We start from the raw sequence: 144,179 nt of genomic DNA, 5'->3' as shown, positions 1-144,179 counted from the left end.
GGGAAGCTAATTTTATAAGGATTGGATTTTTTTAAGCACTCATATCTCAGAGAGTCCTTGGAACTAAATATAGTCATATCAGAACTGAAGGTGTGGAATTATTCAGAATACTTTATTACTATATATAATTTCCCATGCACTTTGGCTTATTAAGGCAGAGGTTCCTCTAATGTTACCACTTTGAATGAGAGAATAATACTGGTGACATTGTCATCTAACTTCTCATTACAAATCACCGACTTTTAAGCATTCAAAGGCTGCTGGGTCTAGAGTCCTAAAGGCCAACCTGTGATTTTCCTATATGTTCCTTAGTATAAACTCAGTGAAACAGAAGCCTTGTTTGTGATTTTGGTCACAAGCGTGGCTTTGTATTGCCACCTCAAAGGTGGAGGAGGCATTGGAGTTGAGCAGAAACAGTCAAATCAGGGTGGAACCTTGATGGACAGCACATAGAGTATAACTTTCTTCTGGAAGTGAAAGAAGGAGTTGAAGTTTAGCTGTAATACAGAAGGCACTGGAATCCAAGAGTTTGTTGACAAGGATCCAGAAATGACCCACTATTTTTATCATGAAGAGGGCTCAGTATATGGATCAAAAATCCTGGTAAGATTATTTTGGGTGCAGAAATGGCTCCCAGTCCCATGAAGTGAAAATCATCAGAAGAATATAGAAGATACCTGTTTTTTTGCAATATAAAGCCCTTCCTTGGATAGGAGAGTATACTTCCTATTCCTGGAGGTTCTACAAAAAAGAATAAATAAATAAGCCTCTGGAAATTTAAACTTTTATCTTGAACACAGTGCTGATTTATCTTTATATTTGTTATCTTAATATTGGCTGAATGTTTTTGTTAAAGTATATGTACTACTAGGGAGAATTTGGTATATAGAATTCCTTGAGTTATCTTATGTGTGTTTAGAATTTAAAATGTATGATCAAGCAATTGAGTCTTTATGTGAAATATTGAAATGTGTAAAATAATTTGACTCTTTTCAAGTATTGGTTATAATTTGCATGAAGGCTTATGGAAAATTGTATTGCATTTGTAATTTTATTTTTATTTATTTATATTTTTACTGGTGCATTATAATTACACATAATAGTGGAATTTGTTGTTACATATCACTACATGAAGCACAACATAATTTTGTCATTTTCACATCCTGGTGCCTTCTCCCTCCCTACCCCAAAACTTTTCTTTCTCTCTCATCCCTTTACTCTAGTGGTCTCCCTTCTGTTTTTATGAGATTTGTTCCTCCCTCCTTTTCTCTTTTTCTTTCCAGCATTTGTAATTTTAATAATTTGAAAATTAATTTTAAAAATCTGGTGACTATAAGACATGGTCTTATATGACTTATAAGTCATGGTCTCTGTGTACCAAAAGGACAATTTTAAGAAAAAACAAAACAAAACTAGTGATGCTCTTCACAGATGCAGAAATGGAAGTCCTGTCCAACATCTAGAAAATGCTTTCTTCCTTCTCTTGGCCCTTGCTTGCCACCTTCTCTGGAAGCCATCCCTCACACACCTGCATCAGGTACAGTATGTTTTCTCTTAGGTCATATTTACCTGCAGCACAATTCTCTAGAGTTTTTTTTTTTTTTTTAGTAGATTATTATTCTTTGTTTTTATTTTTTATCATTCATGTTACCCAGAATCTTCTTAAGGATATATTCATGTTTCTATCCATCTCCAACCTACCAAAATTCACGTTTTGTTCTCAGCATTGCACTAGTCTTGCTTCATTGTTATGGGAGACCTTCTAAAGTGACATTGTTCTATAACTCAAGAAGCTTTACATGTCAATTTGAGAGCTAAGCTTTCCCATGTGAAGCAGCAATGATTACCCTTGTCCTACATTGCTCTTAGGCATTCTGTTCCAGTTTGGATTGGACCTCAGAAATCATCATCTTTAAGAAATCTCCAGAAGATTCCAGTGTTGCATCCACGGTTGTCAACTGTTAGATTAAAGGGAGATGAATAGAATTGGGACAACTAATTAGAAGGCACTGAATGTTTTAAATTAATATGCTAAAGCCATGCTTAGAAGACAGATAGTGGATACAATAAAGGAAGGATTGTGGCTTGACTACAAACCCTGACCTTCCTTGCCCAGCCCTCATTTACGAGCCTCCTTTGGTGACTGCAGGACCCTATAGGTAGGCCCTTGGTTTCTGGGAGTCTTGCTACAGAGAATGATGGCAGGCTTTCCCCTATGGTCTGGTCAAGTGTTTGGAGAAGAGCAACAGGGAGCCTGGGGTGAGGTCCAGAAGTAGCAGATCCTGTGTAGAACTTGGCTCATAGAAATATGGTGATCTTTGTGCCAACTACAGCTCCATGGGATAGTACTGGGTTTTTCTGGCCTTCAGGAAACCAAGAAAGAGGTGAATAAGTGCAGATTCTCATTATCTCCAAGAAGACCAGGGAACTCAGAAAGGCCTGGAAGGCTTTTTGCTTCTGTGCATGTGATTTTTAAGAGCGAGAGACCACTTTGCCCTTCATGTCATGCAAGTATACTGTAGTCTTCCTTTTCTCTACTGAACCACATTTTTAACCAAATACAAGTTTCTTACAATATCCCAAAATGGGGGAGATCAGTCACATAAAACAAAAATAAGCCCAGAAAAAAATGCTAAAGCTGACAACCTGATTTTTTCAATGAAATAATTGACTCCTAAGCTAAAGATGTGACGGTCACAGTTCAAACTCAACTTTGAAAACTAGAAATTTAAGAGGATGAAATATCTCAAAATAGAGCACAATTATAAAGAGATGTAGATAATTAGGGGGGAAAAAGCATTTTGGTGGGAATAAATTCACCATTAAGCATGAAACATTACATCATGATAGGGGAAATATCTGGTAGCTTATTTTTAAAAATGGTAGGAAATATATGTCTAATTATGATTGCTAATTATTCATGAAATGGAAAGTATATAGTAGAATATGAAAATTAATAAGAGTAAGAAATTGAACAATTAGAGAGAGTTAAATTAACAAAAGTAAAGAAAATTGAAAGAACTCAACTATTTGAACTATTTTAGCAATTATAAAGTAGGGCAAAAAATATATAATTAACTATATTAGCCATTGTGGTATATGCAAATGGCTGAATGCTCATTAAAGATGACATTTTTCTGTATTATAACACACAGTCTGTTATATGCTATATAATAATTACACTTAAAACAAGTAAATGCAGAAAGCTTGAATATAAATTTGAGAAAAGAACAATTTTATAAAGGACAATAGTAAACAAAATGAAGATAACAACAAATCTATTAAAAAACCTAAAAAAATAAAGTAGGAAAGGTAAATATTACTATCACAATATCAGCTAATATCATAATAAATTGCAATAATAGTTTTGTACTTAAAGTTAAGCTCTAGTGAAAACAAAGAGGGATATTGAGTAATGATAAGAACTCTCACATTCCCAAGCCATTATTGATCAAAAAATAAAGCCACTCAATAAGCAAGCCAATAACTATGCAAAGTCTGTATGTGATAAGAACATGTTCATAACAGGTAACTTTAATATCTTTTTGAAAAATGGACAGATCTAGTAGACACGATAAATTGGCCTTAGGGAAACTGAACAATAATAAATGAATGTGCCAATCAGCTTTCTGTTGCTTTGAAAAAACATCTGAGAAAATCAATGAAAAAGGAGAAATGTTGTGTTTTGGCTCATGGCTTCAGAGATTTCAGTCCATGATTGGTTGTCTCCATTGATTTGGGGCTTATGACTAGGCATTAAATCATGATGGAGGTGGGAGAGTAAAGCTGCTTACCTCATCAGAGCTGGAAAGAAAAAAAGAAGGGACTGGGGTCCCAATATCAACTTCAAGAGAACACATCCTCAGTGACCTAACTTCTTCCAGTGGGCCCATCTTCCAAAATTCCACCACTTCCCAATAGTTCAACAGGCTGTTGACCAAGCCTTTAGTATATGGTCTTTTGGGGAGCATTTAAAATCTAACCCATAACAATCAACAGACAAAAATCACAGCTGCACACAGAAGTTTACACTTCCCAAATTGAGGTAATACATTTTTGGTATGACTTTCACACAAAAACATGTTCATTATTTAGCCATAAAAAATAACTTCATAAAATGAGGTTTTAAGATTACTTTCTTTCGGATAGGAGGACCCTAATAACATTTTACTACATGAATATTAAGAAACACACTCTCATAAAATCTTTGAATCAAAGGCTGAATAAAAAGGAAAATCACAAGCTCTCTAGAAAGCAATAAGGAGAAAGCACCACACCAAAATGGGATGGGGTGCATCTAAACTCAGGGAGAGACATTGCTTAGCTTCATATATTTTGATATTAAGGAATGACTGCTAACAATTTTAAAACTAAGGAATTAGAATACAAAAAACAAAGTAAGCCCAAAGCAACTAGGAAGAGAAAGTCAATAAGGATCAAAACCAAATTTAATGAAATAAAAAATGCAACAACAAAAATTCAGAAGGGATAATTAACCCCAAATTTGATTGTTTCAAAAGATCAGTAAAGTAGAATTTTGTATCATCTTGATTCATGAAAAAGGAGAAATTGAAAAAAGCAAAAAGGAACACGCTTTGACATTGCAGTGATTGTATCTAGTCAGTTTTAAAAAAGAAATTATAAAAATGAAATAAAGTAGAGTATATTTCCTGGCTTAAGAGGCAGTAAACACTAACTAGGGGAAGTTAATTAAAATAGAGAAGACAGGAATTCTGCTATCAATGAATGAATCTTTCAGACTTTTCTAGCTTACAATATCTTATGATGATTCACTGACTTTTGCTGTACTTTAGTTTAAAGCATCTTAAAACTTGAAAAATGGAGAGTTGATTTATTTGTATACAATAGTGACATTCAGTATAATTGTTCTTGGTAAGCTACATATTCAAGGCCTTGATAGCTTCAGAAACCAGTAACGAAAAGTTATTTTAATGTCACCTACAATCCACACTCCAGAAATTTCCTTTCAGTGTGTGTTTATGTTTGAAAATATTGCTAACGTGGGAGATAAGACTAATATCAGTCCATATAAATATATAAAGCAGAAAATAAGATGTTTTGCAATATAAAGGGTCTAATACATGGGATTTCTTTGATTTTGAAAATAGCAATAGCAAAATAACTTGGAACTGGATAAACACACATTTTGTCACAGTTCAATAAAGCAATGGTTGTTATAAATATTTATGATTTTTGTTCTAAAAATGGCATTTATTTACCTAAATGTTCATATGAAAAATAAGATGTTCCCTTGAAAAAATAAGACTGCCTTTGTATAACTTAAAGATGGACTTTTCTTAATTGGCAGGTTTTTGATTATTGATTACTAATTTAGTCTTTGTGCTTATGGGAGGTCCTTTGAGATTTTGTTCACTTTTTATTTTCTTGCGTTGGCTTTGATAATTTTTGTGTGCTTAATTGCTGGTGTTGTAGTTTTTTAAATTTCTGTAAAGTTGACACTACTTATTTTAGTTACTTGTTCTCATTCATTTTCTCATTTGTTCTAGCTAGACATATGTCAATTTTTTAATGCTTTCAAAGAACAAACTTAAGAATTTATTAGTTCTATTGTTTTTCTATTTTTTTCTCTAATATTTATTATTTCCTTTACCCTACAGACTGGGTTTAGCTTGCTCTTCTTTTTCTATCTCCTTAAGTAGTATAGTGAAATTGTTGATTGAAGGTATTTTTTATTTTCTAAATTAGGCATTTATAGCTATAAATTCTCTCCTGCATACTGCTTTCTACATATTACATAAGTTTTGTTATACTGAGTTTTCATTTTAATTGTTCAAACTGTATTCCAGATTCTAGTGATTGATTTTTTTCTTTGACCCATTGGTTACTTAAGTATGTGTTGTTTAATTTCTACAAGTTTGTAAATTTTCTAGTTTCCCTTCAGTTATTATTAGTTATTGATTCCTAGTTTCATTCCGCTGTGCTTAGAAAAGATAGTAGTCCTTATTTTTATCTTTTAAAATTTCTTGAGAATTGTTTGATGGCCTAACAGGTTTTATATCTTGGAAATATTTTATTTGTATTTGTTGCCAAGAATGTATACATATTAAGTTTGGTGAAGTGTTCTGTACTTGTTTGATCCAGTTGGTTTATAGTATTTTTCATGTTGTTTACTTTCTTATTAATCTTCTTTCTAGATAGTCTGTACACTGTAGGAAGTTTTGTGTTATAGTCTTTAACTATCATTATAAAATTGCTTATTTCTCCCTTCATTTCTTCAATATTTGCTTCATGTTCTTGGTTCTCTGTTGTTTGCTGCATGCATGTATAAATAACTTCTTAATAAATTGATCCTTTCATTAATATTAAATGTCTGTCTTTGTCTCTTGTAACAATTTTTACTGAATATTAATTTTTCTGATAATAGTATGGTTATACAATCCATTTGGTACTATTTTGCATGACTATCTTTTCCATCTTTCCCTTTTCAACTTGTTTCTGTTTGGTGTTTAAAGGTAATCTTCTATAAGCAGCATATAGTCAAGTTGTGTGTTATCTATTTTGCCAATTTCTGTTTTTTAATTTGTAGTTTTAAACCATTTCCATTAACACTGATCACTGGTAATGACAAACTTTCTTGTGCTATAGTGTTTTTAATATGTCTAAACATCTTTTATTGTTATTTTTCTTAAATTCCTCCTACATTATCTTGTCTTGTATTTGATTTTTTTCTAGTATGCTATTTTGATTCTTTTTTCATTTCATTTTTGCCTAGGTTTTAGTTATTTTCTTAGTGACTACAAGGGGACATTAGTTAACATTTTAAAATTATATTAGTTAGAATTGATACAAAATTAGTTTCAATAGCATTTATTGACTCTAATGTCATCCCTTTTTATGTTGCTATTGTTATTAACTTTATATGTTATTTGCATTTGTCTCAATTCATATAGGAAACCAAAAGAATAATTAGGAACCAAATATATAATACAGGCTTTTGTACTTATATAGTTATCTTGATCAGTGATCATTATTTCTTCATATGGTTTTGAGTTACCATCTAATGTCCCTTAGGTTCAGCCTGAAGGATACCCTTTAGCATTTCTTGTAGGGCGGGTTTGCTAGTGACAAGTACCCTTAGTTTTGGCTTATCTTGAAATGTTTTAATTTAGCCTTCATTTTTGAAGGATAGTTTTTTTAGCTATAAAACTCTTGGCCGTCAGCTTCAATTTCAGTTCATTAAATATATCTGCCTTTTGGCTTTCATAGTTTCTGTTGGAAATTGTTATCTTATTAAGAGTCCTTTGTATATGGCAAGTTGCTTCACGTACCGTTTTCACAGTTTTGTCTTTGCTATGGCTTGCAAAAGTTTGTTTGAACATCATGCTAAGTAAAATAAGCCAGACATGGAAAGTTAAGGGGAGAATGTCTTATCTCATATGCTATACCAAAATAATGAAGAAACTGGGTAGTGGGTATCTCATGAAAATAGAAGAGAAATCAGTGGAGCAGAGGGAGGAGATTGAGTGGGAAGGAAGAAGGATGGGACAAGGAAGGACAGGGGATTGAAATTGACCAAACTTTCCTATGTACATATATGAATGCACCACAGTGAATTTCACTTTTATGTATAATGCAGTAAATGCATTAATTAAAGAAAAAATTATAAATAAAGAGAAGAAAGTCTGGTAGAATAGAGGAAAGGGAACAGGGAGCTAGAGGAAGAAAGAGAAAGGGGAAGTACTGGGGACTGAAGTGAAACAAATTAATTTTAATGCTTGTATAATAACATCAAAATAAATCTAAATATTATGTGCAACTATAATGCACTAATAAAAAATTTTAAAAATGTTTAATTATAATGTATTTTGGGGACCTCTTTGAGTTTTTCCCTGTTTGAAGATGAATTTCTTCCATGTGTTGACTAACATCTTTGATCTAATTTGAGAAGTTTTTGGCCATGATTTCTTCAAATAAATTTGTGGCCCCTTTCTCTCTCTCTCTTTTTCTTTTAGGACTTCCATAATAGGTATGTCGGTATACTTAACAGTGTGCCATATGACCCTCAGGCTGTTTCTTCATTCTTCTTTCTGCTCTGCAGACTGGGTAATTTTAATGGAGCTGTCTTTAAATTCACTGAATAATCCTCTGTCTGCTTGAATTTACTTTGTGTAACACTCTTCGATTTTTGTTCTCACTATTTTATTCTCAAATCCAATTTTTTTTATTTCTGTATCACTCTTTTAGAATAATTTCTGTCTCTTTATTGATATTCTATACTTGTTCACATATTGCTTTCTCGATTTTCCCTTTTTAAATTTTTTTTTGTCTGTGGTTTCTTTAAATTTTTTTGAGAATATTTAAGACAGGTGATTTAAAGTCTTGGAGTATAACTCATTCTAACTAGGATCCCAGCGTGTGGTTGTATATGATGTGGAGTTTCCCTGGTCATGTATTAATATATGAACATAGAAAAAATTATGTCTGATTCATTCTTGGATCTTGGATCCACGTATTTAAGGAAATCACTGTCAAATCGTTGACAGGCTGCAGAGATAACAGGTACTCCAGAGACCACACATGAGAAGGAATGTAAGCTTTCCAAAAATAATTTGGAAATAAAAAATAATTTGCCCCCTTGTTCTGTGTCAGCATCTGCATATCAGACACATTGGACCTTTGGATTTGGGGGATTGGTTTATTTCACTTTGCATGACAGTCTCCAGTACCATCTATTTACCAATAAATGCCATAATTACATTCTTCTTTATGGCTGAGTAATATATTAATTGTGTGTGGGTGTGCGTGTGTGCACACACACAATGTTTTCTTTATCCATTCATCTGCCGAAGGACACGTAGGGTGGCTCCATAGCTTAGCTATTGTGAATTGAGCTTCTATAACATTGATGTGGCTGTGTCACTATAGTGTGCTGATTTTAAGTCCTTTGGGTATAAACTGAGGAGTGGGAAAACTGAATCAAATGGTGATTCCATTCTAAGTTTTCTGAGGAATCTCCATACTGCTTTCCATAGTGGTTGCACCAATATGCAGTCTCACCAGCAACATATAAGTGTATTTTTCCCTCCACATCCTCACCAACGTGTATTATTACTTGTATTTCTGACTGAGGGGAGATGGAATCTCAGTGTCGTTTTAATTTGCATTTCTCTAATTGCTAGAGATGTTGAATATTTTTTCATAAATTTGTTGACTGATCATTTTTCTTTGAAGTGTCTATTCAGTTCTTTAGCCTATTTATGATTGGTTTATTTTTGGGGGGGGCGTGTTTTTTGAGTTTTTTATATGTCCTGGAGATTAATATTCTATCTGAGGTGCAGGTGGCAAAGATTTTCTCCCATTCTCTAGGTTCTGTCTTCACATTCTTGATTATTTCTTTTGCTGTAAAGAAGCTTTTTAGTTTGATATCATCCCATTTATTGATTATTGGTTTTACTTCTTGTGCTTTAGGAGTCTTGTTGAGGAAGTCATTTCCTAAGCCAACATGATGGAGAATTGTGCTACAATTTCTTCTAGTAGGCACAAGGACTCTGGCATAATGCCTAGGTCCTTGGTTCACTTTGAGTTGAGTTTTGTGCAGGGTTAGAGAGAGGGGTTGAATTTCAGTTTGCTACAAATGGATTTCCAGTTTTCCCAGCACCATTTGTTGAAGAGGATATCTTTTCTCCAATGTATATTTATGGCACCTTTGTCTAGTATGAGGTGACTGTATTTATGTGGGTTTCTTTTTGTGTCTTCTATTCTGTACCATTGATCTGTGTATCTATTTTGATGCCAATACCATGCCGTTTTTGGTATTATAGATTTGTAGTATAATTTAAGTTCTGGTGCTGTGATGCCTCCTGCTTCAATTTTTTTCCTAAAGGTTGTTTTGGCTATTCTGGTCCTCTTATTTTTCCAAATGAATTTCATGACTGCTGTTCTATGAAGAATGTCATTGGAATTTTAATAGAATTGCATTAAATCTGTATAATGCTTCTGATGGTATGGGCATTTTTGTCTGGTCCTTTTATGATCAGAGCAAGTGATCAAAATGCATAATTCCTATTTTGAGAGCAACAAGGTCCCTATTGCCCAATCTGTCTGCAGTTAGCCCCACCATGGGTACCATCCTCATCCTAACTCCACAGGGTTTGGGGATACACAGTGCTAGTCAAAAAAAGAAGTTACCAGAATTTAGTGAAATTTATCAGCCTTTTTCTTCATTAAGTACTTCCCTAGGGGTTGAAAATATTTGTCTAGTTTCCAGAGTTTGGAAATTACTGCTTCGGATATGTCTTGCCAGTTCAGTAGTGCTTTTTTTTTTTTAATTTTGTATTTTGTTTTTATTGCTTGGTTTTTGGTAGAAGGACAGAGTCTTGGAGCTTCCTATTTCACTGTGTTTTGTGATAATTTTTTCTAGTATATTACTTTTATTCTTTTCTTTAGAGAAGAGTCCACAGCAATGTTTAGACTCTTAGCCTAGGTATAAATGACTCATATACTAGTTTTCCTATTTTGTTGCTATGGATTAGGGAGTAACAAGTGGAAATCTGGAAAATATATCAGGATTTTACTCAGCCAATGTGGATAAACTAGTCCATTGTACTCCAGAACCTCCAGCAGACTGTAGGGAAATAGGGCGATTCTTAAGACTATTGTGAGAATGCAAGCAGTATATTCTATTTTATTTATCCCTATAAAATCACTTAGTGAGTAAAGAAACACTGTACTATTTAAGAGCATTACATGTTATGGGAAAGAGGAAAAATTAAACAGTGATTATTGAGAGGAACAACTTCATAATCATGAGTAATATGTTCAAGATAAATTTCAAATATGAACAAAATGCTATTATAAAATATTTCTTAGAACAGTCCAAGCAAGTTATCTTAGAAGCTTGGGAAATGACAGTTGATGACTTATTCAGTACGAAGTTTTTCTATCCTGCAGAATTGCTGCTCTCTCCTGAAGTCCACATTAGTAAGCTTCTTGACAGGAGGAGTAATAACACAAAAATGAAATTGTGAGTGTCTCCACTGAAGTATACCCACTTTCTGAACTTCCACTGTCTGTAAATAACAACAATAGCAACAACAATAGGTTAATTTTGTACTTATCAAAAATTGCCAGATTTTTAGTAGAAGAAATATTGACATATACATTTTTACTTTGTGATACTTATAAGTTTTCATGACATAAACTGCTATTTTTTTTCGGTTATTAACAGGGCTTACCCAGATCAATTCTTGATCTAGGCCTACTAGAAATGAGTTTAGGGAGATCAATTCAATTTAATAGAAAATATATTTTTTCCTAAAAGAGGAAAACATTGAGAGATAATTTAATCAAATTCTCATATTTTATAATGAAACTCCAGAATACCAAACAAATAAGGATCCAATTTTAACTTTTGTTGAGTAAGAACATGTTAATTTTTTCATCATTCTAAATTTAATCACAAAGTAAGCCATATATTTTCATATATAAAACACTAACTTTTATAAAATTTCTAATAATTTTGAAATCATGTCTCAATTGAGTTCTTTCTTCCCAATTAATATATATAAGTTTGAATATTAAAATTTCATTGGTACATCCACAATAATGTAGTAGATTATGATTTGAAAGCCATGCCAGTAATAAGAATAATAGAAAATAAAAATTGTTGGCACATGAGAGGTCAGTTTTGGAGCTCTAGAAATAACAGAGTCTTGTTGTATATAAACAACCTGATAATTTTGTCAGGTTTCCATAATGTTGTCAGCATTTCAGAGGAAATAAATTTTGATGAAAGCCATATTGCATAAAAAAATAGCTTCTTTATTCATTATCTCTTTGGAAGTGCAAATATTTTTCTTAAGGAAATATTTTTTTTCCAGGTAATTATCCATCTGACAAAAGCATCTTGATTAATTCTATGACTTGAAATATTTTATGCATCTTGATAAAAATTATACTGAATACAGATAGTCTTATATATTATAATAAAAACTTTATTTCTGATACTTGCAAACTGTTTTCTACTGAGTTTTGTGCCACTTGGAATGCTTCAAAATTTAAAGAAAATTTGTAGATGTGTATAGTGTATCTATAATATATGTGCACACATGTATGTGTATGATTTACATTCACTTTATATAAAATGAAGGGGAATGTTATATTTGATTAATGAAAAATGCAATTATTCTATGATGCTTGACAACTTTCTAAAGATCTCACTGGGCAACGTGGTGGATCTTGTTCAACCACTATGAGGCATGAACATCTGCTTACATGCCAAATTGATTTTGATAATGGTAACCGAAAAGGGAAAAATCATTTAAACAGGATACTATGAATCTCAGCTTGGATGCTGATTTTCTAGCTATTGCAAAATGTATTTTATTTTCTTTTTTAGGCATTCCAGGCAATAAGCAGATCCAGCATTAACAGATTTGTAGAGCTTGTCAAAGTTCATTGCATTTCTCAGAAATTCTACTTTTGCTTTTTTGTTCTTGACTGATTATTATGATTCCCAGGGCTACTTTCGGTGCTTTCAAATTTTGTTTTGGTTCCATCATCCTTGAAACCTTTTCTTCTCCTTTTCTCTCATTGATTTACAGTTTCTTTCTTTGTTTTAATTTTTTTTTTAGTTGGAGATGAACACAATACTATTTTTTTTTTTAAATTTTTATGTGTTGCTGAGGATTGAACTTAGTGCCTCACACATGCAAGGCGAGCACTTAACCACTGAGCTACAACTCCAGCCCTGATTTGCAGTTTCTTAAGGAATTCCTATGGCTTTCCCTTTTCAGCATGTCCATATCCAAGATGGTAGCCATGGGCCAGCCACAGCAACCTCAGCAGTAACCCTGCTCTGGAATGTGCACAGCTGCAGGAATCTGGCTGCTGAAAGGAGGGGATTTTGCAGTTGCTCCATTATGTGATCCAGTGAACACACAAAATATTTCAGTCAGAAATTAATACTGCTTTAAAGAAAACTTAGAAAACAGGTGAGACAAGATGATCCAATCTAATTAAAAACCATTGGAGTTTTCTTCCTTTTTTTTAAAAAAAATAATTTACTTCCTAACATATCATGATATGACTTTCTCCAGCTCAAATGTGACATAAGGGTGTATTTTCAATTTATATGCACTGTGAGGTGCCAAAAGCTCACTAAGGGAGTCTGTGCAATATTTTTTCCTCAGAGATTCCTGGGCTCAATATGGAGAAATTTTGCTGGAGGAGAACTGGAGATCCTAATTGAACTATAGGGTCTCTTCTATGACTTTTATCAAAAGTCAAGTGGGTTTCACTGAAAGTCAAATCACAATCGGAACTCAGGACTAGTTTTCATGAATGGATATAAAGTAAAATCTGCTCTGTCTTTGCTCCTCTTTCTCTTTTTGTTTCGGCTGTCTTTTCTTTGTTTACTGTTTTTGTTCCTTCCTCTATTTCCTTTTGCTTCCATTTCTCATCTTAACAATTTAGAGAATATAGCCTGTTTGTTTTTTATCTTTTCCCCATTTTTGGACCCTCTGACCCTTTTCTCCAAAAATTTGTATTACATTTATGTACTCACTGCTTTTGGAAACTGACTACAGTTTTTGACATAATGTGTTGAATGTTACTGAAGGAATATGCCAAAGATGTGGTTAAAAAGGAAAACAATTCTCTATAAAAGAATCTGGTAGTGCTCATGAACCATAAAATGATAATATTTGTGAAGTCCTTTCGCAAAGGCACCTCAAGGTCAGAGTTAGGATCTGGAACTAAGAAAGAGTAGGTGAAGGAGGAACTGACACCATCTCATCTCATCTGTCCTCCAGGCAGGAGGCATGCTACTGTGACAGCCTAGAAGGGCTTCACAAGAGTAAGGGAGAGTCTGGGGTGTGTGACTTCACAGCAGGGCAGGCAAGGTAGAGAGCTCCTGGGATTGCCCAGAGTTGAGGACATGATAGTTTTGGATTGATGCCACTGTGAAATAAGGGTCTTGAGCAAGGGCTAGTCTTAATAAATAAGCTATTTGATTTGGTCTGTGTCTTATCTGCATGGAGCAAGCAGCTTATTTTGCTTCTTCTCAGTGTTGTTTGTCAGAGGCCTGAAAGTGTTTTGATTCATTGTTCAGCCTGCTGGACTTGCCATGCATGCCTCTCACTTTGCTCTCTCACTGTTGTTTACTAACATGCATTTCTTTTCCACTAGACTGAAAAATGTATGACTCATTAGTTTTTAGCATGATAGATAAATTTCCTGATAGCAGTTTTAAGTCAAAATTTGAAGTGAAATGGATAATATAATAACAAAACAAAAAGCAACTTGACCTCCCCCAGCCCATAACTCAATCTCCTCCAGCCCACCCCAATTCCTCTGCTTTTTCACCCCCCCATCTCCCCCTCCATCCTGCCTGCACCCCACAGTGAAGTCCTGTGATCACAGTGTCACACAGATGACCTGCAGCACTTGGGCTTTCTCCTGGCAGCTGGATGGACTGGCAGGATTTAATAGTAAAAATAAAATTTTTGCAATGGATGTGAATGAACCACAAGTGATCGTTTTTTGCAAGGATGCATTTTATCTGAGGCTGCTGTTTTTATTGTTGCAGGCCAGCTGTGGAAGAGTCAGCTGACTTCTGCTGATCCTAAAGGCTAATGCAGGTGTATTTTTGTTAGCCTTTCTGAAATCTGCATGCCTTTGCACAAACTCAGATTTTTGTAAATTGTGCTAAATCTTATCATTTATTCAGAAACAACTATGGAAAGATTCATTCAGTTCATTAATGACATTGATCAAATATTTATTTTTCAGGGCACTGTATCTAGTCCTTGAAAATTAACTACAAAGACAATTTACGGTTCTTAAATTCCAGGCATTCCAGATTTCATATTCTAAGGCAAAGAAAATATATACAGTTATGGAACACATAAAGGCATTTTGGTTAGTGAGAGATCTAATATATGATGGCGGCCTCAGACAATTATAATGGAATGAAAAAATTTCTATCACCTAGTATTTTTGTACCTTTTCTATGTTTAGATATGTTTAAGTACATAAATATTTGTCATTGTGTTACAATATATACAGTATTCAGTACAGTAATATGCTGTACAGGTTTGTAATCTAGAAGCAATAGGCTCTAACATATAGCCTACTGTATAAAATTTGTATAGATAGACTATACCTTTTAGGTTTGTGTAAATATACTCCATGATATTTGCATAAAGATGTAACTGCCCAATATTTCATTTCTCATAACATATCCTGGTCCTTTAGCAATGTATAACTATAAGCAAAATAGGTTAGTAGCTTAGAGTATGTACTGAGATTTATTTTTCAAAAGTAAATGTGACTTATTTTTTTCTTGGCAAACTGGGACCTGTCCTGAGTAGCATAACCACAGTGCTGAGTGGGTCTAGAAACTTATAATATGAAGAGCAGGTGAGAGAATTAGGGATGTTAGCCTGGGGAAGAGAAGACATAATGGGGACAAGATAGCTGTCTTTAAACATTTGAAAAGCTGTCAGATGGGAAAAGGATTAGACTGATTCTGAGAAACTCCAGAGGGCATGAATAGGGGTGGAAGTTTTAAGGAAGCAGGTTTAAGTTGAAAGAAATTTCTAACAATTTGAGCTATAGCTAAAACAAATGATGTGTTCTAAAACACCGTAGGGTGTGTTTAAGGAATTTCTGCACCAATTAATCCATAGGCGTTTGGATTAGTTGTCCTCCAAGGGAACTTTTAACTCCAACGTTCTATGGTTCTTGGATATAAAAACTCCACTTTACATGAAGAGTTAGTTTGGTTTGGCTCCATCCATCACAAAAGCATACAGATAATGCCAACTTGCAAACTTGAACATAGTTTACAAGGACCTTAGAGGCTGACCTCTGCCAGCATTTTTGTCTTCATCCAACACAGGTTGTGCATCCTTAATCCCCCAATACAAAATCTGAAATGCTATAAAAATCCCAAATTTTTTGAGCACTAATATGACAAAGACAAGTGGAAAGTTCCATATTGTGAAATACTTCATGCACAAAATTACTAAAAATATCATAAAATACCTTCAGGATATGTGTAAAATCTATACATACAGTATCAATAACTTTCATGTTTTGATGTGGGTTCTGCTGTAGTTTGTATGTAGTTTGTTCCCCAAAGGTTTGACTGCAGAAAGCCTGGTCTCAGTGTGGCTGTATTGAGATGGTGGAGTCTTTAAGAAGTGGGGCCTGGTGGAGGGTGGTTAAGTCCTTGGGTGTACTGTGCTCAGAAGAGATTAATGTGGCTCTTGAGGGACCCCAGTTAGTTCCCTTGAGAGAGAGAGTTGTTCTAAAAGAACAAGTCTGACCCATGAATCTCTGTCTCCTTGTCTTGCCTTGTGATCTCTCCCTCTCTCACCAGTTCTCCTGCCATTGTGCTAGCTAACGTGCAATGCAGCCAACACAGTCCTCACTAGAGCTGCATAGATGGGCCATCCAGTCTTGGACTTTTAGCTTCAAAAACCATGAGCTACATAAATCTCTTTATTTTAAAAAGAATTCAACCTCAAATATTTTGTTATAGCAACAGAAAATGTACTAATATACTCATTATCCTCAAGATGCAAATATCCCAGAATCATAAAAACTCTGAAAAGCAAAATACTTCTAGGCTCAATCATTTGGGGATAAGGGATAATAATCAGCTTGTAATATTCTTCCTCACTCTCCACTTGCATACTTCCTGGTGGGTCTAGTCTTCTTCTTCTTCTTTTTATTTATTTTTATTTTTTTGGTCTCAGGGCTAACACACTGGCTAATCCCTCTGCCTAAAAGTTCTTCCTTCCACTTTTCCCTCAGATAACTCTATCTCTTAATGTAGCTGACTCTCTTTCTGCAGGAAGTCATTCCTGACCTTAGCTTCCCCTGTGAAGAGGCTGTGTGGCATTGAATGCTTCCCGTTGCATACTTTTCTCTCGTTTGTTCTTTATCTGTCTTTCGTACAGGACTTGAAGTTCTATGAGGGTGGGAAGATGTCCATGGTTCTTGACTGTACAATCAGTGACTTAGCACACTTTTGAGCACAAGGTTTCTCGATTAGAAATATTTGCTAGATAAACGTTACTCTGGTACATTTTTTAAAGGTATGTGTGTGTAGATACTGGATTTACATTAACATTTTTCAGAACTTATGTGGCGTGTGTGATGTCCAGAATGTTTCTCCAAGGGTAAAATGAGCTAGAAAGATTCAGGAATTGGAAAGCTTTTGAAAAATATTTTAAAGATTTTTGCATCTTTACCATGTTGAGAGATTTCTTCTCCATGGCAATGTCTTTAGAGCTCTTGGAACAGTTCTCCACACATACCACCACAATTCTCTGTCTAACAGAAATAAAATCATTAGATTTTTGCACAGAGTGAGCCTTGGAGGAAAGGAAATGCTAATAGCAAGGCCAGATGAAGAGATGGTAAAGAGGAAAGGCAACAGTGGCTTTGCACACAGTAATGCTTGGTTTACTTCTTCTCAGCTGAAGTGAGAATTTAAGATTAATGCCCCTTAATCCCCACCCCAAATTCTGCTGACCCCATCAGCTAAACACACAGGAAAAAACGTTTGGCTGGAGCCTCCAGGAGGGAAATTTATAGTATTTTATTGCAATCCAGTGATACTTACCCTTTTTGTTGTCTGAAAAGCTCTTCTTTACTATCCTGCTGGTTTTGCCTAAGAAAAGTTAGCTTTCTGTTTCAAAGAGATTTTATCAATCTCTTGGCAGGTGTTCACACCAGTTGGCATGAAAGATCACTGGTCAGTTTTCATGGTGGTACTTGGATCCATGTTTATCATTCATGATTCATTAGAAGCCGTTTTCCCTGAGCTTCTTTCGTAGTTGTCACAGTGCAGGGGATTGAAATCAGGGTCAAGAGAGCTAGGCAAGCTCTCCCTACCACTGAGCTACATGCTCAGTCCCTGGTAGTTTTAAGACCATATTGAAATGAAGAGCCTTTTTTTTTTTTTTTTTTTTTTGTGTGTGTGTGTGTGTGTGTGTTTGTGGGACCATAAGAAATAATTTGCTTCCTGCTGTCCACCCATCCTCTTTTTGTTTTTACTCTAAGACAATAACCCTGATTTTGGCTAACCAACTATCCTTATAAAATTATGAGCCCTTTATTAGGCAATTAAATGGACTAAAGACATGGCCCAGATTCATATTCAATATTATTAAGGTTAACAGATGCTGCTAGAAGTTATTCTTGTCCAGGGAAGATAGTTATTGTTGGGAGTCGCCCCGGCTCCAAAGACTAACTTCCCCATCCAGCGAGAAGAGCCTTCCAATGGTGAGCCCTGCTGACTCACATGATCCTTACCCTCCAATCAGAAAGCACCCTGTGTCAACTGTCAAACTGTTAAACCGTTAAACTGTCATAGCTGTCAAACCGCCCCCAGCTCTATAAATGTGCAAAGCTGTTCCTCAATAAACGGGCATTTTCTCTGACGATGAGCCTTGTTCTTTCTTTCAGTTATGAACCTATTCACATCAAATGTTGCCATCCTTGGAATCAGCATGGAATTATTGCTCTAGTAGTGAAAAGAAGAGTAAAGCATATGAGCAACTGTGGTGTGTATAGTCCAGGGCGTATGGGTGATCCAGTAGTCATAGGGAATGAAATGTAAGTTGTTCTTTTCCAGAACTGAAGGTGTGTTTCTGATGAGTCATCTTTATTCTCCTCTGGCCGTGTTCAAGTTGACAAATATTCCAGAAAAAAATGTACAGGAATCCTAACTTGAGTAAGGATCTGACATCAAGACTATAAGGGGGGTTAAAGGTACAAACTGGTGGGGTCTGTGGAGCTCATTGCACTCTCTGGGGACAAAAGAGTTGGATTTGTGCTGTTACTCCCATTAATAAGATACTCAGGTCAACAGAACCAACAGGTGTGTATGTGTATGTTTGTATGAGCACTTGCATGTGTGAGGGTCTAAGTCATGAAATAGAACAATAATTTGTGTTTTATTTTAAAGCAGCAGGTAGAACATTGAAGGGGAGCTTCCAGAGGAAGTATTGTTGAGAAAGTGCCCATTGGTTGGTAGTTGATAACAATTCTATTCTACAGAGCAACTCAGATTGACTATTGGAATCTAAGGACTTAGATCAGCAACCCCTTGGATCTGATAACGTAAAAAATGCAACAACATTCTATAAGAGGGGTAGATAAAATTGACCAGTAAGAAGATTGTCAAAATAATTGTCCTTGCAAGAAAAAGATAAACCTGGCTTCCACCCATGGAATCAATACCTTTGCTGGTAAACCACCCTTCCCTGATGGGGCCTCAGCTACTAGGAGATTCTGTGGATGCCCTGATCTCAGGGTGGCCCTTTCCACATGTGTGTCTTCTTGCATTTCTCCTAAAGGCCACAGTGGCAGGGATTCCTGTCCCTTGCTGCCTATGACTATGAAATTCTAATCTCTGGAACTATTAGAGTCACATGTGATAAGTCTTAAATTTGAAAAGGAAAAAAACAAACCATTCACAATCAATCAACCTGCAGCAAACAGAGCTGAGATAGAACATGTGCTGTACCACTGGCCTCTGTCTTTCTTTCTTTCATTAAAAAAAGACTTCATCCTCCACAACCCCAACTTCCTTGGAAGCCTTGCATGTCTGTGGCTCTGCTGCATTGCTGATCCTGGCAAAGGGACAGGAAGGTCAATTGAGACTGATCATAGTCATGCAGGGAAACTTGGCACCAAATTTAGCAAAAAATCTTTCAATCCTGTGACCAGCTGAGTCTATTACCATGTAGGATCTGTCCACATGGAGCCTTTCTATGACCCTCAAGGACAGCTGCATAGCCCTGGAAGAATGCCTTGTGCTGGTGGAAGAGCCTTTTAAATCTCATTCTACAGCTTAAGATCTGTTTCATTTTTTTAAAAAAGAAAATCTTTGCTATTGGTCTTCCATTACTGAATTAAAATAAGAACATATGTGAGGAAACTATAATGCAGAATAAGAAGTCTGTCTGTTTTGGGGCAAGTTACATTTTCAAACCCCTTTAAGATTTCTCCCAGAGGGTGACTCCCACCTCAAGATCTCCCTCCTGGTTTTGATGACTTCAAGCACATCAGAAGGAAGAACATTTGGGACCATCCAAGAAGGGATGCGTGAGAATGGGAGAATTTTTCACGAAAGCACAGCTTTCTATACCTCACCCGTGAGGCCTGAACATTTGGGAATCAGCAACATTCATGTTTGAAACAGTGAGAACAAGACCAAGAAAGCTGTTGAGAAGAAGGCTGACAAGTCAATGTATTTTACAGAATGCAGCAAAAGTCCCCTGTGGTAATCCTACCTGAGGCAAAAAATAGAAAAGCAGATTTAGGCTTCTTTATTGATTTAAGCCAAATGTACCCTCTGTCTTCCAAGAAAGAAATTTAAAAAAAAATTCATCAGGAAACTGGAGTACTGATGCTAGTTATGATCCAGAATATGTGGGTCCTTTTTGTTTTATTTTCTCAATATTTAAATGTAAATAACTTCATGTATGGTCTGTCTACCTCAATAGTCACCATAATGATTAAGAAGATAAAATCAAAATTCTTTCTCCCTTCTTAGAGGATGTTGATGACTCCCTGTCACAGGGAGCAGCCAGGGTCTCTCCTCCTGGGGTGGTCCTGCCCCCTACTGCCCCCAGAGGGCCTCTGGGATCAGGGAGGCAACCTGGCCAATCAGTCAAGGACAAGAACAGAGTAGGAATGAGCCTGTTTCCTTCTCATCCTTCCTGTTGGTAGTTCCCTACTGTTAACAATAGAGACATTATTAGAGTTATCTCCTGTGCCTCCCACTTCACATTTGTCTCTGTTTCAGGCTCTATCTCTGTTAAATTTCCTGAATGTCCTTTTTTCTCCAAGTTTAGACCCTGGCTCTTGTCGCTTTCCCCTCAATCCTGTGCTTGGTTGTGATGTTTCTAGTGCTGAGTCACAAGTCTCCTCTGACTTAGATTGTCTGATAGAGATCCAAAGCCTCAGGTACACCATGCCAACTTGGAAGACCTACAGTGCCTCAAAGTCAGTGTATCCAGAATCAAACTCATTCACATATTTGCCTATCCATAACCTGCCCTGCAGCAGATCCAACCATGAACATCCTCATGGGTAAAGCAGTTCGAGCACTGCTTTAGAAGCATGGGCTTTAGCAAGGGAAATTTCAAACTTTTTAAGCTATTATAAACTTTGGCAAGTTACAGAAGTTTTCAAAACTTTAATTTATTCATCACCAAGAGGGAAAATAACATTGTTATCTTGAAGTGCCATTGCAAGAATTAGAGGTGATAATATTTGAAAAGTATATAAAACTACATGGTATATAATTGAGATCAATAAATAGTGGTTATGAAAGTGATGTGTTAAATTATATGGAAATGACTATTCCTTAGTGAATCAGGGCTGACTTCCTAGAAGATGAAAAGCAGTTACCAAGGTGGGATGAGGGAAGTGTACTCCATTCCCCGCTTTGTGGAGGCATGAGGAGTTAGCGTGAACAGCATGGAGCATAATGCCAAGAGTGAGGAGTTTGTGGGGATGGATGGTGGGGATGTGGGGATGGAGAGGTAAAATGTGTACAGGCATCACATCATGATGTACCCTGTGTTAAGCTAGAGTTTTAATTTTATCCTGGAAGCTATGGGGAGCCACTAAAGGAATTTAGGCAGGGGAATGACATGATCAGATTTGTGTTTTAGAAATAACACATTGGCAACTGTGTGGAGTAGGGATTGGAGTCATGCCAGGCTGGAGTAGTTAGGAGGCAGTTGCAGTAATCCAGGCAAGAAGTGATGAGGGCCTGGATTAAGGTAATGGCTTTGGGGATAGAGAGAATGGCGTGGGTATGAGTGGATATTAAGAAGGTAGAATCTGTAGGACTTGGTAACTTGATTTGAAGGCTAAATGAGAAAAAAAAAAAAGAATCTGGGATGCTTGCCAAATTTCTGCTGTGGGCAAGTGCACCGATAGATGTAGCATCATTCAGTGAGATATAAAAGACTGAAAGAAAAACATCTTGATGATATATACCCAGTTTGGGACTGAATGAATTTTATTTTGAATGTATTTAAAGAGACATGTCTAATGAGGTCTGGGCTTTTCTTCCAGATGTGAGGAACCAAATGATATAGTGTTGTGTCAGGAGAGTCAAAGGCAAAGATCTGGAGGACATGGAAATTTAAGGGAAGGAAAAGGATGAAACAATGATATCACCCCAGATTGACAAATCATGGTACTCTGAATCAGGAACGCTCAATTGATGTCACAGAAGGAGAAGGACAGGGGCTTCCCATAGTCAAAAGACACAGAGAACAAGTTAGAGGAGAAGAGAAAACCAACCACTGGGTAGGGAAGCATGGAGGACGTTAGTGTCATTGGTGAGAGCAATGTTGCTGTAATTGTGGGAAGAATGGTGGAATGTGGCACATTGGAAAGAACATCGAAAATAAGAAAGGGTGAATATTCAATACACTATGCTGCTTTAAGATGCTTCACTATGAAAAATGGAGAAGAGAATGGAGTTTAGAAAAGGATTTCAATTTGAAGCAAGTGAATCACAAATTTTTATTAATTTGTTTTTGGAATATAAATGTGGGGGGACACTGTGTGTGTGCTTGATTGTGTGCGCACGTGCGTGTCTACTGAGAGTGGAATTCAGGAGAAGCAGAAGGATGGAATGCGGCAGTCTGGCTGGGCACAAATCATGAGCCACTCAAGCAGGAACAAACTTTATTTCTGAACTCCCGGGAACGCCACCCACGCTGCCCTTCCAGGCACACCACACACCAACCGGAACTCCCTCCACTGGAACTTCACCAACCAATGTGAACTCCCCAGGAATCCCCGGGAGAACTCCAAAGTAGTGGGCGCCCGAAGGGGACAACAGGGGTCTGTATACAATTGAATACACAACCTGTTTCAATCCAATATCATCTTAATGGCTCGCCTCTCAACCATTACTTCTGGCAAAATGCCAGGCGTCATTCCGACTTGGCTGTGGCCCTCAACAATGGAAGACAGATTAAGGGAGAATAAGTGAAAGAACACCAACTTTGAGATAGAAGAAGAAGGGTTTCAGAGCACAAGTGGTGGCAGGTGCCCCTGGGAGAAGGGTCACCTCTTTCATTTAGTCAATAAATGAGAAAAGATCAGTGAAAGCATCAGTATATTTTAATGGAAAGAGGAAAGAGTTTTGCTTGATATAGTATATTTGTTTCTGTTGAACAGGAGACAAATTTACTTGTTGAAAATTCTGAAGTATGTGGGCTTGAGGATAGACAGTATTTTATATAGCTCTTTAGAGGAATGGAAGAGGAAATTGTTAATGTTTACTAAGTGCTTAATGTGTGTCAACCAGTGTTTTACTTTAAATATATTCACTATTTTAATCCTCATAATAACTCTGTAATCCACATACAACAACCTCCCCTAGTTTACAGATGAGGAAACTAAGGCACAGGATGAAGTATTTTGATAGAGGCACGTTTGAACCCAACATTTGATATCTAAAACCCGTTCTTTTATGAAATAGTGTATCTATGAAGAACCAAAATTTCAACAACTTCTTCAACAAATATCAGTCAAATATTTTGCATGTGTCAAGCACTGATTTGAGTTTGCAAAACTAGTGGTGATTCTTGTGTTCATATTTTTTTTTTAACAAAAACATACTGGTAAGAAATGGAATAATTAAACCATAAAGTTTGTAGTAGATGATAAGCAATATAGAGAAAAGAGAAAACACAGAGCAGGTTAGGGGGCTGAGGAAGGCACAGATATAAGTAGTGCTAGGATTCACCTGAATGGTAAGATATGAGCAAAGACTTGAAGGAGGGATGAGATATCACAAGAAATAGAGCCTTGTGGATATCTGACAGAAGAGCTGTGGGGTCTAAGGCAGGACCGTGCTCTACATATTGAAGGAACAAGGAGGGTCATATGGCAAGTGGTGAGAGAGAGACATAGGAGAGGGTCACAGAAGATCCTGGGGAAAGTGCAAGGCACTTTGACTTTAAGAGAAATTGGGAGCACTGCAGAATTTTGAGCAAAGAAGTGACAGAAACATTCTTTTCATTTTTTTCTTTTTTTAAAAAAAAATATTTAGTTTTTTTATCATACATAGATGGGATATAATTTCTCATTTTTCTGAGTATACATATTGTAGAATCACATTGGTCATACAGTCACATACATACATACAGTAATAATGTCTGTTTCATTCTACTCTCTTTCTTATCCCTACATCCCCTGCCTTCCCCTCCTTTCACTTGAAGAATCCATTTTGATATAAATATGCAAGCATGGACTATATCTTATTCTAGTAAGAGTCCCATGCTTATGAACGTACATGGTGGTGGGATTCACTGTGTTGTTTTCATGTCTGTACACGGGAAAGTTATGTCGGACTCATTCCACTGTCTTTCCTTTGCATATCCTCCCTTCCCTCCCTTCCCCATTGTCTAATCTATTGCACGTCTGTTCTTCCCCTCACCCCCACCCCTACTGTGGATTAACTTTCACATATCAGATAAAACATTTTATCTTTGTTTTGGGGGGACTGGCTTACTTTATTCAGCATGGTAGTCTTCAGATCCGTCCATTTACCAACAAATGTCATAAAGTCATTCTTCTTTATGGCTGAACAATTCCCCATTGTGTATATATATACCACATTTAGGTTGGTTCCATAGCTACTGTGAATTGAGCAGCTATAAACATTGATGTGGCTTCTGTACATATTGAAAAGACAACTCTGTTGATGTATTGTGAACAAATAGACCAAAGAGAGAGCAACAGAAAAAGCAAAGAGACCAGGTAGGAGACCATGGGCAAGATCAAAGTGAAGAGGCAAGAGCTGGGACCAAAATGGTGAGATTAGTAGCATTTAGAAATGGTTGGATTCTGAACAAGCTTCTAAGGTATAGCCAAGAGAATTTCCTGATGCATTGTAGGCAAAGTGCAGAAAAAGAGAAGACAAGGGTAACTTTTTTTGTGTGACCTCTCTCTACCTTGTAAGGATACAAAAAGGAAACTGCCATTTATGAACTGGGAAGTGGGCCCTCATCAAACACCAACAAATCTTCAGGCCCTTGATCTTGGACATCCCAGCCTCCAGAATTGGGAGAAATAAATTTCTGTTAAGTCACCTTGTCTATGGTATTTTCTTATAACAACAGGAGAGGACTAGAACAATCAGTTTTTATTGGGAATGGGGTGAGTATAGTGGAGTAGGAAGAAATGAAGGATTACAAAGAGGTGTGAGAAAACTTTTTAGGATTAGGGATATGTTCATTATCTTGATCGTGGTAATGGTTTCATGAAGGTAGGCTCTATTAATCAGTTTTGTACTACTATAACAAAACATTTGAGGTAACCAATTGTTTATTTAGAAAAAACATATTTAGCTCATAGTCTTTGAGGTTCAAGGACATGGCACTGGCTTTGGCTCAGTTCTGGTGAGGGTGGCAGATGGTGGAACATCATGTCAGGAGCATCAGTTGGAGTGAGCATCCACATCTCAAACAAGAGCCGGAGGTGGGGAGGGGTGGAGAGAACAGGACAGCACCATCCCTTTCAAGGGAATGTTGCCAGTTATCTAAGGACTTCCTACTAGACACCTTAAAGTTATCAATAAAGCTGAAAAGTCAGGGGTCACTGCTTCCACTTCCCTTCAGTAAACTCTCTTTCAGTTTCCTTCTAGACTTGGCCATTGCCTGGAGAGCTCTTCCTGTTCTGAAATCTCAAATGTAATACCTTAATTTTCTCACATAACTTGTCATTTCAATTTACTCACCTTCCTTTGGTCAAGACTCCTAAGCTTCGCCACTTTCAGACCCAAGAACTAGGCTTTTTGTAATTTTCTAGTCGTTTTTATTTCTTCCTGATCCCACTCATGGATCTTCACTGTCTCTACAGCCACATGGGAGGACACAGATACTCCATGGAGATGCCAATCTTATACTCCTATATATCTCGAAGTAATGTCTGTAGACATTATTGCCCTCTTTAAGTTTTAATTTTCTTTCCTTTGAATATTAGACTCCTTAGTCTGTTACTTTTAGCAGTTGTATGACTCCCCAGTGTCTTGTGCGTTATTTTACTTCAAACTATCTTACCCCTAGTCCTTTTGGATTGACTTTGTAAGTGTCCTATTTTTGATCTATCAATCTCTCCAATATTCTTAACAATGTTTTTGGAAGATACAAGGATTTAATTTGGTTGAAAACCAAATTATAGATTTTTTTAATAGTTTGTGACTTTTTTGGTCCTATTGACGATATATTTGCCTAACCCAATAACACTAAGATTTTTCTTCTCTATTTTCCTCTGGAAGTTTTAACTTTCCTTTCAGGCCTTGGATTAATTTGTACATCTTGTGTGGTAAGTGTTAAGGTGTTTTTAAATTTTTTTACTTTTATTTTTTGCACTTTTAAGCACAGTTTGTTGAAAAGATAATTATCTCCTAAGTGAACTGCCTTGAAAACCCTTGTTGAAAATTAATTGATTATATTTTTTTGGAGACAAATTGATAATTTGTCTTCCTTGGGACCTATCTGTCATGATTATTATGTCTTATAATAAGCTTCAAAGTACTTAGGAAAGTGTCCAACTTTGTTGCTCTTTCTTAAAAGTAGTTTTGACTATCTTAGGTCACTCACATTTTCATATAAATTTAGAGTCAGCTTTCCTATTTCTGCAAAATCCCTCTGGGATTTTGGTTGAAGTATTTGAACCAGGGATTAACTTAGGGGAAATTAGCTCTTTAGAATTGTTTCTTAGGAATCTTGAGAAATGTATTTCTCTATTTAGTTGATGCTTTGTTTTGTTTTGCAAAACATGTTATATTATGTTGCATGTTGGCTTCAGACTCCTGAGGTTTGCCCCTGCCTCAGTCTCCTAAGAGCTGGGATACAGGCATGGGCTTTTCTCATCAATGCCTCATAGATTTTAATAAGCAGGTCTTCAACATATTTTGTTCAATTTATCACTGAGAAATTAATATTTTTTCTTTCGAATTATGTCTTTATTAATGAACTTTATTTTTAGATCAGTTTTGGATTTTGAGCAGAGAGTTCAGAGAATTCCCAAATATCCTCCATATACAGTTTATCCTATCACTAACATCTTACATTAGTATATGTCATTATTAACGGAAGGCCATCATTTATTTAGATTTCTTTATATTTTACCTGGTTTGTCTTTTCTGTTCCAGGATCCCATCCAGAATACCACATTACCTTTGGCTATCATAGCTCTGTAAATTCTGCTTGGTTGACATTCTTCAGACTTTCCTTGTTTTGTGGATCTTAATAGTTTTGAGAATTAATCATAAGATATATTGTGGGATGCCCCTCTGTTGGAATTTGCATGATATCTTTCTCATATTTAGTTTAGGGAATGAAGACCACAGAGACAGACACAATTTTCACCACATCATATCAAGAGCACATACTATTAACATGACTTGTGGATGTTGACATTGACATTGATATTGGTTAAAGCAGTATTGTCAAGTTTCCCACTGGAAATTGGTTTTTATATCCCCTTTTCATACTCTACTCTCCGGAAAGAAGTCACTATACATAGCCCATCCTTAAAAGTGGCAAGTTGTGCTGGTTCCATTCCAAGTTTTCCATACTGCTTTCCGAATTGGTTGCACCCATTTGCAGTCCCACCAGCAATGTATGAATGTACCTTTCCCCCCACATCCTCCCCAACACTTATTATTGCTTGTATTCCTAATAGCTGCCATTCTGACTGGAGTGAGATGAAATTTTGGAGTAGTTTTGATTTGCATTTCTCTAATTGTTAGAGATTTTGTACGTTTTTTCATAAATTTGTTGATTGTAAATCATCTGAAAAGTATCTGTTCAGTTCCTTGGCCTATTTATTGATTAGGTTATTTGTTATTTTGGTGTTAAGTTTTTTGAGTTCTTTATATATCCTAGAGATTAGTGCTCTATTTGATGTGCATGTGGTAAAAATTTGCTCCCATTCTGTAGGCTCTTTCTTCGCTTCACTGATTGTTTCTTTTGCTGAGAAGAAGCTTTTTAGTTTGAATCCATCACATTTATTCTTGATGTATTTCTTGTGTTATAGGGGTCTTGTTAAGGAAGTTGGGACCTAATATGACATGATGAAGATTTAGGCCTTTTTCTTCTATTAGGTTCAGGGTAAATGGGATAGTTTTCCTTGTTTCCCTTTCAGAGGATTTGTCACTGATATACAGACATGTCTTTGATTTATGGGTGTTGATTTTATATCCTGCTACTTTGCTGAATTCATTTACTAATTCTAGAAGTTTTCTGGTGGAATTTTTTGGATCCTGTAGGTATAAAATCATGTTGACAGCAAATAGTGATAGTTTGAGTTCTTCTTTTCCTATCCATATCCATTTAATTTCTTTCATCTAATTGCTTTGGCTAGATTCTCAAGAACTATGTTAAATAGAAGTGGTGAAAGAGGGCATCTCCGTCTTGTTCCAATTTTTAGAAGGAATGCTTTCAATTTTTCTCCATTTAGAATGATGTTGGCCTTGGGCTTAGCATAGATAGGTTTTACAATGTTAAGATATGGTCCTCTTATCCCTGGTTTTTCTACTGTTTTGAACATGAAGGGGTGCTGTATTTTATCAACCACCATTTGACCCAGCTATCCCACTCTTCAGTCTATACCCAACGGACTTAAAAACAGCGTACATCAGTGACATCAATGTTTGTAGCAGCACGATTCACAATAGCTAAATTGTGGATCCAACCTAGATGCCCTTCAATGCATGAATAAGTAAAGAAACTGTGGTATATGTACACAATGGAATATTAGTCAGCATTAAAAGATAATAAAATCATGGCATTTGCAGGTAAATGGAGTTGGAGAATATCATGCTAAATGAAGTAAGCCAATCCCCCAAAACCAATGAATGTTTTCTCTGATATGTGGATGCTGACCCATAATGTGGGTTGTTGGAAGAGCATGGGAGGAATGGAGGAACTTGAGATAGGGCAAAGGGAGGAGTGGGGAGGGAGAATGGGGGTAAGAAAGATGGTGGAATGATATAGATATCATTACCCTAAGTACATGCATGAAGACATGAATGGTGTGACTCTACTTTGTGTGCAACCAGACACATGAAAAAAAAGATGTTCTATATGTGTATGGTAAACTAAAATGTATTATGTTGTTATGTATAACAAATTATAATAAATAAATAAATTTTGAAAAACAGCAAAAAAATAAAAGTGGCAAGTTAGGTTTCCCTTGTTTTAGGGTAAAGTATATGTATAATTTATTTGGAATTGTTCTGCAAGGGAGATTTGTTTATTTTTCATTTAAGAATTTATTCATTAATCATATCAATATGCATTTAAGGATTTATTTTAGTTTTTAGAATATGTGAAAATACTAATTAATTAATTTTGCTGGTGAAAATGTTACAACTTTCAGATCTTCTTTGATTTATTTTATTAATATAACTGTTATTGTGTCTTTAATTTCAAATTCAAATGTTGATATCTGGTATAAGTGAAAGTCATTTAATTTTGAATATTAACATTACATCCCAAGAACTTGCTATAATCTAGAAGTTATGTGTGAGGTTTTGCTTTTGTTCTTACTTTGTCAAATCTTCAGTATTTTCTACATAGAAAAAAGGAAAGATTTATTTCTTCCTTCCGAATCTATATACCTTCTATTTACTTTTTTGTCTTATTGCTCTAGCTGGGGCTTCCAATATAATGCTGAGTAGGAGTGGTGGGAGGGGGAATCCTTAACTTGTTTCTGATCTTAGAGACAAAGCACCTAGTTTCTCAGATTAAGTAAGATATCATCCTGTAGGATTTTGCAGGTACTCTTCACCAAATTGAGGAAGTTCCCCTCCATTTTCAGTTTGCTTGGAGATTTTATTCTAATGACCAATAGATTTTATCAATTTTTTTCCTGCATCTACTTTTTAAAAGAACTATTATGTGATATTGAGAATGTTTGAACATTCTATTATTTTATTTATTATTATTATTTTTGTTTGTTCTACTTAGTTGTAAATGACAGCAGAATGCATTTCAATTCATGGTACACAAATGGAGTGAAACATTTCAATTCTCTGGCTGTACATGATGTAGAGACACACATTTGTGCAATCATACATATACCTAGGGTAATGTTGCCCATATCATGCCACCATCTTTCCTACTCCATAACCCCTCCCTACACTCCTCTTTGCCCTATCCAAAGATCTTCCATTTTTCCCATGCCTCTCCTCCCCATTGCAGATCAGCATCCACTAATCAGAGAAAAAACACTTGGCCTTTAGACTTTGGGGATTGGCTTACTTTGCTGCTCTGTCCATTTACCTACAAATGCCGTAATTTTATTCTTATTTAATGTTGAGTGATATTCCATTGTGTGTATGTATGTATGTATGTATGTATATGTATATGTATGTATGTATATATATATATATATATATATATATATATATATATATATATATATATCACAGTTTCTTTATCTATTCATGCATTGAAGGGCATCTAGATTGGTTCCCCAGTTTAGCTATTGTGAATTCTGCTGCTATAAACATTGGTGTGTCTATGCCACTATAGCATGCTGATTTTAAGACCTTTGGGCATAGACCAAAGAGTGGGATAGCTGGGTCAAATGGTGGATCCATTCCAAGTTTTCTGAGGAATCGCCATACTGCTTTCCAGAATGGTCGCACCAATTTACAATTCCACCAGCAATGTATGAGTGTCCCTTTTCCCCCACATCCTTGCCAACATTAATTATTGCTTGTATTCTTGATAAATGCCATTCTGACTGGGCTAAGATAAAATCTTAGAGTAATTTTGATTTGCATTTCTCTAATTACTAAAGATATTGAACACTTTTTCATATATTTATTGCTTGCTTATATATCTTCTTCTGAGAAGTGTCTGTTCAGTTCCTTAGCCCATTTATTAATTCAGTTGTTTGGTTTTTGGTATTAAGTTTTTTGAGTTCTTTATATATCCTAGAGATTAGTCCTCTGTCTGATATGTGTGTGGTAAAAATTTGCTCCCATACTGAAGCTCTCTCTTCACCTTAATGATTCTTTCTTTTGCTGAAACAAAGCTTTTCAGCTTGAATCCATCACATTTATTGATTCCTGATTTTATTTATTCTGCTTTAGGAGTCTTGTTGGGGAGGGGCCTAATCTGACATGATGAAGATTCGGGCCTACTTTTTCAAAGACATATCAAGGAAAGAAAACTTCAGACCAATATCCCTGATGAAAACAGACACAAAAATTCTCAATAAAATCCTGGCCAACATACAAAAACATATTTAAAAGATGGTGCACCATGATCAAGTAGGGTTTATCTTAGGGATGCAAGGTTGGTTCAACATACAGAAATCAATAAATGTAATATATCACATCAATAGACTTAAAGACAAGAATCATATGATTATCTCAATAGATGCTGAAAAAGCATTCAATAAAATACAGCCTCTCTTCATGTTCAAAACACTAGGAAAACTAGTAATAGTAGGATCATACATCAACATTGTAAAAGCTATCTATGCTAATTCCAAGGCCAACATCATTCTAACTGGAGGAAAATCGGAAGCATGCCCTCTAAAAACTGGAACAAGACAGGGATGTCCTTTTTTTACCACTTCTATTCACCATAGTCCTTGAAATTCTAGCCAGAGCAATCAGACGGACAAAAGAAATTAAAGGGATATGTAAAAAGGAAAAAAAGAACTCAAACTATCACTATTTGCCAACGACATGATTCTATATTTAGAAGACCCAAAAAATTCTACCAGAAAACTTCTAGAACTAATAAGTGAATTTAGTAAAGTAGCACTATATAAAATCAATACCCACAAATCAAATGCATTTCTATATATAAGTGATGAATCTACTGAAAGGGAAATTAGGAAAAATACCTCATTCAAAAAAAAAAAAAAAACTTGGGAATCAATCTAACAAAAGAGGTAAAAGACCTCTACAATGAAAACTACAGAACACTAAAGAAAGAAATTGAAGAAGACCTTAGAAGATGGAAAGATCTCCCATGCTCTTTGATAGGCAGAGTTAATATTGTCAAAATGGTCACACTACCAAAACTGCTATACAGATTTAATGCAATTCCTATTAATGACATTTTTCATAGAACTAGGAAAAGTAATCATGAAATTCATTTGGATAAGCAAGAGACCCAGAATAGCCAAAGCAATCCTTAGCAAGAAAAGTGAAGCAGGATGCATCACAATACCAGACTTTAAACTATATTACAGAACAATAGTAACCAAAACAGCATGGTATGGGCACCAAAATAGACATGTAGACCAATGATACAGAATAGAAGATTCAGAGACCACCCACACAAATACAGTTACCTCATACTAGACAAAGGTGCCTAAAACATACATTAGAGAAAGGATAGCTTCTTCAACAAACCATGTTGGGAATACTGGAAATCCACATGTAGCAAGATGAAATTAAACCTCTATCTCTCACCATGCACAAAACTCAACTCAAAGTGGATCAAGGACCTAGGAATTAGACTAGAGTTTCTGCATCTATTGATACAGACATAATTTTTCTTTTTTAGTTTCTTAACATGAGGTATTATGTTAATTTATTTTTGAATGCTGGCACAGCCTTGCATACCTAGAACAAGTTGCATTTGGTTTAATTCATTTTTATGTTACTGAAAATGAATGTCATCACATATTTCCTCTTATGTCCTACCTAAATCCCTAGCAAGTTCATTATTTCCTACTTTAGAGGCTCACACAAAACATTTCTTCTTTATTACAATACTTATCCTTATATATTGTTTTGATGTGCTTTAAATTCTATAACTACCACTGTGAGTATCTGAGAAATGAGTAGTTTGTTTTTAAAAATTCTTTCTTTGTAAATGTAGCCCCCCCAAATGTTACTATTTCATGATATTTATCCTCTTATTTTTTCCATCTCTAGTGCTTAGTATTCTGCTTGACTCATGTGCAAACTTATAATAAAAGATTGTTGAAAACAAAACAAACAAACAAAAAACAATCAAGTCCTAGATATGCAGCATATTCCAAAGTCCAACAGCAGAATGCTGAAATATTTTATAACATAAATCTCATGCTGATGATGACACATAGAAAGGAATCCTCATTTATTTTCAGTGACATTTTAAATTAATAAGCTGGTTGTCTTTATCAGTAATGCAGCTACAGATTCCTGACCTTTGGATCTCTCCAGACTAGGAAGGGCAGAGAAGGCAGTATTGGGATTTTATCACTTGTTTAGCCCAATAGAGATAGAGATTAGATGTGTGTACTCCTCTATAAACATGCTAATTTGCACAAGATTTTCAGGTTGCTTCCACCACCTTGAGGTCAGCTTTGAGGTCGTCTTTGAGGTCAGCTTCTCTTATCCAATTTCTGACCTGTTCTCTCTTTTCTTAGGATGGAAGGTCTAAATAAGGGGATATATGGTTGTATAATTTTGGGAGGTTGGAGAATCCTAAAATAAGCAGCACCATTTCAAGCCTACAAAAATGAGTCAGGGAGGGAGATAATGAACAAAACTAATCTCTTTAAAAAGTTTCTATAAAATTATGACAAAAAGAATTGACAATGTAGGCCTCCTTTAGTTTCCTTTTTTTTGTGAGTCAGAAGTATAGGAGACCTTCTGATCCTTTCTACTCTCAAATGAAGATGCCTATAGTAAAACATTTATCCCAACCAAGGGTGATGGCCATGTTTCCAAAACATCCTTTACTGTCTGAGTGTGCAACCCATTCAGATCTTGCTGTTATCATTGGGAAAGTTTATAGCCATGAAAAAGTCATGTAAAAAGATTTATCTAACTGTTCTGTATAGGGTAACTAGAGCCACAATGATTTCTGATGTTTCCAAATAACTAGAAGAGTCCTAAAGTTCTCAACACATAGAAATAATAAATGCTTGAAGATATGAAACTGGTAATTACTCAATTGGATCATTTACACATTGTATACAAGTATCAAATTATCATACTCTGCTCCATAAATATGCACAGATATCATGTCAAGCAACTTTAAAACTAAATTTAAAGGTTCATATTTGTGCAGTTTATATGTTTAAATTTACCTCAATAAAATGAATGGTTCATTAAAAAAAATGAGCTTCATAAAATCAAGCATAGGCACTCCCGGGCTGTTGACAATATTTATCAGTTTCTTGGTGAGAACTTTCTCTCCAGTGTAGCCGAACAAACTTGAAAACTGGTTTGCTAATTGCAGTGAATTGCTGAACAGGGCTATTTTTGTCTTAAGAAACCACTACCCTTGCTGGATGAGCCAGGCTGTTTCTTCCTGAAAAACTACTGTTATCTTTTTACCCTGGTTCTCTTCTGCCCTCTTTGGGTAAACTACATTCTAACCATATTTATTGGTATTCTCACTTGAACATTTAAGATTTACCGAAGTTTTAAATTATGGATGAACTGAATACATAATTACTGATAATGCAGTAATTATGGGAATATTGTTGCAGGTATTTTTACTTTTCATTATCTCAACCCCCATGAGATGAAGGATAAGAAATTGAAGATTAATGAGATGATTTTTAAGGCCACATATTTATTTGTAAATAAACCTAGACTTCCGATCTCCTAAACTAGGATCATTCCAATAGACTACAGGGTATTGGACACTTAATATGTGCCAGCCATTATGCAAAGGACTTTGTATATACTAATTCATAATTGTGAAATAATATTATGGCAGTTTTACATATGAAAGGAGTGAGGCTTGGAGAGAGAAAGCCAGTTACTCTAGGTGATGTGGTAATTAATGAACTGTAGAACTGGTTTATATCTAGGCATAAATGAGCCCAGCCTTTGAGCCACGTTATAATGCCTATGTAGCTTGGTCAGAGCTGGTTTTCCATTATCAAGGTCAGTGCAGTTGGTTACAAAGGCAATGCCTGCACAAAGGCACCTGGTTTTTGATATTAGCAAAGCTATGATCAGCCCAAGCTTTGCTGGATGGATTCTTGGACTGTGGCAAGAGGCAGTCATCAGGGAGAAAAAACTGAAATTAAATTATAACTTGAATTGAGGACTCTTTCTTACCTGGCTTGTTGCAGGGTTCCTTTTCTGCTTCACTCAAAGATACCATATGTGTCAAATATGAGCCTATCTGGATCACTCACACAGAGGACCATAACCCTTAATGTCTTATCCAACACACCTGTGAAATGGGCCTGGGTTACAACCAGGTCTCAAGAGTCCAGGAATTCCAAGGTTAGTTTATAACTTTTTCATGGGGCAAAAATGCTATTTTCACTGGAAATAGTGTTGCCTCTTTATTTTAGGCAGGTAGAACTCAATACCTTGTCTTGAGATTATGTGCTTTTATGAAGAAACTTTAGAGCTCATTGAAAATGTTATCAGCTACCAACTTGCTACTGATAAAAAAAAGAAATACAACTATCATATTAACTAAGCAGTTAAAGTATCAGGCTACAAACTGAACTTTTCTATTCCTGATATTTGATGTTTCTGTTGAAACTCAATTCAGTGCTTAAGATGATACTTGGAAAGTCCATAAAACTTCAAAGATCTATAAAAAAGTCAGCTTAACTACCTCAAATATGCCGGCACCCCAGCATTTGTACTTCAGCTTTTCCATGTGTTTACTGAGAAAGAAAACTCAAACCATCCACGGCAGAGAGATCTGAAGCAGAGTGGATATGTGAACTGGGGAGTTCTGAGCTTCTAATCCCCTATGTGGAGTCAGCGAGTGACTGGATTATCCTGAAGTTAGCCTTGGGTTTGTTTTCAGTCAAGGCCATGAGCACTGAGGACTTCTTTTGGATAGAGACTAACTTAATAAGTGTTATTTGCATGGAGAGGATAATGATGAGCCCAACTGGTTTGAAGTCAAGAAAAGCCAGACAATGAAGGGATGGGAATGGGTCCAAATGATAGCATGGAGAAAGGGGAAGGGAGAAGGGGGAGAAGGGGAGATTGGTACAATCAACACACAACATAACGTGTGTATGAATCCCATCAATTTATTCAATCAGTTTGTGTTAATAATTATAATAATAATTTTTAAAAAGTAAGAATCAGGGAACTCAGTAGCTGACTTGGCTATCCTGCATGCATCATGCCATTAAATTTCACACCTACGGCAGGAATGGAAAATGCTACCCACCCATGAATGTCAGCTGCTGTGAAAACCGTTACTGGGAATTTATTGACGTGGGTGCATTGAAGGTTTTACCTGTGGCGTCGGCATGTTTGATGAAGGTATGCAGGGTAGAACTCCTGTCTCGCTTCCAGATGAAGATCAGTCCCAACTTTAAACATTTTTTTTTCTTTTCCCCTTTACAGGTTCTCTGGAGCTGTAGAACACTTTCAGAGACTTTCATTCTGGCTCAATAGTTCCAGGTCCCTTGGCCTGACTTAGAAAAATACATCAGTTTGTGTCCGACTCACAAAATGGAGACGCAAAAGGAAAAATAAATTCCTTGTGAGGTCATCCCTCCAGTCTGAACACTATCTGGTAGACTCCTTGAGCCACTAAAATGGCAAAGATCTTGGCCGTCTGCCCCGCCGTGTTGGAGAGTATGCAACAGACAAGGAAAGTAGCCAGGAATAGTGGTGCCTGAGAACACCAAGCCTGAGCAGGAAAACAGAAGACCCAGTGACGCAGCCTATTGGTTACACTTGCTAATATATGGGCAGAGAAGAGCAAATGCCCTGTGTGTGCTTGGGGGTGGGGGTGGGGGTGGCGGGGTGAGTAGGAGAGATGAAAACCTTCCAGAGAAAAATAAAACATGGACTCATTTCTTTACAGATGTTGAATTACAGACGAGTTTCAGGGAAAAAAAAATGCAAGAAATGTGGCTGTTTGCTTTTTCGTGTTTGGAAAAGTCAATAAAAAGTTAAAGGAGTTGAAAAAGTAAAGGCAGAGCTGCGAAGTTTGTAAGCTATATTTGGGAGAGAGATTTGGGTGTGAGTGTGGCTCTGTGACATCGAGCCTGGTTCCCTAGTGCTCACACTTCCTCAGTCTGCATTTGCAGCCAGCCATCTGATGACTGACCTTTATAGAAATAAGTCCAAGCTGGGGGAATTTCAGTAGTTCCCTCCCAAGCTTGGCTGGGGGGATCCTTCTTTTGACAGCGCTGTTTTTTCAAACAAAATGTCTATCTGAAAGAAATTAAGAGGTCTAGCAACTCCTGAGTTCCAGTCTGTGCTTCTGAGATTTGTTTTCCAATAAGCTTCTTTTCAGGCATTTGAGAATATTAAAAACATATCATAATGATTATTTGATTTGTTTTTTCATTTTTTCCCCCTAAAAGCAATGTGGTACATTTGTACTTCTCTCTGGATAAAATCACGGGAAATGATTTTATATTGCTTGACAGATTGCATTGCTAACCCTTATCATATGTAGTATGTGTGTTAGAAATGCATTGAATACATGCACCCTTATTGGTCTCACTGTAACCTCTTCAAATATGCTCAAAGCTGATGTAAGCATCAAAATTTCTCTCTTCTCCCAAGAGCAATAGATATTGAGTTACTGGTTGTTAGTTCAATGTATACAGTTTAAACACTTACTTTAAATAAAAGTACACATAAAACAGAACCCATTTTGGGTCACCTTTGATCTATAAGAGGTATCAAAAGGAAAAAAAAGGAATGCATTTTACTGGAAACAAACCTATTCTCTATCAAGTTGGTTGGCAATTCACTTATTTTTATGAAAGATAAACATTTTACACATCCCTTGGGATGAACAGCATTTCCATAAAGGTATTTCAATTCAAGTGTTTTTTCTTAAAACTCTGGCTTGCTACAACCCTTCATGCCTGCACAATTTTCCTCTATCCTATTTAGGTGAAGGCCTAATAGAGTCTAAGATTTGTGGGAGAACATTGATAATTCATGAACTAAGATTCTGTGGAGCCAGGAACAGTGGCGCGTACCTGTAATCTCAGCGGCTTGGGAGGCTGAGGCAGGAGGACAGTGAGTTCAAAGCCAGCCTTAGCAGCTTAGCAAGACCCTAAGCGACTTAGGGAGACACTGTCTCAAAATAAAATAAAAAAATAATAATTAAAAAAAAAAAGATTCTGTGGACACTGCCTTTTAGGATGAAATCTTTGTTGGTCTGAGTTAATTTTAAATAACACAGGAATATAATATGGAAGGGTTGGCTGGGCCTAGATTTCTAATTTTTCTTTGCTGAGAATATCCATAGAAATTGATATCTTTAAGATGGAGAAAAGAATAATTCCCAATATTACATAGTCTTCTGCATACTTTCCTGGGAGTACAAACATTTCTCTTCCCATACTTCATGGCGAGAGTTAAACTGATTCAGTCATCATTCAAAAAATTATGTGTTCTATAAATATTTTAATATTATACAAATCTAAAATTTTACATATCTATAGCTAAAATTATATGTATAATGCTAAAACCACCTATTCATATTCATACATACATAAATCTGAAAGAAATGGTCTATTATTAACAAAAATATTTTGATTGTCATTTTGGGAGAAAAGTCAGGCTCCCTGACAGTTTATAAAAAGAGAGTCATGCAGAGACGGAATTGAAGGTGAGTTGAAATAAGCAAGCACATTTTTAAGAACACATAATTTTATTATACAAATATCTAAGTAGTTTGTTTTGTCCTGATGTAAAGTTTGTGGTCCATTAAAGCTTCAGTAACTATGGCTTTTTACTCAATGGAAATCAAATAAAAAGGGGCTCAGCTCATGGAGACTTAGAGTCCAAAGTGCGGAGAAAATACATTTCTTGTCCAAACTGCTAGATAAGCATCAGTTTGTGGATCATGATTATGTTTAGTCACTTTAATGTATATAGACAGGTTTCCATATGCAGGAGAAAAAGAAACCACCTTCCATGAAAATGAATTTTTCTGAGAGAGTTCTTAAATTCATGAATGTAGTCACATTGACCTTTCTCTGGGGTACTTAGAATGCGGTTATGCATCTGTGTTAAATTAGATTTGAGAATTTTTTGCTACTATAACAGGTTTTAAAATATAGGATGCTAGCATTTTTTTATTTCAAGCTGATTTTAGACATTAGTTCAGGGTTTTTATTGCCACCAATATTTCACTCAATTGTTTTTTTAATCCCTTCTGTGCAGTTAGATGTAATTGTTTTCATTAAATGTGATAGAAATAATGTTTTAAATAGCTTTATGAAATTGGTCATAAAGCGAGTCCTTGTTTGTGGAAAATATGTCATATAAATATATATGGAGAAAAAAATTTTAATTTGCAACACACTGAGTCCATGGAGAAGTCTGTGTAAATGCAATGCTGCAACATTTAGTTACAGCTTCTTTCCAATAAATTATGTTAGATTTATAGATTTCTGTGGTAGGATGGGAAGGTTGCTGTGTAGATATTAAATCATAGTTCTGTTCAGAAGGCTTCTTAATTAATTAGATTTTAGAAATATGCCAGATTGATGGAGTTTCTAATCTATGTTACTGGAGAAGTATTTAAAAAATAGATTCAAAATCAATTACATAAATTGAAGTACTGAATTGAATTGATCAATTGGATGACAGTACAAGTAAATACAAACAAAGCACAATACTTGAATTATTAAATTATTGAATTTATAAAGAGCTCATGGTGACTGTTCAGACATTTTGTTCTAGTGTGCAACCATATTTTGAGCGGCACTCAGTGGGCACTGGATACTATTTATTGAACTGATGATCCATTGTTCACATTGCCTGTGTTCCTTTGCAGTGGTTCTCTGTGTTGTCTGTGTATTAGAACTTCTGAGGGGAAGCCTCATTACTAGGGATACTGACTTCCTTGGTCTGAGGCAAGATTTTCTTAGTGCATTTTTTCTAAAACTTCCCAGGAGAATCTAACAGGCAGGCCACCATGGCCCTAACCCGAGTGGTCTCAGTGGGAGTGAAGGACGGGGCTCTAAACTAAGCACTTAAAGACATGAAATTCAGAAGATCCTGTAAGGGTATTATCATCCTAAGAACAAAGGAGAAAAACGTCACTGGAGAAGACCAGACATAGTGTTTTATAATGAAATATCACTCAGAGGAGGAAATGGAGACCTGGACCCATATTGAGCTTATAAGAAACAGCAGGTATTTTCTCCCCCACCCAACAGTTGTAACTGCCAAAGAATGCCTTGGACAAGAACTTTGATGATGCTTATTTAATGTCTAAAGTTTAGATGAGAACATTACCGAGGTGTACACTAAATTTGGCAAACCAAAATTTATCTAAGATTATAAACTTTGTAATAGGTAGTATTTTTTTCTGTTATGCTTTCATGCACTGAAGTCATAAAATATTTGATTCGAGATAGTCTAATATTATCACTACTAAACTAGGGAGGTGGTAGAGGTTTGTTTGCTCTCCATTTGGGCTAACATTAGGAATAATCACAAAGTGGCTGTCACTTAGTGAGGATTTGGTTAGATCTGGGCACTGTGCTAAGTGCCACCATACTGGCTTAAACAAAAACAGGACATTTATTAGCTTCCATAACACTCATGTCCCCTGAGCTTATCACTTTGACCAGGGAAACAGTGAGCTGATAGGCTTACACTTAGGGAGTTGAAGCTGCAGGCAGAGCTAAGCATGGAGAAGTAGATCTTCAGGTGGATATCAAGGGCAATTGTCAGAAGAAGGAGTCTCATGGAGGATCAGAGAGTAACTTGACCAAGTGAGAACATCTTCAGTGTGGCCAGCTGGCCTTTGGAGAAAGCATGGATGATGGAAATGCAAAGTTAAGGCAACTCTGTGGGTCCAGGTGATGCCTCTCATCATAATGGTGAGATAACAGAGCCTGGGAGGAGGGGAAAGCAAGCAGCCTCCTTGCTGGAGTTTGGTTCTTTGAAGGTCCCTCAGAAGCCCAGGTGTTAAAGGCTTAATTTTGTGCTTTGTACTTTTTGGAGGTGGTGGAACTTTTTTTGCAACTTTTCACATTTGAGCAGCTGAGCTCTATGGATGCTCTCATGATGTGACTGCTTCACCACATGCCCCAGAGCAACAGGGCCAATCCATCATGGACTGGAACCTACAAATTGTGAGCCCAAATAAACCATTTTCTTGGCATAAGTTGATGATCTCAGGTATTCATTATGATAATGGAAAGCTGACTAACACAGACTCTCTTCGGATCCCATTCCTCATCTCTCCAATCACAAACCCATATTTTCAAAGGGAATTCTATAAGGCACACAGATGTAAAGACTAGATTATCAATAAACAAATTTATTATTAAGAGTTACTTCTCTTACTCACAAAGGAATTAAATTATTGGTTCAATTATGGTCCCCTTTGCTACCACCTCTAAAGAGGCATAACAGGCAGTAGGTTACTATTTGAAATATCTTCAACCTTTCAACAAATACTCTAGTATTATTCAGTCAAGAAGAAGGAAGAAGGGTATTTGTGTGTGTGTGTGTGTGTGTGTGTGTGTGTGACAATCTTATAATATATTCTGGACATGCTTGCTTTGTGCAGACAAAGCCTGTAAATATAGGCTTAAGGATTTGTTTTGTGCTCCCTGGTATGTTTCTTACTTTGAAACAATTGGGTGTCTTCTGTTCCTCCTTCCAGTGGTTTTCAGATGTTAAACTTTCCCTTATCCTAGTCTGTGTATCATATGTTTCATCTTTCCACTGCCTCTGGAATAGTTGCATGTTTTAAACTGCTCACCAGAGTTTTATCTACTTTTTGGACTTTTTTTAAAAATAAACTCATGTTAGCTATAAATTCAAATTTCCATCATAGACCGACCTACTTGACTTATAATCCACAGTTCCTCACCTTGTGTGTTACTGCTGTATTTCCTTATCAATTAAAAGACTGATAATTCTGCTCATTCTTGTTCTGAGACTTACTTCCTTGTTTCCACCTTTTCTGCAAATTTATGCACTTGTTTGTGATTATAGTTACTTTCTATGCCATTGTTTTTGTTTATCTAATTATTTAGCATTAATTATTTGTTTAATGACAATCAGATGTTTATACAGATTAAAACCATGAGTGTGGTTGGGAGAAGACTAAGGATGCCAGGGTATAGCTTCCCAGTTCCATGGAACTTAGTCATACCAGAGAAGAGAATTTTGAAATAGGAGAAAGAAATGGCTGGGCCTCTTCAAGGAAGAGATCCATGCAGCCTAAAGGATCCAGGCTCCTTGTTGTACTTGATGTACTTGATGAAAAGAATCAAGTACAAGAGAAAACAAGAACTAGCCAGGCTTTGAACTTCAGTGAAACACAGACACACACACACACACACACACACACACACACACACACACACCAAAGATGGAAAGACTGAGAGAATCTAGTAAAAGAGCTACTAGGCCTTCTCCCAAGGAAAGTAGGATCTATCCAGTAAATAGCACCTCTTGATGCCTGGGAAAATAATCCTTGTATCTTCATCTTTTCAACCTTTTTAAAAACTTCATCTTAGAGTAAGTGAAGGCATATGAGAAAAAGGGCATGTGAGGAGATGACTTCAACCTCCTACCCACAGGTAACCACTTTCAGTACAGAGCAATTGAGATGAGAGAATAAATAGAGACCTGATCACATTGTTGTATCTTCTGCTATTTTGTGGTGCTGGAGAGTAAACCCAGGGCCTTGTGCATGCAAGGCAAGCACTCTATCAAATGAGCTCTATCCCCAGCCCACCCACTCCTTTAAAAAAATACATATATATATATATATATATATATATATATATATATATATATATAGACTCCTTTGCCGATCTGATGAAGCCCAAGGCTTCTTTCACAGAAATGTATTTTTAAATACATAAAATAAATGAAAGAAAATTAAATTGGAAGTCAATTCTATTGAAATGCTTCAACCAGTCAATCTTTTGGCAGAGGGGTTTCAAGGGGCCCAGTTTAAGAGTCAATGTCAGATAGTATAGTACTTCAATCAGGGTCTCTGCAGGAAATAGAGGACACAGTCAAGTTAGGATAATTAGAGGATTTCATAAGCAGTTATTTACAAAGTGTGGGCAGAGTGTAGGACAGCCTTGCAGAGGAGTGATGTACATGTTTCCAGAAATAAAGGGAGGAGGGCAGGGCATTCCCTGCAATGGGGATAGAGAGGAGATACAGCCCAGGGACTGGGCCAGCCACAGATGACCTAAGGAGAGAAGGAGCCAGGAGCATACATGTCCTGACCTCACTGCCTCCTCCGAGATGCCATCTGTTAAGCAGACACAGGGCATTTAAAAAACATTAACCAATTGAGATTCCAATTGTCATATCCAAGAGTCAGAGAGAGCCTACACCTGTTGACTACCAGGCTGTCCAATGTACTGATTTTGTGTTATGTTGTCCAGGGGCATCACCAAAAAGTAGCTTAAGAAGTAGTAAATTACCATGCACAGACGATGTTGGCAAAGGTGTCTCTTTCCTACTACCTAACCTTACTTTCATCAGCAAATATTTAAGAAATACTTTAAACTATTCATGCAATTAGCACAATTGATTCCCCACTCCCATCTTTGTTGAAATAATAATTCTGTGATTGATTTAAAGGAAAAACACTCGTGATACATTCCCCAGGTCCCCTTATTTTTGCAGTTTCCCTCTCAGCATGGTATCAGTCTGTGCTGAAGGAGAAATACTTTACAAGTTTAATCTTGAGAAATGGTTAAACTCACCAAATTCTTTGGGTGCAGTTATGTAGTCTTTGAAATAAAGGTGGAGTTCTAGGAAACTATTTGAAAGTCATTTGTATTTGTCATTCTACAAATTATCCGAAACTAAAAAAAGAAAAAAGAAAAAGTACAATGATTATCTACCCATGGAGATCTGTTGAGAATGTGTACTCAATGTTCTTTTACAGTTTTCCCTTTTAAAATAATAGAGGATTAATGAAAATCTGACCCTGCATGTCATTGGCCCAGAAAGAAGAGGCATGTGGCCAGCCACCTTGGTACAAAGGTAAAGAAGCTACAGAAAGGGAAATCTTTGTCTCTGGGAGCTCAGCCAGCACCACTGTTAAAAGATTTGCATACGGGTGTACCAGGAGTTCCCAGAACTCTCCTGGGTGGGGTGTTCACCTCTTCAGTTTCTACTGCAGGCTGATTCTGATTCTGTTTGGGTATGTCTCCATGTGTCATAACGTTCTGTTTTAAAAATACACAAAGTTCAAGAAATGTTGCTTCCTTAAAAGCAAGCTTGGTGATTCCATATGAAATACTGAGCTCTTTTCCATAGGGATTTTTTTTTTTTTTTTGGTTGTCATCATTGGTTTTGTTGGATTTTGAACTGCAAAGTAGTTCTGAACTTGATCTCCCCAAGCCAAGGGTGGATTGAAGATTCTCTGTAGACACTGGCTTTCCTAAATACCCAAATTCCAACAAAGGTATCCTCTTGGCTTATTCTCTTTTTCCTGGAGATCTTAATGTGGTAGGTGACTTGATGACTAGAGAAGCAGTTTACAGATGGGAATATTTGCAAATTATTCTTTTTTGCTCCAGCTGTGATTCTCTACAGAAGAATTTTTATGTTTTTAATGAATTCTCAGAGGCTGAAGGGAGATGAAAAGAGAGGAACAGCTGAATGTTTCTGCTAGTGTTTTGACCAGAACAGCCCTAAAACATTCTGTTTATTAACATGGGGGAGAACGGTTTGTGTAAGGTTAACGTTGGAATCACTTAGCCTGGTCACTCCTTCTTGTAGAGCCTCTGCATGAATTAGGAAAAGCTGCCAGGTTTCCATCTGTTAGCAATACAACCCCGGCCACAAACACAACTGTCGTGACAACCACACCGAGTTAGTCTTTCAAATAAAACTTGTTAAAAGCTACTGCCTCCAGCCTCCACCCACTGCAGTTAACTGTATTAAATCACCCCCTAACTAGTATTTATTTTCTTAGGCGTTCCTGACTTGTGCAGCTGTGGGCATGCCAGCCTTTGATTTAAAATAACCCCACCAGGATGAGCATTTACAGTCCCTGAAGGTCAGGATGTGTTCAAAATGATGTCTGAGAACTACAGCCCACCTGAACTTTCTCAGGCTGCAGGGCCTGCACCTGGGGCCCCCTGAGTGTCCCCTGTCTGCCCTGGCCTTTAAGTCTGGGAACTGATGGATCAGCAGATTTCTTCCAGATGATGTCGAACCATGAACACAACTTTGGAGAAGGGCTTTATTTAAAAGGGTGGAAAACTCACCTTCGAGCCAGTATTCCTCCCCAGCTCCCCAGTTGGCTGGTTTTGATAAACTTGGGTGGCAAAGAAAGTTTGGGTTCATTTCAACTCACCTGTGAGTTGACAAGAGAATCGAAGCTATAACTAAGTCCAGTGGCACTGGCTTTTCTGTGTCATGCTTTTAATTTTTATTTATTTATTTATTTATTTATTTATTTTTTGTAATTTATATGTTTGGAATCTTAAGAGACCAAATGGACCAGTGACCTCTGGTATCACACTTTTATCCAAAAGCTACTTAAATACTCTCTTACTTTTAGATCTGTCTCTAGTAGAGAGAGAGATTTCTATGGGTCAGGATAGGCCTTAAAAATGGCACTCAGTTAAGAACAAATAGCGAGGAGAGGAAATTGAAATGGTGTTGAAACACATTGCATATTTAAGTACTCTTTGTACATTTTGGAACTGAAAAGGAGGAGACTTCTTTCAGATTGTTGGGAGAACACTCTGAGCCCACGCTCATACCTGAACAAAGTGGTTAGAAACAAGTCTGTAGGAAAATATTTAGGCTCAAAACAAAAGGCAACTCCTGGCTTTCTAATACCAAATTCCTTCTGTACACTGAAGTAATATAGAAATTGAGGAAGCCCATAGTGCCTGCTATGTACTGGTCATTCAGCAGTGCTTGTTGAGTGGATGGGGGAATAAATAAATGAGAAATGATGGAGATGTTGATACTAGCAATAAATTACAAATTTTATTTTTTTTTTAATTTTTTTTGTTATTTGCCCATTTTTAATTGGTTAATTTCATTGTTGAGTGATAAGAATTACTTATATATTTTGGAGACAGGCCATTTGTCAGATAAATGGTTCACAAATATTTTCCTCCATTCTATGGTTTGGCTTTTTACTTTCTTTTTTTTTTTTCCTTTTTTTATTATTAGTTGTTCAAAACATTACAAAGCTCTTGACATATCATATTTCATACATTTGATTCAAGCAGATTATGAACTCCCATTTTTACCCTGTATACATATTGCAGATTCATATCGGTTACACATCCACTTTTTTACATACTGCCATACTAGTGTCTGTTGTATTCTGCTGCCTTTCCTATCCTCTACTATCCCCTGCTCCCCTCCCCTCCCCTCTCCTCCCATCTTCTCTCTCTACCCCATCTACTGTAATTCATTTCTCTCTCGTTTTTTTTCCCCTTTCCCCTCACTTCCTCTTATATGTAATTTTGTATAACAATGAGGGTCTCCTTCCTTTACCATGCAATCTCCCTTCTCTCTCTCTTTCCCTCCCCCCTCTCGTCCCTGTTTAATGGTGATCTTCTTCTCATGATTTGCCTACAAATATATGTAATTAGCATGAGTCAAAAATTTTAAATATAATTAACAAAAAAAATCCATAAGATATAATTACAGCCAGTTCACAAATAAGCAGTTCATTTATAGTCTGATAAGGAAAGCTGAAATGAATTTACAAATGACTGTAAACTGGCAAAATTGGTCCATATCTACAAGGTGATATGAATTGCCTTCCATGAGACATGTCATTCATTTCTAGGTTCAAGAATAATTTGCATAGCTATCAATTTTCTAGAATTTAACTTGTATCTACAAAGTTGGAAAGTAGCCTAGTCAAAGAAAAATGTGCACACCCTATACAAGGTAATAATCTCTGTAATACCAACATTCCAATGAACAATAATATCCAACAATGCCTTGGACCCATTTCAAATCTCCCATAATTCTTCCCTATAGTAGCTAACACATATATAGTACATATTTTCCACCAGACATTGTTTTGTGTTACAAGCTTTACACAGTCATTTATCTGATCTTCACTATAACTGACCTGAGGTTACAGAGCAAGTAAACAATTGGCCAGGACTTGGACCCAGTTTGTCCAAGCCCACCATCTTCAGGCTCTTACTGACTCTGCAAAACTGTCTAAGGTTGGATGTGATCAATGTATATCAACCAGCTGAGGACAGAGAGTAGTTTCTACTGTTACTATTTGCCTTTGATTAGCATAGGAAGTCATAGGGGAAGAGTAGGGCAGTTGAGGTCATACTGGATTCTCCCTGAGCCTTTGGCAATAGAAATGGGTACATTGTCTTCAGTCATTTGCCTCATCAAATCTACACTCAGGTACAGCATGTTTAATGTCACTCTGATTTGCAAGTCCACAAGCAATAGTTATGATTGAATGACTTCATTTGAGCAGGTTGAGTAAAATTGAGTAATTACAGCTAGATAGATGTCATTACAACTCCAAGAAGCAAGAGGATTTGGGCTAAATGTTGGTTCCGATGTGTTTGCTTTGGGCATACCCAGTGTTCGGGTCTGTTCCAGTCATCCAGGCCTACCATTAGTCTGCTAGTAGGCTCTGCTCCTGTACATGGAATCCACAGGGGACCAGGGTAGTATTGTAAAATGGAGTGTAGCAAATAGTTAGTTGTGAATTCCCAGACTGGCAAAAATTCTGTTCTATTCATTTTCTCCCCCAGTTTTACTGCTTTCTGTTAAAAAAGAAAGTCCAGGAAATATTTAGTACTGTCATAGATCTGTGTTCTGGGAGCTTAAGACTTCACCATCCTTGGCCTTCTTCTATCTCTTAACCTCATACGCCTTGGCCCTGGGAGATTATTCTTGGGATGGGGCAGGGGGTCACCTATGAATTGTGTCTTTTGTGTTTGCAAAGCTCCAAGAATAGTATCTACAAAGCTCACCTTCTTATTTGGTTTCTGCCTGCACTGAGCATACTCTATACTTCAATGGTCCCCAAGAGAAAGAAATTATGTCAGGTTCTCCTTCATTGAGTGTAGGGTCAACTGTGCTTTGGACAAAGCCAGAGTAAAGTAAGTCATGTAAATCATTTATGGTTTGGGGAGAATGTGACCTTGGGGGCTCAGTTTTTGTTTTGAAATGAGCTGTGTTCCTTCATAGAAGCACAGGTTGATCGGGAGTTGATAGTGTATGATGATATAATGATGATAACAAATATTTTCAACTCTATCACTTTTTGGTTTTTCATTGTCATTTCTCTGAAGATTTCTTCTTCTTCTTCTTCTTCTTCTTCTTCTTCTTCTTCTTCTTCTTCTTCTTCTTCTTCTTCTTCTTCTTCTTCTTCTTCAAGTACAGGGGGTTAAACTCAGGGGTGCTTAACTACTGAGCCACATCCCCAGACCTTTTTTGTATTTTATTTAGAGACAGGGTCTCACTGATTTGCTTAGCGTTTCGCTGTTGCTGAGGCTGCCTTTGAATTTGCAATCCTCCTGCCTCAGCCTCCAAATCTGCTGGGATAGGTATACACTACTGTGCCCAGCCCTAAAAACTTCTTTATAAGAGATTTGTGAGGGGGTGATACTATGTCACATTTTCCCATAAGGGGAATTGTCAGAAAGGAAGCTCTATGTCAGCAGGAATGGATAGATAATGGTTGATTTATTGATTTACCCAGTGCTGTGCAGAAGCCAGAGCTGACTGTGCATATTGTAGGTGCTTAGAAATTCACCATAGTGGGGAAATTTATACCATGGTAATTGGTAAATGCCACAGATCAAGACTTTCTGTACCTGCCTCCGAGAATGCCAGTTAGTTATTAAATATTTACCAGCACACCACTTAGCATATTCCAAGTACCTAGAATGGTGCTTGGAATATAATTGGTGCCCAAGAAATATTTGTTGAGGAAATAAATAAATGTATTTGACATTTATAGGAACCTTGATGTAATTTCATTTTGGAAAAATAAACAATATCTTTAGGGTATCAGCTTAAAATATTTTTTTATTTTTATTTTTTTGCTGAGGATTGAACCCACTGCCTCACACATGTGAGGCAAGCACTCTACCACTGAGCCACAACCCCAGCTCTTAAAATTTTATCTTGAATTTCCTTAACAATACAATGTGTTGTTGGGTAGGCAATATGCAAGTTGCTTTTCATATTTGACTTATTTTCTAAAGACCTTATACAAAGGAAGAATAACTCACAGAGGAGTTGGAGGTTCATAGTAGCAAAGTGTCACTTCACTATTAAGGGGCAGCATCTGCACTCAAATCCAAGCCTGTTTGATTTTAAAGCTGTAGCCTGGCCAGGAGGGGACACAGCCACATCTTAATTTTAAGGGTACCCACGTAGTGCAGTAGAACACAGGCAGTGTTAGGACCATTAACTGCAGGAGCTATTTCAAGAGCTCCACAGCCCTTCTTCAGTTCTGATATTTCTTGAAGAGGAAAAAATCAGTGAATTTCCAGCTCCACACACCCTTTCCTTAGTCCTTTTTGGGATTGCATATCAGTAGACCTTGATGGTCATGATGCATTTTGGACTCAGAGCAGCAAAATCCAGCTTGCTGGTTTCACTTGGGACCTTTTTGAACAATGGCTAGCAAACACATTGGCTGAGTACAAAAGATGCAAGAATATAAACTAGCCAGTGTTATGTGTGACTGCAGTCCCAGGTGCCCAGAGTGAAATGCTATTTTTGAATATTAGTATTTTACTTGCTACAGGGACTTCCATAGGCAACCAAGTCTGCCTCTGTGGTTTGACATTTTGGCTGACTGTTGGGTGATAGGAGGGGGCATGAGAGAAGTTGGTCTTGCCTCTTTGGATATCTTCAGTGAAAAGCCTGAGATGATAAAGATATTTAAATGTACTTCCATCTGCTACCTGCTGCACCTCGCTTATTCTGCTGTTAGGGATAAAAAGGCAGCTGCTCACTTGTGTGTTGTCTCTTCACTAATTCTCCTTCTGAGTCTCTTTACTTGCCCACTTGCTGGGACTGAATTTCAGTCTGGACATGGAAAAGGAAATAATTGGGAACCATACGATGCCATGGAACAAGGGCCTGTTGTGCAAGGGCCCGTTGTGCCAGGCTCACCTTCTATAAGAAATAGACGAATAACACAGCTGTTGCTGGGCAAACGAAAATGCTGTGGAGGAATACAATAATGAGAATCGTGCCTATTCAGTTGTATTGAGTGCATCTGAGCTAAAATTAGGACTGCAGGCAATCAAGGGCCATATTGTTATAGTCTCCTTTGAATAACACTCAGGAGCTGCAGTGAAGTAACCCGGGAGGGCCACTTCCCTGCAATTTCAGTGCCTTCATCAGAAGGATGTCTGCTCCTGCTATCTCTAAAGGTGCTTATTTCTCAGGTTCCTGTATTTGTGGTTCATTCTGCAGCTTCGACCTTTTGCTCCAGGCGAGTTCCCTCCCAGGGAGACCAGCCAGGTAAAGCAGGGCAGGTGCTTCCACTCTGCTGAGGATGAGGAAGCATCAGGAACAACTCCTGATGGGTAATTTGTGCTGTTCTGTGAGGGTGTGGAAGGCATGGCTGTTTTAGTCCCACAAGCCAGAATCTGGGATATATTTACAATATATCTTACAGAAAGTTAAAGCCATAACTATGTAAAGTGCTCTTACAATTAATTAAATATAAATCCATATGTCTGTGAGAACTAAATGGCTGGGATCCATGGAAGGTGACAAGGGGGACAGACTGGGACTGGCTTACATAGCAGTTTGTGGGGCACGTTCAGGCATTTTGACTTCATTCTAAGTGCAGGGAGAGTGAAGGGTTCTGGAGGGGCTCTAGAAATGAATGTGACATGATGAGAGTTGCATTTCCCAAGCCTTTCCTGTGGAGAACAGGTTGAAGAGGCTGGGGATGATGAGCTTTGCCAGGGAAATCAGGAGGATCCAGGAAAAGGTCATGAGATCAGGGAAAAGCCTGGGAGTTGTGGCCTTGAAAGAAAGGAAATGGAATCAATTCATTTTTTGAAAGGAACTGACAGAGATGGCTTGAATATGGGGATCAGGGAAAAGGAGGTTGCAAGGCTAACTTGTGAGTTTCTGCCTGGATCATGGAATACTGCAGCCACGGGACCACTGACAACTGACAGGCCTGGGAGAGGCCAGCATTGTTGTGGGACTGCCGGGAGGAAGCATGAGGAAGCAAGAGTTCAGTGTGCTCCGTGTTGGTTTTGAAGTTCCCGTGTGGTCACTTGGTGATGTGGCCTGAGAGAGGGCTCAGCTTCAGGTATATGTTTGATATTTATCTGGTAGAGTTTGGGGGGCATACAGAGACTGAACCTTATAGAAACTTCAGAATTAAGAAGATGACAAAGTTGTAAACAACCCAGAAAAGGATCATCCAGAGAGACAGGAGGAAAACCAGAAAATTATTGTATCAAAGAAAGGGGGAAAGAACATCATATATCAAACACTTTGAATGATGCAGAGAATGGGCTGACTATGTCTATTGGGTCCAGCCCCATGGAGCCTATATGTAACCCTAGCAAGAATTGTTAAGTCATAGCAGTGAGTAGGCTGAGCAGTGAGAGGAAGCTGGGAAGAGAGGACAAGGAATAGACAGGATTTTAGCTTGATTGTGTGGAAGAAAGGGCATGAGAGAGAGAAAGCTGCAGCAAGAGGAGGGAAGAGTTGCTGTTTGAAAGTGAGGGGGTCAATATTGAGGACACGAAAGAGTCAATGAGTGAAAGAAGTTAGGGGAGGTTGTGGAGCAGAGAGACCCCAAGGCACAAGTGTGTTCTGGTTATGTCTGGAAGAGAAATGGCTTCCCTTGAGAAAGGGATTCTGGGACAGCCTGCAGACATGTAGGAATTGTCTGAATGGTGTCTGGAGATGGTGGGAGCTCCCCTTGGCTGGCTTCAGGATTCTCTGGAAACAGGTGACTGGTGCTGATGAGGGGGAGAAGGACTGAACAATCCTTGTGCAGAATGAACAAAAGTCATGGTAGAAAATCTGCTCGAAACGATGGCTGTCCTTACTCTGCTACAGACTTTTGCCTGCATGGAGTAAAAATATAACTGTAGCTAGGACCCAAAACCAGGTAAGGTAGGGTCTTAGTCAGTTAGAGCTGACAAACAAAATACTATAGACTGGGTGATCAAAAAAGAAACGCTTATTTCTCATGGTTTTGGAGGCTGGATGTCTGAGAGCAAGTCTTCATGGCTTGCAGATATGCTCCCCTTTTGCTGTGTTCTCAAGTGGGCGTTTCTCCAGGTACCTTTGCTCACATGCTTGGGTTCCCAGCAATTTTGAGCAGTGTTGATTTTCCTGACCAATCCCCTCCCTCTGGGTCTCTGGCCTTCCTGCTTCTTCAGCCTAGATGTCCCCATTTCCCTGACAGGCTCCTGGCTGTCCTTCAGAGCCCACTCCAGTCCTTTCCTTACTGAGAAGCTCCGACCTTCTGCGGCCTGGCCATGGGCCTTGACTTCCAGTTCACCTGTGTTACACTTTCTGTTCCTTGTCCACCTCTCTAGCCAACAGTTAGCCCTGGAGGGTGACATATTAAGCATGTCACTCTATTTTGATGCTGGCCCTGGAGGGACTGGCCCTTCCAGGCCAGCCAGTGTGTAGGGCTGTAAGGACTCAACTTTGTACTCCCCTTCACAAGCCAAGGCTCATTCCCTCCACCTCCTTTATGGGACTTCTGTACTGTGGGTCACATTTCCCTTCCTCAGTCACCTCAGGGCCAATAACTAGGGACAGTGTTTTGCCCACATCCTGCTGAAATTATTATAACTAGCCAATCCTAAACCTGCTTTCTGCCTGGTCTGTTCCTTCCTGCTGAAACTACAATAAAGTCTCTTGTCCATATTTCCCCCTCATTCTTTCTGCCTCTTGACTGACCCTGATGCTTCCTTCCTCTTGTGTGGCCTCCAAAGTGCCCCTTCCTCATGAGAACATATTATCTCTTTTTTTTTGTACCAGGGATTGAACCCAGAGGCACTTAACCACTGAGCCACATCCCTAGACATCCTCCTGGCCCTGCTTTTTAAATTTAGAGACAAGGTCTCCTGGGTTACTTAGGGCCTCACTAAGTTGCTGAGGCTGGCTTTGAACTCACAATCCCCCTGCCTCGGCCTCCTGAGCCACTGGGATTATAGCTGCATGCCACAGTGCCTAATACATTATCTTTTTAATGGCAGTCATCTTCTGGGCTTTTGGCCCCTCAAACCCGAATAATAATAAAGCCTTTTTTTAAAAAAACAGGTAAGGTAAGGGCTTTGTTTCTTTCCCTACCATCCCCCTGCTCTGGGTCCTCAAAGTGCATTCTATATGAGAACTGTTCATATATTATTAGATACAGTCATTAAGTCACCAATGGAAGAAAGAAGAGGAAGTTTAGTTTGGGAGAATACAGGAAGGATTCCTAAAGTATGTCATTTGAACAGTGCATGAAGGTTCTCCTGCAGGATTCAGCAGGTACATATAAGTGGGAAAGACATTCTAGTAGGGTCCAGAGCTGTTGCCTCTGCCTGGGAGTCTGCTGTCCCACCTACCCTTTCCTAGTTGTCCACATATCTTTGACACTTTAATTTCTCTTCACGTTCCCATGAACTTCCCCCAGCCACACAAACTAGGTAAAAACACCCAACTATGTGCAGCTTCGTAGTACTTGATAACTCATCTTTTAGTATCAATAACAATTTGTGATTTTATATTTGTTTGTGTAAGCTGGATGCCAGAGGTGGTTAGCCTATGAGGGCAAGGGTTATGTCTATCTTTGTTTAGTATTGTATCTCCATCCTGAGTGACATGCTTCTTTCAACAAATGTTCAATAAATATTTGTTTTGTGGATGAATACATGAAATCAGGACATGGAGCTTGTTCTGGGGTACCTCATGTCTATCGTACACACTGGGACATAGTAAGTTACGCCCAGAAAAGGCAACCTGGCCTGGGTGGGGTAATTCTGCTCAGTATTTCAGTTCTGCAGCCACTACTTTGGAAATGACCACCTTAGAGATAGAAAACAAGATTCTCAGTGAGTGAAAATGAAGGAACAAGATAAACACGTGGGAAGGCCTCAGAAGTAGGCAAGTGTGTTCTGGAATATGATTTGACAACTCTGATCCCAAGTGAGGAAGTGGAGATTGACCCCTTATTCCTCTTGTCCAGCCTCAACTCCACTCCTGTGACTGAGTCTGAATGTGCACAAGCTCACTTGGGCCCCCTAATGGCATCACCTAGTATCAGGGTTCAGTCATCTGTATTTTTTAAGCTCACAGCAATTCCTCTTTAGTGCCCCCACCTCTTTTCTTTAGCCAGGAAATGAACACAGAAGAAAAATGTGGATCATTCTAGAAAAGTAAAGGCAAAATGCACAGTCGTTTTCCTTTGGCTTATTAGTGAAGCTGACTGGTGATGTCTGTTAGTAGATTGAAGTACAGGCATGCCTCCTGTTCTACAACGCTCTTCTGTTATCAGGTTTTAAAATTGGACAGGAAAACTTATGATTCTGATTTTTTCTATTTGTGATTTGAGAAAATACTAAAAAAAGAAAACGTAAAAGGACAGAATCTTGAATTCTTAAATCTCTGATCACACACAGAGAGTATATATACATCAACCCACCTCTCCTTGAACAAAGAAAGGCCAGCATGTCACAACTTCTCTTGGCAAACAATTCTGTGTTATCTCTTCACTGGAATGGACTTAATAACTGGGGGACTGAGAGCCATTGAGATTTGATGACCCTGTAGTGGCCTCAAGTTATAGGACAAAAACTACTGAGGAAATATCTTCTGAGGACTTTGCTTTGGTGTTTTCCGTAAATGACTCCACTTTAAATTGCGGGGATTGTGTAGCCTCCTACAATTACGGGTGTTCTAATTTCCTGGGACTAATTTTAGAGGGTGGAAGATTGTAATCATGGAAAGGAATTGTTTCCATTGTTCAGAATAACTTCCGAAGCAGAGTTGAAAGCCGGTGCCTGAGCAAGCCCCCAGAAAATTCCATAGGGGCTGGGCGGGCCAGCTGGGGGCCATCTACTGGACTAAACAAGGCAACCCCCCAGGGAGCCAAGGCTTCTCTGATTCTCCCACTGAACTCTTGCCTCTCATTGAGAGAGGGAGGGAGGGAGGGAGAGAGAGAGAGAGAGAGAGAGAGAGAGAGAGAGAGAGAGAGAGAAGTTGCAGACTCTTAAGAATTTAGTGAAGAATGAGCTTCCTCCCCCAAGGAGCTTTAGAGAGTGATGAGGCTCCTGGCACCTACATGTGGCCTTGGGGTGCTGGCCTCTTATGTTCCACTTAAAATAAAAGCCTAGACACAGGACAGGGTAGAAGGAAGGCTGAGAGGGATCTGCTCTTTGCACAGAGTTTATCTTTTCTCTCCCTGGCCTGCTCTTCTGCCCAGGATGAGAGACACGCAGAGCTGTGAGCAAAGTAACCCTCCTTCCTGTTAAAGGCATTAAAGAATTTTCCTTAACACACCTACCTGCCCAGCAATGTGGCCTCCTCATGCTTAATTTGCTTATTTCTCTTCTGCTGGTGTACCCCTCTACCTCTAATGTGCATAACTAGAGTTTCAGATGTGGGGTTTATGCAAAAATAGTGTTTAGTTAATGTCACTACTTACTAAAGGTTCAACACACCTTTAGCACATTGGGTGGTGGGCGGAGCCATACTGCCCATGTTTGTGGCTCCTTTCCATGCTTGAATTGCAGAGTGCCATGGCCCCTTGACCTCATTTCATTTGGAAATTCCTCAGCTGCCTTCTTGCCAGTAGAGCACCCCATTTATGCTGTGAGATCTCCAAGGAATACCTACAGCATCAAAAGAAAAAAAACACACAATAAATGTCAGTACATACAAGTTAAGAAGAAAACTTCTGCAAGAGGGAAAGGGGGGGGGGTCAGAAAACATAATTAGCAAAATTTGCCATGATTGAAAAAATAGGGAAATATAAATATTATTGATTACATGTATTTTTACTAGGTATATGTGTGTGTGTATATATAATACATAATAACATATTATTATGTATATGTACATATATAATATGCATAATTGCTATATATTACTATATCATTGCTGTAATATAATACATATACATGTATATATATTATACACATATGCATGTACATATTAAAGCAAAATTATGTGTATTATGTATACATAGTGTATATATACACTATACATATGTGTATTTACTGTAAATACATGGGCACATATGAACATAATAAAATACATATCATCAATAGTGTTTATTCCTAATAATTGTGTTAGTGGTTTATTTCCTTCTTTTTGTCTTTAATTTTTCTATGAGAAAAATTGAAAAAGAAGGCATATAAAATCATTTGGCCCATGCTGGTTCAAGGTGTTCATTCTGTTAAGATGACCCTGGTCATAGGATCTGGGCTTTTGAAGAAATAGTAGAGATTTCCAGTTTAGGCTCCCATCTAATTCAAGCATGTTTCCTGTGTACCACTAGAGAGCATGGTTCCACCCTACCTGAGCACTCCCAGTTGAAGAGAGATCACTACCTCACTAGGTCACAGTCCCTTCTTGAGCACCCCTATATTTAGAAAGAATATAAAATAGAAGTGGAAGAGGAAGAGAAGTGTGGAGGGAGAGGTATAAAACATGGATGATTATTTGCATTTGACATTCTGGGGATCTCTGGGTACTTGGCCTGGATTCCTATCTGCACAGCACAGAACTGGGAAAGCCCTTCTTTGGCTGGATGCCCTTTCCACTATGAAAGCCAAAGCATGTTTCCCCTTTACTTTACTGTTCTACACATCCTCAATTCCTTGAATTCTCCATTAGATGGGATTGCTTTTAGCCCCATACCATCTGAGTTAGCAAACTGTAGTAGTCAAATGCTCTTTTAGAAGGGCATTTCCCATGCAAATTAAAACTACCCTGAGATTTCATCTGACTTTAGTCAGAATGGCAATGATCAAGAATCTGAACAACAATAAATGATGGCGAGGTTGTGGGGGAAAAGAAATATTTATATATTGTTGGTGGGGCTGCAAGACTAGTACAACCAGTCTTGAAAGTAGTATGGAGAATACTCAAAAGACTAGGGATGAAACCACCATACAACCCAGCTATCCCACTCAATGGTATTTTCCACAAAGATTTCAATTTGGCAGACTACAGTGATACAACTACATAAATGTTTATAGCGGCACAATTTACAATAGCTAAATTATGGAATCAACCCAGATGTTCATCAGTAGATGAATGGATTAAGAAATTGTGGTATATGTATATACTGGAGTTTTACTCAGCCATAAAACAGAATGAAATTGTGGCATTTGTGGGTAAATGAATGAAAATGGAGAATATAATGCTAAGTGAAATTAGCCAAACTCTGAAACTCAGAGGTTGAATTTTCTTTTCATATGCAGAAGCTAGAGTAAAATAAAGGGAAGGAAGAGGGAAAGATATAGGACAGCATAAAGAACCAATCAAATATTAATTAATAGGTGAGTGAAAGGAAGTCTAGTAAAGTAGAGGGAAGGAGAACGGGGCTGGGGGCAGGAGGAAGAGAAGGAAAAGGGGATCATGAACCGAAATTGATTTCCATGCATGTATGAGTTTGTTGGGACAAACCCAACTACTATGTATAATAATAAAGCTCTTTTTAAAGTGCTTTTCCTGCACTCTAGAGGGCATCCTGAGGTGGATGTGAGCATGCACTGCATCTCTGCCTGGTAGAACTGCTCCTTCTTCCCATTAGGTGCCATTGCGTAAAGGTTTGCAGCTCAAGGCAACACTAGCATTGTCACTGATTACGTCACACAGATAATATATACAAAGTTTGTCATCATCTGAAACCCATGCTCCAATACCTAAAACTCATCAGGTGAGGGAGTTAGAACTGAGGGAGCTGGGGCCAGGCTTTGTGTCTGTGCTCCAGGTACAGATTTGCAGGATATCAGGAAAAAGAGCCCCCATGCAGGATAGTGGGTCCTGGGAGAGTAGCCAGTAGGAAGGAGACCCTCAACAATAGAACTGAGGGTAGTGAGGTCTATCATATCTGTTAGGAGGTCCCTTTTGGGCCCAGTACCCTAGGGTAGGTACACATTTGGAGGAAGGAAAAACGCTCCACCCCTAGTGGTTAACACATCTCTGCAGAGAGAAGGCAACCTGGGAAACACACCCATCTGATTGGGAGGCCAGCAAGGGAGGACATTGTTGTGGTATTTGGGGTTTAAGGCAAAGAGGAGGAGAGGGCAGAGGTGAGCACAGGGCAGCCAGGGGCACTGCCACTGTCTAGAGAGGCACAGGTATTCTGGAGCCCTGCAGAGACATGAACACGGCAGGTGCTTGAGTCTGAGGCAAGGACTGAAAGACATTTCTCAGGACTGTAAGAGCCTCCAGCCATATCTGGTGGGCGGGAGAAGTGGTGGTATGGTCTGTGGCCATAAGACACTTGGCTTGGGCAGAAGCCACCCTTTGCTGTGTGGCTGTCTTCTAAATGATGGTTTGGATAGTGCCAGGATCAAAACCACCCTAGAGATACAAGAAGTAGGCTACAGTGATTTTGAAGTAGATGAGCTACCTCTGTGATTTCCAGTCCAGAGAAGTGCTGGAAGGAAGATGCTGAATGGGGAAAGATGAGGTTCTGCCAAAGTCCATGAGAACATCCGAGTCTGTAGATGTGACTGAGAGGCATGGATAACCAGGTCTGGGAGTCCTAGGTATTTTTTTATGCCCGGTAGCCATCTGGACATTGGAAAAAACTGAAGCTTTGTGGAGGCAAAAGAAAATAGAAGAAAATAGCTGCTTGATTCTGTGACTTCTTGAGCTGAGCCATGTCCGGGATGAACCTGTGTGTGTGGACTGGGTGGATCCTGGAGCTCTTAGTAATTCTATTCACTTCCTGCTCTCAGTAGTTGCTGGATTCCCATGGCAGAGCCCCACCCAGCCCCCCAAGCACCCTGAAAGAGAAAGTCATTTGAAGTCTAGGAGATTCGAACTGTTTGGTGACCAGGTCAGACCACACAAGATATTTAAACCTTGGTTAAACCTTACAGGTTTGAGACTACATCATTTTTACAACTTTAATTTTAGACTTAGTCATGTGGTTTCCATATCATTTAAATTGAACTTTCGTAATGCTATTAAGTAGGGGAGAATTTCAGGTGAGATGTTCCTGGTTCATATTTCAAAGCATAAATCCATATCCATAAAATTAGGCAACAGGTAGGATCACCAAAAAGATATCTACTTCATGAGGCTATGACAATGTAGGGACCCCGGGGAGGGGGGAACTCGCTTGATTTATCGACGTATTTCTTTCTTGATGAGGATATGCAGACCTGATGAACAAGCTTATTTTACAAATATATCAGGTTGAGATCTATTTTAAGATATGTGAAACATTTCCACTGGGACTTCTTTGAGGAAAGATTGCTAATTAATAAGCCTGTGACTTTCTTTTTCTCTCCTCCCTTTTATTTCGTGACTACCTTAACACCGATTTTACTATTATTTTTGTATTTATGGGATTGTAACCCTCTTAATGAGATTTAAATGAAAAGTTCTGAAGCACCCCATCTAGGCTTCATATTGAGCCCACATGGTTTGCTAGGGCAGGTACCTCACCAGCAGGGATCCCTCGTTGTCCCAGCTGCAGCAGCCTCCTAATTGCCTGTGACATGGCGCTGCCTTTTGATCTTGACCATGTTCTCCTAATTATTTAATCTTTGACAACAGAAAACATGTTTAACCACATACCATGAATAAAGATCCAGCGCGACTTTTCTCCTGAGGCCTAGTTTAGGCTGTGTATTCTGTACGCCAACAGCTGCTAAGTGGAAAAAATATATATATTTCCTGTGCTGGATTGAAGGGGTACTTATTGATGGGGTGGCCTGGGGGAGGGAAAATCTCTTCAGTCTCCCCCACTCTAGACTTTTGCAGGTATGTTTGCTGTAAGTTCTGAAGTTGCACTCATCTTGGGTTGACATTGTCTGACAGTTTTTCCTGGCCCTGGGAAGGCAGGCCATGGGAGCTAATCGTTAAACAGACAAAGAAACAAGAACTTGATTCTGGTGTTTATACTTGTGGTCTTCTTTTCTATTTAGGAATATTTGCATTTTGTTTTATTTAGCTTATGTGTCTATTTCCTTCCATTGACTAACCTGCTTGATTACTAGTTCATCTATCATCTATGCTTAATAAATACTTGCTGAATGAATAAATGAGTAAATTAACTATGTTATGAATGAATGAATACTAAATTACATTTGTCATTGGGGACTTAACCATCATTTTACACAGAGGTATCCCACCAAACACTCAGAATAAACACATCTTCTCTTAATTGCAGCAACATATATTCACATAAAAATTTCTGTCCTGAATCTCAACAGTACAGTACAACTTTCTATAACCGAAAAAGGCACTCATAACTTTCTTTCGGGAGTTGCATAATTTTCTTTAATTCACCAATAGCCAAAGTTTAAGCTTTCCTTAATACTTCATTACATTTATTTTACAAGTGCTAAAAGTGTTTATTTCAGCTTTTGAACTGTTGTTATTTCCTGGCAGAATTGTTTGCAAAAGTAACAGGTTACTTATGTGTTTTGTTTAATACCTGTGCAGACAGGTTGGGAAGATGGTCATCCAGTGTTGATGGGCCCTACGTGGAATTCAAATCAAGTCACTTAGCATGGTTCCACAATCTAGAACATGTTGGAATCCTGGTGGTTTGGCAGTCACATACCCTAGGGGTTGCAAACTTTTTTCTGTAAGGGGCAAGGTAATAAATATATTACAGTTTGTTTCTCTTTGGGTCTCTGTCACCACTCCTCCATTCTGGCATTGTAGCATAAATCAGACATAGACGACATACATGTGCACAAATGGGCATGCCTATGCTCCGGAAAGTCTGAAATCTGAATTTCTTGCAATCTTCCATGTCACAAGTAATTCTTCTTTTGATTTGTTTCCCCAGATCTTTTAAAGATGTAAAAAACATTCCTAGCTTATGGGCTGTATTTTGCTGGGACCCTGTAATGCATGCAAAATGCACACTTACTGTTTTAGGGGGAACCAATCTAGAGCCTCAGATGAGATGGATCAGGATAATGACAGCACTCCTACTGGCAGAAATCATCTAGCATGAAAGAACAGCATTGTTGTTTACCCTTTCAATTGATTTCAAATGAATTTTTGATGGTTCTTAAGGCTGCTCCAGGCTTTAGCACTTTGCCTTTGCTTGTGTTATCCTCTGATCCTCCACTTTTTTTTTTTTTTTAATAGGCTACAAGTCAAAACTCTGAAGTCCTGGTGTCTTCTCTGTGGAAGACATATTGCTGCCAGTAATTTGCTTTGTAACATGACATCATGACTATTGTGCCTATTTTGCTTGTAGGGAGGAGTTGCTTTTGGATTGGAGAACATTATCCTATGGCATCTCTATTAGTCCATTTTCCATCACTATAAAAAATACCTGAGTTTGGGACTTTTATATAGGGGGCAAGGGAGTTCTGGAAGTTCAAGGGCATGGCATCTGTATCTGCTTGCCTCTGGTGAGAACCTCATGGTAGATGGCATCACAATAGTAGAAATTCATGCAGGAGGGTGAGACAGGAAGACAGAGTGTGGGAAAGGGCTTTTTGATAACAGCTCACTCTCTAAAGAACCAACTCAGAGTCCATGAGAACCACCTTAATCCCTTCTGAGGCAGAACCCCATGACCCAACCAACTCTCACTAGGTCCTACCCCATAAAGGTCTCACCCCCTCCCTACATTGCCACACTGAGGACAACGTTTCTTCAGCACACAAACCCTTGGGGTATACACTCAAACAATATCCAAACCACACCAGCATTTGCAACACTGAAAGATCAAAGCGGGGCTGTTGGAGAGGAGACGGAAACAGGCCAGTCCAGCTAGGATTCTCTTTGTCCTCTTCAGATGTCTTCAATGTCACAGAGTTCACCTGCACACCTTCCTGTCTTTTCCAGTCTTGCTGCAGGTTGTTGGATATACAATTTGTAGTAATAAGGGATAGGAAAGGGTAATAGAGGTTTAGTTTAGTGTTGTTTTCCCCTTCACATAACAGCATTTTTTTCTGATGGTAATGACTGACTCAAGCAATTCAGGTATTCCCAGGACTTTTCCATTAGACTAACTAAAAGTCTGGATGTCATACCTGGTTAGGTTTCTTAGAGAGCAATTCTTGAGACTTTAATTTTTTCTTTCGATTTTACTTTTGAAATGAAATGAAATGTAGGGAAAATATGACTTTGAATCATCAGAAACCAACTTCATCACATGGCATTTTAATTTCATTAGTATTTTTCTGGAACTCATTCCAGAATTGGGCAAAGAAGTGGGATAAACCTAAGGAAAGATTTATCGGCATCCCCCCCTGCCCTTTAGTAAGCCCCCCTCCCAGCTCCCATTTGTTACACAGAGCCACATTGTCTGATACTTATCTTTGCAAAATAAGAACAATACATTCACATATAGATGGAAAGTTATTTTCTGAGAAATTCAAGGAGTTAAATCAGCTGTCAATAAGCTTTTGGAAGGAAAGTACAGGATTGCTAGGAATGTGAGTGTCATGGAGCATTTCTAGTAATATTTCAGACACTATTTGCAACACCTGTCCTAAACTAAATAAAACATGAGAGAGAGCATGGGGAGAAACTTCATTCCTTTCACACCCTGTGTGTTATCACGGGAATATGGGCATGCACATCTTCATATCGTTATGGACACATGTGTCAAATTGATCATACTCCAAAACGTATATGATCAAAACGTTCTCAAGTAATTTTAGTCCTTGACATAATCCACTTCTCAGTTTCAGGACCTTTTAAAACTGTTTCCATGAATGCCGATTGAAAGTCACCCATGTGTGCAGAATGAAGAATGGAATGAGAAACATCACACGGCCTCAGAATGCAGAAGGGGCTCTCATTTCAAAACAAAGCCAATATTTGGGTTTGCCTTGGCTGCACAACTGTACTTTTGCACAAGTGTCATTGCAGGCGTAGAGCTCTTTGATTCAAAGGTTTAGAGCTGGGGTCAGGGTCTGTGCTGATTTTATGGTTCGATTGTCAAAAATTTGTAAGCTATAAGGAAAAGATCATTCTAACTCCTTTATGCAATTTTTATACATAGTTATTTATTCTCGTCATGGCAGAAAAATGTACTTCATAGTAATCATTTATTCTACACAGGCATCATGTAGAATCATGTACATAAGTAGATCCAGTCCCACACAGATTCAGCTTCCATAACCCGAAGGAGACATACAACAATGCTGGGAGACAAAAAGCACAGGGAGGCACAGGATGGCTCTCCTGCTGTGATAGACCTCCATTCTAGTGAATCACTTCCTTAATCTTTTCCTCTTACATCCTTTCTGTATGTAAAGTTTGAAGGAAATAAAGTCCAAGCCACATTTCAAAGACTTTTTTTTTTTTAAACTGGGGATTGAACTCAGGGGCACTCGACCACTGAGCCACATCCCCAGCCCTATTCTGTATTTTATTTAGAGACAGAGTCTCACTGAGTTGCTTAGCAGCCTTGCTTTTGCTGAGGCTGGCTTTGAGCTCTCCATCCTCCTGCCTCAGCCCCCAGAGCTGCTGGGATTACAGGTGTGTGCAACGAACCAAAGAAGTGTGTTTTGTTTTGTTTTGGTATTTTTGGTGCTGGAGATGGAACCCAGGGCTTCCTGCCTACTAAGCATGTGTGGAGCTACCACCTCTCCAGTCCCAAGAAATGAATGTTAAGGAAAGTTACAAAACAATGATGAGGACTGACAAATGCACATTTTCTGTGAATTGCTGTGAGGGAGGAGTTATTGAGTGTGGAGGGTAGACTCACATGATGTGGGAAGATAAATCTGCCTTGGGATATAATCAGACAGAAGTACTTGATGATCTAGGAAAAAATGAGTCCTAAACATCACTCTTCTCAGGACCCGGACAGGTAAACTGACTGAGAAGGGATCAAATCTCACACACAGTGGGCAGGCAGGCTTGTGGCAATCCAGAGAACATTTTCCCGGCTCCAGGGACTGGAATTCAATATTTAAAGAATGAATGAATGTATAGACCTTATGAAAATCAAGGACTATGAGTTTGCAAGTCCTGAGCCAAGTGCTCCTTGTGGGCAGGGTGTATCCCAGCAAAAGAATAGCACAAACCCAAAGCACAGACAGAATGTTTGAACTCCATGTGGGGAACAAAGGACTATAAATAGAGCTGAGTTCTGGAGTCACTGATGAATCTTGGCAAAGATTTTTCAAGATCACAATCAGAGAAGGAGGGCATTCACATCAGCAAGGGGAGGAGGACAGGCTAACAGTACGAGTGCTTCAGAAAGGTGGGCAATTCCTCATTTATCCATTCGTTTATTCATTCCTTTATGTTTTCTTAAACTATAAGGTGGTTTTGAGTCCTATGTTGCCTGCTTTTATTATGTATAATTCTTGAAAGTCAAGGAGTCATTTTTCCAGGAGGATGTCGAAAGAGAATAAAAATGGCAAAGATGATGTTTGGGTCATCTGCACAGTGTCACGCTGGTTCACGCCTTGCTTTCCTGAGTGTATTTGAGAAGAAAGTCCTTAATTTATTTCTTTATTATTTTTTATTTTTATTGTTGCAGCATCTACGGGCTGGTGGGACTCTAGGGACACAATGTTGGCATATCTGTCTCAGAAAAGAAGAAATTCTTCTTACGCTGCATTTGGTAAGGAGCAAGGCAACTCAGTATGTGATTGAGGGGTGGTGTTTCAGATGTCAGGTGGGGAACTGCTCTGATGGCTCCTGGAGATACGGTTGCCACCTGCCAGGACTTGACAGGCTAAAAGATGAGGGGAAAAAAAGGGGAAACGGATGTGTAAGGTATTTCTTTTTTACATAAAGAAAGAAAATTGTGTGGGTTCATCCTCTCCATACCAAGCCTGAATCATGCCAAGTGTCTGATAAAGGTTCCCTGGATGCTGAACAGAGGGATGTGACAACCATGAGCCACAAAGGAGACCAGGACTGAATCTTGGAGAACCATGGCCCCTCAAGGGAAAATGTCATTTGTGATGGGAATGACTTCACAGCTGCAGCACCCGCAGGCTGGAATGACATCTCCTGACTTTAATCTCCCTCTACTTACATTCTCTTCTTTTCCTGCTTTTTCCTTCTCTTTTGTCCCCCAATGTTCTTTCCACTTCCTGCTGCTTCCTAGGAGCCTCTGGAGACTGGACGCAGAGTCCTCACGAGGGATTTTTTTTTCCCACCCTGTTCCTCTAATTCTCTCAACCCAGGTCTGGAGACCACCTTGAGGGGTGACAGGGCAATTCAATTTCCAATCCCATTCCATTCTTGGTCATTCAGTAGAGACTACCAACAAGGCACCAATTAGGGGAAACAAGGGGCCAAAGGGAAACAGAAGTTTGCTACTGTATTGCCTGTGTGTGTTTTGACATTTAGTTTGAACTTCAACCTGGCCTGTGCTCCTTTGGGAGCTTTTAAAAAGAAATAAACTTCGTCTCATTACCATCAGATACAATGATGGGGGAAATGGGCTGGAAAAATCCTGAATCTTTTCTGAGCCCTATTTTGCGCTTACAAAGGGAAGGGCAAATTCTTTACTGCTGTGCTATTCAGCTATTATGTTTAACAATCTAATTAGAAAGGCTGGGTAGCCTATTCCCATTGTAAAAGCTAAGACAGTACACACAAGCAAATCCAATTAGACAGCTGTCCTTTACAGATCTGAGCTGCCCTCCGGCCAGGTTCTAATGAAGGACCCGACACCCCCACCCCTCCCTGCAGCCCCCAGGAGATGGGTTTTGTCCATAAACTGGGCCAGATGACAGTGGCGGCACATTCGCGGCTGCCCACCCTGTGACAGGCATCTGCAGTTACCTGCTTGCTGGCACGCAGTAGGAAGCCTTCACAGGGGCTGTGGTCCAGCCACAGTCTAATGCTTCCTTGGCCAGCCAGACCTCAGCTCCTGCCCAACTCTAAGCCCTGTTCTCCTGCACCATGATGGCTGCCCTGTTCAAGCAGGTCAGAGTCATGCTAACAGGTGGCAATAAATCAGAACCGTTGCTTTCCCTTTTATGAATGTTACTTTCTGTACGCCAGGGACTTATATAACTTGAAACAGACCAAAAGCTATACATTGAGCCGCATGCTTGCCGTGCCTTCTTTTTCCACCACGTATGGCTTAAATTAAGCCACCCCGTGTTGAGCAGATTGCTTGCTGCAACTTAGTCATCTGTTTAGTGTTTGGCATGTCCCACAAGGCAGTTATGGTTATTCACAAGTCTATTAATTAAAAGGAGAACTGGTAGAGAGACTACTAAATAGGCTGATGGACCATGCAACCACTTCAAATAAGACATACTGTGCGTTCATACTCTGTGAGTTCCGTCTCTGGTTGATCTGCCCTTGGTAGTAATCATTAAAACTCAGGTGTGAAAAGCAAAATGCTTGTGTCATCACTGCACCCAAAGGAGAAGTTGTAGGTCAGTACGGGAACAATGTGTTTAAATGGACAGAATTAAGATGGTGTCAAGGCTTCCATTTTTTTAAGGTGCCATCTTTGACTCATTGAAAAATATCCACTTGTGTTAAAAGTGGGACTTATCAGAACAGAAAATACAAAGGATTTTAAATTCTGGGAGGAGAATAAAACATGCTGTCTATCTCATATAGGTCCCTATGGAGATGACCTCCATGTTTCTCAGTGTCTCAGGGACGAAAGTGCTGCACACATCATCTTATTTATTCCCAAAGTTATGTAACAGGAAACCCTGGAACGAATTTGTTTTGTCCATGAGGAACATGTATACTTACCCAAAAATCACTGTGTCATTTTATACTCCTGGCAGAATTGAGAAGTATTAAATTGTAATAATCACTTGCTTATAAATTATCAATCTCGAGAAGTCTTTTAGCCAGGAATAATTAGATTTTGAATCTATCCTGATAAGTGAGTGTTGGAAAATTTGGCAAACATTTTGTGAAAATGGTGGTTTGTTTTTGCAAAGATGTTCTAGATGGGATAGTTCCTGGAAAGACTAGTAAAGTGAGTGCAGATTATCTAATGGGTATATAAGATGAGCATCCTAGCAGATCAGACTGTTATTCCCACTAGATAGAAACAAGGACTGTTTCTATGGTTTGAGAAGTCCAGGGGTTCAGGAGCAAGTTGTAAACACTATTCTCACAAAAGGCAGGCAGGAGAGGGAAAGCCATTGGAGGAAACTGAGGGTTGGTTTCACTAGCAAATTGATGACAATTCAGTGGCAATCAGTTGATTATATGTACTTGGCTCACTTGGTTCAATAAAAGTTTATTGAGCACCTATTTTATGGAAGGAAGAATGTATACAGACTTATCTGTGGCTTCCAGAAGCTTATAATCTAACTGGGAAGTGAGATATTTGACCTTGAAAAGGTAGCCAATTATTTTAGACTAACCAGCTTTACATTCACTGCAAATGGAAAGTATGTTGTATAATGTTTGATATGGCATGGAAATGCACAATGTATTTTTAAGGGTTTAAAGTCATTTTTTAAACAAACGAAGTGATGAGCAGTGTATTTATCAAGTTTGCAATAGCAAAGATTTTTTTAAAAATATTTTATTTTTTAGTTGTAGATGGACACAATGCCTTTATTTTATTTATTTGTATGTTGTGCTGAGGATCAAACCCAGTGCCTCATACATGTGAGGCAAGTTATCCACCACTGAGCTACAATCCCAGCCCACAGCATGGATTTTAAGGTATAGTTTTATGCTGGATGAATTAGTAAGGGTCTAAGAATAGTCTGAGAAGTTGAAATGGTTATTTTAATACTTCCAAATATAATGGAAATCAAAACAAAGACCTAAACTTAGATCCTAAAGTATAAATCCTAAATTACCAAATGAGGCAAATGTGACTTAGTAGCCTATTTTAAAATGAATGCTAGATAAATGAATAAAGAGTAAAGGAAATAAAAATGAGTGTTTTCTGAGCAGGTACTACTGTGTCCAGCAAATGAACAGGTGCTCTGCTTGGGTCTTCTCACTTCTCCTTACAGCAATGCTAGTGCCATTATTAAGCATCATGATCCGTGAACATTTTATATACACGGTATTCACATTTCTGGATCATCTTGCCTTGTGGATATCATTTTTACAGATAGAGGTAACGAGGTACAGGAGGGTAGGTGAGTTGCTCCAGGTTCTACAGGTAGCTAATGATGGGAAGTGAGATTTTCCTTAAAGTTTCTGGTTTTTTTTTTTTTAATCCATACTACCCTTTTGTTCCAGTATGGCTACATAGACACTCATTGCCCAGAATAAGGGAAATAACTGTTCTGTTCTGTTGGGACAAGGGTGTATCTTGGTAGTAAACACCTGGAGGGTGCTATGGCATGGCTCAGTTTTCTACCTCAGTTCTGCTATTACTGTGGTTTGAATATGGTGAATTCGACTCCCAAAGCTTCATGCGCTGGGAGCTTGGTCTTCAGGTTGGTGATGCTGAAAAAGGATGAAAATTTAGGAGGTAGGATATAGCAGTAGTGATTAAGTCATGTGTGTACTGCTCACAGAATGGATTAATGCTGGTTTCTCAGAGTGTGTTAGTTTCCTGGAGAATTTGCTGTCATAAAAGTGTAAGCCTGGTCCCTCCATATTCTCTTGCTTCTTCTCCTGCCATGAGAGCTTTCTCTCTCATACATTCTGCCACCACGTGATGCTATCTGCTGTTATGCCCTCACCAGAGCCATGATCTTGGACCTCCAGAACTGTGAATAAACCTCTTTTATTAATCAAGTATACAGCCTCAGATATTTTGCTATAGTAACACAAAATGAACAGCCTCAGAAATATTCAGTAACTAAAGCTATACCTGTTAATTCATGTCTAGTATAACTTACATTACTCTCTTAAAAAAATTGAGGGGAAGGAGAATATGAAAATCTCTATTGATGTTTCTCAAGAAAATTTGATATTTGGGATCCCCTGACATGGGAACTGATAAAACTTAGACTGCTGTCACCTATACCTTTTGGTATTTAAGCATCTGATAGACAAACTGATTTATGGTTCTCTACTCTGGCTACACATTAGAAATCATGGGAAACCAGTTAAATAAGAGGTCTGGAGGTACTGGGTGTTGGTTTTAAAGTTCATGGTGTTGAGAACCATAGTCATGTGGTATAAAGAGAATTTAGGTGGCAGATCTGTGTATGTATTTGGGGTGGGGACAGGAATGGAAATTCCGTTTATAGGACATCTATCAGTTGTTGCAATCCCTGCTATGTTACATGGGAGTTTACAAACTCAAGGATTCTCCTCTCTTCATGGGTCACTGGAGAAGCAAGTATGTTGGGTGCTTCTCTCTGGACTCTTGCTTCTTTTGTGGTCCCAGGTGGGAAAAGCAGCAGCAAAATAGCAGGGATTTGAGGTAAAGAATTCCTCCTGGACCCTTGATACAATGAGATTGGCCTGAGTAATAATAATAAGAGTTTAGATGGAGTGTCTCCCAAAAGCTCACATGTGAGACAATGCCAGAAGGTTTGGAGGAAAAATGATTGGTTATAGCCTTAGCCTAATCAGTGAATTAATCCCTGAAGGGATTAATCAAGTTGTAATTGGAGGCAGGTGGGGTGTGGCTGGAGGAAGTGGTTCATTGGGGATAGGGCAATGAGGTACATATTTTGTATCTGAAGAGTAAGGTCTCTCTCTGCTTCCTGACCACCATGTAAGCTGCTTCCCTCGGCCCCGAGCAGTGGAGCTGGTTGTCCATGGGCTGAGACCTCTGAAACTGTGAGCCACCAAATAACCTTTTTCTCCTTCATGAATGTTCTGGTCAGATCCTTTAGTCACAGTGGTGAAAATTTTGACTAAAACAGAGTTTTTAGAGGCAGCGGCCGAGGCCAGTGATATCTGTGTTGTATGCAGTACCTTCAGTCATTACAGAGTGGTGGGTTCTACTGTTAACTCTGGGGAGCACCACCTTTGAGACTAATCCTCAAGGCTGTTTCCACTGTCCATCATGCAGCCTATCATAGGGAGCTACGCCTTCTTTCCTGATGCAACTTCCTGGAGTTAGGGAACAATCTTTGCTCCAGAGATAAATGAGACATCAGGCCAGGTGTTCAGGAAAGCATGCTCTCATGCCACCGTCTCTTAGGTGGACACGCATGCTAAGAAGTTTCCCTCAAGGGTGGAGCCTTCTGGTCTCAGTGCCAAGTGCTCTCACACAGATGCACTGCCACTCTGAGCTGGGCAGCTGTGGGATGCTGGGCTGGAATTTGGGGCACTAGGTAGCACCTTAGAGCAGGAGTGAGGCCGTGCAAGATTCTCCTCCATGTCTAGGAGCCCCACATTGCTCAGAAAGCAGAAACTCAGAACTACATAAGTTTAGCTAGGACATCTCGTCCTTTGAGGTGCATATGTTCGAGTTTTCTACGGTTTTGATTTTATAACTCAGCACATTTGCTTGGGGGGACTTTGTTTAGCCTACAGGGATCAGAAGCAAACATTCTTCAGGAGCTGAGGGTTCATCTTTGTTTTCAGTTTTAATATCCTTCTCTTCCAGTCCCAGCCTTTCTCTTCTGTGCTCATACCCACCAGAGGCTTGCAGGCAGAAAGCCAATAGCCCTCTCTTGGGTAACTCCTCTGTCTGCTTCCAAACTAATCTTTCTCCAATTTAGACACGTTTATTGTACTCTCTTGAATAGTTGATCTCTTTTAATTAATCTTGAGAGTCATCTCCATTCCAACTGCCTTATGTTGATAATAATGTAGCATTTTAAAATAAACTAATTTGCACATGGAGACATAGCTAAAAAATCCACCAGTTATAATGAGTATATATATATGTATATATACACAGATATACTGTATATACACTTCCACATTTATATGCAGCACCTTCTGGAAAATGCTACTTCCAGGCTCCATCCAAACCTTGTCCACTCATGTCAAAGAATGACAGAATGGCAAAACATCTTAAAGCCCCACATTCTTAATCTGTGCCTGGAGACAGCTACACAGACACAGTATTTAAATGCTGGCTCTTGTTATACAAATTGTTTGCATGAAAATGATCACAAAAATCACTTTATTGTATATAGGAAAGAAAAATATCTTTAGTTTGGAAAGGCTTAATAGAATAAAAGTGATTTTCTAGTTCTCATTGTTCAAACAGGAGCTTTCCATTTTAGATGTTGTTGTAGAAATAATTTCAAGATATTCAAGTGGGTGCAGCCAACTAATTATGTTATAATGCATTTGATAAGTAGATCATTTCCACAGTGTAATTTGGAAATGACTTGCAAATATGCCTATTAGAATTGAGAGAAAAATCCTATTGTGAAGATTGTTTATGGTCCACATAGTCCTTATCATAACTGATGACATGTAAAGAGAAATCCTTGTATGTCCTTCAAAGGCTGCCCTTGAGTCTCTGTTCCTGTGGTCACGTGGGCATGGGAGGCTATGAGCCATATTCAACACCCCTCCCAGAAAGTCCTTGAATGTGTCTCTCACCAGGACTGGGTTTTCTGGAGAGCCACTCCCATTAACATGAAATGAAATTATGTTGAAGCAGTGAAGGAAGAAGAGGCATCTAAAATAATGTCCTCATAAAAAGGCCAAGAGGACAGGCCCTTATCTCAGGTATGCACATGGACACATGTTATTTCCTGCAATGGGCAACTGGATGTTCAGGCCTTGGGATTAAGGACTAAAAAGAATTTATTCTTAATAATGCCAGAAAATGACAGGGATTTTTCTTGCCTCATGAAATAAAGTTAATTTTCTGAACTAAGAAATAATGAACAGGAATAAAAAACTTGCAGGCAGACTGTGGGGCTCAGACAGGTGCCTCGCTTGAATCTGGAGAGCGAAGAAGCATCTGCTCATGAAGGAGAACTTAAATTGCCATTTGTTACACCAACCTTCTTATTAAAAGACTGGAGTAGGGACATGATTAGGCTGGGGTGGGGAATGCATGTGGATAAAATAGCAATTGATTGGAGATGTGCTTTAATATTCTTTTGCTTAAGATCTGAGGGTAGCATTGAGGATGATGTTAACCCTTTAAGAGCCACCTAAACAGAGACACAAAGGGCATTTTCTCTAAAGATTAATTGGTTACCCTTTGAAAACCAGTCACCCCAAACAATTCCTTGGTTTTTTAGGAGGCCATTATATACTTAGTCCACACTGCCTTAAAGGGGTTCGTATCTGGAAGGAAACTTCATGTAGTTGCATGTGGCTCTTAGGATGGTGCTTTCCAGTGGATAAGGTCAAATCTTGTATCAGTAATGTTGCTGTATAACAACAGCTGAAACATAGCCAAGTGTGGAGTAGCTTCTTGATTAATATTGACTGAATGCTTGGGTAATTTAATAAATGATGTTCAGGTACATCAATCTCCTTTTGACCTAGACTTCTACACAGAAACTTGAAAACATATCTTGCTGGACACTTGGGTAGATTTGTTTCAATCTTCCATTACTGTGTTAATCAGTTTTCAGTCACTATGACAAAATACCCGAGATTAAAAGGTCTTAAGAAAGAAAAGTTTTGGCTAACAGTTTCAGAGGTTTCATTCCATGGTCAGTTGTCTCCATTACTTTTGGGCCTGTGGTGGCACAGGGCATCGTGTTAGGGAGTGCATGGCAGAGGAAGGCTGCTCACCTCACAGTGAGCAGGAAGCAAAGAGAGGAAGGGGACTGAAGTCCCAATATCCCTCACAAGGACAAGCCTCCAGTGATCTAACTTCTTTCCACTAGGCCCCTCCTGCTAATGGTTCCACCACCTCCCAATAGTACCACAGGATGATGACCAATACTTTAACATGGACCTTTGGGGGACACTTAAGATCAAATAATAATAGCCATTTCTCCCCTTTTCTTTAACTTCTTACCAGTTATCAGGCCTTTAGATAATTCAGGGAGGCACTGAGCTTCGCAAATCCTGATTGCTGAGATTTGCAAACCTGATGGTAGTGAACTGTCTCTTCTTATTCCAGTTCTAGTCATTATGTCCAAGACATTCAGAAACCCCAGAGGAGCAGTTGTGCAATGAAAACCAGGACTAGCGAAGGAGAGGGTGGAGAAATGCTGTAGACAATCCCATAATATTGTTTGGTCTCAGCTCAGGGATGACAGTGGAGCAATGTCTCTAGGATGTGCCCAGTGGTTCCTAAATTCTGAGTCTTGCCATCTACATTGGAGCAGTGTGTCTCAACTTTTAATGTGCTTATGCATCATCCAAGGAGTTTGTTAACACGTAGATGCTGTTCTACCCACTCCCTGATTGTGCGTTTCTGATGATTACCTGGGTGGTAATAGTGTTGCTGATCTCAGACAACACCAGGGGCCTGTAGAACAAGTGGAGGACAAAGCCAGTCTCCCTTGAGTTCTGACATCAGTGCATGATCCCAGCACATTTCATGGGCCGCTTTGGTGGTGAAGGCTTTGGGACTGACACTCATCATGACCACCTGCAATGTGGCTCTTTGAGGACCCTTGCTTCTCAGTGAAACTTATACACGCATAGATGCATAATTGTCTAATTGTTTACTGGACCTGCCAACACTATTCTTGTCAGTGCACACACATGCACATGTGCGCACACACACACACAGAGACACATACAGACACATACACACACATTAGAAAGCTCCAGCCTGTTCATTAAGGCAAAATACCCACTTTTTGCAGGTAGGACCCACTTTCATAGGGCAGGTTTGGCTTCTTGAAGAACAGCCTCCATTTTAAAAGAGACAAGCAACTTAGGAAGACGTTGAATACGATGCCACAGGGGAATATCCAGTCTGTTAAAAATACAAGTACATGCAGGATCTTTGCTTAAGTAAATGATGCATTGTTAACATTACTTTTGATTAAACAATTCTAGTTAGGAAACTTTGTGGAAAAAACAGGAAGCAAATAAACAATGAAACACACAGAATAGGAGGATTCCCTTCCCTTTCAAATGAGTACCACTCAGCATGGTCAGCAGGTATGCCCTGCATGCACTGAGGGACAGGCTTACTGGGAACTCAGGCTGCAGGGATGCCATCTCCAGACATGGGAGACTCTATCTCTTTCATGTCATGTGGAGATAAAAAGCAAGAATGTTAAGAAGTGTGAGACAGAATTTCTACACAAGAGCCCATAACCCCAGACCATAACCCTCCAGACAGAGCCCATTCCTTCTTGGCTAGAATCCCCAGTGTCCTTAGTACTGTGTTGCCCAGAGACGGTTTTCCTTCCCAGGCCTCTGATTACCCACAGGTCTCCCCATTCTTCTTCCTTCAGCAGGGAAATCATTTTAGCAACATTTTCAAGTAGATTTCAAGACACTGCCTAAGCTTTCAGGTGCACAAAAATCAGTAAAGAATGTATATTGAACACTCACCATCTCAGGATGTGATAAAAGGTAGATTTGGCCTTCTGATGTTAATGAAGTAAACTGCAGTGTTGCTGAAAGAAGAGTGGGTTCCTAGCTCAGGATGAAGGCGCTAGCATCCCCAACCACCATGCAGAGAGGGCTTCCAGGTAGGAGTGGGGGCTCCTTTAAACCTACAATATTGATTTTCCAAAGTACAGGCTCACAGGCCAACCTATTTGGCTTTCAAATGTCATTACAATGAAACATCACTTGAAAACCTCCATGATTTTGACAAAACTGGAACAAGTGATATGAAATAAAAGGTCAGAAAAACTGTGTATGACAGAGCTTAGCTGGCCTGGTGTAGATTTCTTCAAAGACCTCCTTTTGCTTACCACTAAAGCCAAGATGATGTGTCAAAGTTGTTTAAGATAGGGATCAGTTTTAATGAATGCGACCTCAGCTTTCCAAGGTGTTTAGGTCTGGGAACACTTAAAGTACATCTGTTATTATTTTGATTGTGCTGAATTTCTTATTTTATATGGTTGTACTTCAAGGGGAACTGTTTAAGGGAATGTAGAGGTAAGCTCTTGTCACCATATTCTCATTGAATGTTTTAGGGTTATTTATTTCTCTAGTTCTTACTGACTGATATTTCTTGCATTTATAAGCCAGCCTTCTAGTAGTAATTCTCCTTTGGCATTTTGCTTTCAAATTTGCGATTGAAACTAATGCAAATTGTCTCTCAATTAGCATAATTAGTAGTAGATTTATCATCCCATCAAACTCTCAATTTTGAATAAAATTCATGTGGTTTTTATACTAGTTCCTTTATGGAGCAAATACATAGAGACCTGGCCCTGTCACCTGGGATCTTATAGGTTGAAAGTAATAAAAGGGAAACAAAATCAATTTACATAGATTGTAAACATGTAACTGTAGAATAAGTGAAGTCAGTCCATCCATTCATCCACCCATCTATCCATTCATTCACCTACCCATCTTTATAAAGTGGTCCACAGAACAGAAAATACTTGGGTATTGTAATATGTAACAAAACTTCTTATAGCCTCAGGTGTCTTTGATCTGATTTTGCCAGATCAAATTGTTATCTGTAACAATAACCAGATGGGTTCTTTTACTAGGTATTGCATAATGGAACTAGTTGAATGATTAGCCAAGAGAACAAAATCGCATAACTATAATGGTAATTTGAGTTTTGTTAGGGGTTCTGATGTTAACATTAATTTGTTTAGACTCACCAACCAATTGTGAAAACCCTTAGCCAAGTTTGGTTAAGGAATTGGACTTCTGATTTGATGAAGGTTATGCTTTCTGGGTGGTCTAATTTCTGCTCAAATTGTTTTTATCCCACTGGGATGTTTCTCTTTTTGCAGATGATCTTTAATTTCTTTAAGTTCACTAGAATTCCAAATCTTTATCAATAATGTACCTCTGGAAATGGTTCTTCTATCATGCGATAAATACTTGATGCCAATGATGCATTACCTGGCAACCGCGTCTTTGCTGGCCTCTTCTTTCTGGGCTCTGTGTCTAGAGTGAGCAGGCTTGGCTTCACTGTATTTGCTTTCTGTGCCCTCTATTCTGGGAAGAAGGAGAAGGTGGTCTATTTTTTCCTGTTCTCATTCACTTTTTGATTATAAAAGTCATTTCCTGAGTGAGGTCTGAGCTGAAGAGGATTCCCTGTCAGATAAACTCAGTGTTAGAGCGCGGTCCGCGGAATACTGTTAAATAGCCTTAATGATACAAGGAGTCTGGGTGGTCATTGTTTCAGTCTCCCCATTTTCTGAGTCAATGGGTCAGTTTATTCCGTTTTAAAGTTTTAATCTGTTTAAGAGCTATATTGCAAAGTTCTTGCTATAGTTTGGATCTGGAATTTCTCCAAAGGTCCATGCATGAAAGGCTTAGTCCTTAGCCTGGAGCTATTGAGAGGTGGTAAAAACTATAGAGGTCTTCAGGTCATTGGGGGTGTGTCCTTGAAGTAGATTGTGGGACCCCAGTCTCTTCTCTTTCTTGTCTCAGCCGTGAGGTGAGTGACTTACTCCACCATGCCTTCTACACCACAATGTACTGCCTCACCACAGGCCTAAAAGCAACAGGATCAACTGAGTATAAACTGAAACCCCCACAAGTGTAAGCCAAAATAAACTTTTTCTCGTAATAGGCTAATTTCTCAGAGATTTGTTATAGTAATGCAAAGCTGACTGACATGTTTTCTTAGTTCTGCTCAAAGTCCAGCCTCCTGAGTCCCACCTATTCTTAGCCTGGGTCCTTCCCTTGGTTTTCAGGAAGTGCATTTCATCTAGCATGGCTGGTTTCTGCACTCTGGCCAGGCTGGGCTCAGCTGGTCCATGGACAGTGACTGCCCATACCAGTTCCCTTCTAGCTAAAAATTCTTTTCTCTTGTCTTTTTCCTGTCTAGAGACTTTTCTCTGTGGATCCATTCCTTTAAGATTTAAAAAAGTTATGGATGATCCTCTAATGTAGTATTCACTGGAGGGATATATGTTTATTTAGATACTTATAATGGGACCTGGAATCTAACTCCTCCAGGTGTTTTAGGTATAATAGTTTCATTTTGGTTTAAGATACTTCTCAAAATGCTGTTATTAAGCAGTCTGGGGGAAATCTGAAATATAGAATCATGTTTGAATGTATCAAATGTCCTTGTTTCCTTTCATTTAAAAATTATGGCATGGGGCTGGGATTGTGGCTCAGGGATAGAGCGCTCGCCTAGCACAGGCGGGACCCAGGTTCGATCCTCAGCACCACATAAAAAATAAAATGCATTGTGTTGTGTCCATCTACACCAAAAAAATAAATATTAAAAAAATTATGGCAGAAAAGCCAACTTAGTCAAGCAAGCAAGCAAACAAACAAACAAATGAAACTCTGAACTCAAAAGCTCCACTGTGTTTACGACTCAGGGTAAATTTCTCAAACTTGCCAGATCTCTGATTCCAATACAATAAATGGAAATTACACCACTTGATACCTTTTAATGAAGTGCTGTTGGATTAAAAAGCACTTTAATACTATTTAAGAATGTGAACAAACTCTTAATTTTATTATTTGTTAAAGCATGCAATTAAACTTTTCTTTATGATAGGCCATAATCTACCTGCTAAATTTTTACCCACCTCTTTATTTGTAATTTTGAAAGTAGTTGTCTATTTTATTAAGTGTGTGTTATCTAGGCTAATGCTTCATTCAAAAATATATGCTTTCTAGTCTTTTAATTTTGATTGAGTTTATTCAGGGACTAAGTGGTCAATTATAAAATGCTATCCTAGTCTCTAAGTTTGTTCTTTCTAAAATTTTCTGAGAAAGCATGACCTTATCCAGGTTCAAACATTAAGGAAAAAAAAAAAAGCAAAAGCAAAAGCAAACCAATATTGCTCCTTGATAAAAGCTGTCACTTCCTTCCTGTGACACATCGTTGTTGCCTGTATATAATTGTTATTTAAATATAACTGAGTCTTTCAAAAGAGCTATAGGCTTGGTCCCCAAATAATCGGCTCTATTGAAAAATTTTCTGACTCAAAATGTATGCTTCCCCATATAATTACAATTTAAAAAGTGCAGCTTTCAGTGGCAGAAAACTTCAAAAATATCTTAACAAAACCAGATTCTATATGACACAAAACCCTGGCAGGTATACAGTGCTTTCAGATTATAATGTCCTTTCACTTAATCATCTTAACATCCCTGAGAAGGTAGATTTCGATTTTAAATACCCATTTGATATACGGACATACTGAGATTTGTAGAAACTTACTCAAGGTCACAGAGCTAAGTGGAAGGAAACCACCGGGACCAACACAAATAACCAACCTTCAGTTCTAGCTTTCCTTTTATTACAACCCCAAAGAGAGACAGTTTATGAAATTTCTTTATAGTTCATTATATAGAATTCTGCAGGACTAGCCTGATTTCTAGGCATATGTTAAGTTATTCTAAATTATACAGAGGCCAACAAATTATAGCTTAATCTTTTTAAGGCCTGTATCAGATTCTGGAAGACTGCTGTCTGACCGCGTCTATGGAGGCTTTAGTTTTGGCCACTCTTTATAGAAGCTTAAGACACTGAATTACGTATTTTAGTGTTACAGGAAAAGGTTTGTTCCGGAGGATCTGTTCATTTTAACAACTAAGGATTAGAACCTGGTAATTTATGCTTTGGTGCTTCGAAGGTTTATTTTCTGTTCTCATTTACTCCCTCTCACAGCGCGCCACCTGAGTGTTTGGGAGAGCACATGGCTGTTTGGAAGGTTTGGTTTGGCACTTTCTCCATAGACATTGCGCTGACTGTAGCAAGTACATCATCCACAGCAGATTGAATGCAGTTATTTTTTTGGTCATAAAGGGCCAAATGTTTTTGAATCTATGATTATTGTTATTAGATCTGTATTTGATGTTATTAAACCAGAATCCTTACCAGGCATCATCATGGTTCATAAGAACACATCCTTTTATTAAATTCCCATACGCACAAACTTTTGGACAAGACTGTTAATCAGGGTGTGTGATTTCCACGAGGATGTTTCTAAGTCTTCCACACTTACGTTTCCTTGGAGCTGTGTATCCATCCAAAATAACTATTTCTTTTCTACATGGATGGCCACTGTGGGAAGAGGATGTGCTGACACTAGAATATAATTATTCTCCCGGGCTGCCTCAAGTGTGGTCAGTCAGCCTTCTTTAGATTTCTAGTGCATATTCTGCAGTCTGTGGTATTTTATTTTTGAATGGACCAGCATTTGTTTTTGTTGAATTATACAATTCATTTTTCATTACACATTCAAATATGTTTCTTATTTTCCAGCTTATTGTCTTCATTCACAATATTTCAAAAGATTTTTTTTTCCCCCTCTCAAATCCAACTTCTACTTACTCCTTCCCTCTCTCTCATTTGGACCTTTCCATGTCAAATAGATAGGATTTTACATGTGCAAACAGAAATGCATCCATGTCTTTGTAACCATTCAACCAGAAGTCAACAAACCTACTTGCAGTTGAGAATTGCTTTGAAACAGTCAGATGCAGGCTGGGGGTGGACAGGGGGTACTTTACTGTTTCTCATCAGCCTGACCACCCTATGCCATTAAGCCACTGTAATAGTCTTGCTAATTTGATTTCCTGCACATAAACAACCTTGGCTGTTCTTTGAAGTTCTCAAGATAGGTATGAGGAGTTTCAAATTGCAATAATTCAACTCCAAGCATAAGGCTAATTCATCTTTTTCTTTTTTTAATAAATCAGTAAAACAGAAGTTAATTAAAGTATAAACAATGGGCAGCATTGTGGCTGAGAGTCTCCAAAAAGGAACCTTTGAAATTCTTTGTGTAATGGATATTACCTGATTACACTCAGAGAAGGGCGGGGTTTAGGAAAGGATCAAGTTACGAAGCCCTTTCTCTTCTTCTATATCCTTAAAAAAAAAAAAAAAAAAAAAAGACACAAAACCAACAACAACAGATGCTTTTATTTTTTGAGTCACTGAGGAGTTGGGTGACAGCTTCTTAAACCCAGGCTGCTCCAGACACTAGGGGTTTCCTTTCCAGGGGGAGGCCCTGACATTGCAGGCCCTTGTTAGGGCTGGCTCTGTGGGGGGCCAAGTGGGGGTGGTGGAAGAGTGGTTTCCACAGCAGCTCTGTAGCTCTGTAGAGAGGATGTCACCACCATGTGATTAACACGAAGTCAGGTTATACAGAGGACACAGGTCTTCATCGGTTTTCAGTTTTTCATTCCTAAGGGGTAGATAGAACTATGCCAGTAGCACAGAGAGGAGCAGCCCCCACCTTACTTCCAAACTGTAGGCTTTGCTGAGAGAGGTGCAGAGGAGGAGAATGTGGCCAAATAGCCCAAACTCCAGACTTCTCAGGAGGGATCCTCTTGTTTTTGATCTTAAAGTGAATACAAAGAAAGATGTGGTAGGAAGTAAAACGAAATTTGCAACAATCCTGGGGAGGAGGATTTAGCTCATCTGTCTGCATAATTAGATCCTTTCCTACATAGAACCTGGTAACTGCACTCGGGCTTTCTTTACAGTCAGATGGAAAAACATGATGAAATATTTTGCTTTAGAAGCAAAGTCCAAGGAAGAATAAAATGTCACTCAGGTAATGCACTCATGGGTGGTACCTGCTGACTTTCTATAGCACAGATCACTTGCCTAGGTGTGTCTGGCTGCCCATGTGTGTGTATGTGAATGTCCCACCTGTGTATGTGTTTGCATGTATTTCTACATAGATGCACCTGTTGAGGGGGCACACTGTGTGGTGCTAGAGTAGGTGTATGTGTGAGGAATAGGTGGTCCTTCCTTGTGAAAGTTACATTCTAAGGATCTGAGATGTCTCCCTCCACAACAATCCATTACAGCTCATCCAAAAATTCTTAATTTCACTTTTCCCTGATGAAAGTTTTATCAATCAATGATCTAATTTTACAGATAACCAGATTCTCTTTTAACAGGCCAACACTCCTCTCAAGTGGCTTAAACCCTTGCTATCTTGAAATCAGTTAGTCTAATTAAAGCTTTCTTTAGAACATCAAACTAAAAATGTCAACTTAATGGGGAAAACAAAACAGCAGAGTTTTTAAAGCATAGAGGTGTGATAGGGATGTGGACATAGGATAAGGGCTCTTGGCAAAACAAGGGGCTAAAATTTGTAATAAATGGGAGAAGAGTGAAACAGAGGGACTCAAGAAACATGTCATTTATTTACTGGTTTTTTCAAGGTTGTCCCTGGATATTGGGCAACTGAACCAAGGAAGAGTTCTCAGACTGATGGCTAGCAGAAGTAAATATCTACCACTCTGGCAGGAAAAAGTGCTTTCCTGCGGATCTTCCACTACTCTGAAGAGTGTGTAATGGAGCCGATAAGACTCTCTCCAGAGTTGCTGAAGCAACCAGGGCTCCCTCCAGCAGTGTGTGTCCATGCCTTCAAGCAAGGCTGTTCCAGAAAGGATTGTTCACAAAGCCAGTAAACCCCAGGCCTTGAGGGCCCCTGGCCACCCTCCAAAGTCACCTGTGTGTGACTATATTCTTCCAAGACTAAGGATCCTAGGCAATTTGTGTTTAAAATGACTTTCTAAATATTCTAAACTTTATAAACTTATGGATCTAAAAGTTTATCTCCCAGCAAGTTCTTTTTTTCTTCTTCTTAATGACTCATCCTTGTTTGCAGAAGTTACTGCAGGCAGAAGATGGTAGAACCACACGTATCGAAGGCTTGGTATATCCCAAGTATGTTAGAAGTATCATTTCATTTAATAATCCTAACAACTCTGTCAGGTTAAGTATCACCAGCTACATCACATAGATGAGGGAAATGAACTTTAGAGCTAGTAATTGTTAAAGCCAATATCAAACACAGGTTTGCAAAACTTCCTGGCTGCTTTCCTTCCTACTCTGCTCTGCTGCCTGGCTAAGAATTAATGCCTAAAACATAATGCACACACTTCTAATCTAAATGTTGGCCATGCTTTAGCAAAGCATGGGCCATTCTTGTCGAGATATATATATATATATAAATAAAGTAAGTCCACTCTTCTCACCCCCTTTTTCTCAATCCACAAACTGAGAACTGAGATTCACTTAGAACCATATGGAACCATAGAAATACAAGAAATATAACTGAGCAGTGCATCTCAGTTTATCGCCTGGTGGCACAAATAGTCTGTTTACTATTCAGTAACTCTAAGCAAAACTTGCAGCCTCTCACTTATTTCTTCTTGGGTAAAGATGAAATGTATGGCTCCCCCCTCTCCCTCAGGAGGACTTAATAAGCTGAAAGTATATCTGTGGAAATAGACTACCTTTTGTTCATGTTTTTGGTTTTTGTCCTGAAGATGGACCCTTACAAGTAATCAATCCTTAAAAAAGAAAAGTTTGTCTTCAACGATTAGGTGCTATCTATAGGCCTGGAAATGAGGCTGATCTTGGCTCTGTAACAGTTGCCCAGGCAAAGGGATGCCATTCTGTGGGCCAAATGCACAGGATGTGCTTGTGAACAAGCTCACTCTGGTTCCATTCTTCATAGAGTTTACATTCCAGAAGGAAGGACAGGAGACAAGCACATAACTAAATGAGTGAACAATAATAAAACATGAAGATGCTGGGAAACGGGACAATTTGTGTGTGTGTGTGTGTGTGTGTGTGTGTGTACAGTGTGTTGTGGTGGACAGTGCATTTTGGAGTAAGCCTGCCACCTCCACATCTGAGCTCTGCCATTTAACTTGTTATATATGATCTCAGTTTTCTCATCTATAAAATAGTGATGATGCTAATAACTGATTCATAGAGTAGCTTTAAGAATTGAATGAGTTAATAGAAAAATTTCTTAGGGCACTGCTTAGCATAAAGTGAGTGCTACAAACATTTAGCTAAGGTGACCTAAGGATGAGAAGTTGGCCTCATGGCAGGTGGAGGGAGGGAGGTCACAGGTAACAAGAAAGATATTCCTGGAGTGGAAATTGGATTATTTGAAAAAGTACCTTTTTTACAGTTCTTTAAAACTTACTTATTTAAGTAGCAAAATTTTTATCATATTGAAAAATAGTTACAATTTTTAAAAAACAATTTTTCCTATCTACATAAAAGTCCTATGCATTATTTAGTGATATTTCTTAACTACTCATTCTTGAAAATTATTGAACTCTAACATCAGTCAGATTAGGGGCTGGATGTTTCCTAAAGTAAATGGCCTAGGGTTTTAGCTTTGAGAATTAATTGTCTTATTTTTATCTTTTCCCTTTCTCTGTTCACATGGCTCTAAGTTGTTCTTTTTTGTTTCTTTTTGCATCTTTTAGCATGTCTGACTGTAGAACACGAATCCCTTCTCATATCCTGTTTTTAATCTGCTGAGAGATGGGAAAGCATGTAACTCCATTTGTGTTGACTGTCAGGAGTCCCTAGAATCTGAGTAAGCGTGGGAGAGACTGGCATCACCACTTAGCATCACTTCTGCTGTTTTTCCTGCTGAGAACTTATTTTGGGGTTCTTTTTTAGTTTTGGATCCATTTGAAATACATGGAACCATCTAAAATAGAGGCTTTCCTGTAATTGGAACATTATTGTGTAAATTCAATGCTGTATGGAGCTTTCAGGACTCCAGTGGGAATGGTTACTCTCCCTTACTGAATAAGCAGAGCTTTGAATTAGGAAAGTTGCACTTCCCTCTTGAGAATCTAAGAATTTTAGAGCCAAATGTAATTGAGAGGTATCCAATTCCATCTCTTTCATTTCCATATGAGAAATTCAAGGTTAAAAGAAGGGCAGGTGACTTACTCAAGGCCACATGATGTAGCATCAAAGTGCCAATATGACCATGAACTTCAATTTCTGGGATTTTCTGACTCACTGGAACTGCTTGATCAGCAATCTCCCATAAGAGTTGGGTCTGAAAGCCTTTTGCCTCTGCCGCAGAAGAATGAGCCCCGCTACTTGTAAGAATAGGTCCCTTGAGCTCATGGCTGGCCCATAGCCTTTGAGCCACCTCCTCTATCCCACCTTCCCAGTGTCTGAAACAGAAGATAAAACAAAAGAAGGAAAAACAGTCTGTGGGTTTGGAGTTTAAATAAACAGGGAGGTTAACCAAAAAGCTGGTTTCAATAGATCAGAGGCAAAAAGGATTCCTACAGCTGGAGGCAATTAAATAAAACTAAAAAAAGGATTCTCACACTCAAACGACTAGACAAATTCTAGAGACTGAGGAGGAGTCTGTTGAAGTGGACCAAACCTGACATTAGCTCAAGACAGAGAAGAGCAGATTTTTTGGAATGAAAAGTTTTTTTTTTTTTTTAAATGGTTGCCCCTTTAGTTATTAAAATTATAATAGTTCTCAGAGGAGATATTAACTCTCTTAATAGGCTCAAATTATGCCAAAACAGAGCAGTATAGAGTTGGAAGGGACATTAAGATCAGTGGAATGCTGGTAAATATTACACAACTAGCTCTCCAAAAACTTTAAAGAGAAAAAGCCCTGATGTGTGGTATTTGAAAATTTCCGTGGTACAAATATATTACCATGACTGATTTTAATCTACCAACATGAAGTCATTACTCCTCTGATTGTGAAGTTGGGAAGAGATCAACTATTGTTTAAGGTACAAGCCAGCTCAGATCTCCAGTGCTGATCATGTGAGAATGACAGAAAATGGTCGTGTACCCCTGTAGAGAGGGAAAAATGGAATATAAATGTATACGTATTGCATGACTTGAATTATTTCTATGTATCTATTCATCCATCCATCCTACACCTATCTTCCATTCTCCATCATTCATTGTCCACCCTTCGTCATTCATCTTTCTTCCTTTCTTCCTTTCATCCATTGACTCTACTCACTCACCTACTTTCCTTCTTGTCTATTTTCTTACTTCTTTTCCTTCTTAATTTAAAATTAAGTGTGGAACCAGATAATCACTAAGGTAGTTTCCGGTTCTAACATTTTGGGATCCTACTCATGATACTTTTTTTCAAATAAGCACTCGATTCCTGACTTAACAGAGCAAGTTTAGTTTATTTTTAAAGCTGCCTAACCGAACCTATCACCTCTCAACATCTTAGGTATTTATTTGCTATTACCTGTTTTCCCCAGAAAATGAACTCCTTGAGGATAGGGGCTTTGTTTTGGTCACTTCTGTGTCCCAGCATCTCAACAAGATCTGGTGCGTGGTAAATGCCCATGAGGTGGCATGTGTTGAATGAATGACATAATCCAGACTCTTCTATTCTTAAGGAAATTGAGGCCTTAAGCAATAAAGTGATTTCCCTGAAGTCATGTAGCAGAACTAAATGTAGAACCTAAATCTTGTGATTCAGTTCTCTTTCTCAAATTATTCTTTGGCTTATTTCACAAAGTCTGGGGCCTAAAAGAGGTATACATATGTTTCTAGATTGCAAATTGCAATTTGCTGGGATTAAGTGGAATCAAGAGAGTTGAGTGATCAGCTTGCTCAGCTCCACATACTGTCATTCCTTCACTTTATCATCATTATTTTCCTCTTCTAATTTTTATGCCTGTGGGAAAGGTGGGCAACCCTAACCTACTTATGTAATCAGAATAATTTGTGTTCTATGCACATCTTGGGTTAGAAGGAAACCTGGGAACATTTTTTTTAAAATTATTGTTTTCTACTTGAAGACCCCTTCTCTTTAGTCCCCATGTCATCAGAAGACCTGCTTTTTTGGTTCCAGCCCCAGTTCACTTCAGCAAATCTTGGTACCAGGCACTACTTTAAAGTATTGCCTTTAGTTTAGGAGACACAAAGATGAGAAATAAAGGTCTTTGTCTTTAGGAGTCAACAGTCTCCTGGGGGAACTAACCAAAAAAAAAAAAAAAAAAAGAAGAAGAAGAACAAGAATAATATCAGTTTAATGAAGGCAAGGGCACATGTAAAGACAAAAAAAAAATACTTAATGTTTCTGAAGCTGTGAAATTTAATTGAGAACTCAATACAGATGATTGAATTTTTTTTAAAAAAGGACTATTTGGATAGCCAATGTTCTGACTTCTTAATAGTTTTTGCAACTCTAAGATGAAGATCTGGGGGAAAACTAAAGGTGTACCCACATGTGCAAGGTTCTACCAAAGAGTGAGTCCTATTGGTGTGCCTCTTCATTATTCTCCTTCCAGAGTCTATTAGGTGGTAGACCAGATAGCCCTGGATATCTGGTGCTACCTGATGAGTCATAGGTACTACCTTAGGGGCTGTATGGAGAAATGGATGCCTTAATTTAAATTAACAATGATCCTGGAAAATGGCAGTAGCTCTTTAAAATATCTCAGCTTGATTAGAAAAAAAAAAATGCCAGATGGAAATCCAACTGACTCAATCATTAACACTATTCAGTCACCACTAAATTATTTTAAGCATGGGATTATAAAAAGTGACCAGTTTTACAAATTATTGAGGATCTTCAGGTCCAGGGCCTTAAATAAATGAGAGATGGCATAAAAGCAACTTTGCTCTGGGTCAACACAGATTTTAATTAGACATTAGAATCAAGCATGAAACATCTTGGGAGACTTTCACTAAGTAGCTTCCTTTCTTGATGGCCTTTAGTCCTTTGAACTTGTAATGCAAATCCACAAACCAAGATGATGAAATTAAGAGGAGTTTTGTGCTTTGGGAATCTCAGGTAGTGGTGCAGGAGGAAAATTGTTTTTGTCTCAGTTCATTGGTAATGGATGGAAGTTACACCCACTGGGATGGGTGCCCCTCTGTTACCTGTTGATGATGGAAAGGGAACACACAAACATTTACTTATCTGACTTAATGAATGTTATCATGTGGAAAAGGTAAATCAATAATGGCCAAGATCAAACATACCAATCTCCTTTTGAACACACAATGCCCTCATTTATATAAATCTTAGCCACTTGACTTTTCACCCATTTGAGCGCATGCGCTGCTGGCAGAGCTGAGAGGTGTTCCATCTTCCGGGCTGGTGTCAGCATCTCAGAAACTTTTAAGTAGAAGGAGACTGACTGAAGAGCCAGCAAAGCTGAAATTCCAGTGGTTTCCTAATTAATGTGTTAATTGAGAACTAGAGCAGAGGAGGGTTATTTGAAGTGTTTGGTTCCTGCCCTCCCTCCCCTCCTCCCCAGCTCCCCAGCATCATTTCACAGAAAGGTTAGAAGTGGCCTGCTGGTGACCCCAGGCAAGGAACAGATTGTGATCTGCTTAATTAGGCTCCTCTGTCTTATTCTTACACCTCCAGTTTTAGCATTGTTTTCCCCTGAGGGTATGTTTCTGTGTGAAGCTGTGAACGGTTTTAAAGAGAGGGTTTTCAGAGTTGCTGGATAGGTTTTCAACTTTCAAACATCTCCCAGTAGTGGGTCCCCTCTGAACTCAGTGCTGCCCTTCCTTCTTCCTCCTTCATGTTCTCTCCCTTGTCCGCCCTCCTTGCTGAGGGGTTGGGCCCGGAAAATGGGACTCAGTCAGGTCAACTGAGACAAGCCACTCAGTGGTGGCCCAGTGCCCGCTGGCTTTATTAATTCAAGAAGAGTGTCCTTGTTTCTGTTTTGTTCTCCTCACCCTCACCGCCCACCTGAACACCTGCCTACCTGCCCACCCTCTCTCTCTCCTACCCTCCCACCATCTAACCCTCCACACCGTTTCCAAACCTGCCACTCTCACAAGCATAGCAATTGCAACTCTTTTTGGGTTATTGTGATCTGAGCAGAAGATGCTTCTGTTTTTCATTTTGCTTGACTTGGCTTTGCCCCTGACACCAGGATCCTTAGGATATCTCTGGATTCCCTTTATTGCTTTGTTCTGCAAAGCAGGTTCTGACTGCACTGAGAGTTTTATTGTAAGATCCCAGACAGGCATTTGTATAAGTTTCTTTTTTTTTAAACCTCTGTTGGCAAATTATGAAGCCTTAATCTCCTAAGGTTTTAATAAACACTGAGCTTGACTTGTGATAACTGTGGCAGGCTCAGTTGATTTCCTCTTATATATAAGAAATTTGATGCATCTTAGAAAGTAGGATGGTGATTTTTGGCTATTTTTCTGTGTTTCTGTGGCATGTTCTCAAAAAAAAGTGCATGTATGCATTCATGTGTGTACATGTTCATTTTTGTGCAGACATGTGCATATGTGCCTGCATGTGTTTGTGAATGTATGTGTGTGTACACTCATGATACTGGTTTTGGTTTATAATTCCTATTTCCTTATACTTCTCTGACCTTCAACTCACTGCAACTGTGGGTGAAGGTTTTGAAATATTTTAAATCAAACAAAAGAACTTTAGTGCCTTAGGATCTGGGAGGAACTGAAAAGCTATCTATAGACCTTCATGACAGTTCACAGTCATATTTGAATTATCCTTAAATTCCTGAGAGAAGTAGGGGTACAGGGGGTGTTCAGCAGTTTACCTACTAAAGACCTTCAGTGGAATTCACCTGCTCAGTGCCTCTCAAAGGCTTTGAGGCCTAAAAGTAGATTCACCAAGTTTAGTATCCTTACATTAAAATATGGATCTGGCATCAAATTCCATCGATTCCAATTCCATAGGTGTGGTGCATGGCCCCAGAATCTTATAAACCACCTCTAAATTCTGAAGCCACATTGCTCTGGGAAACTGAAAAAAAGTGTCACTTTATGTTCACCTTATAAAAATTTGAACACATTTAAAGTGAGACTTCATGTATGTGTTTCTTTATGCATTATTTAGAATTGTTCCATTTGAAAAACAGACACAGACACATACACATACATATCTTTACAAGAAACTGTTGATTCAAATCATGATAATAACACTTACTAGTCTGCCTTGGAACCTGAACATAATCTATCTCGGGACCTGTGAATGTACAATGTAGCTCTGTAAGCTGCCGTGCTGCTGATAACTTGTCATATTTCGCTGACTGGATGGTTAAATTGTGGTAGATCTACCCTTTAGCGAGAGGTCTCAACAACTGATATGGAGACAATTTTCAAGTGGAAATATTATCATTTCTTTGCTGGTAAATATTAGTACCCTTCATCCAGGATAAGCAAGACCCCTGCCTACCTTGTATTCACATTCCCTTTCCCTCAAACTGCTGCGCTCTCAGGCTTTGCAGCGTTTACACACAGGACACTTGTGTATCTCTGTGTCCATCTGCCAGTTCTTACCCAGCTTGGAAGTGGCAGTTTAGGCTAAGCATCCTTCCTTCTTTTTACTCCATTTCCCCACTTCCACCCCAGAGAGGTGTCAGCTCTACTTCCTTTGCACCCCACAATAGACCTCAGATGGTGTGGGCTCATATCTCTGCCATCCTGGCTTCTCAATTCTCCGAACATAGTGTCTGTGAGGCTGGGTTTCTCTCCCCAGCAGCTACCATGGGCCTGGGCAATTCATATGTGTTTAATGACAATTCATTAAAATAATAATTTATTGAAGGCATTTGGAATGCACCAGGGTTCAGAGCCTTTTTTCTGCATAAATACCTCAACTCCCAGTTGCCCTTGGTCAGTTGGAACTGCTATAATAATAGTACCATGGATATAGCCATATAGCTTAGACAACAAGCTTTTAATCTCATGGATCTGAAGGCTGGAAATCCCAGATCAGGGTGTCAGGATGGTCAGGTTCTGATGAGGGCTCTCTTCCAGGTTGCAGACTACTGTCCTCTGATTGTATTCTTCCATGGTGGAAAGAGAACTAGTGCTCTCTCTGATTACTTTTATAAGGACACTAATGCCATCCACAATGCTCCATGTTCCCTAAGGACCTGCCTCCTAACATACCATAGTGGCCATTAGGGTTTCAACATATGAATTTTGAGCAGGCCAGGGATTCTTTTTTTTTTTTTTAATTCCACAAAATCAAAACTGAACTCACAAACGATCTAAGTTTACAGAGTTGTCAATTAAGCAGAAAGCATAAATAACTCAGAGCTATTATTCCTCAACTAGCCCTGTAGCCAGAATGAGTGGTAGGTGTCACTAGTGAGAGCCAATATGGTTGAGTTGAAATGATGTGGAGTCTCAGTTTTGGACAGCACATAACTAGCTCTGTAGGGACCCAGGCTGTTCAAGTGACTTACTATTATCATCCAATTAGATGAACAAAGTCTTCTAGGAGTCCTTTCTTAGTTTGTTCCTCAGTGTCTGGCATTCATAATGCCATTCAACTGTTTATGGAAGAAAGAAGTATGGTTGAGTACTGAGGGTGTGTGTGTGTGCAAGAGAGGGAGTGCATATGTACATTCATATTTATACATACACACAAAAATATAATATTTTTCTCTATGTACAGATTTTAAGGGAACAGCTATTTCTATTTTTAAAATATCTTTTATTTTAGTAATGACCTATTTTTTAATCCAATATTGTACTTTGGGGATACTTAAGGAAGAAGATCATTCTTGCTTTCTAACAGTCATGGTTTAGGGAGATAACCTGAATCTAAGTCAATTTTTCCTTAGTTTTTAAGGCAAGAAAAATGAATTAGAAAAATTTCTGTGCAAATAATATATTCCTGAAATCTTTCTCTTGTGGAATAATGACCTCTGGTGTGATAGGTTTCAGAAGGATTTTAGTTTAACTAGAAGTCCTAACATTTAAGTTATGAGAACATTCTATTATGTAGCCTTTGGAGATCATTAATGATAACAAGAGCACTACAGACTGCTCATTTCTTTATCCACTTTTAGCACAAAAAATCAGAAAATTTCTCTAGATAAAGCATCCTTCATCTTTCCCTAATATCTGATAATCTCTTATAGTTTAGGTAATGAGTTAGCAAGTCTCCCATGTGCCACCAAACAGATCATGCACTGCACTGACCAGGGAGCATCATCATATAGACATCTACAAGAACAGCACCTCTGGCACTTGTTCATTGTATGTTCTGCACCATCATTACTGTTGTTTGTTTTGCTTTCTTTTTGGCATCTATCCCTTGTGTGGAGTACAGTCTACAGGCCATCTATGGACTAGGAATTTTAAAAAAGTGCCTAGTCTATGACCTCACTTCTAGTTGGCTCTTATCTCCTTGCCCCAAACCAATGTCCAAGAATAATCAATCAACTGACTACTTGTGACCTTCAGGTTGAGTTTAGGGTCACCTGTGTATTGGTCACTTTCTACTTTTCCCATACTATGATTTGAATGTGTTCTTCTAATGTTCATGTTAGAAATTTAATCCTCAAATTCACATGTTGATGGTATGTGGAGGTGGGGCTTCAGGGAGGTGACTAGGAGGAGGTCTTGAGGATTCCTGTGATGGGACTAGTGGCTTTATAAGAAGAGGAAGAGACCTGAGTTTGCATACTCCCATATCCTTATCATGTGGTGCCCTCCACCATGTTGTTAAGCAGCAAGAAGGCCCTCACCAGATTCCAACCATGCTCTTGGACTTCCCAATCTCTAGAATGGTAGGGAAGAAATCTTTTCTTTATACATTACCCAGTCTCACACATTCTGGTATAGTAACATAATGCACTGAGACATTTCTACAGATCTATTTTTAGCCCTTGTCCTTCATGGCCGGGTGGCTGGCCTCTCAGACTGCATTGTCTAGGCTCCTTTGTTGTCTGATTTCTTGTCAGATTTTGGTCAAAGAGAAGCACTGGCTGATGGGCAGCAAGAGTTTTAGGCATTCATTTCTTCAGATTTTTCCTGTCAGGTTATGATTTTGGAAAGTAAGTGCATTTTTTAAGCTCCAATACGACTGCCCCTTTCCCAGGGCTATTGCTCTTGGAGGTTCATGCCACCTCCCCACTGCTGTCCTAGGTGGCAGAGGCTTCCCATTGCCATTTTCTCTGGGTCGTCCTATCTCTTTCTGCTTTCCTAAAACTCTTTCAGTCTCCCCATTGAGATTGTTGTATATTTTGTTCTGGAGCCATGACTGATACAATCTGCTATTTTATTTTGCTTCCTCTTATCCACTTACATCCTTGATGTGGATCTCACCAAAATCAAATCTTATATCATCATTTCCCTTTGGCCATCCTATGGTACATTACTAGTTCTGTAGCCAATTAAACCTCCTTATTCCACACTTACTTACACTGGTAGATTTTAACATGTTCATTACTAAAGTCTCCTAAGGTTAGAGCAATCATTGTTGGAAGAACCTCCTCATCGCTTGTTATTAGTTTATACACTCCATGAATGAAGAGGTTGTGTATACCCATCTTTGTGTTCTCAATGTCACTGGGAAGAACTTTTTTAAAGGTTGCTCAATATATTTTCTTGGTATTCAGTGACATTTGGGAATAACATTAGCAAATGTGGTGCATTTGATATCACACATTATGATGGGGCACATCTCTTCTTTCATATGAACCTTTAAAAAATGTTGATTCAAATGGATTTATACTATGTATAGTTATCTGTACCTGTTTTCATTCAACAATATGTACTGTGTTACAATATGTAACTGTGTTAGTATGGAAGTTTTAGTCTCCTTATTAGTATTATAATCACTTTTTTTCTTAAGTATGGTAGTAGTTTGTGTGTGTGTTTGTATAAAATTTCTGAAAATGTATCTTTAATAATAAAAATTTCAGCACATAAAAAGCTTTGAAAATAACATAAGGATTTCTCACCCAGATTTAAATGTAAGAATTTTGTTAATTTTTATTCAAATCATTTTTTTAAATGAAAGAAAAGATAGTTGAAAATTTCTTTGTATTTTTCTTTTATCTCACTCTTTCCTTCTTTCTCCCTCTCCAAAAATGCTCATTATTCCAAACATAGTGATATCCTCACTCATGAGTTGAAAGCTCCTAATACCTTAATATGCATGTGCCTTAAAGTTTAAAATGATCACTAACTCTATTGTAAACTGTCTTAACATTTTAAAGCTTTGTATTAATTAAAAAAGAAAAGTTATGTAATCTGAATAATCAATTCCCATGTACACTTAACTCATGTTTGCCAGTTTTTAATGTTCTGTCACATTCTTAAAAATTCTGATTTGTTATATATGACAATGGAATGCATTGCAATTCATATTACATATATAGAGCACAATTTTTCATATCTCTGGTTGTATACAAAGTATATTCACACTATTCGTATCTTCATACATATACTTTGGATAATCATGCCCATCACATTCCACCATCATTTCTAACCCTATGCCTCTTCCCTTCCCCTCCTACCCCTTTGTGCTATCTAGAGTTTGTCTATTCCTCCCATGCTCCCCCTCCCTACCCCACTATGAAAGAGCTTGATGCTGGTTATTTTAATGAATCATAATAATAGTCATTATTTATCAGGTGGTTAGTATATGCCCAATACTGTTAAAACACTTCATGAACTAGATTTCTTTTTAATGCCATATTTGTTCAGATATAATTTATATATGGTACAATTTACCCCATTTAGTTTTATAATTATATGAATTTTGATCACACAAATATAAAAATAACTATAGATAGATAGTACTACTGTCAAGATACAGAATGTTACCTTGTTCTCCTTCTTTTCTTAAACAAATAGAGAAATTAATTTTAATATATTTTCATTTAACCCAATGGATTACCAACATAGTTTGCAAATAAAATAATTGTTAGTAAGGTATTTCATGTTTATTTTCTTTGTCCTAGTAATTCTTTGGAATCTAATGTCTATTTAACACATAGCACACCTCAATTCAGATTAGACACATTTCAATACTCAGTGGCCTAGACACATTTCACATACTAGACACATTTCAAATATTCATGTAACCAGTGGCTGCCATATTGGCACCTTTCTCCATCTTTCACCTTTTGGTGAGACATACGCTGTAAGTTGCGTGGTAAGTCCCCTTGTTATGTGGTTTCTTGTTGAGTTCCATTAGAAAGGGACACCAAAGAGATAAACTTAGAATACACAAGAGTAGAGCGAGGTGTTTTATTCCTCCCTGTAAGACTCTATTAGACTGTGAGTTGGTTTCTACAAGCTTTGGTGGGAATTAACTTCAAGGTTAATTTCTCCTACAAGTTTTTCATAATGGCTTTCTCTTATTTCACCTCCTACCTTTCTAAGTTTACAGAAGGAAAGGTGCTTCACAAAATTTGTTAGTTACCCTCAACCTTGCCCTTACCTTTATAAATACCTTATTAAACAATTTTTACTCCAGTTGATCTTTTCCACCCTTGAATCTTGAATAATGGATTTTAAATTATAAGAGAGTAAAATATACCTACCTCATCTCATATCACAGGCTATATATATATATATACACATACATACCAGATTTATTATATATTAAAATGTAATGTATAAAATGCTAAAAATTTTAAAGAACATATTTGTGTAACTTTGTGAAGAGAAATGGAAAACAAAAAAATATGAAATAAACAACAACCTGAAAAATTAGATGATATTGTAGTTAAAATTTTTATGTGTAAATCTTTATCAAAAAGAGTTGAAAGAGAAATGAATTATATTACAGGTCATTTTTGTCACAGAACTCTTCTCCACTTCAGCCTTCCAAGTTCTTATTTGAATATTTTCTACTACCACCAAGATCTGTACCTGTAGCGGCTCCACCTGGGTGGTGCCCTAGGCTTCAGGGCTCACCAGCAACGGCATAGCCTCTGCGAATTGCTTTGGCCCCTGTCCAGGTCCACTGTGTTCTGACTGCCAGTGATGGCCAGGTATGGACCCAACGCTCCAGCACCATCCATTTTCAGGGCTAGTTGATTCAGCAGATGAGTTGTTTTTGTCACATTTTTTATCATATATATATATATAATATATATATATATATATATATATATATAATATATATATATATATATATACACACAATACACACACACACACATATATATATATATAGTCACACACATATGCTGTCCCATTATATGTAATATTTTTTAAAACTTTTTGAAAGTAAGTTATATATATTATGTGTCTTGACATCTTAATATGTCAGTATTTCTTTTCTTTTTTAAAACAAGAATAAGTATATTATCAAATTTAGTAAAATTGACATTGATACAATATTGTTATATAATCTTCAGTGTCTGTATCAATTTTATCATTTGTCTCAATTATTTCTTTTATAAGAACACTTTCTAATATGCAGTGTATCCCAAGATCATGAACTTAATTCTCACATCTCTTCATCTCCTTTATTTTGAATATTCTTCAGGTATTTGTGGTCATTTATTGTTCTGGCATTATTTAAAGCATGTGGGTCAGTTCTGATATCAGATATTTCTAAATTAGAGATATTTTAATTTCCTCTGATAACATTCAGTATTTTGGCTGCAGTTTTCATTTGGCAATATGTATTTGAGAGATGTCTATAGGACAGCAGAATAAAATAGACATTATTATTGCTGTGTGTATATACGTGACTGAATGACCAATGTGATTCTGCAACCTGTACACTCAGAAAAATGAGAAATTATATCCCATCTGATTCAAATATATGATATGTCAAGATCATTGTACTGTCATGTGTAACTAATTAAAACAAATAAAAAAAGAAAGATACAATAAATCAAATAAAAAATTCAGTATTCCAATCTATTGGAAGTATCCAATAGACTAGACTATGTAGAAAACAGAAATAAAAAAATATTGAATTTTTAAGTCTTTATTAGTTTAATAGCCTCTTTTTCTGAAATATAGTAATATTTTATATATACCTTTTGAAAATCTCTTTAATAATAAAGACTTCCTGTTAAGAGAGTGCAATACAAAATGTGTAGTACCACGTATTAAAATTATCAAAAGATCAGTCTATATATCACTATTGCTATCTATCCACTTAGTATCCATACATCTGTCTACCTACCTACCTATATTTATATACCAAGTCTTTTTTTTATTTGTGTTTTATTCCTTAATGTTCTTATGGACTATTGAATTTACATTATTCCTCTTTTTATTTATATTTGTCCAAACTTTTTCCCTCCCATTTTTGAGTCTTTTCCTTCAAGATCTTAATATGCATGTGGCTTAAATTCCTATTTTCTCAATTTTGTGTAGTAGTCTTTTTACTTTTTTAAAAAGTTTTATTTATTTATTTTTATGTGGTGCTGGATCGAACCCAGTGCAAGCACTCTACTGCTGAGCCACCCAATCCCTTGACTGACTTTTTTTTCTTTCTCATTTCTGTTTTATTTTTAAATTTTAATTTGTTATATGACAACAGAATGCATTACAATCATATTATACAGATAGAGCACAATTTTTCATATCAATTTAGTCATTTTCAGAATGAAATAACATAGATTTACATTTCTAATATTTTCTTCTATGGAAGGTACTTCAATCTGTAACACCTTTGACCTATGTTCACCAATCAGCTCATCAAACTTACCTACTAGTTAGCTAGGGAATGGAGCTCAGGGTGCAGGGTACTGTTTCTTCCTTTCCTCCTCTTGGCATCTAGCTTCCCCAAATTAGGGCCATTTTGTCCCCTCTTCCATGGGAAAGAGGGATTACAATAGTTGATAGGTACAATTCCGGGGTTCAGCATACAAAAACCTGTTGTACTCTCTATCTTACTTTCTTAATTATCAACTTTTAAAAAATAGTTTTTAGTAATAAAGATAATATTTGATTGTCAATTCCCAACTCTTTTGTCTTATTTGTTAAATAGTCCAGTGCTTAGTGCAAGATATGCATGTAATTTATTGACCCTTCTAAACATCACTTCGTAGCCATTGCCTGAACTAGCATCATTAAGACTTTAGGTTTGATCCCCAGAACTAAATTGCGAACAACAATAACATCAACAACAAAAAAACCCAAAGAAAAAGCCATTGTTATTGTTATGATTATATTTATATTTTTTAATTATTTTAACTTAATTTTATATATATATATATATATATATATATATATATATATATATATATATATATGATTATCATTGCTTTATTATGATTAATCTGTTTATTTTTGCTTCTTGAATCTTAATTCTTTCTTCAGTAGTCTATTGTTTTAGTTAGCTTTTTCATTGCTTTGGCCAAAAGACCTGACAAGAACAATGGCAGAGGACAAAAAGTTTATTTGGTCCTCAGTTCATAGAGGCTGACTCTATGATGCTCTGTGCCTGAGTAGGGGAGGACACCATGGTGAAATGGTGTAGTGGAGGAAGGCAGTTCAGAAGATGGCAAACAGGAAGTAGAGAGAGAAAGCTGCTCATCAGAGACAAAATATAAAGTCCAAAGGGATGTCGCCATTGACCCACCTTCTCCAATCACACCCACTTGCCTACAATTACCACCCAGTTAATTCCAATCAGGGGATTAATGCATTGATTAGGTTAAGGCTCTCATAACCCAATCATTTTACCTTGAAACTTTCTTGATTGTCTCACACATGAGCTTCTGGGGACACCTCATATTTAAACCATAACATCTAGCTTACTTAAATGCATTTTTTTTTGGCAGTGCTAGGATTGAGCACAGGGCCTCACACATGCTAGACAAGTGCTCTACATCCTCAGCCCCAAGAACCAAAAATTCTATCCATTAATTTTTGTACCCTTAGTGCAAAAGTCAGTAAAATGAAAAAGATATATGGCACCCTGGCATTAGTATAAAGATAATTTAACCTCCCAGATCTCATGATAAGACCAAACTTTGAGCACTGCTGCTCTTGAACATTACAGAGTGCTATTAAAATACTATAAGTTGAATAACAATGTCTACTACTTTGTTTCCCCTTCAGTTCTCATACCAGCAAGGAGTTCTCCAGAGTTCTCTAGGTAGTTGGTCGAATGTTTTTCTACTGAATTGGAAGGCCTCTAGTGTCCTTGTGACTTTCTAGATGCAGTGGAAAAAGAGAATACATGATTACTGTTATACTCCCTCCAATAGGAAATAAGGACTTTCCTTCCCCCCAAACCTCTGGAACAGTCTAATTGGTCATAAAGGCTCCAAATTTATTTAAATGGGAAGGATTTGACACTTGTTTAGGATAAACTTCTGAATTTTATCAGACTTTGCAAGATCTGTTGAAATATACTGATACCAGTGCACCAAGTACTATTGAAAAAGGGTGTTACGAAATTAGATTTAGAGGTTTGACTTGGTGCATTGTTGGAGTATCTATTTATTCAGAAAATAGGTCCTATTCACCTTTTATATATATGATAAATACAAATGAACAGTATCACTTTTGCCATCGGGTAGGATGATATTCCTGTCATACTGTTCAGTAGATATACTAATAAATACCAACATCAATGAAGTAAGACTTTACAGAAACTATGGAAGTAAATATAAGACATAGAGTAGACTCAGAGATGAGAGTATTGAGTTCCACCTTGAAGAAGATGACGTCCAGAAAACCTCAAAGAGAAGCAAACACTTCCAACTGAACCTTAATATATGACTAGATATTTTCCAGGCTGGAGAGGAATTACAAGCAGAGTAACATCTTGAGAAAATGCAAGAGTGTAAAACTAGGTTGCTCAGTATGGCTGGAATATTGGCCATCTAGGGAAGTAAGAAAAACATGCAAAGCAGGCAGAGGCCAAGTTGAATAGGAATTGATATGGAATGTAGGGAATGCAGTCTGTCCTAAAATGGATGAGGAACCACTTGAATGTTTTAGGTTGAAGGTAAAATAATGAGGTTATGTTTTAGGAAACTCAAGTGACCATGAGTATCTTGGTGGTAGAGGGACAACTCTTGAACTAGTGTCTGAGCTAGGAACCATCACAATTGGCCAAGACTGTGATGGAAGTTGTGGGAAGTAAAGAAAACAGAAGAGGTGCTTTAAAGATTGAGAAATCTGTATTTCCCTAATTGTAAGTGATTGCTGTAGTTTGGTTGTTGAGTGTCCCTGGAAAGCCTACTTCTTAAGGGACTAGTCTCCAGGGTAGCACTGGAGGGAGGTGCTGTGGACCTTTAGGGAATAAGGACTTCCAGACTGGCCCTAGGTCATGGGGTATATACCCTGGAAAGTAATGGGGGGGACTCCATTTCTTCCCCTTTTCCTTGGGTTAAGGTGTGAATAGTTTTCTGCAACACATGCTCTAGTCATAAGGTGCTATCCTTGCCTACGCACCAAAGTAATGGGATCACACAGTTTTGGACTGGAACATCCAGCACTAAAGCCAAAATAACCCTTTTTTATTTATAAGTCAATTTTTTCAGATATTTCATTATAGTAATGGTGAACTAATACAGGGATATCAAGCATTTTTCATGTTCATTGACCATTTGTACATCTTTTGAGAAATGTTTGTTATTCAGGTCTTTTGCCTATTTTAAAATCAATTATTTATATTTTTTTTCTATTGAGTTATTTGAATTTCTTTATATTCTCTATAGTAATCTTGTAATTCTTGTCAGGTTCAATTATTTTCTTCCAATCTGTAGAAACAAGTTCTCATCTTCTATTGTACAGTGGGGTGACCCTAGTTAACAATAATAATTCAAAATAGCTAAAATAACTAAACATTCAAAATTTTGAATGTTCTTAATACAAAAAATGATAAATGTTGGAAGTGATGGATATGTTAATTGTGCTCTGATTTGATCATTAAATAATATATGTATCAAAATATCATACTATACCCCCATAAACAGGTACATATATTATTTGTCAAAAATAAATTTATAAAAGTAAGTTACAAAAGGTTTGGGGCACATGGCTGTTTGATCATTTCATTACAAATGTGGCAAAATGCATCATTAGTGTAATTAAAATTATGAAATCATTCATGCACAACTAATTTTGTGACACCACATGTACTGTTTTTGACTCATTGACAGCCTGAGTTGGAGCTGAACCTATTAGGGTTTTGTGGCTTGAACAAATCAGTTTCTGTCTACATAACTGCCTATATTGTTGGGGTGATTTCTTGTACCTTTGGATGGAGAAATAAAGGACACACTTTAATCTTTGTTGCTTATGTCCTATGTGCAAAATTCTTAATCTCTATCCCTGATCTTTATAATAGTCTCTATAGTACATGCCAAGAAATGTAACAAGAGGCCTTTTTGGTCTAGGAATTTTATTTCTTGTATTATGTCATACTAGAACCTATAATCACAAAATATCTTTCAAATTACTGACTTTGGAATTAAGAATTCACTGTAATGTTGAAATACAAGTTCCACTCACATAAAGCAAACATTCTTGTGAAAGGCACTTGGATTTCTTTCTTACATTTGTTTCTAACTTTTGAATTGTAACCTCAGGTGTATTAAATAATATGCATACATCACTATAAATATAATTGATATAGACTTCAATTTCTTGAAAATACTTAGTGCCATAGGCAGCTGAGAAGTGGTTTCGTGGCTGTTCCACTCTTAATTTTCCATCAAAGTTGCTGGCCTTGGTCATTTTACTCTGTGCATTGAGGCTAAGGATTCATGGACTTGACCTTCTCTGATCACAAAATTGTATGGATGTTTGCTTCTTTTTACTTTCATCAAAACATGTGACACATGGAGAAATCCTCTAATTTCTGTATCACTCTGCCTGTGGAAGCAGCCAGGCATTTTTAGACCATGTTTCTTTTCTTATTACAACAAATGTTTACCTTTATATGCTGTTCCAAGGGTGTGAATTAGTCGTCAAGTTCTATACATGAAGCTGCTTTCTTGTCTTAAAACATTATTTTATTCACTTTATAAAAAATCAGATGTGGTGGAAATCCTTGCTTCCCCCAGTGAGTCATCTTTTTATTAGACATTTTGCTTCCTCACAATGAAAAATTAGATGTTGCTAGAAAAAGTCACCATTCATTCATTCATCACATCTTCATAGTGTGACTACTCTGGGTAGTGCTATGTGAAGTTTTGGGAAGTTTTAATAAAACCATGCTCTCTTACCTTTAAGGATCTTCATGTCTAATACAATATAAAGACGTCTCTGTACTGAGCTGGAATGTGATGAGTGTCAAAAGTGTCATAAAAGAGGTAGAATAACAGAAGTGGAATCAGGTTAGGACTAGCTTTAAAATGAAGAGCACAAGCTGCATCAAGACAAGTTATGTTATATGTAAGGTTGACTACTTAAATTATATTTGAGAAGGGCTACAGAATGATTACCATTTGTTTTAGGGGTCAGGTTTTTCACCATTGTGACCTAAACACCCGACTAGAACCTTTGTAGAGGAGGAAAAGTTTATTTGGAGACTCAAGGTTTCAGAGGTCTCGATCCATAGAGAGCTGGATCTATTCCCTTGGGCTTGAGGTGTGGCAGAGAAAAGCAGCTCACGTGAAGATCAGGAAGGAGAGAGAGAGAGAGGGAGAGAGAGAGATAGAGAGAGAGAGAGAGAGAGAGAGAGAGAGAGAGAGAGAGAGAGACTGACTCCACACTCCATATACAAAATATGTACCCCATAGCCATACCCCTAATAAACCACTTCCTCTATCCACACCCCACCTACCTCCAGTTAAATTCCAGAAGGGATTAATTCACTGATTAAGTTAAGGCTATAACCCAATCATTTCTCCTCCAAATCTTGCATTGCCTTACTCATGAGCTTTAGAGGGATACCACATCAAAACCATAATACCATTTGATAAGTATAGGCATTGGCTTATTTCAGAAGGCATTAGGAATATTGTACATGCAAATATTGTTAATACTAAGAGTAATATGGGTAACATTATTAATAATGGATAGCTCTTATCTACCAGGTACTTGCAGGATAATTTATAGAAGTACCACATTTGATCTGAGAAATAAAATCATGTGTTAGAGAAACAGCAGAGCACTGTGGTTCATGAAAAGGATGTGGAATCAGACATCCTAGATCCAAATCCTGGGTTTATCCAAATGACTCATGTGACCACATGCAATTCACTGCTCCAAATCCTGTATTTTTTTCCTCCCATGGCAGAACAGACCTTACTGAGAGGATAATTATGAGAAAAATAAATTAGTTTACTTAGTACAGTAAATTAGCATCAGAAATGTATGTTATTATTTTTTAATAGACGGGAAATCCTAGTTTAGAGAGTTTACATAACTTTTCAAATACAGTAGATACAGTACCTAAAGCTGAGATTTAACCCAGGTCTGTACTCTCCAAAGCCTGCATTGTTTTTTATTTTGTTGTATTAGAAATAAAAGTAGATTTCACTTCAACCTTTAGATTACAAAGTTAATAATACAGTTTCTAATATGGCTAGGAATAATACTTTATCTTTACTTCAGTTGCATAATTTTATGTGGTATAAACGTTTGTAAGTGTAAATCATCCCATTAACTTACATCAGGTTGGGTTTTGGAAACTTTGTGTCATGACCGCAATGTGAAGGAACTGATACACTGGCACATATAGAGTCCCCTTCCTGCCAGCTGTGTCAGTGATGCTGTCATTGGTTTTATTAATTTTGGAACTGTTTGAAAAATGTGATAGAATACCTTAATAGTGAAACTAATATTTAAATAATGCTGACACAGCCTCAAAAAAACAAAAGTCTCTAATGATGCTGTCATCATTAAAATGAGCATATTAATACGTCAGAATTTGAAAGCTAAGATAGAATGGCAAGGTTTGTACCATGAGGGATATGCCTCAAGCTGAAAAATTCACAAAATTGCATTCATGCCAAATGTGCCTCAATTTTCTTTGAATTTTGTTCTTTCATTTGAATGTACAACCTCATGGCATCAACCAAGGCATCAAAAAAATCTTAACAAAGATTTAAAGAAGAGAATCACATGTGTACGTCATCACATCGTATCACAATATTCCTCCATGATAGAAGGTGTGTCAAGTAATTACTGTGACAAAATATTTGAGATGATCAACTTAAAATGAAGTAAGGTTTATTTTGGCTCACAGTTTCAGAGGTTTCAGTCTATGATTGGTTAGCCCTGTTGCTTTGGGCCTGTGGTGGCAGCATTGTGGTATGGATGTGTGGCAGAGGAGGACTGTTCACCCTTATGGTGGCTGTGAAGAGAGAGAGGAGAGAGAGAGAGAAATGGAGGTGAGTGGGGCTTCGGTCACAATGTACCCTCCAAGGGTATGCACCTAGTGATCTAACTTCCTCCACTAGGTGCTAGTTCTTAAAGGTTCCACTATCTTCTACTAGTGTCACAGGCTGATAACCAAACCTTTAACACATGGCCCTTTGGGGGACATTCAAGATCCAGACTTAGGAAGGTATAAACTGAATTTTCAGACGTTTTTTATAGTTCATTCATGAATATATTAAGTGAGGATACATGTAATTCAATCAACTAATAGGATAAATAAAGTTCTGTATTACATTTTTACCATATAAAAATGTGATATAGAAATAAAGTTCTATATTATATATAATATATATTATAATATATATTATATATTATATGTTTATATATTATATATATAATATTATAAGTTTTTATATGGTAAAAATATAATATAGAACTTTATTTCTGATTACATAAAGTATAAAAGATGATACTTCACATAGAAACATTATTTAAAAATACAGAACATGGTCTCCTTTTTGTCCTTTATCTTTTATGTAAGGCAGAAGGAAGATCATGGTTGGACACTGCTATTTATAGCCTCTGAATCCAAATCAACTCTAAATGTTAACATTCTATCTTGAATTTTAAGTTTTAAATTTAATTGATTTCTTATCTTCTTCCTTTTGATAGCATTGGGTTTATTTCCCTCTCTGTCTAGGGTCCTGTAGAAGCTTAACTTATTTGTTTGAAATATTTCTCTTTACTAATATGAGCATTTAATTTCATAAAATGTCTTCTCAGTGCTGCTTTAAGTATGTCCCATGAATTTTGATGCACTATATTCTTATTTTCATTCAGTTTGGTAAACTTATTTTTTAAAGTTTCACTTAAGACTTCCTCTGTGACCTGTGAGTTTTTAGAAATGTATGTTGTTTAATTTCCAAATATCTGGGGCTTTTTCTGTTATTATTTCCAATTTGGTGACATTATAGTCATAAAACACCCTTGTATGATTTTACTTCCTTTAAATTTTGAAGTTTATTTAATGGCCCAGTTGATGGTCTCTTGTGGTATGTGAGTTGATGGTCTCTGGTGGTCTGTGAGTGTTGGTAAAGAATGTGTCTGGATGAGGTGTTCTATAAACATCGACGATATTCTGTTGGTTGGTATGATTTTTTGAGTTCATTTAGATTTTGGTAGTTTTTTTTTCCCTCAAGTTGTTTTATCAACTGTTGAGAGAGGTATATTGAAGTCTCCAGTTTTCAATGTGAGTTTGTTAATGTCTCTCATCAGTTTTATTGGTTTTTGTTTCATGTATTTCATAGCCTTATTTTTTGGTTTATACATGTTTAGAATAGCTCTGTTTTGGTGGATTTATACATTTGTACTTATGTAATTTTCTTCTCTGACTCTTAACTGTCTTTTCTATGTAGCCTACTTTATGTGATATTAGTATAGCGACTCCTGATTTCTTTTGATTAATAGTTGCATAATAGAGTTTTTATCCATTCTTTTACTTTCAGGCTATTCTTATTATATTTGAATAGAATTTATTGTAGAAAAACTATAGTTTGGTTGTGTTTTCAAGTCTGTTCTCCTAATCTTTGTCATTGAATTGATGTATTTGGACCATTAATGTGACATTGATATGTTAGGGCTTAAGTCTGGTATTTTATTATTTTTTCCTCTATGTTCCTTCTGTTCTAACTTGTTTTTTTTTCTTTTTCTTGCCTGCCTGTGGGTCACTGGAACATTTTTTATAATACTATTATGATTTTTCCATAGTGCTTCACAGACTACTGGTGTTAACATTTTAACAGTTCAAATTAAATATAGAAATTCTTACTTCTGCAGGGGGCAGGGGGCAGGGGGTAGGGGGTTAGCAATGATGGTAGAATATGATAGACATCATTATCCAAAGTACATGTATGAAGACATTAATTGGTGTGAACATACTTTATATAGAGAGATATGAAAAATTGTGCTCTATATGCATAATAAGAATGGTAATGCATTCCACTCTCATGTATTTAAAAAATAAAATCAATTAAATATTAAAAAAGAAATTCTTATATCTCTTTACATTCCTTTGCCTTCTTCCACTTGTCATAAATATTTTCTATACGTCATTTCAGAACCACATCAGAAGGTTTATCATAACCTTCAATATTATTTAGAAACTTCGAAGTTGAAAGAAATGTACTTACCCATATTTTTGCTCTCTCTTATTCTTTCCTCCTATTTATTTATTTATTTGTTTATTTGGTACTGGGGATTAAACCCAGGGGTGCTTTACCACTGAGCTATATCCACAGCATTTGAGACAGTGTTCCACTAAGTACCTTAGGGCTTCACTAAGTTACTGAGGTTGGCCTTGAACTTGTGATCCTCCTGTCCAGCCTCCTGAGTCACTGGGATTAAATGCGTGTGCCACCATGTGTGGCATCTTTCCTCCTTTTTCTTTTTGGTGGTGCTGAGAATTGAACTCAGGGCCTTATGCGTCTAGGCAAGCACTATACCAACTGAGCCATATCCCAACCCCCTTTCCTCCTTTTTAATGTTCCGAAATCCCTTCTTTTATCATTTCTTACTTATTTTTTTTCTTTTTTAAAAATTATTATTATTAGTTGTTCAAAACATTACAAAGTTCTTGACATATCATATTTCATACATTTGATTCAAGCGGATTAAGTGTCTTTAGTTTTAAAGGTAGATCGGCAGGTAGCAAATTCTATTAGTTTTTTTTTTTTTCCACCTAAAAGTCCCTTGATTTATGTTCATTCCTGAAGATCATATTTTTCACTGGATTGATTATTTAGGACAATTAGAAAGATGGGTTACTGCCTTCTGACCTCCATAGTTTACAATGAGGAGAAATGTGCTATCATTGAAGTTATGTTTTCCTTGAGGGAAAAAATTGGTGTTTATTGATTTTTAAAACACTTTCCCCCTTTTCTTCAGTTGTCAGAAATTGACTATGCTATGTCTTGGGGTAGATTTCTTTGGATTTACCCTTTTGGGAATTCTCTTAGTTTCTTTAAAATGTAAGTTATAGTTTTTTGCCAAGTTGGGGGAGTTTCAACCATTTTATCTTTGAATACTTATCAGCTTCTCTCTCTCTCTCTTCTGCCTTTTCAAGATTCCAATAAGAATGTTAGATCTTTTGTTATAGATTCATATGTCCCTCAGGCTCTGTTCCTTTTTTTTCATTTTTTCCTATTATTAATATTGGATAAATTATGTTGTTATGTCTTTTAGGTTAATGATGTTTCCTTCTGCCCTTCTCATTCTTGTGTCTAGTTTTTCTGCAATAACATCCAGTGTGGGTAGAGTTGTCATGTATCTCCATGCTCAAGTGGGACTTGGGGAATTTAAGCAATTATGTTGACATATCAGCTACTGTTTTTGCTGTGAATAATAACATTCTCTGTCTCTGATCCAGGAATCCCATATCTTCTGTGGTATCCATGAAATCATGTCAGACCAACTTGTTAGCTTATAGGTAAATCTCTGATCCCTCAGTTTTGACGGTGACCCGGGTCCACTCTTGCTTCCTAATCTGAGTTCTCTGGGAATGCAGCCCACACTTAGAAGAGTAAAATTTATACTTTGCTTTTTTTTTTTTTAAATACAGGAAGAATTAAATTAGCATTTGACTCCGAACAGAAAAATTCCTTCTTCATTCAAAAACATTTAAATTTTATAGTTCTGCCTATGTAACATTATCAGAAATTTTTCCCTATTATAGCAGTTTAGCATTTCACCAGTTCATCATCCATGCCCACAGCCCAGACTAAATTGGTCATTTGGTAATTTGTTTTGTTATAATATTATCTCCATCTAACTATCCCAGGGAAACCTCTTGCAGATACAGTCTAATGGCATATACTTTGTTTGATCAAGTCAAAAAAATAAGTGAAAATTAAAGAAAAGTGATAAAAAGGAAAAACTTTACATTTGAGAGATGATGGAATTCTAGAAAATAACAAAGTGGAACATACTCATTTGAAAGTTATTACTTTAGACACAATGTGGGCAATGCTTTTATTTGATTTAAATTTCTATTTTGCATCTCAAGGCTGAACCTTCTGTATGCTTATCTAAGATGACAGATTGTTCACCTGCATATGACTCAGTCCTAACTGGGATCCTCTAAATTAATGTCTCCAAACATTACATTTAATATTAAATGCATGACACATGGCCACAATAAAATATAAGGACTGAGCTCTCCAAACCATGGTGCAAGGTTTGCATGGAACACTTAGCTGATGTTTTGTGAAGAATGTTTTGGGAATGTGGTAGAATGTGTGTTGTCTGGAAAGGAGATCCTGGAAGAAATATGAAAGCAAAAGAAGCTAATGACACCCTAGAGTAAGGTTTAAAATGGTTGGAAAATATTAACAAATTAGCAAAAATATTCCTTTCCCAGTGTTAAGTCTTCCAGCCCCCGCCCTCACATACACACGCATGCGCGCGCGCGCACACACACACACACACACACACACACACTTTTCACACATGCTAAAAGGTTAAAAGGGAGAAATGTTATCTTCTAAATAACTTAAATACAAGATATGTGTCCTTCTAGAACCCCAGACCAGGTGGTGATGAACACAGGCCTGGAGTGTAAAAAGTTTTAGTTGAGTGTTTCCAACTTAGTTATTTCCTTCTTTGAGTGATATTTGATATAATGCCTAATTCCTAAAGGTAGAATGCTATGGAGAAAGAGTTGTATTTTCTTACTTTTCTACTTGCTGCTCCCTTTGTTCTTGATGTCCCCTGTTATCCCACTTTCTAAATACATTCTCCTATGCTGTTTTCCTTTTTTTCCCATAGTTTGCTAACTATGCCTTTTAAATGTCCCCTTTTCTTTAATTTTCTTTCATTTTCCTCCAGTTTTTGTTTTTGTTTACCTGATTTTCTGGGCAGTAAGCCCAGTCTGGTTTCTATTGCTTTGTGTCTACTATATTCTTTTCAAAATGATTCCTTCCTTTATGATTATTATTCTCATTCATTTATTTTCTCATCAAAGAATTGACTGGTATATAAAAGGGACCTCCCAGCCATTCTTTCAGGGAAAATATTTCCCTCTCTGTTTTTACAAAATGTTTTCATGGTGTTGGAAGATGTGGCTGACTGCCTTCCTTACACCCTTTGCTTGACTAGGGCTCACTTCACTCTCCTTTTTTCTTACTGAGTCACATGGTAATTGTGTGCCTCTCTCTGGGTGTTTGTATGCATGGGTGTAGTGTTATTTCAAAGGAGAATGTCCTGTGAGCACTTGTGTGTCTGTGGGTTTGTGTGACAGCAGAGTATAATGCAGAGTAGATGCACACTAGAATGCTCGGCTGCACTTTGGCATGTTTATTTTGAAATGTCATTTCCAATCAAATCTAACATTTATAACCAGCCTCCCTTCATGGTTTTCTGGGCCACAGTTTAAATGCCCAAGAATAAACATGTCAGCTGTAAATGGAAGATTATGGCAGCAACCAAGACAGATCGCCATCTCATCAGCTGCTTAAAAATTAAAATTTCTTCTGTGGTTAGACTTGCTTACAGCTATGTCTATGGCTGTGAAGAAAGCAGATCTTTTAGTAGAATGAACAGGCTACAGGACATAAGATGTTAAAATCACTCAAACTGCTTTGTCTGTCAGTAAAAGACAGCTATAGAGAATACCAAGTTGAGCCAAAATGCTTTTAAAAAAAATTTCTCCCAAACCCCTAGTGATTCTAGAATCTAAGAAGATTACATTTTCTAGTGGGATATGCACTATAGAGACATGGGAATCCAGATTCATATATTCATGTGTAAGCATGCAATTTTAAATATGTCTAGTTGCAAAAGAAGTGTAACATATGTTTTGGTTTTCTATTTGAATGTAGAGTGTTTTTCACAAGTGACTGTACCCAACTTGCTGACACATTTTCTGGATATCGTTGAGTAAAATTGCACAGTGTCAGGAGTAATTTGCCAATGTCTTCAATAGGTATGAATTTAATACATCTTTCAAATTTAAGAAGCCAGCAGAAGCTGTCAACTGGCCAAATGAAGGATGTCCCACTGAGTTGGGTTAATATTGTCAAATGAATGCAGTGCAACATTACTACATTGATGATGGTGTATTGTGATTCCATCAGAGGCTTTCCTTACTACCCACTCTGGCACTTTCTTGGCTTATTACAGAATATATGGATCCCTACCCTGTTTTCCTACAGATTGAGAGAGCTCACAAACTAATCAAGTGGATTGTTGAGCATAGAACTCTGGCTTTTATTGATATCTTAAGTTTGAGTTTCTCATCCAAATTAGACAATTGTCTGAATCTTCTCATAAATAATCAGATAAAAATCTATATCTTTAACAATGAAGTTGGGTTGTTGGAGTTGTGATGGTGGCAAGAGTGAAGCATGCTGTACTCACAGATCCATCATCATGGTCCCATGCTTTGGTCTTAGAGACCAGAGAGGAGCAGCTGCTGACCTCAAAAGGTGGATCAGTGCCCATGGCTATAGCCTGTATTAGTTTCCTTGTCATTGCAAGTTGGGCCTATGGGGTTTTAAACCCAGCTGCCTTTAATAGACAGAGCACTAAGGGGCGCAGCCCATGAAGGAGTTACTAGGTATTGCTTACCTCTGCTTCTCTAGCCTTGCTTATATATAGGAAGCAACATGGAGATGTACTACAATTGATGTGCACAGCTCCAACAAGGGACAGACTACAACCCATGGTAATTACAAGACGTCAATATCTTTGTTTAGCAAGTGCTTAGTTTGTTAAGTGATTGTTTAAAAAATGTTGTTTCCATGTATTAAGCCTGAATTATCCTTAGATGAATAGCAGGAAATTATGTCTGTCTTCTCTTAAATATAATGTCTATGGTTTACCCAAACAAAATGAAAGGAAACATTGAAGCTTTATCTGTGTGAGTTAAGTTCCTAACTTATTGGATCTGAAGGTCACCAGAGAAAAATCTTGGTGGATAGGATTAGAGCCTAAATTATCTGAAGAACTGATTTAATTCCCCTTTTACTTTCTTTCTAAATTGGCATAACCTTTATGACATGAATTTTACACAGTAAATTAAAAAGGAAACTTTATTTAGTGAATAATACAAAATTGACAGTAAAAGCTGCATTATAATTGTCTGAAAGAGATACTGACAGGAATTAATAGACTTCCATCAAAATCTCAACTGTTACCAATCAGACATCTAGCTGATGTTTCTTTTCCCATAAAATTTGGACTCATTGATTTCTGTAGTGTCTACAAGGCAATAATTTCACAGTTTAAAGAGGCCACATTTCATATTGCCAATGTGCTTCTAGATAATTTTTAATGTGTTTTGTGGCACTTATGAATACACTAGTACTTTTCATCCCATGCTTGCTGCAAATACACAATTAACCAAGGGTTATCAAATGATAAGTATTTGACAATCCTCTGGTTATGGCAAATTTCACACATACTGACATTACTTTGAGGAAACTGATTTGTTTCCCCACTCCCAACCCAGGAGAATGTTCTTACTATCTGAGTAATATCCAGCAGATGATTTTGAGATATGGGTCAGCTGGTAAGCACATGTGAGATTGTAATGAAAATTGGCCTGAAACAGCTCAAATTCACAAATACACCATACCATACATGGTATTTTATTTATCAGGAATCTTAATAAACACTTCCATCATAATTCTCTTCAAAGTAGTCTTGGCACAGCTTGGATTTCTTACTTCTTGTGGTCTTTATAACTCTTCATGCACAAGCTGTGATATAGCAGCAGTTTACTGAGAGCAGCTAGTCACTTTGGTAACAGAATACCATGCCTGGATCGGTAGTAATAGCCTGCAGAATATTCATGGTCAAATAATGGATTCACTCCCTGATTAATGGCTTCAACAACAAAAAAAAATTTCCCATTGATTGGTTTAAGATCTTTCTTTTCTTAATTTGTATTTTTATTAGGGCATGATAGTTTTATATGATTGTAGGGTTCATTTTGGTATATTCATAAACACATATAACATAATTTGCTCCATTTCAATCCCCAGTACTAACCCTTATCCTTCCTCTTCTTCCTCTATTCTATTGATCTTCCATCTATTAATATAATTTTTACATTGGTGCATTATATTTATGCAGTAAAGTGTAATTTACTGTGGTATTAAATTGGTTAATTTTATTCTGCAGTTTTTTCTCTTTCCCATTCCTCCTCCCTCCCCTTGATTTCCTCCTTCTACTTCACCATTTCCTTCCATTTTGTTGAGATCCTCTTTTCAAAATATTTCATATTGCTCCCTAGCTTCCACACGTGAGAGGAAACATTTGACCCTTGACTTTCTGAATCTGGCTTATTTCACTTAGCATGATATTCTTCAGTTCTATCCATTTACCAGCAAATAACATAATTTCATTCTTCTTTATGGTTGATTTGAACTCCTTCATGTAGGTATACTGTATTTTCTTTATCCATTTGTCTGTTGAGGGACACCTAGTCTGGTTCCCTAATTCAGCTATTGTGAATTGCACTGCTATAAACATTGGTAGGTATGTATCACCAGAATATGCAAAACCTTTCTTCAAGGAGCAAATGAAAGAAGTCCTAGACATTAGAGAGTAAAGAGAAGGAGAGGTGGACTTCTAGCATTTTTGCAGTGTGTGAAGTTCACTGTATTCCGTATTCCCTTTATTAGTATCTAAGACTTATTTGTCAATTGATTTACATGTTGGGAGCATTGGCAGGTATTCTTTATTCAAAGTGGAAAGTATAAAAAGCAGGTGTCCTTTTTCCTCAAAGAAAAAGGATAGGTGGAACTCTTTGTGTGGAAACAAGAACATTTGAGTATATCTGACTCAGAAAGATCCGGGGTAATAGTGAGAAACAAAGTAAATCATGCATGCATACCTAACACCAGTCCTCATTTATTGACATAAGGAATTATGTAGACTGGGTGGTAACTGCAGCCAGGTGGCGTATGTAGCCATAGGAGATAGATCACTGGGGGCATGACATTGGGCTTTATATTTTGTCCCTGGTGAGCAGAGCTCTCTCTGCTTCCTGGTTGCCATGTCTTGAGCTGCTTTTCTCTGCTAGACCCTTCAATTGTGATGTTTTGCCTCATCTTGGGCCCAGAGCTATGGAGTCAGCCATCTATAGACTGAGATCTCTGAAGCCATGAGCCAAAATAAACCTTTTCTCTTACACGTTATTCTTGTCAGGTCTTTCGGTCACAGTGGTGAAAAAAGCTGATAAAATACCCACTAAATTATTTCTTAATGTTTTCTTTCACACTATGTGACCATAGCCTACTAGTCTTTTCCCTCCATCAGAGACTATGACAAAGCATTATGAAATCTACCTGTCTTTAGGAGTGTGCCTGAATGATGACAGGAGAATGATCTGGGGTTCTGCATATGGAACAGAGTGGAACCTCTGTCAGACTTTATCCATTAGTGACTGGATGGAGAAATAGAGTTGTACTTTGTTAAACCACTGAAAATTCAGGGTTTTTCTGTTATGATAGTGTTAGGAATTAGATATGAGGTGTCCCCAAAAAGCTTGTGTGTCAGACAATACAAGAAAGTTTATGGGTGAAGTGATTAGATTTTAGAGTTTTCATCTATTAGTACATTAGTCCCATGATAGGGATTAATTGGGTAGCAACTCTAGGAAGGTAGGTTATGGCTGGAAGAGGTGGGTCATTGGGGCATGCCCTTGGGTTATATATCTTGGCCCTGGTGAACAAGAGCTCTCTTTGCTTCCTGATAGTCATATGGACTTTCTTCCACCACACCCATCCGCCATAATGTTTTTGCCTTACCTCAAGCCCAGAGCAATGGTGTTGGCCACCTATGGACTGAGACCTCTGAAACTGTGAGTTCCAAGTTTTCCTCCTCAGCGATGGTCTTTTTGTCACAGTGACAAAAAAAGCTGACCACGACAGGTAGAAATTATTACTTTTACTTACATGTAAGACTTTAAAAATTTGTTTGAAATGTTGTGTACAATTAGGCATTTTAGATGTTTTTAGGCTTCCACTGTTAAAATAGTATTAATCTATGTTGTTTTGCACATAACCTTGATCATTTCTATAGGAAATTTTGGGCTTATGAGAAGCTGTCAATATTCATTGTCTTCCAGAAAGAATAATATAATGATTTTATACCACTGCCAGCACACTTTACAACAATTTACCAAAAATACCCCCAATATCCTGTCTTGACTAAGCTTGAAATGCAGCCTGTATGTGCTGTCTCACTTTGCTACCTTGCATTTGCTGCTAAACCTATTACCATCTATCTTCCACCCCATTAAGCAAATGAAAATGTACTTCTTAATAGTCTCTAATGACTTCTTAGTTATCAAAACAAATGGACACATTTAATTTCTTGTCTTGCCTTACTTCTTTATAGCTTTTCAGAAATGTAATAGAGACTTTTTTCCCTTGTTATTCTCCTCATTCTTGGCTTCAGGTTTTGTCTGTTTTGTGTTGTGCCCCCCGCGCCATCCTCCTCCCCCTGCCACATTATTATGATGGAGATCCCACCTTTGTAATATTTTTTGTATGTTTTTGTCCCTTGTTGTTCTGTCTTTAGCCTTTGTGCACATCTGCTCTAACTCTGCTGCAGTGTTCCCAAAGCTACCTATTGTGTGCTAATGTATTTCCTGTCATGTGATTAGCTTGAACTCTCATGGGCACTTCATGTGGCAGTTATAGGATACTCTTCACCTTATCACTGTACAGAAACTTCAAACTGAACAGAACTGAATCATTCTAACCTCTACCCACAGCCATTGCTTTCTTCTTCATTCTTTACATGAGTCAGAATCTTTGCTTTTCACTTATTCCTTTAGGGTGCTGGAATCATTCAATCCTCTTATTTTCTTTTTAAAATTATTATTTTAGTTGTATATATTTCTAGAGTTTAGTTGGCAATGTTAATTACCCTGATTTGATCAGTACACATTATATACATGTATTGAGACATTGCACTATATCCTATAGAAATGTGCAATTATTACTTTAGTAAAAAAATTTAAAAAAATGTTTAAGAAGACAAATGCTAACTACCTTGTTTTGATCATTCAGTTTCCTTATCAGAGTCAAGTTCCATTGAGTGTCCGCTGGATCCAGGGACTTGCTTCTAGCATATATAGTAGACATGGGATGTTGCTTCTGAAATTAGGTTACAAAAGATTTCAGCTTCCATCTTGTTGGTATATATTCCCTGCTCTTCCCTGTGCTTTCATTTATGGGGAGGGACGTATGGTATGGAGCTAAGGGTGGCCTTTGACCAAAAGCCAGAAGGAAATGAATCCCTTGACCTAGCCGGCTGTGAGGACAGGAATTCTGCCTACAATCATCAAGATAGGAGCTGAATGGCAAAGCACGTGGCACTGCATTGGATCCTCAGCACTACATACAAATTAACAAATAAAATAAAGGCATTACATTCATCTACAACTACAAAAAAAAAAAGTTAGGCAGGAAGCCGATATTACTTCAGTCAAACCCCAAGATTGCTATGACTCTAGATGGCCTCATGATCACAGCCTCATGAGAAACTCTGAGGAAGAGAACTCTGCTAACCATACCCTCTTTCCTGACAATTAGAAGTCAACAAATGAGTGATATTTTAGGGTGTTAAGTTTTAGGGCACTAATGTGTTTCTCTAGTGATAGATAGCTAATAGAAGGAAGAAGAAACAGACACAAATATTATTATATCAAAATTAGAAATTTGTGAACTTATTAATGAGGGAAATTCTTAGTGATAATCTCTAAATACCTCTTACTATGGATGTGTTAAAATAGTGTGTTTTAGCTCATATTGCTTTTGATGTTTCAACAAGATATTTTCCTCCATATTTTATTCATTCCTGGTGTATTTAACTTCATGAAAATTATGAATACATATCTAAATGATTAAGAAATTACATAAATCCTGATTAATCATTGGAATACCTAGTTTAAATTAAATCTCACTTATTCAGCAGGCAGTATAAATAATCAAATCAATGTCCCTCGACCTTCCTTTATATCAGCATTTCCTGCATAACAAAAATATTCCAAATTCCTTGAAAGCATGCATGATATTTGTTCTTCGATGAAAATTTGTTATAAATTTACATACCAGACAATATGGCAAGTGGCTGTAGTTCCCAGCACATGGGCTAATTGGGTGTGTATGTGACTTAATTTAAGTAGCTGTCTTGTTAAATTCATTGTCTTAATCCTTTCACCCTCTCCCTCTGTATTTTACATTATCTTCAGGGTGAGATAAAATGCTTTAATTCTAAGGGTAGAAAAACATTACTTCTGAGCCATTTTTCAGTCACAGGTCAATAATCTTGATAGGTGGTGGATATAGACATTCTTGCAGCTCAGAGAGAATCACCAAGGTACTAAATGCCACCCATAGGACAAAGACAGGCATCATTAACAAGGGCAAGTACCACAGCACATTTTATTGTGAGGTATGGCTGCATGATGAAGTTTGGTGCTCTGACAGCCGTAAATCACATTCACAGATTAAACTCATTTTCTATGGCCTAAAGGAGCTTTTCTAGATTCAGTCATTAAATTTTTAGTTTAACCATTTTCATATGTGGAAAAAATGATGTTTTCTACAGAGACATAATGGTGATCCCTACTCCGGAGAAATTTACTGCATTATATTGCCGGGGCTTAATAGAGATTTAGGTTTCATGTGGGGAATATACTGGAGATAAAATTTAATGGTGCATTGAACCACTAAGGTGGGTTGTCATCATAAGTCACACAAAAAACCTGTAAGTGATGAGACTCACTATCTTCTCACTGAAAGAAAAATAGGAAAAACTAAATTTGAATTAATGCCTTGTACCATAAATTTTTATTTCCTTGTACTTTTGCTTGTCACCAAGTATCACAGATCATTTCACTCTGAGAAGTGTTGACTTTAAGTCTATATTGAACACTAAAAATGACAATAGTTAAATAATGTCTTATTAGCATAAGATTTAAAAAGATGATTTTTACTCTTTGTATTTTACAACACATGCACACACACACACACACACACACAGGTGGAAGGAGATGATTTAGTGCCCCCCCCAGAATTTGGTCTTCTAGATGAATCTCTAGATGTTCTGTACATCTCCATAGAAATGTATTTTTTCTTTGCTCATTTTGGCACTGAACATGGATTAACTTTTCTATATAACACATTTTTCCTCTGTACTTTGTGTATCTATTCCCTCCATCAGAAATTTTAGAGCCAGGTTATATGCCCTGGAATATCTTCCAGGCAAATGTTTAGAGGAGGGCTATCAAGTAGGTCTTTTTCGATGTTGAAAATATCCTACATTTGTGCTCTCTATATAGTGGCTGTGAGTCATATGTCAGTGCTAGTTAACTGAAATGTATCTAGTGTAACTGGGAACTAATTTTTAATGTCACTGAATTTTAATTATTTAAAATGTATATTGTCACAAGTGATTACCATGTTGGTTAGAGTAGGCTAAGAAACCAAGTGATAATACATGCTTTATTTTTAATATATTGTTCTTTTCAGTTAAAATTGAGGATGTGAACTGATAACGGCATTTTATTATTTTATTTTTTTTAGTACTAGCGATTGAACCTAGGGGTGCTTAACCACCAACCCACATCCCCAGCCCCCCTTTTTTAACTCTCACTGAGTTACTCAGAGGCTTGCTAAGTTACTGAGGCTGGGTTTGAACTTGCGATCCTCCTGCCTCAGCCTCCTTAGTTGCTAGGATTAGAGGCATGCCTCATCCCACCTGGTGGCATTTTCTTTTATTTTGTTTCATTTTATGAAGTGCTTTTTTATGTGTGAAGTCAATTTTCATCAACATCGATGCTTACCTATTTCTTTTACTTGTATTTATTTCTGAGCTCTTATTGGCTACCCAGTCTAATAGGAAACTATCTCTGACCCTCTGGTGACCTGAACATGCTTTTTATTAGAACTCTCCTCTGGAGCCCCAAGATTCTCTCAGCAATGTGCCTTAGGTAATTGGACTGTTTTGCTGTGATCTACCTCTGTCACATCAGATATGGACAGGTTTTGATGGCAAATATGTTAACAAAAGGGTCTTTCTGTCTTCCTCTCTTGTCTTTTCCCAAAATTCTTTTAGGGATTTTGCATTAAAAGGAGTAGAAATTTCTTCAAATAGAATAAACACTTTATATTATAATTTCCATGGTATTTGTATAGATTATCTAAAAACCAAACACCAAATTTTTATAGACAAAAGACACTGTTGAAAGCACTTTACTTGGGAATATTCAGGTATTATAACAATTACGTAAATTTTTTAGAACATTTCTGCCTGATTGGATTAAGGTCAAATTTATTAAAATATGTCTGAAGCAATTAAGTACACTGTGATATTATGTAAAGTACAAAACACCCACCATTGATAATAATTTCTATCAACATTTCACATCTGTAGTTAACTTGAAGCAGATGCTATAAGACATGGCCTATTGTTTTAAATTTGGATGTGACAACATGTTTTGATGTTTTCCTTTTAATTGTAACATCATGTAATGCAGCTTTTTAAAAGTACATGTGTGGTAAGTGTCAAAGCCTGAGTTAAAATTTTATTTCCAAAATTCTTTGTAGCATTTCCAGTGATCCTATCTTTTTCCATATACACCACAGGAACCAACAGATTTGGATTGCTGAGAATGAAGTTATGAATTCCATATCATTGTTAATGGACACACACATACACACACATTTTGTTTGTGATTTTTATAGATTAGATGATGAATAAAATTTCTCTATTTACTTATTTATTTTAATAGCTAGAACTTTTCTAAGTCGTAAGGGGTCACCAGCAGCAATCTGGCATTTCAGCGATGCTCCTCTGATTAATAAATGAGATGAACTCTGATAAAATGAACTCTGATAAGAGATGGGAAACATTTACTATTCAAGAACAAGTATGAGAATTGAGATAATCTTCAACTTCTTTTTTTTTTTTTGTTTTGGTCCCAAAGTGATTGTGAATGGCAGCAGAAGATAAACATACATTTACAAAGGTCTTTGATTAAGAAAAGTATTTATCCTAAGACTTGTCTAAGTAAAAAATGACCAAAATATAATGCCTTTCTTGGGATAGAATTGAGAGCCTTGTTAGGAAGTATGAAAGTACAAAGATTTTATAAAAATACCTTTTTAAGTTTATCAAAGTAAATATCTCCACAAAATTTGTAATCTAATAGCAAAGGCGGAAACAGGATAAAGGAGACACATGGATATCAGCTCTGGACCTTGTGACCACCCTTGTTTACCGGCTTTTTCTATAACCATTTGTTGGTGATAGATATACCCAGGCATGCTGGAGTACCTTTCCTTATAGCGTCTCATGTTCCCACCCTCCCTCTTCCTTTCCTTTCTTTGTTCCTTCATCTCTTATGAAACTCTTCTCATGCAGTGTTACGGTTTAGATATTAGGTGTCCCCCAAAAGCTCATGTGTAAGACAATGTAAGGAAGTTCAGAAGTGAAAGGATTGGGTTCTGAGAGCCTTAATCTCATCAGTGTATTAATCTTTGAACAGGGATTAACTGGGTTAATTACAAACAGGAAGGGTTTGGTTGGAGAAGGTGGGTCATTGGGGGCATGCTTTTGGGTGTTATATTTGTTTGCGATGAGGGGATTCTCTTCCTCTGCTTCCTGGTGGTCATGCCCTAAACTGCTCTCCTCTCCCACACACTTTGGCCATGATGTTCTTCCATACCTTCATCCCAGAGCAACAGAACCAGAATGCCACGGACTGAGATCTCTGGAAATGTGAGTGCCAAATAAATTTTTACCCCTCTAAAATTGTTCTTTTGTCAGGTCTTTGGTCACAGCAGTGAAAAAGCTGAATAAGACATGCAGTTACTTATTAGGTAGTGAGGCTGTTTCTCTCTTGCACATTCTTCCATTTGGGCCAGCAGAGGACAGGGGTAAGACCAGTACCATGGTTCCAAGAGCTTTGTATGAGTTCCCAGGGGACAGATATGGGTCATATCATCAGGCAAGAAGAAAAGAGAATACTGAAGACAGTGCTTAGGGGCAACAGCAAAGTCAAGACCCCAAAATACATTGCAACTCCAAAGGTTTGGGGTATATAAAGCCATGTGCTGTATAGCAATGTTTGGGTCAATAATGAACTCTATATACTATGGTGTTCCCGTAAGATTTTAATGGAGCTGAAAAATTCCTCTTCCCTAGTGAGATCATGATGTTGTAGCACAACATATTACTCATGTGTTTATGGTGATGCTGTTACAAACAGACCTACTGTGCTGCCAGTGGTAAAAAAGGATAGCACATGTGATTGTGTACAGTACACAAATTTGATAAGGATAAACAACTATTTACTGGTTTACAATTTGCTCTACTATAATGTTTATTATTATTTTAGAGGTCCTTCTTCTACTTATAAAATATAACAAGTTTACTATAAGCTGTATGCCTTTAGCAGTGGTCTCATTCATCTTGTATTTATGGTGTCTCTTGGATGCATCAAGAGGCCACATTGAGTGACTGGCCTAGAATATCCAGGTTTGTATGAGTGCACTCCAGGATGTTCACAATGATGCAATTGCCTAACAATGCAGTTCTCACATTGTTAAAACCAGTTCTCAGCCAAAGAATTGTAAGTAGGCATAGAAGGATAGTAGAAGATGCTGACTTGGAGATGGCATAAAACAACAGAAGCAGATGAAACATCCAAGGGTGTTTTTGCTTCTGTATTATATCTGCAACCTGTCAAGGACCAGTACGGAAAGTAGGAGGAGACCAAAGTACACAAGAAATGGCTGCGCTATCATCAAGGAGCTTCTAAACTAGAATTATATTGCTTCTTGCCCAGGAGAACTCATCATGTTACAAAGATACGATTAAATTGAAGTTAGCAGAGGAAGAAATGATTATTAAACCATTGTACACCATTACTTTACAGAGCATGATAATCAACACTCCACACTTAGGTGTGGTTCTTTTTCCTTCTTACTTTTCTCACAGAGGCAACTTCTGTATTGTGTATTGAATTGCAGTGTGGTTGATCCACTTGGAGTACTTTCAAGGTACAAATCACAGTACTGGATGGTGCTGGGGTTTTATTCTTCCAAGCCTCTTCACAAAGGAATATGATTGACTCAGCAATAGACCATTCATATACACTGGTTTCTGCTGATAATCCACTTGGAACACACACACACACACACACACACACACACACACACACACTCATATACATAGAGGTAGCCTTATTTTAGAGATCCCCACAGACCTGTCATGTAGACTGGTTCCAAATTCTAAAATATTCCTCAAGAATATAGAAATATAGAAGAGGAGACTTCATCACTGCTGGGAGGAGACAGTCTTTTGAGGTAAAGTATGCCTTAAAAATTCTTCAGATTATTTTTATAATATATAAAGACAGAAATAGGCTGATGGTTAAAGATTGAGCTGGAGAAGAAGAATATACCTCCTAAAACTACTAACTCCTCCCAAAGATATGTGTGTTTCTTGTGTAAAGACTATGGGTCTGTGTTTGTGTCCTGTTCCATATATATATATATATATATATATATATATATATATATATATATATATATATATATTACTTTTTTCTATACCAATAATAAAAACATAAAGAATAAAGCCAAAGGAAATTTTAATTTTTTTCCAGAAAATGTCAAATACAATAACATTAAGATGAATGCTTCCTGGGTCACCTACTTTATGATTTAGGTTTTTAATTATTCTGCTAACTGCATTGTTTTTTCACCATTGGAAGTAAAAACCTCTTTGAAAATCAAATTAAGGACATGGACTCTCTTTTGGGAAAACAATGTATATAAGCAGATGTATATACTTGAGAACTTGATTTTTTTGGGGGGTCGGGGATAATTACAAAGCTGGATCTCATCCACTGAACAAATTAACACAGATCTTGGTTCTCAGTGTAGTCCCCAGATCAGCAGCATCAACATTTACTGGGAACTTGTCTGCAAGGCAGATTCTTAGTCCTTACTCCAAACTCATCAGTCCGAAACTCTAGGGATTGGGTCTGCACATCTATGTTTTAACAGGTGCTGTGGTCTGAATGTCTTTAGCCCTGCAAATAGGACCAATATACTAGAAGCTTGGACCCCAGTAGGTGGTGCTGAGTTGGTGCATAGTGGAAGGTGATTAGACCATAAGGCTGCACCCTCAGCAGGGATTGATGCTGACCTCACAGAGGTGGTACTTTTAAGATCAGGTTCTTACAAAGCAAGGGTAACCTGCATGCTTGACCCTTTCTATATACAGCCTGTTCCTTTTCTGTTTCTCTGTCATATTGTGACTCAGCCAGAGAACCCTCACCAGAGTGCGAGTACCATGCTTCTTGGACCCCATAGCCAGCCACCAGAATCATAAGCCAAGAAATCCTTTTTACTTTATAAGGTACTCAATCTCATGTGTTATGCTATGGAAACAGAAAATGGACTAAAATATGATGATGATACAACCTAAAGTTTAAGGACCATTATCTTAGGTAAATGTTAGAGCTTAGATGCAACAACTTCCATATTGTAACTGAGCCAAACCCCTAGAGCACAAAACTTGCCTTTCCTTGGTCTATGGCCTTGGATGGGTGAGAAGAGAGAATAAATATTTTTGAATGGGATGAAAGAAATTTACTTTTTCCCTTTGGAACCATTATAAGCTATTAGGGATCAACTTCTGCTCCATATAGAAAGGAGATCTGTCTGAATATTCCTCATCCACTTTAGCTCTGCACACTCGACATACTATTTAGCTCAACAAAAGAACTTATGAATGCTTCACATATTTGTATTGTGTAAGCATGTGGATATGTATGTTCTTAAACACAACTTAATGATAAAAAAAACATTATACCAAACTGTACAAAAATGGACAGGTTTTATCTGAAAGATGTGAAAGTAAGTAGACAGTATAAAAGGAATTCTTGAAATATAGCCTAAAAAATGACAGATGTCCTAGTCTTTGGTATATGGGAGCACCTTGAAAGTTTGTGTCTGTTCATTTTCAAAGAAGTATTTTTAGAAGAATGAGAAGGGCACAAGAGTCAGAATTTGAAGAGCTTGAGTTGACCCAGTGCCATGATTTAGGAGAGATTTGCAAACCAGTAGATTGAATTCCCCAAGCTTCAGTTTTCTTATCTGTATAAATAAAGTTAATATTATCTACTCATTGAACTGTTAGGAAGACCAAGCTTAACACATGGCACAACAAACATTGTTTGATAAATGTTTTCTTCCTCTTCCATCCACAGCATTTTTCTTCCTTCTTCCTCAGACCCTTTTCCTTAGACCAATCTATTGACTATTTATAGGAGTTAGTTTAAATTAGTTTGGTCCAAGGAACTATTTGGGGTACACTTCCAATACATTTAAAACAAAATAAATGTTGAGCATCTGCTATGTTGCTTTCCTAGATAAGAAACAATCCCCTCAAAGAAATAGATGTCTCAAGTTTTTGCATCTTTATCTTACTGAAAAAGACATAAAAGGGTTTCTTTTAGTCTTTATGTCTCTAGGGACTTTCATGTTTCCTTCATTCTCTAGAAGAACCAGAAGCAATCCATTCATCAGACACCACCTTTAAATTGGAGTTGAAAGCATTCAAGCCCTTTGCTTATATGAAATCCTTTTTAAAATGGTCTATTGAGGGAGAAAGAGACAGGGTATCTTGGTGATTTCTAGAATGCTTTCAACACAACATATCTCTGAAAGCTTAAGATAATGGGTTCTGATTTCTTTTGAGAGGGTTTTGTCTTTTGTCTTCTAGCATCCTGCCACTCAATACCTATTCGATAGGGGTCAACAACATTGGCCACACTTGAGAACTTGTTAGAAATACAGAACTTCAGACCTTTCTTCAGACCTGCAAAATTATAATCCTCACTTTAACAAATCCTTCAGTGATTTATATTCACATTAAAAATGGAGAAGCATTGGTCTGGTGTTTGTTTATGATACTGGATGAGTTCATTTTATCAATTTGCTTTCTTATGCTAAATTAAAAAGAATTCTCCAGGCTATTTGAATGAGCCTTCTTTTTAGTAGAAGGAGAGAAAATTCAAATTATTATTCAAAGTACTATTAAATACTTCCTATATATTATTATTAAAATATTATTTGGCACAATGGACCCCAAATTTGAATTCAACTCTGTCTAAATTTTTTTACTTTAAACCATATTGCCTAAGGGATATAAAGAGGCAAGAGTTGAGAACTTAATAAACCTAAAAGACATAACCCAGAGCAAGAGTGTGAAGCAGGAAATTGATTTTTGCCTTTCCTGCATCAAACTTCTTGTAGACCCTCCTGCTGGTCCTGTAACCACACTTCTTCCTCATGCTTCGTTCTCGTCTAAGATTTCCCTAGGCCTTGAAAGCAACATATTTACTAATGGAGTTGCCTTTCCTACAGATTTTTTTTTTATGACAGCCTTTAAAAATGAGACTTTAAATTCTGAAGAGCCAAAGGAATGAAAGTATAACTGGGATTCTAGACATCATAATGGGTTGAACCTTGGGGGTAAGGACCCCCATTTTGAACTTTTAAAAACATATTAGGAAGATGATTGTTGCTTTATCAAAGTCTGCTTAAAACCCTCAACTATATTCTGTGTCAGAGATGGAGGGAAAGCCTGCCATATCCATGGCCCTTAAAGTCTATTTTCTTCTTGGGTATACCATCTTGTAAGATTTTGTACCAGCAGACAGCTAGGGCGTATCCAAATTTATAATGGAGCTGGTGCCCCCTGCTGGAATAGGGTTGGTTAAATTTTGATCTTTTGGGGCATCTGTGCCAGCAACCCTGTAAAGACACAGGCTTGCCAACATAGCCTACGGGTATCAGGGTAAGTCATTTAATTAACCTCTCTGCTTCTGTTCCCTGACATGTATGAATGGGATAACAATAGCAGCCAATCCTAAATTTCTTGTTGAAAGGTAGAATTAATTAGGGATGACAGTAAAATACTTTATGAAAACTGGATACTAAATAGCAATAAATGTTTGAACATGTCTCCAGTGTTCCTATGGCAGGAAAATGACAATGTGGTATGTCTTATTATTAAATCTGGTGTTGCTAATTTTATCTCATTATAAATTCTCACTGCTTTTAAAGTTGAAATGCATGCATATACCTTCACCCACCCCAAACAACATTAAATGAGCGCAAGAATTTTGATAGTGTTCATTAGTTCATAGAATGTGGGAAAGGGGTGCTACAAATGGACAGAACAAAATAACTTACACAGTGAGTGCATCTATGGGGAACAGGCCCCATGCTGTAAACATCTCTGGTATGTGTGTCTTTCTTGGTAAGAGAACTTCTCCCTTTGTAAGAATGAGTCCTAAAGAATGAGAGTCCCAAAGAATGAAATCCATTCAAAGAAGGAAGAAAATATTAAATTGAGGAGGCTACATCCTAATATAGGGAGTGTGGTAGCTTTCCACTGGCATTACAAAATACCTGAGGAAAACAGTTTAAGGGAGGAAAGATTTATTTTAGCTTATGATTTTAGAGGTTTCAGTTTATGGCCAGCTGGCCTCATGGCTATGGGCCTTTGGTGAGGCAAAGAATCATGGTATAGAGGGCATGCTGGAGCAGAGATGCTCATCCCATGGCTGTCAGTAAACAGAGGGAGAGACAGAGGAGAGGGAGGAATGAACTGGGAACAAGATCTCCAAGTTCTCAAGGGCTTGCCCACAATGACCCATTTCTTCCAAACAAGTCTTACCTCCTTAGTCTCCATCACCTCCTAATTGTCCATCAAATTATGATTCCGTCAGTGGATTAATCTATTGATGAGGTCAGTGCTCTCATGATCCAATCACTTTCCAAAAGCCTCACCTCTGTACATTGCTGTATTGTGGACCAGCCTCAACACAGGAGAATTTGGAGAACACTTCAAATTCAAACCATAATAAACAGAATAAAGAGTTGCCCTAATATTTCATCTCTTTATGTTCAGGAAACTGATAGAAAGAAGAAAAGAAAGTTAAGATAGAAAGTCTTCACCTTTCCTCTTTTCTTCATCAGGATGGATGACATTTGCAGATAACAGTGGGACAAAAAACCTAAGGACATCTCAAAAGTGGGTACAATAGTGGGGAGCTGCTTGTCTCAGTAAAAGTTGTGCTCATGGTGGCATCCACCATGGTGTATTATCTGCAGAAGTACTGAGGCAAAAAGGACAGGGATATGACTGGGATCGTGCTATTGCCTACATATGGTGTACAGGATATTTTAAAAATCTGTGCAAAAAATGGTGAAGGAGTGAGTAATCTGGTCTTGAGACCAAGGGTGCAGGTTGCTATGAGTATGTGACAGGTGGCAGGGACCAAAGATTTTTGTAAAGAGAGTCATCAAAATACCTGGATGGTCATGGAATTAGGCAGACCACAGTGGTTGTAGGCCCAGGTGGAGCTGATCACCCACCATACTGTGGAGACTGGAAAATATTATGCAGTTATTTGTAGGACCCACTCCCTGGCCATGTGTGTTACTGCAAGGCTACAACATTCTATGTGTTGTCTTGGAGAGGAGTTGGAGCTTTGGAACATTGAGGATTTACCTCAACAATTATTTAAACAATGGGATCAGACTAAGTTTATCAGATTGAGAAATTATATCACTCCCCAGAAATAAAGAAGCTTCATTTGTCTTCATATATTCCACCCTAGTACACACATTTGTGACCCTTCTACATAACTAAAAAAAACATACCCTAGGATACTGAGATTTCCACTCATGGCCCAATAATTTTAGGCACCATCAAGTATGAAAATATTTTAATGCTACTGAAGCCTAAATATGAGTACTCACTATGAGGATCTGGTCTGTTGAGGCATATAAGGTCATTGTTGACACCATGTTAACAAAATTATTATGGGATATCATATGAACAGAAAAGGACTACTCACACAGGAAAAAAAATGGAGGGTGGAAAATTTTTAGCTCTTTACTAGCAAAGCAAGAATTCAAAAGCCAATTTCCCCCCCCTGTAATGATACATAAGTTTTAGGGGAAAAAAAGCCAAAGTTACTAACATTTAGAAACAAATGGAACCTATTCATTTCTCTGATCATTTCGTTTATTCCAGATTTACGGAGTGGAAGATGACATTAAAAAATTAAATGTATTTTAAAGGAGGAATGAAAATGTCTTCCTAATTAAATCTATTGTCACTGAAATGGATGGTAATGACATCACTTTTGTGTGCTGGAATTTCATGTAATATTTATTGAGTTAACTAAATAATAGTATAAAAAGACTGGTGTTGGACAATAGTTTCCTCAAGGAATTCTGACTGAACAAGTTGATGTTGACTTCTCTCTTCCTACTGCTCCCTGCTAAATATAGTTATAAACTCTAGAAACAACCAAGGCAGAATACTGAAAGGAAGAAAGAGACTATGGATCCTACATGGTGAAAGACAACATAGGACTGGGTGTCCTTAATTGTGGGGGCTGTTAAATCCAACAAGGGAAGGCAATCCAGGCCTAGTATTTCCTGACACCCATCCTGAGAAGATAGCTCAGATATGACTCTCTTGATGATTGTAGAATTCTACTAAAAACACTAGGTAGTCTGGTGTGTTAGTAAACTTTTTGTCACACTGACCCAAATACCTGTCAAAAACAGAGGAAGAAAAGCTTATTTTGAGCCCACAGATTTAGAAGTTCAACCCAGGGTTGGCCAACTTCATTGCTCTGGGCCTGAGGCAAGGCAAAGCATCCTACTAAAAAGGGCTGGAAAAGAGAAACTCCTCAGCTCATGGTAGCTGGAAAACAGAGAAAGAAAAGGAGGAGCCATGGGGCAAGATATAATCCCCAAGTGCACACCCCCAATAACCCACCTTTGGCAGTCACACACCCCCATGCCTACAGTTACCACAGTTAGTCCTTCAAATTACTAATTTGGCAAATGGATTAATCCATTGATGAACTTACTGCTCTCATAATCTCAACATTTTACCTCTTGCATCAACACAGGAGTTTTGGAGACAACTCCTCAACCAAACCATAACATTCTGCCTCTGCCCACCAAAACTCATGTCCATCTCACAATGCACAATGCATCTAGTCCATCTCCAAGGGTCCTCACAGTCTTTACAGTTTTCGTATTTCCCAAAAGTCCAAGTCCAAAGTATTATCTGAGACTCAAGGCAAACTCTTGGTTGTGAGCCCCTATAAAAATCAAAAGCAAGTTGCATACATACAATTTATAATGGCACAAAGTAAACATTCCCATTCCAAATGAGAGGAATAGGGACATAGAAAGATATCAAGACCTTAACAGCCAAACGTATCCAGTGCTTCACCTCTAGCACATGGTGGTGAGATATTATATCTAAAGGGCTTAGGCAGCTCCTTCCCTTTGGCCATGATGGTTGCAGCAAATATGACCTCTCTTTTAGCCTGGTTATATCTATAGCCAGAAACTTTCCTTGGCAGACAGTCCACATTATTGGCATCTCTTAGTCTTATGGGTCTCTACTGCAGCTTTGGTTTCCTTCCTCTCAGGGGCTGCCCACAGGATTCCTAACCTACCACACTTTGCCTAGTTTCCCACACCTTCCTTTGGAATCTTGGTGGAAGCCTCTACAACCGCTGAACTCCAGCATCCTGCATTTCTGTAGAACCAGCATCATGTGGATGATATCAAGGTCTACTGCCTGCTCGAGCAGTAGCTGGGACCCCTTGGACCATGGCTGCAGTGGCCTCTGAGTACCTAGGAGGCTCATCATGGTGAAATAAACCCTGAAAAGCAGTTTTATAGTCAATACTGTGCAAGTAATTTTCCAATTTTACACCATGATTTTGCAATGAGTGTGGTCTTGCTAATTCCTGAGACAGTCTCTCTCCATAGATAATGAGGAACTACTGTAGATAAATTCTTCATCAATATGATAAAATCAATAACTCTAGAGTTAGCCTCATGATTAACAAGGAAAAACAGATTGCTCCCAACTTCAGCGATTCAACAAAAGATTTTTTGACAATGATGGTGTGTGCATAAGCCCTATTCATTCAATAGAAACTGTACTTCAAATTTTGAACTTTGAACTAACTAGTAACATGTAGTTTTATATTATTTCTTAATGCTGGACAGTGGTACCAAGTCACAGCTCCCAGTAAGCTCCAGGATCACATTGAGAACCAACTGATATTCTACACCACTACAGTGGTGGTGCTAAATTATGATGTTCAGTAAGTTTTTAGTTTTATTTGCAGTATTGGGGATTTAACATAGGAATGTTTTACTACTGAGCTACATCCCCAGCTCTTTTAAATTTTTTTTGAGGCAGGATCTCTCTAAGATAACAAGGATGAACTCAACGTCCCAAGTCAATGGAATCCCTTAGAAGGTGTGTGCCACTCTCTAAAATGTGTTTTAGTTTTACAATATCTTAAACCTGCAATAGGTTTATTGGTATGTTACCTCATCAGAGGATGGGGAGTTTCTGTATTAAAAATGTTGTCATTGAAGTATAAAAAATAGAATCACAATGTTTATGCCACTATTATGTAATATATTTCACTGCTATTCAACATTTTAACAAATTTAAGACTTTTTTTTTTTTTTTTTGGTACCAGCAATTGAACTCAGGGACATTCGGCCACTGAGCCACATCCCCAACCCTATTTTGTATTTTATTTAGAGACAGGTTCTCACTGAGTTGCTTAGCACCTCACTTTTGCTGAGGCTGGCTTTGATTCTCAATCTTCCTGCCTCTATCTCCTGCACCACTGGGATTACAGGTGTGTACCACCATGCCCAGCAAATTTAACACAATAAATTAAATTAAATAAGTTAAACTGGAAAAAATGAAGCTATAATTTTATTTATTGGCACATTGTGTAATATAATATTTAGAAATATTCTAGAGAACTAACTGAAAAACTTGCAGAAGTAAAGGCATTTGAAATGGATGTGGGTACAGATTATATACATAATATATACAGCCAAAAAAAAATACCTGATTTGCCATATCAGACTAACATAAAACACTTTAGAGTAAATTTAATAAGAAATTTTCCAAAAAATATAAAATTTTATTTTCTGACTTGTTTTATTGATCTCTTAGGAATTCTTGTGCCCCTTTCAATTATTATAGTTTTATATATCTTAATAGTAAGTAAACCTAGTCTTGTCTAAATATCCATTAATAAGAAGCTTGTTTTATCTATCTTATGTACTACAACACATCCATAAAAATCAATTTGAACTTTAAAACACTGATGTAAAATAATTTGTTGCATATTGTTCAGTGAAATAAGGAAGGTAGAGAATGTGGAAAAAAGCATAACAGATATAATGTACATATACATAATATATATACATGTAATATTTGTATCATGTATATGTATGTATGTATATTTATGTACACATTTTTAGAATTAATAGAACATCTCTGACATGCTTTAAAAATTCCTGGGCTAGAAATGTATGTCAGTGGGATAGAACTTGCCTATCATTAGCCAAGCCCTGTGTTCCATTCCCAGCCCCATAAAATAAACAACAATAGCAACAACAACAAAAATAAAAACAATACACAAACAACACTGGTTTCCACTAAAAAGGGGAAACTAGTAACTGAGAAACAGCTACAGAGGGATATATTTATTTTAAAATGTTATGTACCTATTGATTTTTGAAGCAATGATTATATCACTCAAAAAAAGCTAATGTAAATTTTGAAATATGATTATAATCTCTACATTTCAATACACAGAGATGGCATTTAATTTTTTGTGTTAAAAACTTGTAATTCCATTATGTATATTTTTTCAGAGAAAATGTTAATAAAATTTCTAAGCATTCAGAGGATACTTTCTCTAGTTCTTATTAAAATATATTTTAAGAAATTGAGCTTACTAAATGTTATTAATTAAATTTTACTAACATTATTGTAGTGTAACATATTCTTTTAAATAATAAGATTAGAACTATCTTCATAATGAATTATGTGAAGTTAACATCACAGTGAATAAAAGAGAGAGTGGTCTTTGTTCCAGAACAGTTTAAAAATGCATGCTAAACTTTCCAATGTTATGTTGTCTTCTTTGACCTATTCCTTAATTTAGAAGTAATTTTTAAATCTTTGAAAAAATTTTTAAGTTTTAAAAATGGGGATTTATTTCATCCCTTTTATTTATTTTGTGTCTATTATTCCTCTTTACCCCTCTCCCGCCATCTATTTCAGATTGCCTCCTATGCCCAATGAAGGGTAGACACAGGTTTGCAGTGCCCTCTTTAAGAGAAATAATATAAAATTACAAATATATAATTAGTACAAAAGTGAAATTTACTTTGGAGGGAGAGGGAGAGAAAGAAACAACACAACAAATTACAAATTTTAAAAATTGATAAAGGATATAAAGATCATAAAATCCAGGCAAATAAGATTCATTAGTTGTATAACCCACCTTCATGACATTTTTTTTCCTTCTAATTTTTTGGACTGTTTGTTCTTTGCCTTGTCATATATAATATTTTTTTTTGTGTGTGTGAAACCGGTTTCTATGAGAAAATAGATGAAAAAGAATCTTTCAGCATTTCCCTCCCCCCCAGAATTATTAAAATAATTTGGAAAAATTACCTTTAGTTTCCGACGCATCACTGGTAACATTAGATTTTTAGGATTGTTTTTAAATTAGGGTAATCCTCTATCAAGTTTCTTTCATATAATATGAGCCACAAGAGTTCAAGTCATATTGAGTGTGCCTCAGCCATGACTGATCTTACACACTCTTTGAACTGACAACACACATTCCCTCATGGAAGTGGTGTGTTATGAGTTCTCACTATATTTGTCAGTGTCAGCAAGAGATTTAATTCTTTTCCCAGAGTGTTCATATAATTTACTCTCTTTATTAAGGGCACAGTACAAAAGGCTATTTATTATTTCTTTTTGAAGCTTGTCTCTTCCTCTAAATGAGTTACAGCTTTTGGTGTGATTGGTATTGTTTTTGTTGTTACAACTTGCTTCTTAATGTCAGCATAATTTCTGATGATTTCATTGCTACTCTTTGCTACTCATGTTTGCATTTCACTAATTGACACTTCTTTCAATTCTATAATAATAAATTTTAACATGACAGAAAGGTCACAGAATGATCTTAAAAAGAAACACAACACTCTTCTGGTCATACATCCCCTGTTTAAGATCCTTTAATGACTTCCTGTTTTAATAAATATTTAATTGGAGCCATATGTCCCTGTACTACCTGGTTGACTTCGCCTCTCCAACTTCACCTCCCATCACTTCCTGCTCCTCAGGGTCCACCCCACTCGACTTCCTTACCGCTCTTGAATATAATGAACTCCTTCTACATCAGGATCCTCACATTTGCTCGTCCCTATTTGTGGCACTGTTCCCTCAGATCTTTTCATTAAAGACTGTTTCTCATCTTATTTGCCTGTTGAATAAAACTTCCCTGATCCCTCTTCCTAAAGAAACCACCCTTTCCAATCATTGCTGCATTGAACACTTGATTTTCTTAGTAGCACCAATGGAATGATTTCTCATTATTTATTTGCTCATTTGATCATGGGTTTATTTGACTTTTTATTGTTTATCCACCCACTGGTCAGCTAGTTTTTTTTGAGAACAGGCACGCCTTGGGTCACTGTTTCTCTTCAGGGCCATAAGCAGTGCCTAGAATAGGGTAGAAAGCCAAGAACTATTTATAGTGTAAATGTGTAGATTATAAAAGGATTTTTTTGGCCCAAGCAAGCTCAGATCATACTTTAGAGCAACCTTTAGTATTTTGAAGGTTTGGAGATTTTTACAATAAAGAAACGTGTTTTATTTTGTTTAACTCAGAATTTGGCCAATTTATTTAACCATAAATTTTTTTTTTGCTTTGCTTTGTAAAAATATCTCCAACTAACATTTTGGAAATAATAACATACATCATTATCATGAGAGGATTTCTAACACTGAAGGAACTCATGAAACTAGGTAAAAACCACCCAGAGCAAATAGACATTGGAAAATGACTCCTTCATAGCTATGGTTTATTCATTCACCCATTCAACAAGCATTTCTTGTTGTGCCTTCCCTCTTTCCAGTTTAACTTATTTAATTTTTATTCTCTTGTCAGATTGCAGTGGCTTAAAATATGTTAAATTTGCCAGGCATGGTTGCGCGCACCTGTAATTTCAGTGGCGCAGGAAGATTGAGAGTTCAAAGCCAGCCCCAGCAAAAGTGTGGCATTAAGCAACTCAGTGAGATCCTGTCTCTACATAAAATACAAAATAGGGTTGTGGATGTGGCTAAGGGGTCAAGTGCCCTTGAGTTCATTCCCTGTTAACAAACAAACAAAAAAAGTGTTAAATTTATTAAAATGTGGAAATATTTACATAATAATGTTATATAATAGTGACATAAACATTGAGATTCTATTTTATACTTCAATGAGAACATTTTTAACACAGAAACTCCCCAACCTCCTATGAGGTTACATACTATGTAATAGACATGTTGTCATGCTCTAGAAATACATCACTTGGCTCAATCCCTGCTCTTGTGGAGCTTAAGCACATATGATATGGGGTGACATGTACCTTGCTCCATGGGAATAGGTTGGAGGAGCACTCAACTCAGTCCCAGAGGTCTAGAAACACTTCCTGATGAAGTGTTATCTAAGTCAAGACCTGGAGACTAAATACACCTTTGGTGTATGAAGAATTTGGAAGAGTACCACAGGCATCAAAAGTACCCTGTGTCTATAGCTGGGATCAAGAAGCAGCTGGTATGCTGGAGAGACTGGAAGATCCCTGTGTGTTTGAGTCCAGTGTGTAAGCAACAAGTGGTAAGAGGTGAACACAGGGTGGTGACAACAACCAGGCCACACAGAAAGGACCTGAAATTATTGACTTAGGTATTGTCCTACAAATTGATTGTCAATCCACTGAGGTTGCTTTGATTTGCTGAATTTGTACTTTTAGTATTACTATCTTATGTGTGAAAAGTAAACATAAAATTTTATGAAATAGACGAAGAAAAACAACTTAAAGTCCTGAAGAATCTTTGGGGAAGATTGTCAGTGGGAGAAATAGCTGCTTTTTGGTATGTTGTGATGAACTGCTGGCTTATTTACTGCTTACTAGCTAACCATATTCTAGGGGTACCAGGAAAACAGAGCACAGAAGTGATGGCACCCACAGTCCTTCCTGATGCAGCAACTAGCCAGAGTAACTATCTTGGGAAAAGGGAGCAGCCATTCCCAATACAGTTAGGAATATCTTTTTAGCTTTTAAGTAATTCTAAGTGTCAAAATCATTTAATATTTCAGAGCCTGCAATGTAAAACAAGTAGTAAATTGAGAGGGAAAGTCAAAAAGGAGAAAAATACTAGACGCTGCAGACTTGTTTCCACCAGTCAGAGGCCAATAACTGATGTCTAGACTCTGTCCCTTGCTCCCATCTGGAGAGTTCTCCTTCTGACATAATAAACAAATCAAAGAAAAACAATCATGGATGGGAGAAACAGCAGGGTCTTCACATTTTGATTCCCTTACGACTTCTTTGCCAACAGGAAGGCAACTGTTCTAGCTGAGCCAATGAATACTTTATGGAAACTGCTTTATTCGCAGACTATCATACCCTCCTGACCAACCAAGTCATTCTTGAGAACTCAACACTTCTTAGCTTGGCCCAGACCCAGGGCTCTCTTCTACCCTGAGAATTCACATGAAGATTATATAAACTCTCTGTGACTACTTATTTTTTTCTTCAGAACTTGAAACCAAAGACATTTAAACATTCTATTATCTCTTGATGGTGTTTGCATGTGTGTAACTGGACTTTCATAAGGTGAAGAAAATGCAGGTTTTCTTGGGTCAAGGGAGATGGTATAGAAAAATCTTGATTCTTGGGAAACTCTTCCTATAAAAAAATGAAAATGAAGGTTGGTTTTGAAGGGAATACCTGATTTCCTCCACAGCCCTCAACAGTTCAATTCAGTTTCTGTTATTGCTCAATTCTTGCCCATAATAAGAATAAGTCTCTTTGCTTTCTGAATTCTTCATAGCAGAAAGGGCACTGTGAGAGTAAATGCATTAGGAAGCAGGGAGAAACCTGATTTTTCAGTCTGGTTAGGAATGGAGGCTGCCTGTATTTTCTGTTTGTTGAGTTTTATGCTTCTCAGCCCCATCATCTTCATCTTTGAACAGTTAAAAAGAGAGAAGCAGTTGGAGATGTTGAGAATCACATCACACAACAGGCTTTGTATATGTGGTTGACTTTGGACCCTTGGAGTGCTGTATCTACAAGGTCATGTGTTATGCTGAGGACTTTATTCTGTCAAATGACTACCTCTCCTTACACATCTCAAACTCTGATTGTAGGTATAGCTATATGACTGTTTTGTTTGGGGGCAAGTGATATAATTTGTTAGAGTACAACATACAAGCAAAAAGTTCATGTTCTCTTTTGTCCCAGTCACACAGCACAACATGACATTCACTCTTCAATCCCAAAGGCTTTGTTTCTAAATCTTATGTTTCCTGGGTTTTTAGGCTGTTATTTTCTCCAATGAGTCTAGAACAAGAAAGCAGTTGCTACTCAGTCTTACATCATCCTCTGAAATCTAAGTCTTATTCTCCTGTTGGTTTTCTAACATCTGTAAATTTTGATGCTTGGATTTATATTTCAATGCATGGAGATTTTTGGGGAAGTCCAGGTCATGATAAAAGGAATGAGAAAGTAATATAGAGAAGGGAAGGCATCAATAAAATGCAATAAAATGTGCATTATGCTGTCTTCTACTATCACAGGCAACTAAAGATTAACCCCACAGAGATTCTGGGCATACTGCAAAACACATGAGTCAGAATTTTACCAAGAGGTAATGGAGCCAGTATATTTAAACACCAACTTCTGAAAGTGGATTAAAGGCTACTCCCAGGAATGTTCATTCCCTGTTACTTCCAGTCTGTCTTGCTGTGACCAAAGTGGCTTCCTACAGTTTAGAATGAAATACCTTCAGAAATAGAGAAACAGATATAGGCATTTGATAGTTCAGTGCAGTACAAGTGATAGGGAAAAAGCACTGACAGTGCCTAAGTTAATTTCTGTTTTAAGTGAAAGTAGTTGTTAATTCTTTTAATTTCCCTGATATAGTTTTAAGGGTACTACTGATATATTTATTAGTCATTTTGGTAATATAAAAGTAAATGATATTTTTATGAAGTCCAATTTATATTTTTTGTTCATGCTTTTGGTGTCATAATTTAAGAATCCATTGCAAAATCCAGGTCATGAATATTTCTCCATGTAATTTTTGTATTTCTGTTGATGAATTTTTTTTTATTTTGTTCATTTTGTTTTATTCTGTGAAGTATTTGCTACATATAATACTTAATTTTACAATTGTCCCATAAAGTACACATCATCACCCTGGGTTAACAGTTGAGGAACCAGAGGCTGAGTTAAGTAAATCTTCTCAAGGTCACCTAGTTGGATGGTGACAGAACAAATATTCAAACTGAGATCTGTAGGATTCCAAGTCCTATACCCTTACTTCTATAATAATAACAGCAACAACAGCAAAACAATATAGTTAATGTTACCATTATGCTAAACATTTTTACATGCTTTATATTTTTAACACTCATGATTACTCAAGGACATAGTTCCTATGCATTTTTAATTTGCAGTGTGAAATAGTGCTCAGAGAAGTTCAGAATTTCCTGATTGTGGGCCTGGTCAGTGGAAGAGAGCCAGACTTGGAGTCTGAACTCCTAAGTGGCAGAAGGTACTGCTTTGACATGGGGCTTCAGAAGCCCCGGTCAAGGGATACAGAAGCATTAGGGTGAAACTCTGCCCAACGCTCTGGTTTCAAGGGAGCAACTTGACTCTCGTCTGTTTCATATGTTGCATTGTGCCATAAAATCTCATTCTAATAGGAAAATTAAAAAAATATATATTTTTTATTAAGTTTGAGAAATCATTACTTTATTTCTACATGCTGTTGATGAATTTTTGAGTTAAATTTGGCATAAGGTGTGTGATAGGGGACCAAGTTCATTTTTTTGCACACTGCTGCATCCGTTATTAGCTCTAGGTTTTATATTCAGTTTTCCCAGCACCACTAATTAAAGAAACCATCCTTTTTCTGCTGAGTGTTCTTGACATCCTTGTCAGTGATCAATTGGCCATAGATGTGTGGTTGATTTCTAGACTCTCAATTCATTTCCCATTGATCTACATGCCGATCCTTATGCCAGTATTCCATACTTTTGATTACTACAGCTTGTTACAAGTTTTTAAATTGGAAAGTGTGTACAAACACCCGAGTCTCTCTCACTTTATCATCAAGCCAGAGGGGCAGAGCAGAGCCGCCACCCGCGCCCGGAACAGGCCCAGCAGCCCGCCGGCGTGACCCCAATTGGAGTAGGGGTAGAGCAGAGATGCCACCCGCGCCCGCAAGGTAGGCAGACCTGCGACTGACCGGCAGAACAGGACCAGTGGTCCGCGGGCGTGGTAGGAGGGGCAGGGCAGAGCCGCCGCCCGCACCTGCAAGGTAGGCAGGCCTGCGACAGACCGGTGGATCAGGCCCAGCGGCCTGCCAGTGTGGTACACACGTTACCCCAACTGGACTAGGGGTAGAGCAGAGCCTTCGCCCGCGCCCGGATCAGGCCCAGCGGCCCGCCAGTGTGGTAGTCACGTAACCCCAATTGGAGTAGGGCAGAGCAGAGCTGCCACCCGCGCCCGCAAGGTATGCAGACCTGTGACCGACCGGCATAAGAGGCCCAGAGGTCAGCGGCCGTGGTAGGAGGGGCAGGGCAGAGCCGCCGCCCGTGCCTGCAAGGTAGGCAGACCTGCGGCAGACTGGCGGATCAGGCCCAGCGGTCTGCCGGCGTGGTACACATGTCACCCCAATTGGAGTAGGGGCAGAGCAGAGCTTTCGCCCGCGCCCGGAACAGGCCCAGCGGCCCACGGGTGTGGTACACAAGTCACACCAATTGGAGGAGGGGCAGAGGAGAGCCGCCGCCTGTGCCTGCAAGGTAGGCAGACCTGCAATCGACCGGCGGATCAGGCCCTGCGGTCTGCCAGCATGGTACACACGTCACCCCAATTGGAGTAGGGGCAGAGCAGAACTTTCGCCCGCGCCTGGGACAGGCCCAGCGGCCCGACGGCGCGGTAGTCACGTCACCCCAATTTGAGTAGGGGCAGAGCAGAGCCGCCGCCCGCGCCTGCAAGGTAGGCAGACCGCTGCCCAACCCTGCAAGGGAGACTTTTCAACTATACAAGAGCAATATAAATATAGAGGGGGAAAATTTTTCACAAACACAACAGTTTAACCAAGCAGAAAGAAACACAAGCAATATGAAAAGACAAGGAAAGAGAGGACCACAAGCAATGCAGGTCAACTCAACTTTAGAAGAGGTAACAGATGCAACAGATGGAATGTCAGATAAAGAATTCAGGATATACATGCTTCGGATGATCTGGAGTCTCAAGGAAGACATTAGACAGCAAAATCAGACAATGAAAGATCACTTCGACAATGAATTACACAAACAAATCGAGGCAGCAAAAGATCAACTATACAGGGAGATAGAGGTTATAAAAAACAAACAAACAGAAATCCTAGAAATGCAGGAAGCAATAAACCAACTTAAAAACACAATTGAGAATACTACCAGCAGAGTAGAACACTTAGAAGATAGAACATCGGACAATGAAGACAAAGTATTTCAACTTGAAAAGAACATAGATAGCTCAGCAAGACTGTTAAGAAACCATGAGCAGAACATCCAAGAAATATGGGATAACATAAAGAGACCAAACTAAAGAGCCATTGGGATACAGGAAGGTATAGAGGTCCAAACCAAAGGAATGAGCACTCTATTCAATGAAATAATATGAGAAAACTACCCAGACTTGAAGAATGAGACAGAATCCCAAATCCTAGAAGCCTACAGTACGCTGAATGTGCAAAATCATAAGAGATCCACACCTAGACACATTATAATGAAGATGCCCAACATACAGAATAAGGAGAGAATTTTAAAAGCTACAAGAGAAAGGAAGCAGATTACATTTAGGGGTAAGCCAATCAGGATAACAGCTGATCTTTCAACACAGACTCTGAAAGCTAGAAGATCCTGGAATAAAATATTTCAAACACTGAAAGAAAATGGATTCCAACCAAGAATTGTGTATCCAGCGAAATTAAGCTTCAGGATGGAAGACGAAATTAAAACCTTCCACGATAAACAAAAGTTAAAAGAATTTGCAGCTAGAAAACCATCTCTTCAAAACATCCTCAGCAAAACATTACAGGAAGAGGAAATGGAAAATAACAATGAAAACCAACAGTGAGAGGTAGGACAGTAAAGGGGGGAAAAATAATCAAAGAGGAAAACAAACCATGTTTAGTAACATAAATAAACAAATATGGCTGGAAGAACAACCCATATCTCAATAATAACCCTAAATGTTAATGGCTTAAACTCACCAATTAAGAGACACAGGCTAGTAGAATGGATCACAAAACAAGACCCAACAATATGCTGCCTACAGGAGACGCATTTGATAGGAAAAGACATACATAGGCTGAAGGTGAAAGGTTGGGAAAAATCATATCACTCATATGGACTTCGGAAACAAGCAGGAGTGTCCATACTCATATCAAATAAAATAGATTTCAAGCCAAAGTTAATCAAAAGGGATAAAGAGGGACACTACATACTGCTCAAGGGAACCATACACCAACAAGACATAACAATCATAAATATATATGCCCCAAACAATGGTGCAGCTATGTTCATCAAACAAACTCTTCTCAAGTTCAAGAGTCTAATAGACCACCATACAATAAAAATGGGAGACTTCAACACACCTTTCTCGCCACTGGACAGATCTTCCAAACAAAAGTTGAATAAGGAAACTATAGAACTAAATAACACAATTAATAACCTAGACTTAATTGACATATATAGAATATACCACCCAACATCAAGCAGTTACACTTTTTTTATCAGCAGCAAATGGATCCTTCTCAAAAATAGATCATATATTATGTCACAGGGCAACTCTTAGACAATATAAAGGAGTAGAGATAATACCATGCATCTTATCTGATCGTAATGGAATGAAACTGAAAATCAACGATAAAAGAAGGAAGGAAAAATCATGCATCACTTGGAGAATGAACAATAGGTTACTGAATGATCAATGGGTTATAGAAGACATCAAGGAGGAAATTAAAAAATTCTTAGAGATAAATGAAAACACAGACACAACATATCAGAATCTATGGGACACATTGAAAGCAGTTCTAAGAGGAAAATTCATTGCTTGGAGTTCATTCCTTAAAAAAAGGAAAAACCAACAAATAAATGATCTCATACTTCATCTCAAAATCCTAGAAAAAGAAGAGCAAAACAATAGCAAAAGAAGTAGAAGGCAAGAAATAATTAAAATCAGAGCTGAAATTAATGAAATCGAAACAAAAGAAACAATTGAAAAAATTGACAAAACTAAAAGTTGGTTCTTTGAAAAAATAAATAAAATTGACAGACCCTTAGCCATGCTAACGAAGAGAAGAAGAGAGAGAACTCAAATTCCTAGCATACGGGATGAAAAAGGCAATATCACAACAGACACTTCAGAAATACAGAAGATAATCAGAAATTATTTTGAATCCTTATACTCCAATAAATTAGAAGATAGTGAAGGCATCGATAAATTTCTTAAGTCATATGATCTGCCCAGATTGAGTCAGGAGGATATAGACAACCTAAACAGACCAATATCAATTGAGGAAATAGAAGAAACCATCAAAAGACTACCAACTAAGAAAAGCCTAGGACCGGATGTGTATACAGCAGAGTTTTACAAAACCTTTAAAGAGGAACTAATACCAATACTTTTCAAGCTACTTCAGGAAATAGAAAAAGAGGGAGAACTTCCAAATTCATTCTACGAGGCCAACATCATCCTGTTACCTAAACCAGACAAAGACACTTCAAAGAAAGAAAACTACAGACCAATATCTCTAATGAACCTAGATGCAAAAATCCTCAATAAAATTCTGGCGAATCGGATGCAAAAACATATCAAAAAAATTGTGCACCATGATCAAGTAGGATTCATCCCTGGGATGCAAGGCTGGTTCAATATACGGAAATCAATAAATGTTATTCACCACATCAATAGACTTAAAAATAAGAACCATATGATCATCTCGATAGATGCGGAAAAAGCATTCGACAAAGTACAGCATCCCTTTATGTTCAAAACTCTATGAAAACTAGGGATAACAGGAACATACCTCAATATTGTAAAAGCAATCTATGCTAAGCCTCAGGCTAGCATCATTCTGAATGGAGAAAAATTGAAGGCATTCCCTCTAAAATCTGGAACAAGACAGGGATGCCCTCTCTCACCACTTCTGTTCAACATAGTTCTCGAAACACTGGCCAGAGCAATTAGACAGATGAAAGAAATTAAAGGCATAAAAATAGGAAAAGAAGAACTTAAATTATCACTATTTGCCGCTGACATGATTCTATACCTAGCAGACCCAAAAGGGTCTACAAAGAAACTATTAGAGCTAATAAATGAATTCAGCAAAGTGGCAGGATATAAAATCAACATGCATAAATCAAAGGCATTCCTGTATATCAGCGACAAATCCTCTGAAATGGAAATGAGGACAACCACTCCATTCACAATATCCTCAAAAAAAATAAAATACTTGGGAATCAACCTAACAAAAGAGGTGAAAGGCTTATACAATGAAAACTACAGAACCCTAAAGAGAGAAATAGAAGAAGCTCTTAGAAGATGGAAAAATATACCCTGTTCATGGATAGGCAGAACTAACATCATCAAAATGGTGATATTACCAAAAGTTCTCTATAGGTTTAATGCAATGCCAATCAAAATCCCAACAGCATTTCTTGTAGAAATAGAGAAAGCAATCATGAAATTCATATGGAAAAATAAAAGACCCAGAATAGCAAAAACAATGCTAAGCAGGAAGTGTGAATCAGGTGGTATAGCAATACCAGACTTCAAACTATACTACAGAGCAATAGTAACAAAAATAGCATGGTACTGGTACCAAAACAGGCAGGTGGACCAATGGTACAGAATAGAGGACACAGAAACCAATCCACAAAACTACAACTACCTTATATTTGATAAAGGGGCTAAAAGCATGCAATGGAGGAAGGATAGCATCTTCAACAAATGGTGCTGGGAAAACTGGAAATCCATATGCAACAAAATGAAACTGAATCCCTTTCTCTCACCATGCACAAAAGTTAATTCAAAATGGATCAAGGAGCTTGATATCAAATCAGAGACACGGCGTCTGATAGAAGAAAAAGTTGGGTACGATCTACATACTGTGGGGTCGGGCTCCAAATTCCTCAATAGGACAGCCATAGCACAAAAGTTAATAACTAGAATCAACAAATGGGACTTACTTAAACTAAAAAGTTTTTTCTCAGCAAAAGAAACAATAAGAGAGGTAAATAGGGAGCCTACATCCTGGGAACAAATCTTTACTCCTCACACTTCAGATAGAGCCCTAATATCCAGAGTATACAAAGAACTCAAAAAATTAGACAATAAGATAACAAATAACCCAATCAACAAATGGGCCAAGGACCTGAACAGACACTTCTCAGAGGAGGACATGCAATCAATCAACAAGTACATGAAAAAATGCTCACCATCTCTAGCAGTCAGAGAAATGCAAATCAAAACCACCCTAAGATACCATCTCACTCCAGTAAGATTGGCAGCCATTATGAAGTCAAACAACAACAAGTGCTGGCGGGGATGTGGGGAAAAGGGTACACTTGTACATTGCTGGTGGGACTGCAAATTGGTGCAGCCAATTTGGAAAGCAGTATGGAGATTTCTTGGAAAGCTGGGAAGGGAACCACCATTTGACCCAGCTATTCCCCTTCTCGGTCTATCCCTTAAAGACCTAAAAAGAGCATGCTACAGGGACACTGCTACATAGATGTTCATAGCAGCACAATTCACAATAGCAAGACTGTGGAACCAACCTAGATGCCCTTCAATAGATGAATGGATAAAAAAAATGTGGCATTTATACACAATGGAGTATTACTCTGCATTAAAAAATGACAAAATCATAGAATTTGCAGGGAAATGGATGGCATTAGAGCAGATTATGCTAAGTGAAGCTAGCCAATCCCTAAAAAACAAATGCCAAATGTCTTCTTTGATATAAGGAGAGTAACTGGGAACAGAGTAGGGACAAAGAGCATGAGAAGAAGATTAACATTAAACAGGGATGAGAGGTGGGAGGGAAAGGGAGAGAGAAGGGAAATTGCATGGAAATGGAAGGAGACCCTCAGGGTTATACAAAATTACATACAAGAGGAAGTGAGGGGAAAGGGAAAAATAATACAAGGGGGAGAAATGAATGACAGTCGAGGGGGTAGAGAGAGAAGAGGGGAGGGGAGAGGAGGGGAGGGGGGATAGTAGAGGATAGGAAAGGCAGCAGAATACAACAGACACTAGTATGGCAACATGTAAATCAATGGATGTGTAACTGATATGATTCTGCAATCTGTATACGGGGTAAAAATGGGAGTTCATAACCCACTTGAATCAAAGTGTGAAATATGATATGTCAAGAACTATGTAATGTTTTGAACAACCAACAATAAAAAATTAAAAAATAAATAAATAAATTGGAAAGTGTGAGTCCTTCAATTTTTTTTCTTCCTTTTAGGATTAGTTTGACTGTTCAGGATCCTTTGCAGTTTTATGTAAATTTTAAAAAATGATTTACTATTTCTAATAAAATTTTGATAGTGATTACTTTGAATCTGTAGATTACTATGAGCAATATTGCTGTCCTAACAAGATTAAGTCTCTTAATCCATGAACATGACACTTTTTTGTTTATTTAATTCTCCTTTAATTTCTCTCAGCAATGTTTTGCAGTTTTTAGTATAGAAAATTTTCACCTACTTGATTTAATTTATTCCTAGACATTTTATTCATTACGTGATATTATAAATGAAATTGCTTCCTTAATTTTCTTTCTATACTGATACCTGGTAGTATATAGAAAATTGATGTTTTATAGCTCCTACACTACTAATTGCTGAATCAGTTATTAGCTCTAGGTTTTATATTAAATCTTTGGTATTTGATATACCACAATTTCATTCATAAATAAAAGTAAATCTACTACTTCCTTTACAATTTGGAGACATTTTATTTTTCTTGTCTAATTGCTTTTGCTTGCATTCAGTATAATGTTGAATAGCAATGATAAAAGTAGTCATCCTTATAGTATTCCTGACCTAGGTGGAAAGCTCTCAGACTTTCAGTATTGCATAGGATTTTAGCTGTGAACTTTTCAGAAATGCTTTTTATCATGTTGAAAAAGTGCCCCTCTCTTGGTTTCTTAGTGCCTTTATCATGACGGCATTTTTAATTTTATGAAATGCTTTTTCTGACTTTCTGTCAAAAGAGATGGTTATGTGATTTTCTTCTTCAACAATGACAACGACATACTTAAGAAATAGACAAAGGATTATTATAGATATTTCTTTATAGAAGGTACACAAGTGGCCAAAAAGAAAGCTCCTAAAAAGATGTTCAACATCTTTTGTCATTGTGCAAATGCAAATCAAATATCAATGAGATTCCCACTTTGCACCCAGGAGGATGGTTAGGATTAAAAAAAAAAGTAGCAAGTATTGCTTAAGATGCAGATAATGTGGAGTAATTGGGATCCTTATGAATCCTTAAAGAGTCAAACATAGAATTACTATATGACCCAGCAATTCCACTTCACAATATATACCCCTAAGAACTGAAAACAGATATTTAAGCAAATACTTGTAAGTTTATGTTCATTGAAGCGCTACTGACAAAAGGCCAAAAGGTAGAATGATATTGAACATCCATTGACAATGAATGGAGAAACAAACTGTGAAATATGCATAATATGCAATACTATCAGCAAGATGCATGACATGCAGATGAAACTCAAAGACATTATGCTAAATTAAAAAAGCCTGATAAAAAGTTCATGTGCTGCATAATTTCATGTATATGAATTATTCAAAACAGGTAAATCCATATAAACAGAAAATAGATTGGAGCCAGGGATTAGAAGAATAGGGTGTAATTACTTAATTGGTATAGGGTTTTATTTTGGAGCAATAGCAACATTATTAATGTACCCAGTGCCACTGAATATTCACTGGTGTCTCATGTGCTATGAATTTTTATATTGCTTGTTGCCTTTAAAAATCATTCTGAATATAGCTGAAATTCTTGTAGAATTTGTGTTAGCCATTATTTTTACACATTATTTTTGTATCTATTTTGGATACTATTATTTTAGGACAAAATAAGTGTGTGTACTGGAAGGTTTTACTAACCAGGAATGCCCTATGGAGTCTGG

This window comes from Marmota flaviventris, chromosome 4 (assembly GCF_047511675.1).
Source record: "Marmota flaviventris isolate mMarFla1 chromosome 4, mMarFla1.hap1, whole genome shotgun sequence".
NCBI classification, from domain to species: domain Eukaryota; kingdom Metazoa; phylum Chordata; class Mammalia; order Rodentia; family Sciuridae; genus Marmota; species Marmota flaviventris.
Note: the sequence above shows the minus strand (reverse complement) of the source record.